The sequence below is a fragment of the Lytechinus pictus genome, unplaced genomic scaffold (genome assembly GCF_037042905.1).
Source record: "Lytechinus pictus isolate F3 Inbred unplaced genomic scaffold, Lp3.0 scaffold_19, whole genome shotgun sequence".
NCBI lineage: Eukaryota > Metazoa > Echinodermata > Echinoidea > Temnopleuroida > Toxopneustidae > Lytechinus > Lytechinus pictus.
Genome location: NW_026974140.1, coordinates 12,236,478 through 12,380,656, shown reverse-complemented (window position 1 = coordinate 12,380,656; position 144,179 = coordinate 12,236,478). Strand labels below are relative to the sequence as shown.

General features: G+C 34.8%; 6 protein-coding genes across 10 annotated transcripts in view; 2 read left to right on the top strand and 4 right to left on the bottom strand.

The window, feature by feature from the left end:
- Window positions 1–7,674, bottom strand: part of LOC129260885 (protein dachsous-like) — a 16,916-nt gene extending 9,242 nt beyond the window's left edge. The window contains exon 1 of the mRNA XM_064114355.1: window positions 1–7,674. This exon is cut by the window's left edge and continues 9,242 nt beyond it. Coding sequence (XP_063970425.1) covers window positions 4,979–6,958 — 1,980 coding nt within the window. The 5' untranslated portion in view covers window positions 6,959–7,674 and the 3' untranslated portion in view covers window positions 1–4,978.
- Window positions 7,675–13,079: 5,405 nt separating this feature from the next.
- On the bottom strand, window positions 13,080–23,728 carry LOC129260886 (gem-associated protein 8-like). 3 transcript variants are annotated; one of them, XM_054898880.2, is made up of 3 exons: window positions 23,531–23,724; window positions 16,694–17,483; window positions 13,080–15,967 (listed from the first exon to the last, which is right to left on the bottom strand). In XM_054898880.2, exons 2-3 carry the CDS (start codon window positions 17,465–17,467, stop codon window positions 15,845–15,847), a joined length of 897 nt encoding a protein of 298 aa, XP_054754855.2. In that variant the 5' UTR covers window positions 17,468–17,483; window positions 23,531–23,724; the 3' UTR covers window positions 13,080–15,844. The 3 variants fall into 3 exon arrangements, with proteins under 3 accessions (XP_054754855.2, XP_063970392.1, XP_063970393.1); XM_064114322.1 differs by having other exon boundaries at window positions 13,327–15,967; window positions 23,496–23,728; XM_064114323.1 differs by having other exon boundaries at window positions 13,327–15,967; window positions 23,506–23,728.
- A 14,484-nt stretch (window positions 23,729–38,212) lies between these two features.
- On the top strand, window positions 38,213–49,851 carry LOC129260887 (major facilitator superfamily domain-containing protein 6-like). Its single transcript, XM_064114591.1, has 4 exons — window positions 38,213–38,282; window positions 46,914–46,997; window positions 47,363–48,844; window positions 49,556–49,851. Exons 1-4 carry the CDS (start codon window positions 38,213–38,215, stop codon window positions 49,732–49,734), a joined length of 1,815 nt encoding a protein of 604 aa, XP_063970661.1. The 3' UTR covers window positions 49,735–49,851.
- Window positions 49,852–59,813: 9,962 nt separating this feature from the next.
- On the top strand, window positions 59,814–63,552 carry LOC129260654 (major facilitator superfamily domain-containing protein 6-like). Its single transcript, XM_054898608.2, has 3 exons — window positions 59,814–59,907; window positions 60,458–61,924; window positions 63,283–63,552. The coding sequence occupies exons 1-3, from the start codon at window positions 59,814–59,816 to the stop codon at window positions 63,459–63,461; spliced, it is 1,740 nt and encodes a 579-aa protein (XP_054754583.2). The 3' UTR covers window positions 63,462–63,552.
- Window positions 63,553–64,792: 1,240 nt separating this feature from the next.
- On the bottom strand, window positions 64,793–112,192 carry LOC129260656 (WD repeat-containing protein on Y chromosome-like). 3 transcript variants are annotated; one of them, XM_064114465.1, is made up of 26 exons: window positions 111,390–112,192; window positions 106,994–107,047; window positions 106,506–106,589; window positions 102,507–102,572; window positions 98,274–98,444; window positions 97,710–97,769; window positions 95,778–95,866; window positions 94,653–94,745; window positions 93,588–93,680; window positions 90,983–91,170; window positions 90,073–90,331; window positions 83,769–83,874; window positions 79,977–80,128; window positions 75,192–75,294; window positions 74,356–74,542; window positions 73,733–73,893; window positions 73,107–73,275; window positions 71,892–71,984; window positions 71,410–71,468; window positions 70,981–71,059; window positions 70,355–70,426; window positions 69,793–69,832; window positions 69,259–69,347; window positions 68,030–68,304; window positions 67,536–67,642; window positions 64,793–67,173 (listed from the first exon to the last, which is right to left on the bottom strand). In XM_064114465.1, the coding sequence occupies exons 1-26, from the start codon at window positions 111,798–111,800 to the stop codon at window positions 67,020–67,022; spliced, it is 3,414 nt and encodes a 1,137-aa protein (XP_063970535.1). In that variant the 5' UTR covers window positions 111,801–112,192; the 3' UTR covers window positions 64,793–67,019. The 3 variants fall into 3 exon arrangements, with proteins under 3 accessions (XP_063970535.1, XP_063970536.1, XP_063970537.1); XM_064114466.1 differs by lacking the exon at window positions 111,390–112,192 and adding an exon at window positions 107,835–108,039; XM_064114467.1 differs by lacking the exons at window positions 102,507–102,572; window positions 106,506–106,589; window positions 106,994–107,047; window positions 111,390–112,192 and adding an exon at window positions 98,746–98,856 and having other exon boundaries at window positions 66,055–67,173.
- A 2,537-nt stretch (window positions 112,193–114,729) lies between these two features.
- LOC129260889 (uncharacterized) lies at window positions 114,730–124,844 on the bottom strand. Its single transcript, XM_054898887.2, has 2 exons — window positions 123,989–124,844; window positions 114,730–121,415 (listed from the first exon to the last, which is right to left on the bottom strand). Exons 1-2 carry the CDS (start codon window positions 124,230–124,232, stop codon window positions 121,264–121,266), a joined length of 396 nt encoding a protein of 131 aa, XP_054754862.1. The 5' UTR covers window positions 124,233–124,844; the 3' UTR covers window positions 114,730–121,263.
- Window positions 124,845–144,179: the final 19,335 nt, after the last annotated feature.

Sequence of the window (144,179 nt, the reverse complement as noted above, 5' to 3'; positions counted from 1 at the left end):
CTGTACACTGTCAGAGTCTGTCCCATACAGTCTTGTCTCAGTCTACTGTGATATTTGATCAATTCATTAAATTACAAGAAGTGGTACTTGGTAGAAGTGATGAACTACAACAGAATATCTTGAGTTGTCAAACATTTCCCCTGACAACATGAAAGCTTTCAAGGGTCTTTAAAGCACAAAAATCAAATAATTCAGGTAGTTTTAATGGGATACTGTTCTTAAACATAAACAACTTCTGTTTAGTTATTCAAATTTGTGACTCGATTTCAGATTCAATTGCTAATAGCAGATGAGGTTTTTTTTTTTATCTCCTTATGGGGGAGGGGAGAGTCTAAAAGAATACTCTAATTTTGAATTCTGGATACTTGTAATCTCTAGTGAGGCACAGACAAGTTGTGTCCCTCCTCCATCTCACCAAATTTTAAATTTTAAAATATTAAAATGTTTATAGATATTTTCCCAGTAATTTTGGCCTTGATGTAGCCTACACTGTAATGTAATTTTCCCTAGAACTTAACACTACATGCATGGAGCTACCATGGAGCTACTAATGGCTCAACTGTAGGCTTATGTGTGCTTCAATCCATGGAGATGCTGACATCCCGGGTTGACATATTCTCCTTGTTCCACTCCCTGTCTATGCATGAACATTGAGTGGGTCCCTTCTTTTTCTTTTCATTATTTTTTTTATTTGCCATTCAGTAACAAGCCAATATAAGTATGTAACCTATCCATTGCCACATATCTTGCCTACTTCACATTCCATCTTATTAGGCATTACATCAAGGAGTATCACCACCAGAGTCAATGTCCTGGCCATCAACCTCTAGTACATCTCTAGCTTCCCTTCAGTTGAAATTTTATTATTATGAAATTGGGGCATTCAAATCATAATGTATTGGCTTGGTCTACATGTAGTTATTGCTTCAAATCTAGGAATATTCTGAAAGACAATTCTAAAGGATTGTCAAACGTAAGCATATAACTTAATACTCGATCTCGGCACTCTGAAACAGATGAATAACATGAACTGTAGTGTAGTGTATTCCTACATTCCACTAGTGGAGAATTGGAGGCACATTTTCATGATTCAAGGGGTTGATGCATTATGCAAACATGCATGTAGCCTAATATTGCTATCGTCACTCGATACAAATTGGCTGAGTATTAATTGTATTTGAGTATTAATTATAGTCATGTTTATCTTTGAAGACATTTGGTACATGATGAACCGGTAATCCATAGCATGCACATATGTACAAAGGCACCAAAATCATTCAAGATTTGTGCTATCCAATTTCACTATGTACAGCAAAGCTATCAATTGACCCTGATGATGCTAACTCTTAGCAGCTGTGAGGAGGATTCCATCTTGGAAATTGGATGTTATCCTTCACATTCAGGAACATTGATGGAGGCCTCAGGTTGAGACTGAATGGGTAGGCCTACAGGGTATGCCAACAAAAAACACTGATCCCAAGAATGGAAGAATGAAGGATTAACAGTCTTCAATTTGTTATCTGGAATAGATTTGCCTGACATAAACTGTACGCTAATCATTATCTCATATTCAGATAATTTTCTCAGTATGTAGGCCCCTTGACCTACATGTATATACTTATTGAACTGCACACTGTGTCATGGTATAAAAAAATTGAATCAAATCATTTTTAATCCTCCAATATTTAACCTCTTATTCAAGTTAAAATGTTTTTATCATAAATTTTCTTTCTGTTACATGAAATCATCTACGGACGATTTATGAAAAAAATTAAAGTTGATCTCATCAGATAAAATAAGTGAGCTGAACATTCAACAGGATGCATGCTTCAAATAAAGACCCTTGGCCTCATGAACTCGGATTTGGGCAAATTTTATGGGTACAAGTATGTCAGCCGATAAGCTACAATGAAGAGTACAAAACTCCTCTAATTTATACTCATTCATAAGTTTAAAGGAATTGAGTTCAGTGACTCAAAGGAAATAGGATCATTTTCTTTCCCATCTCTTTTTTTAATCCACTGAAAACTTACATCCTTTTGACTGGATTCTCTTTGCTTTGAAAATCAGCATCTTTAATCTCTTAATCCATCAAAAGAATTGCAATGTTTTGGGTGATAGAACTGTGGTTTTAATGAATAAGCCTGTGAGCACTGCACCCATTGTGACACCTCCATACTGTTTGGCGACAGGAGAGATCAAAGGAATGGCTATCCATTGGGGTAAGGTGGTGGGGAGACAGTACACTGTTGTGAAGCATAGTAGATGGTATGTGCACACAGAGTGATAGGCTTTGCTCTTTCATTGCCTCCATCTCATTGTGCATAACAATGGCTATTCAAGTAGGTTGTGGCTTGGGAGTGAAAAGAGAGTAGAGGGAAGAAGGCTTGTTTCTAAAGAAGTGCCTGCATTCATTCATTATATACAGGAATATGAATGCAGTTGGAGTTGAATCATCTTGGTTAAATTAAAACTTTTATGTAAGAACACAGCACCAACATGTACACCGATGGTGGGTGGTATTAAATACACACTCCAATATTTGGAATATATGATTAAAATGGAGAATGTAATGTGGTGACTTGAAAATGTTATTGACTTCCAGAAATTCCACTAGGATGAAATTTTCTTCATTTGTCTCCAACAATAGACCTTTAAAGTAAATAATTGATTTTCTCATCAAAACAAATATTGAGAGAATATTTCCATAATATTTGAATCTCATGTCACAAAGGAGGCATGATCAAAGAACTGACACATTACAACATTCAGAACTGGGATTTGCTTTGCTTTTGGAGGAATGTTGGGGGGATAAGGTACATACATGACATATGTACTGCAAAAGTGAAAAATTGTTAATTCTTTCAGAATGAAGAAAGTTTAACATGAAGGAAAAATATTAAGACCATTCATCCAGCTATGTCAATATTTATAGATTTAGCAAGTAGCAATACTGCACCACAGGGACTCGATTTTAAGGCGCGCGAGAGCGATCGCGCGCTACATGCGCGCCTTAATCCATTTTTGGTAGCGCGATTAATAGCGCGCCTCGCGATAGCTGACCTGCGCGAAAATGCCTAAAGTCGCCCTCGAAATCACCCAAAATCATGCTTTCGGGGGCGACATAAAATCTGAATGTCGCCCCCGAAATTATTGCCAAGTGATAACAACTCAACGGCCCACTAGTGCCATATGCTCGAGCTCCGCTTACCATTTAAAAACCATTCAAAATCCACACTCAAAATCACGAATAAGCCTTAAAAGTAGCGAGTAGCGCAGTTTCAAATTCCGAAGTTGCGTTATTTTTTCTGTACCACGTATTTCCATACACATGGTACCAGGTATGGAAAAAAAAATCAACGCAACGGTCGGGAAAGAGTTGCATGTATAGCGGGTCCATTATGACTACCACCGTGTGCCATTTCGAATGCACATGTTTCCCTTACAGATATCACAATTCTGTGATAAAATAATTCGAATTACACAGGAAATAAATCCCAGAGTCTAGTAACCTAGCATTGGTGAGTTGTCATTCGGCTTTGCTTTTCAAAACGGCTTATTAACTTCCAAAATATGTTATCTAATTTATCAATTATAACTAAAAAATCATTTGTTTTCTTTTTCTAGGGGATGAGGTATTATATCAGACAATAAATCATCAAACAAAGCTCCATCTTTTTTACAAGGACGGCGGCAGGCTCACGCATTGGCGCTTTTACTAGCTAGCCAGTTGGAGCTCTGTCTCTCTGCCAGAGCTCTGGGGGACAATTCGCTCAGTAAAGGCCTCAATGATGGTGATTTTCTGTTTCAGACAGAGTTTACATTTCAGGAATATTATTCAAAACTGCCAATAAAGTTTGATGATTTCTTCATTGTCATGTATATTTAAGTTCTTAATGAATACATTCTCACCAAATTTAGACTCCCCCATAGAGAAATTAAATTTTCATGGAGATCTGCGTTTTCAAATAACTTCAGGAAAAGTTAGGGTAAGTGGGCCTTTATTACATGTACATGGCTGACTAGGGTATTGTACTGGAATAAGTGGAGTAGAAATTAGATATTGAATTAATTTATATTCAAGTCCAACTCACAGTCACACACACACGCACACACCCACCCATCCACACACACCCACATCCAAGATTCTAAACATGATAAATAACTTTAAAAATCATACAATATTAAACAAAGTAATAATTCCTTAATAAGTGAACAGGTATTCCTCAAAATACAAAAAAGTAGCATTTAAAAAGAGCCCCCGAAATTTGACAAAAAAATTAAAATGGAGCCCCCGAAAAAAAAAAAAAAATGTCAGTGACTTAACTTTTAGCCAAAGTCAAAACCTAACTAAAACAGGTTTTGCAACACACAATCTAATTACAATACATTGTAAAACAATTATAAATACTTCCTTTGGTTGTTGATTGTAATTTTATAGTAGTTTAGTACATACATTTCCTCCATCCATTTTGTTAATTGGGCAAAAAGCTCCCCTTGTATGTTGAAGAAGAGCTTTTTGAAGTGCTCCTCTACCGCTCTCCTTAAAAGTTCTAGGAGAGCTTTTTATTGCTCCCCTTATAATTATAAAACAGAGTCCCTGTGCACCAATCCAAAACGTAGCCCATTACTCACTTTTTGAAAAATAAAACATACACTTGGTAACAGCACATTTTTATGAAGTGCTACTTGTACTTGCCCAACAAATTCACGAAGCATTATACTCCACTGGACAGTGAAATAATATTTTCTTTTAGTTCATTAATTTCTAATACGAAAGATGAAAACCTAGCAATCTATAAAAATGTGAAATAAGATTCTTCTTTAATAGGGAGATAAACCCCAAATGTAATTAAGAATATTGGAGACGACCAAGACTTTTAACCAAATAATACTTTTTTTCAGTGGCTTGGATTCACAAGGACTCCATATCCTTATCAATCCAAGTTGCAGATGCTTCTTATCAACTAAATTACCCTTACCTTTTAATTTCTGGTTTTGAAAAATGAAAAGTTAATAAATAAAAAAAAATACAAGAAAAGTTTCTTACCTGCAAAAAGCAGTAAGGTATCTCCTGTTCTTCCAAAATTGATGCATTATAAGACCCTGGAAAGAAGACAGGTTGGTTGTCGTTGACATCAGTGATGGTGATATTGATGATCACAGATGAAGACAAAGATGTCTCTCCTTCATCACTGGCAATCACTTCTAGGAAAACAGATCCTGTTTCCTCTCTATCCACCTTCTGTAGGGTAGTCACTAGACCTGACATTGGATTGATGTCAAACCAGTTAGAGTACTCGGTGCCTTCAGGAGATATCCTGTAGATGATCTGTGCATTGGCACCTTCATCAGCATCTGTTGCATGGACCTGCTTGACTGGGGTACCAGGTTCAGATGCCTCAATGATGGTGGCATGGTAAATGGGAAGGTCAAAGATGGGTGGGTTATCATTGACATCAGTCACTGCAATGGTCAGGTTCACCTCAGCATGCTGTGGTGGTGATCCAAAATCAGTCGCTCTGATTGAAATGTCATAATTTGCCACCTCCTCTCGATCAAATGAATTTGCAGTGCTTGCCACAATAAGAAAATAAACTTGGTTGCTATTCTTTTCAAGGTCAAACTGGCCAGCACCGCCTCTGATAGTCATGGAGACATTGGTTAGGACACCATCATCAGGGTCTGTGACAGAGATGCGTGCCAGGGTGGTATCTGCAACTGCTGCTTCCGAGACCTGTGGCGCTCCGCCTTCAGGAAGAAAGAGAACTTCAAGAGATGGTGGTCTTTCATTGATGTTCACCACCATGATGGATACATAGGCAGGCTGGCTAGACATTGGAGGTTCTGCTTTATCTTGAGCAATGACAAGGAAATCATGGGCCTGGGCATCTTCATAGTTCAGGGCCTTGTTCAGATACACTATTCCAGTTGCAGGATCAATTCTGAAGAAGCCATCATCTCTTTGTAGACTGAAGACAACCTCTCCATTCAACCCTTCATCCTCATCAGATGCTGTCACCTGAAGCACAGATGAGTTTACAGGAGCACTCTCATTGATGATGGCAGTAAAAGAAGTCTGGGTGAATACTGGTGAGTTGTCATTCACATCCGTTACTTTGATATTGACTGTGGTATTTGCAGTGAGCTGTGGGTCTCCTCCATCATAGGCCTCAATAACCAATGTGTACAAAGAGATTGTTTCACGATCAAGGGTCTTATTGACAATGATATCCATGTAGACACCAGATTCCCTAACTCGAACATCAAGATCAAAAGTGTTGTCAATATTTCCATCAACAATTCGATATCCTTGAATGCCATTTATACCTTCATCCGCATCAGTTGCAGTAACTCCATTGATTTTAGTCATGTAAGGCTGAACCGCCTCAGTCACTTCAAACGTCCTGTTATTTTGAGAAAATATTGGACTGTTGTCATTTGTATCATTTAGCCGGATTGTAACCACAATGGTTTGTCCAAATGTTGCACCAGCAAACACAATCATGATAATTTCCTGTTCATCTGCAGTCTCTCTGTCTATGACTACATTAGTTCTTATTATTCCTGTCTCTTGCTCTAGCGTGAATTCTGTAATTTGATCAAAAGTTGTAAATGTCGGGTTGAAAGATGTGTCATCCTGTAGATTTCCCACAAATGTCCCAATGGGTTGATTTTCTTTCACACTGTAATAAACAGATACAGATTCCTGTGCTACACATGTTCTGACAGACATTAGTGACAATAATGCAAATACAGTCACACATACTCTCCACGACAATGCCATTTTCCGGTGTATTTGACAGCCATGTGTCCTCCTCCTGATATCTGTTGCACAGGACATCAACAATCCTTCAGCCACACACATTTCACTCCAATCCATCCTGCAGTTTGACTGAAGGCCACACCGTCCTCCAACTCCTACAGTCCTGACTTTTGATGATGCCATCCCTATCATTTAATTCCGTTTTGCTTCCATCCAAGCTAAGGGCAAGGCATGCCAAAGTTAGAGTTAGACTCTAATTTTGTGTTGCTAAATTCTGATTCTGAAAGTTTATTTTAACTCAAGTTCATTTTGGCATTTCGCACAGTGAAATAAATCATGAATGAATAATACTAATAGTACCGGTATGGGATCCTTTAATATTCGTCCATTCCTGAAGTTGAATATTGACTGAAATATGCACACCTTTTAAAGCAGGAGCTCGCGCAAAATCCATAAAATCAGACTTAGGCCGGTCCTACGCCATGCGAAAACAAACGCTACGGCCTAGCCGTAGACCATGCCAGCTCTTACGGCGAACCTCACCCAAGACTGCTTGACAACACAGCACGCCTCTGACTCTGTCTGGTTTACTTTTGGTCCATATTCCTCGAGTTTTACTGCTCTCCAAATCACCATGGATAAAGAAAATTTATAAAATATTGCTACACGTCTCTCCGAAACATCACTCCGATTAAGTTTTACAATTCTCCGTATAATGAAACTGTTACAAATAACAATTTGGCCAAGTTACCGGCGTACTGTACTGAGCTGCTCCGAAGCTGCACCGACACCGTAGTACAGTCCGTATATATTGCGATATGCATGCATCAGGTTCGCCAGCTAGCCGGCGCGGCCGTTGTACCCGTACCCGGAGCTCGGAGGAACCCTTGAAACCTCGACGCGACGAGACTATAGATTTCGTTGCAGCGCAGAAGCTTGCTGCATCATTGAAATACATCGCATCGATCGCGCAGAGAAGTCTAGCGCCATCTATTGTTTATTTACCATATAATGATAGCTCAAACCACAGACCAATATACCATGACGCATATCTTTTACGCATATATCATTTCATTTCAACAGAATATACAAATGAAGTAAATAAAGTTGAGTCAATGCAAATCAATGCGATAAATACGATTGTTCAATCATCACCGTTGAAATACACAGACAATATACTTTTTTTTTTTACGAAGTAAGAATGCTCGTCTGTAAAATTGTATTTGATTTGTATTACTTTATATTACTTTGTATTATGTTTTGAATGGAAATGGAATAAAGAATTGAAAAAAAAACAATATGACATCGATAAAAGTACCTTGTGAAAATGGACTACTTTATGGCTACCTTATGTAAACAAACAAACCTATCACCATATTCATATTGCCAACAGAAACAACGAGGACAAAGTTATCAGATCGCGTGATCGCGTGAAAAAAAAACGGAGAGATTTTGTTCAAGAAGATAAAATTTAAAGCTATGGATTATTAGACGAGTATAGAGGTAAAGAAGTAAAGATAATTCAAATGAAAAAAAAAATAATAATTGATTTCAATTTCACAATTAAATTACATGGGTAAATGGAGTTACACCGACGACTCACAAAGTCACACCTTCTTTTATTTGCTCTTCACCCCCCCCCCCCCCCCCCCACCCTCTTCCACTATCCTTGAAAAGTCATAGCGGGAACAGCCGCCCCATATTTAAATAAACTTTAAATTAAAAAAAAGACATTTGAGTTTGATAAGAAGTAAGCATATGAAACAAAAAATGAGTCTCATCGGATTAGAGAAAATCAGTGTGAACATGTAAATGATTTCATCTGAAACAATATATATGCATCAAAATCGCAATAGCGAAGTCGGACTCCGTTTGATGTTGCCTACAATATCACCCTCTTAATTCTTAAATGGAGAGTAAAAGATTACCTTCTTGATCGATGCATTGCCTTTGTAAGTTGAAATGAATAATAGTTAAAGCCCCCCGATCATGTAATTTTAAATCCTAATCTGTCATTGTGTTGTCTGGCTATCCGATAGCGATGGGATACTTTTCTTTTCAAGTTCATTAATTAGGTTATACCCATTCGTCGGAGGCGCCATGCATGAGTCACTATTGAGGCAAGTCTTTTCCAATCACAAAAATCGATAATTATGTCCAATCCAGCAATACTGAGGTTTAAAACATTTTGATCTTGAAAGAAGCAGGACAGGCCTGTGACTACGCTGGGACAGGGGTAGCCAGTCAGGACTTGCCCCGGCCCCCACTCCAAAAAAAGAGGGTGGAAGAGGGGAAAGGAAGAGAAAAAGAGAGAGAAGGAGAGGGGGGAAGGAAGAGAAGAAAAAAAGTGATAAAAGGGGAAAAGAAAAAAAAAATAGAGAGGAAGAGGGGGGAAGAAAAAAAAAGAGAGGGGGAAAGGGAGAGAAGGAAAAAGTGAGAGGAAAAGAGGAGAAGACTGAGAAAAAGAGAGAGGAAGAGGGGAGAAAGAAAATTAAAAAAAATAGGAAGGGGGAAAGGAAAGAAAAAATCAAAGAGAGAAGAGGGGGAAAGGAAGAGAAGAAAAAAAGAGAGATGGAAAGGGAGAAAGAAGAGAGAGGAGTATATAGGGGGAATGAAGAGAAAAAGAAAAAGAGAGAGGGGAAAGAAAGACAGAAGGAAAAAAGAGTGAAGGGGAGAAAGGAAGGAAAAACGAAGGGGAAAGAGGAAAAGAGAAAGAAAAAAGGGAGGAGAGGGGAAAAGAGAAAGAGGGGGAAATAACTAATAAATGGGTGGAAGCGCCCATTATTTTTATGTTGACCGGGCGCCGATTTGATGTTCGAACTAGGTGGCGTTAAATTGATGTTCGAACTAGGGGGCGCTAAAGTGATGTTCAAACTGGGGGCGCCAAATTGATGTTTGAACTAGGGGGGGGGGGCGCCGAATTTATGTTATAACTATAGGAGCGCCGAATTGATGTTTGAACTAGGGGGCGCCGAATTGATTTTCGAACTAAGGGGCGCCGACTTGATGTTCGAACTAGGGAAGGGGGCGCCAAATTGATGTTCAAAGAAGGGGGCGACAAATTTATGTTCAAACTACGGGGCGCAAAATTGATGTTTAAAATAGGGGCGCCAAATTGATGTTTTTTTAACTAGGGGGCGCCGAGTCGATGTTCGAACTAGGGGGTGGGCCGAATTGATGTTCAAACGCGCTCGCTTTGATTAATGAGGAGCGTATCCTCTCCAAGCATGGATCCCACGTACACAAGTCCTTAAAACTGTTAGTTTTTCAGGTCAATATACATAGGCGGATCCATGGGACAAAGTAATCCCCCCATGGTAGTGCAAAAAAAAAAATGGAAAGAAAAGAAAAAGAATAAAAAGAGGAAGAGAAAAGAGAAAAACAATTAGAAATGGTATCAGAGCTCAAAAGAGTCCTTCTCAAGTCAGTATATAAAAAAAATTCTGCTCGCGCTCGCAGTTGGGGAGTACACAGTGTGTTCTTTAGTAAAGGACGATTTAAATGTCATTTGTTCAGAGAGAATACCCCTCCTTTCCATAGAATGTCCCATTTAGGGGGTCAAAATCTAAAAAAAAAACTAATTTCTCTTGCGCTATATAGCACAAACTGTTAATAAGGTAGGCCTATATCAATCCTGTCAAAATTGCTCAGAATGTCCGCTTTTCGGGTAGTCAAAAAAAGTAGGCCTACTCATAAAACATCAACTTTTCTAAAGTCGGAAAATCAAAATTTTCAGCTCGCGCTTGCATCAGTTGTTTAGTTAGATACCTATTTTACTATTCTGTATAATAAGGAGCTAAAATTTTCTTGTTTAAAAGTCGAAAAAAAAATTCAGTTCCTACTTTGCGCTCGCATCAATTAGTGAGATTTACTTATTTATTTATTCACGTTTTCTTTAAAAGACAGGGTAGTCCCATTCAAGCCAAAAGGCCTGCTTTACTAGGGAGCCCTGTCAAAGTGTACATACATGATTTACACAACAAATACAGAAATAAAAACAGTGAATGAAAATGAATAAAACAACGCCTTTCATAGAAAAAAATCATAAATTAAATTAGTGTAAAACAACGAAAATAATATATAAACACAAGGACAAAGCATGATGGGCAAGTACGAGTAACGAAAAAAAGATCATGATAAGACAATGGTCATTATGGTTACATAGAAAATCTGTTCAAAGGGTTTGGTGTTGCCTAAGGCGTCTTTTGAAGATTTGGAGGGAAGGGGATGTTTGAATATGAAGTGGTAGGGAGTTGAAGTTTGGTTGCAATATATGAAAAGGAACGTTTTTGTTATCTGTTTTGGGCTTAGGAAGGTATAACTGATTGGTAGGAACATGTCGAGTAGGGTACCTATTCTGTTATACCTATTCTGTTCATAGTTACAATAAGTGATAGAAATTTGCAGTTTTAAAGTCGGAAAAAAATTCAGATCGCGCTTCGCGCTCGCATAAATTGTTAAGTAAGATACTTAAATTAATTATTACGAGAAGTACATTTTCAGTTTTCTAGTCGGAAAATTGAATTTTTAAGATCGCGCTTTGCGCTCGCATCAATTATTTAGTGAGATACTTATTCTGTTCATAGTTACAAAATGTGCTTGCCAATTTAAAAGTCGAAACTCACCAAGCTTATTTACTTTCAAACTTAACCAACTTGATCATTACAGTAAAAAAAATGAAAAATCAGATATGCATCGTGTTCATTATAACAACTACTTAAGCTTTTAGGATAAAATACATGAAAAAAAAATCTGATCGCGCTTTCGCGTTATTTCTTGAGGCCTTGTGAGATACCTCATTGTGTTTCTGAGAATAAATCTCAGATTTTCGTTTTATCTTGGAGCCCCTACAACAGATCAAGCCCCCCCCCCCGTGCTGAATAAATCCCAGCTACACCACTGATGAGGAGATTGAGTCGATTGCCTTCGAGATTGCATTATTCCCAAGAGGTTATCAAAAATATTATTGAAGTCTTTTCTAAAACGATAAGTAAAAAAATTACAGCTCCCGCTCACATAGTAGGGCCTACTCTGGTGAGAAGTTAATCGAAATTGAAACCCCCAATTAAAAAAAAAAAGTGATATAACATTCTTAATGGATTTTTCCTTCATGAGCACATTAAAAAAAGTGGTATTCAATTGCTTTTTTTTCATGTGATTATGAAATAAGATAATTCAACATGCATTTTAAGGCACTTAAATGTTTTTCTTCTTCAGTTATCTACGCATCTAATGTATAACTATGTAACGGAGTTTCCGCTACATTAAAACCGTATGCCCTGCAAAGACTGCATAACCAGATACCCGGAACAGGTGGGAGTGATACTCACACGTTCATTCTCTCTTCCGTATAAGAACTAGAACACCTCGAGTTACATGTAAATAAGGAGGGGGGGGGTGGCTATAATATGCCAAAGGCGACATCCAATTTTCTCACATTTAAAAATCTTATTTCTCACGAAATATATATATCCTGCCCCTGCCATGCATGCTTCTCATATTTTACTTTTTATTCATCCCTCTTCTGTATACCACCCTAGACCTCTTTCACCTTTGATCAACCCCCCCCTCGATCTCTCTTACCCCTCCCTGTTTTGCTTTCGACCTCTTCCTAAGTAATTTTCAAGAGAATATTTTTCTTTTTTTCTAATCCATGGAACATAATTTGAACAGGCTATCTGATATTCAGAATACTTTTGTCATTGAGAATCAATTTTGTATTATATTGCTAATTTCGATTCTCACTGTAGTGCCTATCAAAAAGTATCCAAAAGGTCTGGACATTATGTTGGTTAATCATTCAAACTTTCAATTGAAGTGACTTGTTTAACCTGTTTCATGCACTTTTTTATTATGTTTTATTTTTAAAATATTATATTTGTTTTCTTTGGGGAGGATCTGGGGATTTGAATATGATTGTTGAATGCTTATTTATCATTTACAGTTTTCGGAACTGAAGTGGCTACCCTTGGTAAAATGTGTCATTATTACTATTATACTTATCATTATCATTATTATTCATGATTAATGTTATCATCATTATTCAACTACAACAAGTTCATTTGGTATCACAATATTCCAGTTAGCTCTTTCACCAATCTTCTGTATACCATCCTCTCCCATCTCTGACCACTCTCAAATTATTTACTGTAGAACATTCAAACCACTAGCGTAAATCCATGACGTCACACTATTCAAGGGGGGGGGGGGGGGGGGGTGACTCAATAGCTCACACCCCCCCTGAACAAAAGGTCCACCGTTTGGATTTATGCCAGTGATCAAACAGTGAGAAAAAAGGATTATTCTACATGTATTTCAAATTGGTGAGCTCTATTACAATTTCAATATTACAGTAGTATTTGTAGACCTAGGGAGCATTTCATGAAGAGCTTTATCAAGTGATTTTCACCTACTATCTTGCTCTCAGCCAATCAGATGCGAGGGTTTCATCATCAATGACATAGCTATCATGAAACTCTCCCCAAGTCCTATTCCTACCGTTAATCGTGGAAGCTGATTAAGACCCCCGCCCCTCCCCACAAAAGAGAAAATACCAAGGCTTCATTTCAAATTGATATATAAATATATATACAGTTTGTGCTTAACATTTCAAGTTAAAAATTGACATTTTCAAATACGTATGGTAAATGCATATTGAAAATTCATGCTTGTGCAATTTATGTTTTTACAGGCTGACAAGTATTTTGCTTCACTAAGGAAGTCAAGCATGTCCTAAGTATGTAGTGATCATGACCGCGGTAATATCATGTAGCTATTACTATAATCAGGGGCCGCGGAAGCGGGGGGGGGGGGGGGGGGGTGTGCTGGGGGGCTTCAGCCCCCCCCCCACTTTTTTCCAAAACCATGTACAAAAATGTAAAAATTACCAAAAAATTGTGATGATTTCACACTAATCAGATTTTTTTTCAATATAACTTCAACTTGAATGTATCTTCTTAAAACGTTAAATACCAAGTTTTTAGTGCACTACAAATATACTGTACATGTAAAGAGTGCAATAGAAGACCTCCTTTCACATTTGTTATTCTCTATCTTCTACACTATCTTCTGTCTTTCCCATTTTTTTTCTTGTTCTTTTCTTTGACATCCCCATCTTTTCTTCAGTGTTGTGTTTCTATTATTAGAACTACAATAGTAGAAATACAATACAGACAAATTTGGTTTGGGGATAATTTCTCTGTGGGATCCAATCATTGATCTAAGTATGCCAAGAAAAGAAAAGTTAGGTACTTATATCGCAACACCATATTGTAAGGTCTTTTCTTCTAAGTTTGGAAGCCCTATTGCCATTGTGAGTTATAGTATTTTGAAACCAAATATGTGCATAGGCCAAAGAGTAAGGTGATCTCTTATACTGATCATGTTTGTGTCCTGTGTTTTAAATCAAGATTCAAATTGCTGTTTAAATTTGAAAAATGTCATTATTTATCAATTATAGATCTTAGAAAGTCAAAAAGGGGCCTAAGCTTTCGATCCTAGCAGAATCTTCATCGGAGGCAAAATGACCCTATTATAGATCTTGTACAAATAGAGGACTATCTCGATAAAGACACATGTGCAGGGAATAATTTTCCTGGTATCACCTCTCAATTTGCTCCACATTCTTAAAGACTGCTACACGCAAAGTATTTTGTGTAGCAGAGTTTTACACAGGACTGTATAGAACTTAGTTGAATTTTTCACTTATTGTCCCCCCCCCCCCCAAAAAAAAAAATGCTAATCAAATTTTGGAAGCAAAATTATTCCCTGCATGTGGAATATATCATAAACAATATTTTCTTTACAATTTTTTTTTTCTAATCATGGCATTATGAATAGAAGATGTTCAAAACATGCATTTATTTCCACCTGTGTTATCATGACTACAGATTGATGGTTACAATTGGGTGGAAAGTTAGTATACCGGCTTTTAGATTTAAAAATGATGAAACTGTCTCTGTAAGGACTCATGTAAGATATGATAAACATGATCAAAGAAAATTGTTCAGGAAAGGCATCTACTTGCCCTAGTTTTACCATTAAATTTTAAAGGACAAGTCCACCCCAACAAAAACCTGATTTAAAAGGGAAAAAATCCAACAAGCATTACCCTGAAAATCTAATCAAAATCGGACGTAAGGAAGTTATGACCTATTTAAAGTTTCGCTTAATTTCACAAAACAGTTAAATGCACATCCTGGTCGGTATGCAAATGAGCAGACTGATGACGTCACCCACTCACTATTTCTTTTGTATTCATTGTATGAAATATGAAAAATTCTAATTTTCTCATTGTCATGTGAAAAAAAAAAAATATTCCTCCCTGAACGTGTGGAATTACCATTATTTTAAAGGTTTATGGTTAAGTCAAGTTGATCCTTGTCATATCTGTAAAAATTGAAATATTGTATATTTCAAACAATAAAAAACAAAAGAAATACTGGTAGTGAGTGAGGGAAATCATGGACTCTCTCATTTGTATATCACTGAGTTGTGGATATAACTGTTTTGTGAAAAATAAGCAAAACTTTAAATGTCACAACTTTCTTATTTTACATCCGATTTTGATGAAATTTTCAGCATTATGCTCGTTTGATTTTTCTCAATCGATTCAAATCAACAATTTTCTGGGTGGACTTGACCTTTAAAAGGCGCTGATGGCTGGAAGGTTAGATTGTCTGTGCACTCTGTACACAGACTATGGTCAAGTGCCCGGTCCTGTCATTGGGATCACTACACAAAAAAGTAATATTTTCATAATAATGATATCCAAAAGAGACTGTGCACACTAATCATGAAATACTGTATGTCTGGTAAGCAAAATGATCATAACATATTATGCAGTCAAGTGATATGAAATGGATTTGGACATGGTCACACAAACTGGATTCAGCAAAGGCTTTTACAGATCCTGTGAATATGGATGGCTGCCTCCGTAAGGACAAATTATCAGTAGGCATAAAGACATGTATTTTATTTGAAGTTCACAAAATTATCACAGTATTAAGGGTAAACCCATGAAAGATTGACTGGGTAAGGCTTTATCATCTTGCAAGTATTTTTCAGTTTCCATGAGGGCTACATCTTCAGGGGTACAGTTGGCCAGAAAGCTGGCTGCTTTTTGTCACAGTTCCTGTCAAACTGCATCTGAATAGCAGTCTCCATACCATGAATGGCTGGTGAATCCTTCCCATACAAAATCTAAAGAGAGAAAAAAAAAGAACAAGAAAAAAATTATTACAAGATAAATCAAAATCATGCTTGACAAAAAAGTCAGTCAAATGGACAGTCTTTAAAAAAAAAACTATTTAAATTTCTACAAACCACATCAAAATACTGCAAACTAAAAATTAATAGATATATAAACAAAAAAGAGAAGTATTCCCCCCAAATCTATTAACACAGTTTGAAATTATGTATTTCATGGTAAAGATACTAGTACTTAATAATAATAATTAAACAAATATCTTGAATAAACAACAAAGCACAGAAACCACCAAAGTTTAACAAATTTGCAAAATAAAAGGAAACAAAATTAGAAAAAATTTGATCATATTCAAGTAGGGCAAATACAGAAAATGAAGTACCGTATCCAATCTTTGCTTCGGACACTTAAAATATACCTCCTGATCTATAGAAAGACTAAAAAAAAGGAAATATTAGTCAAATATGTACAAAGGTAATAGGGAAGTTGAACTGTATGATCACACATTACATAGCAATTTAGCATTAGTGATCTCATTATTCAAATGCTTATACCTTTCTTACTTTTCATTAATTTTTTTCTCAAACTTTTGATGATCTGTTTCTTTATAGGAAAATGGTGTAAAAGTTGCAGTAACGTGGTTTCATTCTCCTAAAGGATCAGGACAACAAAGAGAGGGAGGGAGTTGTTGAGATTGTTAAGATGGAGAGCTTTAACCTCACCTTCATCTCCTCTGCTCTTCTCCTACCAGGCTGTTCTACAGGGGCACCCAATATATGTTTCTTCTTATTCTTCTTGGAACTGGTGAAAGTTATTTCAAATTCATCTTCACAGGGTTCGTCTTCATTTGTACTTTCCCTTGTCCCACCCACATCTTTAGTCCTTTCTACAGGTTTCTTTTGGTTCAGAGCCAGTTTGAGCTCCTTCAGTTCCTCCCGATGCTTCTGGGACTGAAGAAAGAACTGCCGCATCTCCTCGCTCAGTTCTACTTCAAACTCTTCCTCCTCACCTCCCGCGCAGACCTGGCCTTCATCGTCGTCATCCTGTGGCGTCTCGCTGAAACCGCTATAATCAACGTCACTCTGATCAGTTACATACTGTTTGTTGACACGGTATTTCGTTGCTCCTGGATGAGGTTTGTATGGATGATGGCTATGAAAGAAGTTATCATGGTGACGATGATGATGAGTTCTTAAAGGATAAGAGTGCCAAGGTGATGGAGTAAATGAGTGATGCAAATGATGTTGAGGGAAGGTTCTACTCATCATCGAGTTCTGGTACATCCACCATTGATAATGATGCAAGTACTGCTGGAAGGATGCCATCCATACATTCATCAAAGAGTCCTGTACAGGCTTCTGATCCTGCATCCAGGTTTTCATTTTCTTGTAGTGATTCCAGTAACGCTCATATATGGGATCTGAATACCAAGGACCATCACTCGAGTTCTCATCAACAGTCCCATCTATGTCTTCATCTCTTACTGCCTTAGACATGTCTAAAACTGTATGCCTAGTGTAGTAATAATAAAGAGAAGATACATGGCTTAGTTTGGTAAGATGACTTTTTTTTACTAAAATAATAATGAAATAATTTTGAAATTTCTACCCTTACTTCTAAAATCCTTTAGGCTTATTTTAATATGGAAAAGGATATTTCAGTGGGTGGAAAAGGATATTTCAGTGGGTGGAAAAATGATTCAATTACTTTGTCAGTTGTGGGGAAGCAATTTTACGTTTTGTCTATTTCCTTCTGTTAAATAAAAAATAATCAGATTTAAACTTAGGATCGATTACGGCCATAGGCGGCGGAAGCAGGGGGACCTGTCCCTCCCTAAATTTGAGGTGGGGGGGGGGGGGCAGAGCCCCCTAAAATTTCTGTTGATAACCTTTTTTTTTATTGCTTGTCAATTTTGTTTCCTGCGTCCCCCCCTTAATTCAGGTGGACCCCTCTAAATTTTTTGTGGTCTCCCCTAAAATTTTGGTTCGTTGATAACTTTTTTTTTGTGCTTGTCCAATTTTGTACCTGTGTCCATCCCAAAATTTCAGGTGGACCCCCCCTAAATTTTTTGGCTTCCGCCGCCAATGATTACGGCCATAGCCCATAATGATGATAAAGGCATTTGTGAGGCGCCGATTTATCTAGTTGCCTATTTAATGGCGCTCTAAATTACCCGGCTGTAGCTCCAGCTACCAAAGGCGCTTGGTGCATTAAAGGAATTAATCTTGCCGGCACTGGCGGATCCAGGGGGGGGGGCACAGCCAGCCCATGCCCCCCTTTTGAGGCACAATTAAAATTTGTAATGTAAAAATGCTGTTGAAACAGAAGTGTGCTCCCCCCCTTTCGAAAGTGAAGACCTTTTTTTTGCTCTTCAAATTTTTTCGTGGACGAAATCCCTTTAATTTTGGGTCGAAACCCTCATTTTTTTGCTTGTCAAATTCTTTCTCTGGGAAAATGTGCCCCCCCCCCCCCTTTCAAAAAATCCTGGATCCGCCCCTGCTTGCCGGGTACCCATTCACCTCACCTGGGTTGAGTGCAACACAATGTGGGTATATTTCTTGCTGAAGGAAAACACACCATGGCCAGATGGCAGGGATTCCAACCCACCTTCTGATTGAAAGATAAGAGTCGAAACCACAAGACCACAACATTCCCCACACTTGTCAATTCATAATTGAGCACTTGTTTTAGGCTGCGTTTATGCGACCTCAAGCCAGAATCATGATTTGAATCATGATTTGAATCATGATTCAAAACACGAACATTGATTCAAAACACGAACATGAATCACAATATCACAGAATCAGCGTTTAGACGACCTTCATTCCAATGCTGTTTCTCCTCAGATTCGGGCCAATCCAGTGCGCATCACTAGTGCGCAGTTTGACAGAGGAAGTTTTTCGCACGTGTTTCGGCTCTCGAAAAATCTTTTGCTTCCAGAATTCAGTCTATATCTCATTTTGTTTACTTCTATCATATAGGGTCCATATGCTTCTATTCATCTTGTTAGTTTATCCAAAATGGTGTTCGGAAGTGAATTTCAGCGTAGATCCAATTTGATATTGATCCCATATTGATACTGTATACTCAACAACAACTGAGATCATTGTCTGTCCAGTTAATTCATTTAGTTTTATACTAGAACTTGAAGACATGACCAAAAAATGAAAAGTAGTGGACGATGCGATGACCAACACAGAACTTGAACATGACAAGAAATGAATGCGTAGTACATAATCATGTACATACAATGAGCATATAGAGCGCCTTGAGCTTGGCCAGAGTCAAACCGAAAGTAGCCCGACACAACAGTGAGGTCATAGAATCATGATTGTAATCACGATATCGTTTATTCGAACATTTTCGTACGTGATTCTGCAGAAACGTCTTTCCAAACGCCCCTTTTTTTGTGTTTCATGTTTGTGATTCTAATCATGATTATATTCAATTTCGACTAAACGCAATCGTGATTCTGCAGAATCATGATTTGAATCATGATTCAGATCATGATTCTAGGGTAAAAAAGTGGCGGATAAACGCACCCTTAGTTTTACACCCCAAGTTTAGCCCCAACCAAATGTCCTGATATGATTGTCCTCCCATTCCTTTAAAAAAAATGATCTGAAGTGAATGAGGCATCACACTTCAGCTGTTCATGTCATGACATTTGCTTGGATTCTAAAAATCTAATAGACGATCTATTGAAATTGAAGGTGTATTAACTTTATGTGAAACAGTTATAGAAAAAGTACATGTGGCATCTTTTGTAGGAATTCAAATCGATGAATCTTTGTTGTGGAAAAACCAGATCCAATGTATTGATAAATGCATTAGGCGGAAAATTGGTTTGCTTTTTAAATTACGTTACTATGTACCACGGCATGTTCTAATGCTTTTGTATAAATGTTTTATACAACCACACATATCTTTTAGAATTGAAGTTTGGGGAAGTAGCTACAGGAGCCACCTAAATCGTATATATTTGGCGCAGAAAATGGCTATGAGAGCAATTACATTTTCTCCACTTAGAACAAGCTCTACGCCACTATTCGTCAGTCTGGGGGTATTAGGTGTTTATGACTTGCATAAACTTGCAGTATCAACATTTGTTTATGATTTACACAAGGAACATTTACCACATTCTGTAAAGCAATACTTTGAGATGTTAAATCATAGTTACAAAACCAGAGGCAGAGAACATTCCATGCTAAGACTCCCCAAATGTAACACTACACATGGCACTTTTTCTATATCTTTTATTGGAGCAAAGTTTTGGAATAGTTTACCCCAGAGTATACGAGAGAAAAGAACACGGTTTTCATTTCGTAAAAATCTGAAAATTTACTTGATTAATGAAGTTTGATGATTGATATGAGTTTGGAAAAAAATAAAATAAAACAAAGTTGTTTTAGAAGTAGATACATTGAACTTTGATCCTTTTGGGAAACCATTCTCGACTAGCACTTGTGCTAACTTTTGGTTCTCCCTTTAACAGCATTTCATTTGGTACAAAATCACCCATACCATTTATAATTTATGTTCATGCATACAATCAATTTTTATGGTGATTTGCTTCTTGTCAGGTGAAACTGCATCAAGACAAACCACATGATGTTACTCTTTTGTATTATATGCTGATATCACATGCGGTATTATATTGTGTTTTTATTTAGACTATGATTATGTTATGTTATGAATTGCATTTATATGATTCATGTTATATAACACATTCTTGTAAATATGTATTACACATATATTCATTCATGTAAATATGTTAATGTTGTTAATAAATTCAACTCAACTCAACTAATACCCCTTTCATAAACCCATCCTCCAATTAGCCGCCTAAGAGTAATGCGGATAATTCAATAAAAATTGCGTTCACAAACTCCGAAAATAATCCGCACTATTTTTACGAGCGCCCGTCCTGAAAAAGGCGGATAATTGTCATGACAACTGCACACGCCCCCTCCGATGCGGTTGTGTTGGAAAAGGGTGACCTTGACCTTGTGACCGCACCATGGCAATTATCCGCATTATTTGGAAATGCGTTCATGAAGTCAAAATCTGGTCCCGATGCCGCTATTATGCGGATAATAGCAGCATCAAAATAATGCGGATAACTCTGACCAAATTATGCTGCTGGTTTATGAAAGGGGTATAAGGTAAATGTAAGCCGATATGAACAGATTTTGATCATTGCATACCATACGGTATTGATTGATTGACAAGTCTTCATGACACCCAACTCCCAACCCAAGCCTTGGAACATTTCAACCAGGCCTACCTCAAGTCAGGGACGTGAGAGGGACCCAGGGGCCTGTTGCATGACGAGATGAGCGATACGTAGGAACGTCCTAGGACCATTCTTCCGAGATAGGAAGATTGGCGACAAATCAGCGCTATCCGTTTCACGAAGGCAATTTTGTCTTCCAAGTCCGCGACATCGTTTGATATCGATAGTATCGGAAAAATATTTAGTCTTTATCGTCACCTGAACCTTTTATTTCTGAATGACGACTTTACATAAAATCCGATATTTCAATAACAGGAGATCAAATAACGTTATATTTATTACTGATAGTAGAATTGATGTATGGAGCTTACTTTATGAGGTTAAAAGAGAAAAAACTTTAAAGATTCACAAACATAACTAAATAAAATCGAAATTTTCATTATTTCCCTTATTTAGAACATGGTGTCTTTTTAGAGACACCTTTTATTGATATTTCAACGAAAGAGACCCTTGTCCGACATAAAAATTGATTTAACTAAGTAATTTCGACATTTATTAGTTCAATATTCTGTATTTTTATAGAATACTTGTATATAATGATAATTTTGCAAATTATGCGTTAATATGTTATTTGTTGAGGTAAATATAGGGTTTGAATGGAGTAAACAAAATCAACAGTGTCTGATTGTATGAGACTAAAAAGGAAAATATGAGAGGCTGCGTGTGAAAAATATAATTTATTTATTTTATTTGTCAGATATAACGCAAGAAATACAAATGTGAGTGTTTAGAGTATAAACATATCTCAGTTGCATGATGAGTAACAGAAGAAAATGAAAATATGAAAATTGCTGCAAACATGTCCAAGTGGATAAAGTAGTACTTTGCAATAATAATTAAAACATAGAAAAAGGTGTGAATCAATCCGCAATGGAAAAAAAACTTTTACAGAAATAATGCTAAATATGACAACGATCATAAACGCTGGTCATATTTAAAGATGATCACTTAATTTATGGAAGTTTATATAAGAATATAAGGTTTAAGAAATAACATAAAAAATATATATGTTCAACATTTCAAAGTTAAGGAGTATAGAGACTATATGCTATGACATAAGGGCCGAAAGGGGCCTACCCTAAGATTTAAAATGCGCCTCTTCGTATGGACTTTCCATAATCTTTTCTTTAATGAACTTATCTTCATTTGTAATGATTGTGATGGATTCGTAAGCTATAGGCTTAATCTGTATCTTAAATTCAATATTAGCTGCAGGTTTTTTGTTTTGTTTCACTGTTTCAAATCCAACAATTAATTTTCATTGATTAAAATAAATCTCAGCAAAAAAAAATAATTATAATGAAAATAAGATAAAAACTAATAAATGATTTAGCATGTTTAACATCTTAGTTTTGTTTGTCTTGTTTTTTTTGGCTGAATGTTATTGAACACGTTTTTTACCTTACATAATTTCTTTTAAAAGAATTTGTTGTTTATCTATAATGAGAAAGCATGAGGGGTCGGCTAAAGTCTAAAGAGATATAGTGCCGCCCATTTCAAGTATATTTTTTTAATAGAAAAGGGGTGGGGATAAGACGGAGGGAGAATAGAAGAAAACATATTTAAAAAATATTTGGCCCGATACATTACCCCCGGGAATGCATGTACCCCGGAGAAGTTAAAATGACATCCGTTTTTGGTCGTCCTGCCGTGCAAAAAGACGACCTGAAATTGATGACAACTAGCCCCCATATAAAAAATAACTTGGCGCCATCCCAGATAAAATGCATCAGAGTGCAACCAAAAAAATGTTTAGAGGTGATATGTCAGTGTGGCTTGCCGTAAATGCATTTTCTCTCAATGCCGACAGTGGCGGGCGGTGTGCAAAGAAGATCATGCCTACGTAGGACATGTCTGGAGGTGTCTTTCCAAGGACCATTCTTCGTATCGCCCAAATCGGCTTTGTGAAACAGTTGAGCGATATCTCGTTCTTACGTAGAATGGTTCTACAAAAGACCCTTTCATGCAACAGGCCCCTGCTCAAGTGATGACCGACTGAGTGTAGTAAGCTTCACTTCAACTTCAATACCGCTACACTATGATTGCTACACTAGTACACCTAGTAGTACTAGTAGTACAGTGTAGCGGTAGTGAAGTGGAGTGGCTCTGGAGCCTACGGCTACGCCTACGCTTACACTACAGTCGATCATCACTTGTGACTTGTGTTGATTTCAATTCAACTTAACTATCGTATCAAATCTAAGACTAAGTTCACTAAAAACAGTTACCTAGGCCTACTTTTGATTTGAATGAATATCCGTACCGGTACTTAGAGCGCGACCTGGTGGTACTTGGCTTCCTCTACGTCTGATCTAAGTTTAGAAAATCTACTTTCCTTTGGTCAATTCAGCAGCTGTCCAACGTATTTACAGCACTCACGTACGTAGTATCGGAATGCACGTGTACCCGCAGTATAGTATGCACAACATCGACTCGCGCTCGAGACTCGCGAAAAGCAGCCCCGAAAAGCTCAGTTAAAAATGGACAAGCTAAAAAAAGGTAAGGGATATTAATTCTATGAGCGTAGTAATTACACGATTTTTACTGTATGTAGCTAATTCAGGGTGAATCTTTTAAGTAATTTTAAACAACTTAAGAAAAGAATATGAAATTATATGTCTTCCTTTATAAAACATAAAGAAGATTTTTCATGATGAAATTTAATTATATACCCCATCAAGATTAATGGAATCATCATCACTAAAATATGGCGGCGCCCATGCCGATCGACAGACGTCGGGGTGGAGATGTTGTTCCAGCATTTAACTTCGTCTTCTACGTACATATCTTTCTTTGAAATTGTTGGCTACGAAGCCCCAAACCGGAATTTTTTTTACAAAAAAGAAAATTATGACGTACGTACGTAGTATTATTACGTAATAAGCACCGCGTCGAACCTGTTGGGGAACCTGTATATAGTCGGACTATATCAGTGCGTCCCACAAAAAACGAAATCGATCAGATTTAGCGATGATTTATCATAACTTAATCACAAATACAATAGACAAATGACCTACATCGTAAAGCTTAGAATTTGAAATCTGAAATTACTTGGATTATTCCTCATTCGCGCATGAGTGAGCAAAAACAATTTGAAGAAAGGATACCAAAAACTTATTTGGCGGGGGTATCTGAATTTCAAAAAGAAAATCACATGCCTAAACACTTCAATATCTGCTCTTTCATTTGATACCTTAATCACAGAAAACGGTCAAGAATTGAAGAAGTTCTGTTCCCTCGAAACAATACTTGATTTCCGTAAATAAACGTACGTGTTTTCACCGCGGTTTCCCACAGAAGTTATCGCACGGTTAACAAAAGACTTAAAGGGGTGGTCCAGGCTGGAGATATTTCTATCTTAACTTGAGAAATAGAGTAAAATTCACATAGCAAAATGCTGAAAAATTTGATTAAAAATCGGATGACAAATAACGAAGTTATTGAATTTTAAAGAATTGCATAGTGCTGAAACAGTTCTAGGCATGTCTTTCATTAGGTGGGCTGATGATGTCAGTTTTGTCAAATATATGTATATATATATATATATATATATATATGTTTTTTTTTAACCTATAGGAACGGGACATTCTAAGCACATTTTGTCATCATATGAAAATGTTCCTCTACCTAAGCGCGAGCTGAAAATATTGTTGATATTCCGATCTGAAAAAAGGGACAATAAGGATTATGAATTCTTAAAAAGGAAATTTTTCATTTAATAATAGGCCGAATGAGAAAGCGAAATTTTGGAATTCATACAGAAGTATTCTCACTAACCTAAATGCGAGCGCGCAGTGCTAGCTGATGATTTTTTACAATCAGACCTGAACAAAAGGGACATCTTGAGAACTTTATGGAATAGGCCTACACGAAGAAGGACCTACTTCACGTTTCAAATAATGCGAGTGCGCATCAGACAAAATAATGAAAGCTCTATGTCTGAAATGGAATATGTTTTGTGTATTGACTTAAAATTGAATATAGCTCCATATCAACTTTTATTAATTGACATAAAATATTTTTTTCAAAGTCTTCGACCCCCCCCCCCCCCCGTCATTAAATTCACTCGTGACCCGTCTTCATATTCTTATTTTCCCTTCTTTTTACCCTCCCCTTTATACCTTTCTTTTTTTTTTCTTTCTTTCCCCCGAAGTTTTTTATTGGCGCCGCCAATAGGGGGAGGGGGGGGGGGGCTGCCCTTTCTCCTGGATCCGCCTATGCTGATTGCTGACCCCTGCACTTAAAAAAAAATTAGGATGTGGTTGATAATGACAATGCTTCTTTGAACGTACATTATGCTAATTTTGTTATTCTTGCTACTCCACAAACAGACTAAGCTCGATCACATAATGTATAAATATTATAATGCCAACACTATTATGGGAGGAGTGACCCCCCCCCTTAACTAGTGTCCAGCAGATCTAATGTAGTCACAAAAGGCCAGGAAATCGAAAGATTGACATCCCCCGTGACATCCATAATAGTCAAACTATCTAGTCCGACTGTCATTCTGTCAAGAATACAGGTTCGACGACGGTGCTTATTACGTACGTACGTAATAAATGCTACGTACGTACGTGATAAATATTACGTACGTAGTATTTATTACGTACGTACGTAGTATTTATTTTTATAGTTTAGTTATATTTAGTTTTATTGTTTAGTTATACATATCTGTATACCTTCGCGTTCGCATTATTCATGAAGTAAGATAATGATCCTTTTCATAATTACAAAAAGAGTATTCCGTTTTTAGATCTCAATCTCAAAGTTTTCCGCTCGCATCAAATTGTTAAGTTATACTGCTATCTATATCTTAAACTTTTGTCGGTGCCCTTTAAAGATAAAAGGGGCCGAAGCGCGAGCTGCAAAAAAATCAGGACCTAAAAGCTGGACATTCTAAGCACATTTTTATGCACATGATAGGCAGATAGGTAAAACAATTATTTATTGATGCGAGCGCAAAGCGCGAGCGGAAAAAGTTTGAGATTTAGATCTCAAAACAGGATAGGCCTACTCTATTCATATTTTATTGAAAAGAATGCCGGGTCAGTTTCCCACATGAATAATGCGCGAAATACGTTGTTACTAATTCGAAATACGTTGTTACTTATTAAAAATACGTTGTTCCCTATTCAAAATACATTTCCATATTCAAAATACACTTTTCCTTATTCGAAATACGTTAATTGTTCCTTCATCATAGTAAAATTAGTGTCTTATCGCACTTGCCAACTTGTAATGAAGAGCCGCAGAAAGTTAGGTGGATCACGAAAATCAAAGCAAGAGGATCTGACTAGAGCCAATGCACATCTTCTCAAAGAAACAAGAAACTGTCCTTAAGTAACAAACTCGTGGACCAGCGATGGATGTATAGACTTTATAATAAATAATTCAGTATTAAAAAATTCTAATTGGCAATTGTTTTATTAACAAGATGGTTCACGAACCATGAGTCTAGCCTTATTTGGGAATCAATAATATATCCAAGATCTTTTGACCCCTAGATGACCTTTGACCTTATTATTCTCAAGGTCTAGTGATGCCTCTTACTCTGTGTTAACCTTGTCTTAGAGACAAATGCTCATATTTAAGCTTTGGTCTGTAGGCATGGTAGGAATATTTAATTTCAAACTAAGGAGTTTATTGTATTTCAGAATTATGATGGTCAAACCATCACAATTAAGTAAAAGCATATTTTATTCCTCATTATTATGCTTGCTGTTCTTCATGAGTGGTATAAATGGATCTATTTATATGATTTTGATTTTTTTTTAATGTAATCATACTGTACATTGTAAAGGGCACAAAACAAGGCATATAATTAAAAAATTATTCTAGGACCTCAATACATTTGATTAGTATTTTTATTTTGTACTATGGCTTGGTATCTGATTTTGTTACTCCAATCTTTGATAAAAATATCTATTTGAAGATTAATCATTTTATGGGAAAGCAAAAGATAAATTGTTATTATGTTTAACTCTGGGTGTTTTTGCTTCAACCAATTACATATGACGTACCACTGCAACTTCCATAAAGCATTCAGGCTTGACTGGTCTCTTATTCACAGGTGATAAACATTCCTAAGTGTAACTTACGCCATGACGATAGTCTGTAGCATTTACGCAGTAATGTACAACAATAGTCTACGTTTTACAAATGCCTTCTTAGTTAAATGTCTTCGTATTTTAGTAGGTTTTTCATTGTCAATGTGAGTAGCAAGTAGGATGAGATTCAATGTACAGACTTCACTTCATTTTACTACTACATTATACAGTTAAATCTTAAAAGTACGTTTGTACAGCAGCTAGTGTTATAATTAGATATTAATATTAGGGCTAAATGCTTATAACATCAGTTCATCCTAACAGTTACGAGCGCAACTCTCGCAAAATTTTGTTTTTAGGCATACCATGTTTTTTTTGGTTTTTTGTTTAATCCTGAATTCAGGACCTAGCGCAGGTTATTCCACAAATGATATCGCTGCCAAACATGATTGTTTTGTTCCATGTTCTTGTTATCATGTCTTGTTTTTATTTTACCTTTTTATGTTTTTTGTCTGATTTTATTTCGTGTTATGCAGCTAGCCAACAATGTCTTACTTCCATATTTTGTTACAATTTATTGTCGAAATTAAACAGTTATGAATACTGTAATGGCTGAATTACCCTTTGCTGAAACAAACGACCTTGACTTGGACATTTTGTTTAATTCGTTGCAAACTGTTGATCATAATCCTTTATACGATACTGCATATGAAAATTATATCTCTGAAAACATCAATAAGAAATTTGATGAAATGCTGTTTGATTTTGATCCTAATGATATTCACGCTATAAATGAGTCTAAATACTATACTCAAAATCAATTTATCCGTATGTATAAAAGTACTATAAAAAACGATATGCATTTCTTGAATTTGAATATCCGAAGTTTAAGCAAATGAATATTTAACCTTACTGTTGGACAACAATGATGCCAGTAATTTCATTATCGGCCTTACGGAAACATGGTTGCATGACAAGCCTCACTCAGTATACTCTCTATCACATCATAATTTCGTATTTAATAATCGTACCAATAAGAGGGGAGGGGGTGTTGCAATGTACGTTCCTGATCATTTTAACTTTAATGTACTTAATGACCTCAATATCATGAATGAAACAATGGAAGCAGTCTTCATTGAAATAGTTCTTGAAAACAAGAAAAACATTATTGTTGGAACCATTTATCGCCCACCTTCTTCTAGTCACCCCGAATTTCTACTCGAAATCCAGCACTTACTTGTTCATCCTCTCCTTCAAAATAAACATTGTATCTTTATGGGTGATTATAATGTTGACATGATAAAATGTAAAGACAATCAGTTCTCTCGTGATTTTTTGGACACATTGCTTTCATACTCATTTATTCCTGCAATATCAAAACCTACACGGTTATCGTCACACTCTTGTTCTCTTATTGATAATATATTTGTAAATATTGATCATGTTAAGGTAGAATCAGGTATTATACTCTCTGATATTTCGGACCATTGTCCAGTTTACTGCAAAATTGATAGTTTTTTAGGTACTACAAAACTACCTCCTCCTTCAAAAATGATAAGGAAATTTACGGTTCCTAAAATTGATAATTTAAAAGAGAAACTTGAAACTTCAAATTGGTCAGAGGTGTTGGATAATAATGATATTAACGGCTCCTATAATAATTTTAATAACATTCTAAAAGACGCCCTTGATGAATGTATTCCATTGGAGAAGTGTAAGTTTTCAAATTACAAACACGAACCTCGTAACCCATGGGTTTCCAAGTCTATATTGAGATCCATTAACAGAAAAAACAATATGTATTACAAACTTAGAGCAAATCCTACTCCAAAACGTCATGAGAAATATATTAGATATAAAAATACATTAACAAGAATTTTACGGATCGAGAAGAGGAAATACTATTGTAATCAGTTTGAAAAGAAAAGGTCCAACATAAAAGAAACATGGGGTATAATAAATAATGCTTTGAATAGGAGGAGTCTTATTAAAGATATAACCCAAATTCGTGAGGGAAATAAAGTTTTAGATGAGAATGAATCAATATCCAATCACTTTAATGAATACTTTGCAAACATCGGACCAAATTTGGCTAAGAAAATTCCTAACATTGAAAAAAGTTTTCATAATTTTTTGAAGAACAAAAATCAGAATTCAATATTTTTTAACCCAACCAATTCATCAGAAATTTTACGAATTGTAAAAAATATGAAAGATAAGCGAAGTATGGGACATGATGAAGTTAGTAATTTCTTGCTGAAACATATCATAAATGAAATTACTGAACCTCTAGAGCACATTTTTAATTTATCTATAAGTCAAGGTGCTGTACCGGATGCAATGAAAATCGCTAAAGTTATTCCGATATTGAAAAAAGGTGATCCTTTAGACTCCAATAATTATAGGCCAATATCACTGCTATCGTCAATTTCCAAAGTGTTAGAAAAACTTATTTTTGATCGTACTATGTCGTTCCTTGTAAGTAATAATGTTTTCGCAGATTCGCAATTTGGTTTCAGACAAAAACATTCCACGATACATGCAATTTTACAATTCATTAATCATGTTGCTTCCGCTAACGATGATCATTGTCATACACTTGGAATATTGTTGGACCTCTCCAAGGCCTTCGATACCATTGACCATCAAATATTACTGCATAAACTCTTTCACTATGGTATACGTGGAAAGGCCTTGGAGTGGTTTAGAAGCTATCTCATAGGAAGGTCTCAGTTCGTTTCTATTAAGGGTGTTAATTCGTCTTTTAAACAGCTACTTTGTGGTGTCCCTCAGGGATCTATCCTTGGACCTTTACTTTTTATTTTGTATATGAATGACTTTCAAAACTCTTCTCGAGTCCTGTCATTTACTTTATTCGCTGATGATTCTTCCGTTTTCTTTTCCCATAAAAATCCCAATATCCTATTAGAAACAGTTAATACTGAACTTAGACTTGTTGCAGAATGGATATGCGCAAATAAACTTTCCCTTAACATAAATAAAACTCAATGTATGTTTTTCAGTAATTCTATCTCACAGTCACCCGGTAATGTTTACATTAATGATACTGTTATAAATATAGTTGATTCGTTAAAATTTCTTGGTCTTATCATTGACAATAAACTTTCTTGGAAAGAGCATAATTTGAATTTAAGTAAAACGCTTGCGAGGAATGTTGGGGTAATCAATAAACTAAAATCGTCATTTCCTGTGCATATTTTAAAAGGTTTGTACTCAACACTTATCCTACCTTACCTGAACTACGGTATACTTGCATGGGGTAATTCGTTTAATTACCAACTGGATAAATTGTTAATTCTTCAAAAACGGGTATTGCGAATAATTTGCCATTCTGACAGGTTAAGTCACACAAACATTTTATTTTTCAACAATAAAATATTAAAGGTGCATGATTTATATAATTTCTTTTTAGGTTGTTTCATGTTTCAATTGAACGCAAATGCTCTTCCTCATGCTTTTACATCACTATTCCAAAAGAATCAACATTTGCATACTTACCCTACCCGACAGTCGTCATTCTTTCACTTGCATATAGGTTGAGAACAGTACTTAGGAAAAGAACGATAGTATATACTGGTCCAGTTTATTGGAATTCCTTGGATATGACACTTAAGCAACTACAAAATTATAATATTTTCAAACATCACTTGAAAGCAAAGCTTCTTCTTCGATATAATGAAACAAACTGAAATTGCTATTTATTGGCATGCTCTATTGCATTTTTGTCCATAGAGCTTATTATCCAGAAGTTTCTTAAATTCTGTTGGATGGCAGCAGTTGCTTACTTTATTTCTTTTGTTTTTTTATTTCTTCGTTTCTTTCTTTCATTGTTTTTTGTCACGTTTCTGTGTTGTGTTGTTTTTGTGGGTGAAATTTAATTGATAAAATGTTGTCACGTGTATTATTACTAAGTAGTAATGTCAAATGTAATGTATAAAAAAGGGAACCTTATCTACAAGCATTCTGCTTCTAAGGTTTCCTCCGCTTTTCCGTTTTTTTTATGTATTTAAACATGTATTAATATGTAGTGATTAAGAATGCTTGCTATCTATACTTATATAGTCTACGTGTGTAATGGTTGCTCAGCTTAGTTATGTCAGTTAAGTTATCAAAGTTTTGTAACATAACGGATTTGTGGAAATAAAACCTAAATAGAGAAAACATGTATGGTAATATCCAAAGATCATTTGTACCAATGAAGTGTGAACATAATTGATGTAGAAATAGAGAAATGAGAGTAAGTTGACCTTTTGACCCATAGATGACCTCTGACCTCATGGACACACATGTGGTATAAACCCAAGGATCATTTGTATCAAGTGTGAACATTATTGATGTAGAAATGAGAGCAAGTTGACATTTTGACCCCTAGATGACCTCTATAACCCCATCATTCTCATGGACACGCATGTGGTTTGACGCAAGGATCATTTGTACCAAGTGTGAACATAATTGATGTAGAAATAAAGAAATGGGAGCAAGTTGAACCAAAACATTTTTGAACAGACCAACAGACTAACAGGAACTTCGTTCAGGCATGGATAGGTCCATGGTTCAGGCGAGACAAAAAGGTAGAACAAACAAAATTCCTGGGAGTAATAATTGGTGAAAAACTCACCTGGAAAATGAAACGAAAATAACTATGGCTGTCGGTGCATGTGATCAACTATATTAAGTGTATCGTTCCAGACCTAAGAAAGTACTAGTATTGTTACATGATACGATGATATTACCCCATGTATCATATTGCAATATTGTATGGGGAAATTGTGGAATTTTAAATAGACTGTACATACTTTAACAACGTGCAATATGGGTAATGTCACGCGTAATGCTCCACCTCTCAGCCATACCTCTCCTCTTTAAAAAAAAAATGAATATTTTAACAATTTTTTTAAAACTTAATCAAATGCAATTAGCAATATTTATCACCGTCAATTTTTTAATATTTGTTTACCCAAAATAGTGCAATTCATTGTTACAGTACTAGGGCTAGGGGGGATATACGTTTACCTATATTGAAATTGAACTTCTCAAGAACCACCGTTATATTCATGGGTACCGAATGCTGGAACAGCATCCCGCTTGAATTATAATCATGTCCTACTTTGTCATCATTCAAAAGAAAATACAATAAACTATATACTGCAAAATGAAAATTAATACCATCTATAGAAACATGTTGCATGTCCATCTTTTTTCTGACACTATCCATCTCATTTCCCTTACTAGTGTTTTCTCTCTCTTCTCTTTTTCTTTCTATCTTGGCTTTGACATCTTTTCTTAAAACAGTTTGAATATGTTTTCTTAATTATGTGGGAATACCCTCGATAAGCCCTCGTGGCTTTTGGTGTTTCCATCATATTCAATTTTTATGTAGTTTTTTACATTAAGTGTAATATAGCCTTTTCTCATGTTATCTCTTTCCATTTTTTAAAATGTTTTTATATTTTCTGTATGTGATATATATATTCTTGTTTTTGATTTGATGACTGCTTGTTTTTAATTTGAATATGGAAATAAATGAAAATGAAATGAAAATATTTAAAATGGATCTCTCCTTATTTAAACCACTCTCCTTCAAATTGCTCTCTCCTTGTTCAAAATGAATCTCTCCCTATTAAAAAAGGCTCTCTTTATTCTGAATGACTCTCCTTATACGCTTGACTCTCTCCTTATTCAAAACTTTCAAAATAGTTCTCTTTTGCACCAACAGCCAATTTCAAATTAAAAATTGGTTACAAAGACAATAATTTTTTCTCTTTGCCTCTTCCTTGAGGATTTATCATTTCAAAATATTTACATATTTACATAGGAATAACTTTTTTCAAGAGTAAAATGATATAATACAACAGGAATTACAACATATCAATAATTTTCTCGACTTTTAATTCACAAAATTGTTTAGATCCGTAATGATTCAAATAATACTTTAAATATGAAACGAATTCAGCGATCAGTCTTTCATTGGTATGATTTAAATTTTTATGGTTGCATTTTACATAATGATTGTGAACTATAAACTGTGCAACATTATTTTATCGTCCAATTAATAAGATCAAATTTTGGGTCTTTCTAATTAACAGCGTTATCATAGTTAAAACCATTTCTTCTTTAAAAATAAAATAAATCATCCTGGATATAATTTTAAACTTTACAAAAAATTATTAATGGTCTCGATTTCTTTACAAATTTCGCAGTGATTTGTATTTACAATTTTCCACTTGTACAAACTATCTCTAGAAGGTAATACTTTATGTAATCATTTGAAAATGAATTGCTGAATTTTATTATCTTTTTACATCTAAAATGAAGGACATCTTTCCAAACAAAAATTTTCTGGCAATTTTAGCTGTTTTCCCCATATTTCCAAAGTAAAAAAAAAAAAAAAAATCTCCCTTTTTTGTAAAAACAACAAATAATATATTCTTTTGCTTTGGTGCAAATTATATGAGTATTTTTATGATAGTGTAGAGATTTTCCAAGAGTTTTGAACATGTCATATTTCAAATATTTTAAGGTCAAATTTGTTTTTTAAGGGATCCTTATCTCATGATGTAGAGATAGTACAGACCAAATTAGGCCCAAAGACAAAGTCATTTTCATTTTACAAGGCTTTTTATGGGAAAAATATTCAATTTGAGGACAAAAAATGTGACATGCTCAAACAGGGTATACATGTGATGCAACTTATTTAAATTTCATATGTATTTTGTTCTCATTTGTTGTAATAATGTTGCTAGCATGTCAGGTATGTTTAGCAAAAAAAAATTCAGATACATTGTAACTAAAAGTTTGAAATTAATGATTTTCCAAAAGTGGAACATGCGTTACTTTTGGTGTCCACCTTGTTTTTTGGATCAAATGTTCCACGGCACAGCTAGAATATGGACTACCAAATGAGATACCTTAGTAAAACTTCAATTTGAATAATTCCCTGAATAATGAATAAACAATGGGAAATTGCTTTAAAAAATCTAGTAAAATTAATAAATTCTTGGTGCTTGAAATTAGGGGAAATATTTAGTGTCCATCATAACATGTGTTCCGCGTGCATTTCGCAGGGGTCATAGTTAAAATACTCATATACAGAATTCTATAGCACAAAGGTCTATTAAACAGATGAATAAAATCAATCCAAAATTGATTTTTTTTTTTAATGTGGCAGCCTCTTTCATTTTGTGTCCATGTTTTGACACCGTGTAACAAATGTTCCATGCATTTTCAGAGGTAGGAGAAATCTGCAAAGAAATTAACACAGCCATGTTTAACTGCCAGGATATTATGTAACCACAAACTAAGAACTTGGAGATGTTGAGCTTTTGCATGAAGAAAATAAGCTAATTCTCTAACTTGTGTTAAATCTGTTATGGTGGACACCAACATATTCATAAAAATGCCAATAGGAACCCACACATAAGAAGAAAAAAAATCGAAATTATGTTCATATCATTGGTGTGTTCAGAGCATTTTATAAAGGAATTAATAATTTCAGTCTTATACATGTCACACGTTCCCTCCGGCCCCAGTATTGTAAAATTTCTCATATTAATACGTTCACCAACAGATGTATCGATTTCATCTTATTCTTGAGAATCATTTTGTTTTTCTTTTATCGTACTTAATTTTTCACACCAATGAGCAAGAAAGGCTTCTTAATTTTGAAAATCTTAATATAAATAAATGTACTAAAAATGAGATATCCTTTCATTTACCTTTATTTATAACTTCTTTAACACATAAAATACCAGCTTCTTTCCATTCTTGAAAATTCAAAGGTTGCCCATTTATTGTAATGTTACTATTATCCCATTACATTTCATGATATATGTTCTCAACATTCTGCTTATGTAAATAACATAGTTCAGCCCATGTGCATAGAAAGTCAATATAAAACATCGGGTAAACCCTTTTTTCTACAAAGCTTTAATATGTGTTTTGGATGACAATTTATTTGAAAATAATAGGGGATTCCTCCTATGTAGCTTAACCAAAATAAGAAAAGTTTTCCAGACTGTATCATTGATGTTTTAAAAGGAATTTATCCAAGACAATATAAGTGATTTTGATTTTGAATATAGATCTACCATACCAAGCTTAGACCACCTTCAACTATAGGTCTGACACAAATATTACGTTTAACTTTTTTCACGCTTCGAATTCCATAACAAGGCACAAGCGATGTTGTGTCTCGCCGACTTGCGAAAATAACCAGAAATATCGCGATTTGCGACGGCACGGAACAGAATTGTATCAAAAGTTCATAGTGAAATAACTGGGATGGTATACATCTGTCATAAGAGAGTCTTGCACGTAAACTTTAACGTTGACCTCAAAATGACCTTTGACCTTACCAGGTGACCTGCGACTTCACCATAACATGCATGTCTCTTAAGTACATCTACAACCCAAGTTTGGTTTAAAAGTGACTAAAGGTTGCAGAGTTATGTGTCATAAAGAGAGTCTTGCACATATATTTTAATATTGACCTCAAAATGACCTTTGACCTTGACATGTGACCTCCGACTGCAGCATAACATGCAGCTGGGTCTTCAAAGTACATCTCTAACCCGAGTTTGGGTGAAAAATTACTTACGGTTGCGGAGTTATGTGTCACAAGGCAAAAGCGATTTTGTGTCTCGCCCATTTATGAAAATAACCAGAAATATTGTGATTTGCGAGGGCACGCAACAGAATGGGATGGAATAAAACTTGTCATAAAAGTCTTGCAAGTAAACTTTAATGTTGACCCGAAAATAACCTTTGACCTTACCATGTGACCTCTGACTGCAGCATAACATGCAGGTCGCCTAAGTACATCTAGCTACCATCCAAGTTTGGTTGAAAAGTGACTTACGGTTGCGGAGTTAGGTGTCATAAGAGAGTCTTGCATTTAAATTTTCACGTTGACCTGAAAATGACCTTTGACCTTACCATGTGACCTCCGACTGCAGCATAACATGCAGGTCCCCCAAGTCCATCTACCACCCAAGTTTGGTTGAAAAGTGACTTACGGTTGTGGAGTTATGTGTCATAAGGTTGTGACGGACGGACGACATTTGGATCCCTATAAGTCTCGCCTTCACCTCTGGTGGGCGAGACAATAAGAGAGTCTTGCACATAATTGTTTTAACATTGACCTGAAAATGACCTTTGACAGTACCATGTGACCTCCAACTGCACCATAACATGGTCCCCTAAGTACATCTACAATCCAAGTTCGGTTGAAAAGTGACATATTCTTGCAAAGTTGTCTCTCTTAATGTTTGTGACGGACGGACGACGGACAAGCAAACAAAGAAAAGTTAGAAAGAATAACTCTCTTCATACAGTACAAATTTCATGTTGTATAGAAAATAAATTACAAGAGTTTCTTTGACACAAGTTTTTGATGACTGCTTGGCAGATGCTTGAGTGAACTCCAAACTTCAAAAATTGTTTTCTTCTTTTACTATGAAGCAGTGGCTTAGATTCTTCTACATTCAATCAAGTACTTTTTAGACAGGACCAATATGGGGAGAACTTGAGTTCAAGGAGCATTTTGGGGTAAAAGTTGGGAACCGGTCTATTTCACCTAATTTGAATGTGCTGAATCTGATAAGACCGGTTCCCAAGCCAATTTTTCATGTTTTGACCACCTAATTTGCATAAACAAAATGGCTGCCAAATTGACAATTTATAATCTTATTTCTACAATATTATTTTATAATATTCGTTTTCACCGATATGGATACTGCAAAATCCTGCATACTTAACATGTAACATTCGGGAAAATTAGTTATTTCTGTTTTCGGCTAATTAATTATGCAAATTTATGCATATTTTGCAATATTATGCTATAATTTGATAATTACACCTAAAATGTTTATTATTTGGGGTACAAATAGCATTTGTATCATTATGATAATGGTTTGGCCCTTTAATATAATACTCAAGTCAGTTTTTATATGTATTTTATTGTTCTTTGATATTTCTTTTGTGTTCTTGTATTTTCTGCCATTTGCTTTGTATATGTTTGATATGAGATCTTTAAAAAACTAATATCAATGGCAGACAAATATTAAGCTTCAATGATTGAATCATTTGATAAACTTCTTTTGCCACAACTGTTAATTGTACTCAGGAACAAATACACACACATGCTTCCACACCCACACCTGTATATATAGAAATTAATATACTTGCAAGGTATAGTAGACATGCCCAATACAAAAACATTGATGCTGATCCTATAATCATGACAAATACCAAATTCAATGAACCCGTAAGAAAAGAAGAGTTTAGAAGTTGGAAATCCTGTAATCATGCTGAAGTTAAATTTCTTGAAATAGATATATTAAAATGTTTTATAACAGATCAAATAATCAATTAAATGATTTAAATATGATTTACGCAGTGTAGTTTATCAATCAGATATAAGTATCAGTACATTGTTATTATCCTTGTAGCAAAATTATATCTTTTATTCAGCTCCATCAGAACTGCAATCATGGCATTTAACAAAAGAACAATAATTTTGTAACAAATGCAAAGGGTCTGTATTACTGGATCACTTACTAGTTTTTTTGGTCATTACCGATTTATTTATTTATTTGGCAACGATACATTTTCCCCAAGTCGACCATCAAAGTGATAACTGAAAACCACAGCTTTTATCCAATCCTTGCCTTGGAAGATTTTTTGACGAACGATACTGAATACAGAAAATACAGGAAATGATAAAAACATGGGGCTAAACACAGTTTAGCTCCATGGTTAAAACATGGGCAAAACAAGAAGGTTTCCAACCCAGTCACTGCCCAATGCAGAACAAATTTTCACAGTGTGTCCTATGGTTAAAAAGTGCTAGAGATGCCTGTTGAAGGTAAACCAGCATGGAGACAGTTGCAGAAGTCCAGTCTAGAGGTTATCCGGTCATGGATGATATTTTCTGCACCACCTCATGTAAGACAATGTCTGATCTCAGCAATTCTGTGGAGCAGGTAATATGCAGATTGGCAGACATGTAATGTGTGTTTCTTCATGCTCACTGTTCTATCAAAGACTACGCCAAGAGATCTAGCCTTGCATACTGGAGATATATAGCTTCCTCACCTATTAAGACTGGAGTTGTAGTCATAATAATTACGCATGTGGAGATGACAGAACAAGATACTTTTTATTGTTAAGCTCCAGGAAGTTGACCTTCATCCAACATCGAATCCTCAATGGCAGCACCAACAACAGCAGCTGCACGAACCTCTGTAATCATGTATCATGTAATCTGTATATTTACCTTTTGAATTAAAAGTGAGGTATACAGCTGGATGTCATCAGCATAGAAGTGTATACCAAGACCATGTTGCCACATTACAGAGCCAAGAGGAGTGAAGTACAGTTTGAAGAACAAGGGACAAGGACAGACTCCCAAGGAACTCCATATCAAAGGGTAGTCACAGGAGACTGCATGCCAGTGATGAATACAGCTTCATACAGCTCTGTTGGCAAGGTAAGAGGAAACCTGCCATTGGAGTGCAGAATCATCAATTCCAAAACAGACTGTCAGTCTCCCAAGAAGAATGACATGTTCACTGGTATCAAAACCGGTTGACAAGTCAAACATAACTTAGACAACTGCTTTCCTCATAGAAAGAGAAATCCTGGCTCTACAATCGAAGAAATTCTCGACCTAGACTTTGATGGTGATATCTCAGACTCGCATGCAGCCTATCAGAGCTGGGTAAGCTATTGGATGCTGTTGGGTTTGGATTAATAATCACCTACAGGAACGCCAAACATGCCAGGAACCCACCATCCTCTGGAAATTTGAAATAGTCTATCTTATGAAGATATGAAGATGTGTGAATATAGAAGTTCGATAAATGGCCTAGAAGACATTTCACAATTCACAATTCACTGCGGTATTGAAAAGGTCTGGTTAGACAGCAGAATCTCTCTCAAGACAAAAGTTTATGTTTTCTCTATGGATCTGTGACACGAGAATCGGACATATCTCAAGAACACAAACACGATGACTTCGATACGAACTGCCTCCGCAGAATACTTGTACTAAATTGGTTTGATTTCAACAATTAGAGATGACTTTTATAATATGAGGCTGCCCTATCAAGCCATCCAATGGAACACCAAATCGATGATAACTGACATTGATCTTTCAACACCCCGAAGGTAAAGGTGTATATCAAGCTGGGGAAAGCTGGATGCCTCTAAGTTGGATGAAGCGGCAATCCTTGATAGGACAGGTGCAGAACTGCATTGGAAAAGATATATTATGGAGATGCACATGTAATCCGTTAATGAAGTCCAATGATAAAAAATTATTAAAAGGATATGCAGTGACTTATTCGTTGTGGAACTTTAGAACATCACAGTCTGGTTTTTAAAACACGGAAAACGGTCTAATTGATAGGCAAAATGAGAAATTAGATGGATTATATGTGGGTTCAGTTCTGAGAATTTTTTTTTCAAAATTGGGACAATTTGACAAGCGTAATGGAGAAAAACACAGGACATCTCATTTTCAGCAGACTGTTTTCACTTCATTTTGCTGAAGAAAAACACACTAAATATATATACATGTATGTGTGATCAGATTCTGTTGGTCGGGAAAATAACTACTCCAAAGGATATTAAATGCAACTGATTGACTATTAGGAGTTGAGGATTACAGTACTGTTATGATTCAAAGTTAATAATTCATCATCTAAAATTGTAAATATGAATGAATTGATTGATATCATAATTCAAGATACCATTTTATAATAAAAATATAAGCAATTAATAGTGACATTCGCTTGAATACAGATAGGTTCATGAAATTCGTTGGATCTCCACCAGTGTGCTTTTAAATGGGAAGGCCCTCCGTACAGGAGTTTACCTTTGTATGCAGATGTGGGTGTGGGTGCATCTATTTATGCCCATGGATATATGCGAATAAAAAAGTGATTACATAATTGAATTATTGAAGCTAATTATTTTCTGCCATTGATAATCAATAATTTGACAGATCCCATAACAAAACATGTACAAAACAAAAGGTACAAAATACAAAGAAATACATAAGAAATTCAAAGACAATAAAATACATTATCATTCACTGTGATATTATATTTTAAGGGCCGTACAATTATTGACAATGATGTAAATGCTATTTGTACCAAAAAATAAACATTTGAGCTGAAATTATCAAATTATAGCATAATGAACCAAAATAATTAATTAGCCGCAAACAAAAATAACAAGTTGTCCCGAAAGGTACACGTATGCAGGATTTTGCAGTATTCATGTCTGTGAAAGCGAATATAATTAAAGAACATTGTCGAAATAATATTCTGAATTGTCAATTTGGCAGCCATTTTGTTTATGCAAATTAGGTGGTCAAAACATGATAAATTAGCTTGGGAACCGATCTTATCAGATTCAGCATATTTGAATTGTGTGAAATAGTCCGGTTTCCAACTTTTACCCCAAAATGCTTCTTAAATTTTATATAGGCCTCTTTTTCCAGAATGGGTCTAGTCTATTTGTAGGTTATTGATCAATTTTGACAAGTTACATATTATTTTAAAGCTAAAGATGTGCTTTTTGAAACTAAAAATAAAGAAATTCATTTTGGGTGACTTTTTGTTGGTTTTGAAGGCACTTTCTAATTTGTATAACTTAATTCTTTTTTCATAACTTGGAGAAATCACTGTCCCACATTGTGACAAAAAATTGGGTATAGATATGGTACCCAACAGCAAGCCATTATAGCCCAGTCATTTTATCCAAACATTTGGTCAAACTTAAAATAAAATGCAACAGACTTTTTCACCACAATGCATTTCTGCCAGGTCCCTAGTACATCATACTAAAAGTCCCAAACTATCCTATATAGGGGAAAGGCATCTGATTTTCATAAATCCAAGATAGCCACCAAAATTCATTGATTTGCCTTGTCCTTGATCTTAGATGATTTGTTTCAATGATTTGAAGGAAGGAATTTACTGTACAATACTATATTTGGAATAATTTTATCAATGATAGCATGAAAAAACTCATCATTACGTAGGTCATATTTAACAAAACAACTATCAAATTTAGATTTTTTATTGACTTTTGCACATATATAACGTAAATACACTCCTGAAAGGCTATTTCAGGAGTATTTCAAGAAAAACTTTCATCAGCATAAACATCAATTGCGGACATGGTCCTGAATATTAGACTGTATGTGCTATATTAATTTCAAATATTACACTTGTTAATGAAAGATGGTTTTCAATCTGCTTGGATATATGAGGTAAGAATATAAAATACCCATCTCTTTTACACGCATTTAACTAATTGCGGAATGGTTTCTGCACATCGGTCTCAATATCATTCTAGTATCAGGATTTAATCTGCAGCAGTGCCAACTTTGAAAACAATTAAGATGAATAATATATTGACTTGCAAGAAAAGAAGATACCCATACATTTCTAAATTGTGTCTTTTTCTGCCTTTCAGGCAAAACAAATATTTGCTGGCCTTTAACAAGCCTGAAAAATCAGGTTTATGGGTTGTTTTTGTTTTAATTTAATTCTCTGAAATTATGATACTCATACATTTGTAGTATAGTTGTTAGTGATAATAGTCATATTAGTAATTACATTTAGTATAGTGATATATTGGTCCTTTTTTTAAATATGCTAATTAGTATGCAAATGAAACACTTATGCAAACAAACAACGTATTTCGAATAAGTAACAACGTATGTCGAATAAGTAACAACGTATTTCGAATAAGTAACCACGTATTTCGAATAACCACGTATTTCGAAAAAGTAATCACATATTTCGAATAAGTAACCATGCACGTATTTCGAATAAGTAACCCATAATGGTTAGTCGCGTGCATTTGAGTGTCCGAAAGTACACACACAGCTTCAACGCAGGGAACAGTGGTTTTCATGAACGTAATATTGCAGAAATCCGGGTATATCTTTATAACTATTAATAATCTCACACCAGATTGATGATAGTGTGAAAATTTTGTCAAATTCCATTAATTTGATGTAAATATTATTACAATTAATTTACTATTCACGTCTCGCTGTTCATTTGAAAGTGTCCATGTTCACAACCCTTGCTATGGCAAATGGTCTGAAATCACCCATATTTTCGAGACACGGGCACCTTTGTTTTCCCACTGGAATATCCCTAAGGGTAAAAAAGGTCGAGATTGATTGTCATCTCAATGCTAAATAGATTACCTACAGTTTGATGTATAATACTTCATGACTGGTGTAATGGTTACATCTCATTTCCCCCCCAAAAAAACTTTGAGATCGAGCAGGCAGAAAATGGCATATTTCTGTATACAACGTCACATGACTAACGTACGATAGTTTCCGTTCCTAGACCCTTTTCATTTGAAACAATTAATACAGTCCAAACAAATTTAATTAACGCATTTATAATGTTGAAAGTAACAATGTTCTTGTACTATGAAGCTTTGCTTACTGATATTTATAACATAGCTACAGTTTGAGGAAACAAATATCGAGTCCGTAATTGATTTTGATTTGCAATAGGGTCTGCGTAGCAGAGCTCCCTTGTAACCCAGGACCAAAATCCAATTGAAACCAGTTGGATTTCCAACTGGTTTCAATTGGTTTCAATTGGTTTTAACTGGTTTCAATTGGTTTTAACTGGAATTTAACAATTTCCAGTTGAAACCAATTGAAACCAGTTGGGCAACTGGAAATCCTAACTGGAACCAGTTGGGCAACTGGAAATCCTAACTGGAACCAGTTGGGTAACTGGAAATGACTTCCAACTGGAAATGATTTCTAACTGGAACCAGTTGGGCAACTGGAAATCCTAACTGGAAATCCTAACTGGAACCAGTTGGGTAACTGGAAATGACTTCCAACTGGAAATTATTTCTAACTGGAACCAGTTGGGTAACTGGAAATGACTTCCAATTGGAAATGATTTCTAACTGGAACCAGTTGAGTAACTGGAAATCCCAACTGGAACCAGTTGGGCAACTGGAAATCCTAACTGGAACCAGTTGGGTAACTGGAAATGACTTCCAACTGGAAATGACTTCCAACTGGAAATGACTTCTAACTGGAACCAGTTGGGTAACTGGAAATCCTAACTTGAACCATGCAGTTGTGTAACTGGAAATCCTAACTGGTACCAATTGGGTAACTGGAGATGACTTCTAACTGGAAAGATGGGTAATTTGAAATGAATTCTAATTGGAACCAGTTGGGTAACTGCAAATAAAACTGGAACCAGTTGGGTAACTGGAAATGATTTCCAATTGGTTTCCAATTGGAAATTTTCCAGTTACCCAACTGGATCCAATTGAAACCAGTTAATTTGCATATTATCTGCCAGTGTGCACATATTAATGTTTTATGAGATTCATCATCATTAACAATGTATCTATTTAATTCTTTTCAATTTCAAGTGCCACACTTTTTAAAGATAAGTATTTGGAATACTTAGCAGTGAAAACCATGTTCATAAATGTTATAGATTATAATTAAAACAGATTAAAGGATAATTAGTACACCACTAACTGTTACCAAATTACATCAAATAAAAATACATATATTTGAAGATCTTCCATATAATATATACATATGAAAGTCTGTATTTTATCAATGCCCTTTACATTGGTATCAATAGACATATAATACTGCTTCTGTGTTGGCATATGAGCAATAGTTAGTGCAAATGCTAATTAATTTGTAACTAATTAAGTTCATTCCAATTAGTTCCAATTGGATCCAGTTGGAAACCAATTGGTTTCAACTGGTTCCAGTTGAAACCAGTTGCCTCCAATTGGTTTCAACTGGAACCAATTGAAACCAGTTGCCTCCAATTGGATTCAATTAGTGTTAATAGGGAAATTGGAACAACTGGAACCAATTGACACCGATTGCCAACTGGTTCCAGTTGCCCAATTGGTTTTAACTGGAACCAATTGGCAACTGGTTTTCAATTGGAACCAGTTGGTTTTAACTGGAACCAATTGGCAACTGGTTTTCAATTGGAACCAGTTGTTCCAATTTCCCTATTGAAACCAGTTGGCCAACTGGTTTCAATTGGTTTTGCCCTAATTGGTTTTAACTGGATTTTGGTCCTGGGAAAGCAGGCCTCTGGCTTGAATGGGACTACCCTGCTTTTTATAAAGAAAACATGAATAAATAAATAAATAAATACTATATACTAGCAGGCTAGCATCGCCTGCTACATAAACCAAATGAGCGAACATGACCATTATGCGTATTTCGAATAAGTAACCACGTATTTCGAATAACCATGTATTTCGAATAAGTAACCAAGTAACCACGTATTTCGAATAAGTAACCACGCATTTCGAATAAATAACAACGTATTTTGAATAGTAACCACGTATTTCGAATAAGTAACCACGTATTTCGAATAAGTAACCACGTATTTCGAATAAGTGACCACGTATTTCGAATAAATAACAACGTATTTTGAATAGTAACCACGTATTTCGAATAAGTAACCACGTATTTCGAATAAGTAACAACGTATTTCGAATAAGTAACAACGTATTTCGAATAAGTAACAACGTATTTCGAATAAGTAACAACGTATTTCGAATAAGTAACAACCTATTTCGAATAAGTAACAACGTATTTTGAATAGTAACCACGTATTTCGAATAAGTAACAACGTATTTCGAATAAGTAACAACGTATTTCGAATAAGTAACAACGTATTTCGAATAAGTAACAACGTATTTCGAATAAGTAACAACGTATTTCGAATAAGTAACAACGTATTTCGAATAAGTAACCACGCATTTCGAATAAATAACAACGTATTTTGAATAGTAACCACGTATTTCGAATAAGTAACCACGTATTTCGAATAAGTAACCACGTATTTCGAATAAGTAACCACGTATTTCGAATAAGTAACAACGTATTTCGAATAAGTAACAACCTATTTCGAATAAGTAACAACCTATTTCGAATAAGTAACAACGTATTTCGAATAAGTAACAACATATTTCGAATAAGTAACAACGTATTTCGAATAAGTAACAACCTATTTCGAATAAGTAACAACCTATTTCGAATAAGTAACAACCTATTTCGAATAAGTAACAACCTATTTCGAATAAGTAACAACATATTTTGAATAAGGAATAGGTAACTAACTTCACGGACCTCATTTTTTATTGGAATTCGGATCCGTTCATCTATATACATAATACACTATACAGTGCATGTGCGATGGGTTCAGCTCTAGCTGGCACGGGGATATCCCTCACAGCCTCGACCAGACCATGCATGTGGGGCATTCGGACAACAACAATTCGGATCTAGATCAATAGACTTGTTCACTGCAACCACCCTGCCGATATGCTAGAGAAATACTTTAGATCTATAGTACACTTATAACACACATTAAAGAAAATCTTTAAAATGTCACTTTTGACAACCAAACATACTCATGTTAATTTCCATATAGTTGTGAGCCCGGGTTGTGAGTAAATAGGGGATCATGTTTTTTTTATTAAGTGAAAGTGACACTCCCCCTCTTAGAAAAACTTGTTTGTGTTGTGGCTTGTTAATTTTAGAAATTTGAAAGATTCCGAGTTGTCTTCCAATTTCAGAGACATTTGGTTTTCCAGTTTGGGGAGTCCAATGTTCCTTTACACAAGACATACCAGTATTTAAAGCTCAAGTGTACCCAAAAACAAACTTATTGGAAGAAATGGAGAAAAGGAAAACAAACAGATGTCTATATTAACACTGAATATTCCTTCAAAATTGGATGTATAAATGAGAAAAGTCTTGGTTATTGCATTTTAAATGTTTTGCTTGTAAAATTTACTCAAACATTTTACATTTATATCCATATCCAAGTCAGTATATGATGTAGGGAGCCCAATACTCACTATTTCATTTTTATTTTATAAAATAAATTCGATTCTCCCCCCCCCCCCATTTTTTTCCCATATATTTTATGATACAGAAGAACTCTGCAACATCCCAATTCAAGGCAATGATGATTGTACATTTTCCATGAAGAATCAGACCAAGAATTATATTATTGGAGTTAATATGAATGTATCATATTTTATATAAAAGTAAATGCTGAGTGTGTGACATCATTGGTTCCCTCATTTGCATACCAGTCATTATGTACAGATAGTTTTGTAGAAATAAGCAGATCTTTAAATTGTCATTCACCTAAATTTCTTATTTCCATCCAATTTGTATATTAAAATTCACATCTACTTCTGTTTACATAACAATTTACTTTATGATCGTTATCCATCCACACACAAAATGGTAAGTCTTGCAGATAAATTTTAACATATGACCCCAAATGATCATCAAAGTCATGACTTTGATGATCATTTGGGGGTCATATGTATAAATTTTAACATATTATGACCCCCAAATGATCATCAAAGTCATGACTTTGATGATCATTTGGGGGTCATATGTTAACATTTATCTGCAAGACTTTTTATTTTTAAAGCTATTTTGTGAGCAAATCGATGAGAGTTCTATTGATTATTTTCTTATTTTTTAATGTATTAATTCAGTGAAAGATATTGACTTCAAAGAGACTGTGAGGTGGAATCAGAAATTTATTCCTGTCAAGGCTGTGTATTTTCTGCTGTGGTCAGGTAAGTGTGTGCTATATGAGACCCTCCCCTCTAAAAGGGAACATCTTCCTTTCAAATTTTCTTTATTTATATGAATTAATTTTATTCAAGGAGCATTTTCTTCATTGATGGGAAAAAGGGTATAGATAATAATAGATAGAAGGCCATGGTCATTATTATTGATAGAGTCACCCAAGACTGTTCATAAAACTAGAAAGAGAGACAATATTCTACACACTTTAATGTTTCTTCAATATTGATGAAAATCATGCTATTTAGGGTTTTAAAATCTAATCGGGGTATTTCAGTGCAATTTGTATTTGTTTTCAAACTTTTTTGACTGCTGATGAATGACTCAGAAAAACATTATTTTCTTCTTTTTGCAGGAATGGTGTGTCTTTTCCCCTTCCTTCCTGTCTATATGTCATATGTTGGTCTGAATCCTGTCCAAGTTGGGGTAGCAAGAGGCATTGAACCTTTTCTTGGGATGTTCTCGTCTCCGCTGTGTGGAAGCTTGGCAGATAAATTCAGCATGCATCGGTTCATGATGGTTAGCAGTATCATAGGAACAGGGCTGGTGTATGGGAGTGGTGTTTTTGTGTCATTTATTGATACAAATAATGCAATGAATTGGACAAATATATCTCATGTGCCACTGGAAGGATACCTTGGAGAGCTTGGAGAGATACCAGAAGAACAACCAGAGATAGACTCATCCTTTATTCAGATAAAGAAGAGCGACTATTGTGACTGGTGTCATCACTTCATGTCAAGTAATATGAAAGATGAATTATTATGTGATATTAGGAGGTTAAATATTGATGGTACAAGATCAGTAAAAAGAAAGCTCAATATCCTCAAGAACAAGGAATTTAACAGTTCAGCTGCGTGTTGCTTCTGCAGATGTAGATTAAAAGATGAAAGGTTCATTGAACTTTTGAATACATGTGATATGGTAGAGAGAATCCAGGAAGTATGCAGTATTGAAAATGAGTCAAAGAATATTTTAATTTCAAATGAATTTCTGTCTCAAAGCACAGAGACTCCTGACATTCTTGAATGGGAGGATTTAGAAAAGAAAGACAAAACACTCACATTTGTTCTGATGCTGGTGATTGTTCTTGTTGGACAATTTATGAGCAACCCCACTGTCCCTTTACTTGATGCAGCAGCTATGGCACTTGTTAAAGAATGCAATGAAAGAGGACAAAACGTAGAATATGGCCATCAGAGGCTATGGGGTGCGATTGCCTGGGGTGTCTTTGCACCCCTGGCTGGATTTGCTGTGGATACCTACTCTGCAGCGAATCCAGAGTCTTTCAACAAGTATCTTCCAGCTTTCTTAGCTTTTGTTGCGCTTGTACTATTGTCGGTTGTACCGGCATTGTATATCAATTTTCTTCCGCACCACCCACCGAAATCACTTGCCAGTGATGTCTGCATCCTACTCCAGAGACCCAAGGTGCTTGTTTTCCTGTATGCAATGTTCATCTGTGGGGTGTCAGTAGGAGTCATCGGTACATATGTCTTCTTGTTCCTTGTTGAACTCTCTGGAAGCCACACCATCATGGGACTGACTCAGACCCTAACATGCTTAGCTGAAGTCCCTTTCATGTTCTTTGCTACTAAGCTTGTTGAAAGAATTGGACACCGTGGAGTCTTTGTTCTGGCCCTCTTCTGCTATGCTGTGAGGTTTGTTGGCTACTCTTTCTTGCAGAATCCATGGCTTGTTTTACCCATAGAACTCCTTCATGGAGTCACCTATGGCGCTCTTTGGCCAGCTTGTACTTCCTATGTAAACCTCATCACTCCTGACAACATGTTAACTACAATGCAGTCCATCACATTTGGAATCAAATGTGGTTTAGGTGAGCATGAGCAATAAGTATATCCTTAGAGGGCTTTCAATGTAAGTTATATCACAGATTTTGAAAACAAGATAGAACAAATGAAGAAAAGAGGAGTTGCAATTATTTATATTCCGATATTTCATATTGAATCTCATTCATTGAAAACCCTGCTCATCAAATATTATTTTGCATCCAGGGGTTTTGAGCAGGATATACTGCAATCACTGTTTGGCAACTTCTTTTGGAGTCTTGTACATTGAGAATAACAGTTTTTGTTGACAGCATTAAAGCAGCCATCTAATAAGGTAGTCTGCAGGCACAGACCCTGATTGGAACTTTGATCAACAAGTGTGCCTCCATGCAAAGACTAGCACATACAAAACTACACAAGGTATGAGTAGGCTGCACATTCAGACCCTTAACTTGAGTGAAGGGTTTGCCCAGCAGACTACTAATAAGGTATGGTATTTAGAGGAGTTTGAAAGCCAGTTACCCCAAAAGAGGGGTGATAATAATCATAATATAAATGCTCTCTATCTTTATTGGAATAATTGGATGAATTAATTGAATCTTTATTCCATTCATTCCAATTTCACTCCCATAAAATGATATATTAAGATTATGAAGAAGGTTAGAATCAAAACAAAGAATTTCATTCATATATGTTTTTTTCTCCTTTAAATCTGAATGCCTTGCCAACACACCAATGTTATAATATCCCTCATGCAGGTGAAGGCTTGGGGACATTGCTGGGTGGAGTAATCTATTACCAATATGGAGCTAGGAACCTATTCAGAGGAACTGCCGTCTTATGCATGGTAACACTGATCTTCTATTGGCCAGCGAGTGCTTACCTAGAGAGACGGGATGAAAGAAGAGAGCGACAAGAACAGTATGAAGAAATATGATATTGATCTGCCTTATTATAAGGTCCATGTTTCAAACTAACCCCCTCCCACTATATGATCCTCTACTATCCAGTCTGATTACAGAGTACAGACAATACTAAATTGCTGGCATTGTTCAAAAAAATAAAATACAGGGTACTTTTCAGTGAAGTGTATTATTATCCATTTCATTCACTTTATTAGTATTTGATGATTTATGTTACTATTTTGGAAATTGGTTGAAACATGCAATTCCCATAGTGTATGTCTTGATAAATTGGTTTGCTTTTCAAATTTCTCTCGACCAAATTGACCTTTTTTTGGTAGTGAAAGCTGAAACTTTTTTTTGCTTGTCAAATTCAAACCAGCACCCCTGTTGAAAAAAAAATGGTCCCAGGGCAACCAGCAGCACTGCCTGACGTCGGAATCGGTCATTTTTGTCTCTTTATTTATTTTTTTCCCAAAAGCACCCCCTTGGAAAAAGCTGGTGACAGCACTGCAGTATATTGTAATTTGTAACATAATCAAATTGAGTAATTGCTTCATTGATTTTATTCTGATCAACCACTGGATCACACGGGTTGTGTGGTCCAGTGGTTAAAGCATTGGACTCGTAATCGCAAGATTGTGAGTTCGAATCCCCATTCTGCCATTGTCTCCACTTTGATAAAAAGGCCCAAGAGTAATATCTGTCATCTATAACGTCAGCTAGTATGACTGATTAACCTAGACGTAAAATGTTTCCTATAGGTAATTGGTTATATACCATGCAGCTTGACGTTTACCAGCAAAAAGTTGTTCTGTCGAGTTCCTACAGGAGTTACCATAAACAGAAACAGAAATTTACCAGACTTCATTTTGTTTTGAGATATGGGCTTGTCAATATAGAATTAATGTAAAATGATGCCAGATGATCATGGAAAGCAGATGAAACATGCAATTCCCATATATTTCTTTATAAATTGGTTATCAGGACTGTTATTGTATTTTGTCACATAATGAAATTGATTTATTGCTTCATTGATATTACTCTATTTACCAGACTTTCATTGTTTTTGTTTTGAGATATTCGCTTGTCAATAAAGAATTCATGTAAAATGATGCTAGTCAGATATTTAAATTTTTTATCTAAAAAATTGACAGATGGTTAACTTACGTATGACTTTACTATGGGATCTCTCTGTGATCTTTGATGAAATAAGAACAAGGTTGCCTTTAAAAATTCATTGAAAAAGCAATTTATCAAAATTCATGTTTAAAGTTTAAACATGAATTTTGATAAATTGCTTTTTCAATGAATTTTCAATGATCTTTTGGAGGTATTTCATGATTTTAATTCCACTGATCTATTTAACTTTGAAGTCTCCCAAATATAGTAAATTTTCAAAATGGTCTTTCAATTCTCTTTCATATAAATGGTCTTCCATAATCTTCGAGCAATCTCTGAAGAAGCGTCAGATCGCCTTACTCTGGGTCATTGGTATTCCAATCATCTCTCAGAAGCCTTTCAAGTATTGGTATATTTCCTGGGTAGGGACAATGAAAGATGATTCAAATTAATTCAAAGACTGTCACAAGATAATAGAAATACCAGTGAAAGACTTGCATGAGATCATGCAGAGACCAAAAATAGTGTGAAAGAGTGAAAATGTATAAATATTGATAATATATGTATTTTTTCCCAACAAAGAGGCTTCTAAAACCTTATTTTGGTGTGTGCTAAAGCATCTGGAAAAAAGTGCTATATAAATCTAATTTTATAATTAGTATTATTATTATCATTATTATTATTTAATATTATTATTATCTTGCCAGTATGTTCATAAACTGATAAGGGTCTGTCTTCGAGGAATTTAGGTGCCTAAAAAGCAATTTTAATTAATCACTGCCAAGTTGATCTGTAATATTTGATTTGACTGTATTGAAGTTCTGTGAATTCGACAGATCAATTTTTAGTGTATTACCTTTACATGCACAAATCCAGTATTATATTTTAATGTCAGGGCTACAATGTGATTCATCGGATCATATGCAGAGTTTGGCTTATTCATATAAGTCGTTTTCATCAGGTTACTCAGTCAGGAAACGGGGAAAATTTATTATTTTGCCGAAGAAGGCAACTACAAGGATATTCATGTTTTATATGCCATATTAAGATTGTATTTTCATATTCATATTAATATTCATATATCATATGTCAAATTAAAATTATATTTTCATATTTGATATGTCATATTTGATTTGTATTTTCATATACTTGTTTAAATACGTAATTGTGATTTATTGAAATTACAGTGTGTTATTAATGATAAGAATATAGGGTATTTACATTGCACCCATTTCTACCTTGTTGGGTGCTCAAGGCGCCCCTGTATAACCCCAGCTAAGCTTTTATATAAACAAACTATTAAAGGCTTTGTTATCAGCTGAAAGTGTGAATCTTTGTATTTTTCAGTATTTGCTCACTATTTTTAATTGGACAATTATAGGAATTTGATAAAGATGGGGTTGATCATAGAGAAGATGAATGACAAAAAGTTAAAGAATGAGTAAGAAAATAATAATCATGCAAATAAGATCAGAGAAAAAGAATGAGAAAACAAATGACCAGATGAGTGTAAAAGTGTTAAAGATAAGAATGACAGTTATGAGAAGAAATAAGTGAAAGAAAGAGAATTCAGAGAATATATTTATCTAAAGTTACAAGTACAGTTCTTACAACGGAAATAGTTACTGCTTGGATTTAAGATCCTAACTAATTTTGTTGGTCCATGGGCTTATATTTCCCAGGGCACTTACCTTTACATGGAAGTACATCAGTTGAAACTCCTTCCTTTCCTCTTCTCTGCCCCAAGAAATACTATATGCACACAAATTAGATTTACTTTTAGACACATACATTCGGGGGGGGGGGGGGTGACACTGTCACCACAATATAGGTGCCATATTTATATGGACTTTCATTTCATTTTTATCATTTCATTTTGTTAATTTCCATTTCCCGCATTTACAATTCGTTTCGTACATTTTGATATACAGTTATAAGCAATAAAACATATAGCAAATTTCTATATATGTATTGGAGGAGGCTGCTATAAAGCGGAGCTTGTAGGGTGTAGCCTCCTAATAAAAATATTCTTGTAGATAGTATGGACCCAAAAAATACAAAAACAAAATTACAATTTGAGCTTTAACCCAGTTAAAAGTAAAAATGATGGGGGATATAGAAAGAGAGAGATCAGGCCTCACGACTCCCTGCTATATAGAATCCTGCTGCCGCCGAAAATATTCGCTGCCGGGGTGTGGCCGATGTGTGCACTACACTACATCTACTTGGAGCCAGACATGAGCTATATGTTAAATGAGAATGAAACCCTTGAAACCAGCTGAATCCATATCAAAGAGAAAAATCAAAGAAACATATTGTTGAAAGTTTGAGGAAGATTGAATGAATAATAAGAAAGTTATGAGCATTTGAATATTGAGATCACTAATGCCATGTAGATCCTCACATTGGCAATGCGACCAAGATCTGTGATGTCACACACGTACAACTCCCTCATTACTTTAGTACTTATTTCAATTATATTCTCACTTTTATAGAGTCTATCACAAGGTGAGGTGTTCTCTTTAAGAGAGGACAAGTACATAGGTTTCACAACATTATATCATTGATGAATCGTTTGTCATATGATTAGAATGAGCAAAAAGAGATGTTTTGGGGTATATTTTCAGTGTCCAAAAGGGGAGAGTTGTTCATTTGTGACATCATAGATCTTGGTCGCATTGCCAATAGGAGGGTCTCCATAGCATTACTGATCTCGACATTCAAATTCTCATAACTCTTCTATTGCTAGTCCTATTTTACTCAAACTTTTGTTGATCTTATTCTTCGATTTTTCTGCTTTCACAAAAGCTAACTTGCTCCAAGATTTTCATTCTCCTTTAATGTGGACCAGTGGTTGCCGACCAAAAAGCGACTGTCTTTCACCAAGGGTACTACCACTCCTAACATACCCTACAATTCCTTCCTCTACAATTTCAAAATACTTGTCTCTGTAGTGCTGCAAAGTATGATGATTATGACCACGAGTTTGATTAAATGGTAGAGTGGTTCGGAATTTTCCCTCACAATTATTAGATACAAAGCTTTTGGGGTGTTTTAAGAAGCAAACAAATTTGCCCGGCACATGCTCTAATAAGAGTGTTGATAGTTTGAAAACAAGCACATGAACCCATATTTTTTATTGTTTGCACCTCTTAGGTATATACTTTTCTCTACAACTTTTCAAAGTTTGGTGAAAATGACATGGATTTTGAATAAGTGCAGCATTTCCTTTGCTTCTCAAGTTTGTTAATGAAATTTTTGAGGTTGAGTATTTGTTATCTTTCCCGCTATTTCTAAGAACTGAGAGTTCTGTCAGACTTAAATGAGCAAACAATTGAAAGAAATATATTATCCATCTTAAGGATACAATTATTAATAGTATTGCAAACTTTGATAAAATTTTCATGGATTTTGACTGAGTAATAGAGCTTTACACTCATTGTTGTGATCTCGTGAGGTCTAAGAATGCCAAATTCTTTTGAATGCGCAAATCTTAAGAAACTCCATTTTGGTTAACTTTGAAGCAATAAAGCAACCATGGGTGTCGATCGGTATTTTTGGTTGGGGGGGATGATTGACACAAATATTCTTGTGGATGTGGATCTTTCAATATTACCCCCACTAAAATATAAAAATTCAATTTGTGTTACAAGTAAGCCCAGTGGCGTACCGTGGGTCATGGCATTGGGGGGCACCAGCAAACATTTTGAGTCACTTAGTGAGCGCGCGAAGCGCGCTCAGTTGCCAGGTATACTGACCTAATAGACACACTTTAAGGACAGTGCCATATATTAAACAGATATGTATCTCACTGATGAAATAATGCGAGCACGAAGCGCGAGCTAAAAATTTTTGATATTCGGACGTAAAAAGGGACATTATAATCAACTTTTTGTAATCATGATACTTACCTGTCTCGCTAAACAATGCGAGCGCGAAGCGCGAGCTGAAATTTTTGTATATATTGACCCCAAACAGGGAGATTTTAAGGACTATATTTAAGGAATCCACTACATATCTCACCACAGTCATCTAATGCGAGTGCTAAGCGCTTGCTGATTTTGTTAGAATTACACATAAAGCACTTGAAGTCATTGTTATCATGATTATTAACATACGCATCTCAATAATCAAATATTGCGAGCGCGAAGCGGGAGCTGAAAATTTAGGAAATTCAGACCTGAAAAGGGGCATTCTAAAGCTTGTTTGTAGGAATTCACTAAGACCATACGTATTTCATTAACCAAATGATGCGAGCACGAAGCGCGATCTGAAAAGTTTTGATATTGAGATCAGAAAAAGGGACATTTTAAGGACTGATTCTAGGAATTCATGGAGAGCAGACATATCTCACTAATGCGAACATAAGCACGGACAAGAAATGTTTTATATTAAGACCTTAAACTGTGGCAATCACTTTGAGTAGTCATGAAAAGAAGCATACTATTGCACATAAAATAATAATTCGAAGTGCGAGGAAGTATATTGAAAACAGGAGGTTTTAGTGCCACAGGATTATATATCTCGTTAAAGTTAAACAGACAATGTGAGCACCAGGAACAATGAAGACATGGGCCCTAATAAAATTATGTTTCATAAAGTTATGAAAAATGCGTTTTATGTAATAACAGAATTATAGTATAATCTAACATCATAATGAACAATAATTTCTTCTTTCCCATTACATTCCCTTCCTCTCTCCCTCTTTTTCTCCTTTTCCTCGTTTTTTTTTTGTCAGCCGATTGGATGGGCATTGTAAAAATATGATCATATTATATTGAGCTCACTGAACCTCAATATTTTCATGAGAGGTATCTGATGGGGTCACATGATAAAATGTTTAATATTCAAAAGGGTTGTAGATTAAATGGGACAAACATCATGCACTTGGATGTGGGGAGGGGTAAATCTGAGAAAAGTTTTATGTACTTTTTTCAAGATCTACCCCTCTAGGATTTACGTCCATGGAGGTTTCCCTGTTTATCTTGCCACCCTTTTCCACCCGTTTATTTTTCCACCCTTTTGAATTAACTGATTTCTAAAATTAATTTATTCACCACTGGTGGGATGGAACACCCAATCAACAAAAGTTTTTTTTCGTCGGGGTCCTTTTAAGTCATGTGTTTAAAAAATATCATATACCGGTACATAAACATTTCATTCTTTTTCATCTTGAACCTCCACCCATCTGTTTAAAAGCCCTGGAAAAGAATGTTTTTATTTAATAACAATATTGCGAGGGAAACAAACTGATTGATGGCATACTATAATCATCATTATCAAACTTTTCATTTTTTCATCATCATTATTACAATTTTTCTACCCTGAATTATTGGGGGGGATGATAATACAGGCCATCCCCCCCACTTGAAATATTGGGGGGGGGGGACATATCCCCCCCATCCCCCCCCGTGATCGACACCCATGAAAGCAACAACAAAAATCAAGCACATGGACCCATGTTCATTTTTGCATATTTGGAATAATCAGGTGCTAAAGTATCTATATGCTAAGTATGATGAAAATGACATGGATTTTCCATGTTTGGGAGCAGACTACGGAACCATTCGCATTTTAGACGGTATTAACAGACTTAATTGTGTTTGTTTTCGGCCCATTTTTGGCTGTTTCAAGCCAACTCGCAATACTTTGGACACTGATAGTGAAAACGAGCACATATGGACCCCATAGTTTAAATGTCTTAACTTCTTCAGAATATATTCCTCTACAAAATATAGAGAGTATGATGAAAATGACATGGATTTTGAGTGTTTGGGAGCAGGAACATATAAGGAACCATTTGTATTTTGGGCGCATTTTGGGCTGTTTGAAGCCAACTCGCAACACTTTATAGACACTAATAGTTTGATAACTAGCACATGGACCCCATATTTTTAATAGTTTAGTGCCTTAAGAATATATTCTTCTACAAATTTAGAGAGCATGATGAAAAAGACATGGATTTTGAATGTTTAGGAACGAATTATGCATTTTAGAGGGTATTAAGAGACTTTTGCATGTTTTCGGCGCAATTTAGGTGATTTCCAAGTCAACTTGCAACACTTTGGACACTGATAGTTTGAAAACGAGCACATGGACCCCATATTTTTAACATTTTAACGAATTTGAAATATATTCCTATACAAATCTGGAGAGTATGATGAAAATGACATGGATTTTGAATGTTTGGGACCAAAACTACGGAACCATTCGCATTTTAGACGGTATATTATTAGACTTTTTGCACGTTTTCGGCGCATTTTAGGCGACTTCATGCCAAAACTCGCATCACTTTGGACACACATAGTTTAAAAACGAGCACATGGACCTCATATTTTTAACTTCCCTACATCTTCGATATGCATTCCTCTACAATTTAGCCGAATGTGATGAAAATGACATGGATTTAAAAAAAAGTGCAGCTTACAAAATATTTTTTTAATTTTTGAGTAGATTCACGTCTTTGAAGATTTTTTTCCGAGTTTTTGCACCATTCTTGCCAAATGAGGGTGCTGCTGACTCCAAATTGATATAGTTTTACCAATAAAAGATAAAAGACTTATACACTTTGTTATATATCTTGAAAATTTGATGAAGTTTGATGCGGTATCCACTGAGTAAAGATGATTTAAACTCATTTTGGGATATCGTGAGGTCTAAGAGAGGCATAATTCTCTTGATTGCGCAAGATTACTATATCATTCAAATACGGCTACTTTGAAGACCCGTAGACAAAAATAAGCACATGAACCTATATTATTTTTTGCATTTTCATAATGCATATATAGATAGAGTAACTCTCTGCAAAATTTGGTGAAAATGATATGGACTTCATCAGTCAGACCGCAGGTCCCTATGCTAATGAGCAAAAAGGCCAGATTCATCCAAATCATCTCGTGGCTGAATCCTCCTCCTTGCAAAATCTCGTGATTCGTGAGATTTTCTTTCTCTAAGAATTTACCTGTTTTAACCTCAAGTTAAATGAAATATTATTGCACCATCAGATAGAGTAAAAGTTACTCTTTCATATTGGTCATTTATTTTGTATACAATATTTTGTTAAATAAGTACATTTCTGGCCTGAAATTGTGCCTCAAAACTGAATTTTCTTCCTCTGTTTTCTTTTGCAAATTGTGCAAAACTTTTTATTTTGAGCCTCAATGATATCTATATCACCATAAAGCTGAACTTCTGTACTTTCTCACAATGCCACTCTTGATATGCGGCACCTTTTAATCGGGTCAAGATCACACTTTTCCCACCAAGGTACAAGACAAGATTTCTGAAATTTTGTACTTGCATGAAATCCAGAGTTCTGATTGGCTGGATAAGGTTCACAGAACAACAGGCGCGGGGTATTTGAGGAGATTACCACATGGGAAGTGTGACCTTCCCACGAACCCAAGCTCTGGAACCGTTGGAATTTGCCATTGTGTGGTCTTTTTGACCAATCAGAGTGCAGTATACTTGTTTTCAAGCTGCTTTATGTACTTGGCAAATGAAAAGTGTGATCTTGACCCGATTAAATTAATTCTTATTTTGAAACCTATATCTTTTCAAAGCATACATATTCAGCTTTATCATGATATAAAAATCATTTGGGCTCAAACAAAAATAAAGTGTGAAAATAGCAGCTTTTGTCAGGTGAAAATATTTATTTTGTAGCATATTTTAGATCAAAATTTTAACCTATATTACAAAATCTTTGAATAAATCCAAACATATGACCTGAAAGAATGATTCTTCTTCTTTACAATGGTACCAAATTCATGAAATTCGATGCATAATTAGAGCAGCAATGACCGAATGAAAAGAGGTGTTTTGGTCCGCATCAAGCTCATTAAATATGCAAAACATCTCAAGTCATGAATATCACTTGGATGAAAGAAGCCACTTTCTTGGGACCTGCAGTCTGACTGTCATTAACTGTGGAACGTCCTTAAATCTACTTCGAACACCGTTCGAAAATACTCCTCGAATGCTTTTAACATGACCAAAAACTTCGGGACGGCCAAAAGAAATGACAAAAATATTTCTAATGCACTCAGAATGCAGTTAGAATATTTAGAATGCGCCTAGAATGTCCAAGAATGTAGCACGAATTACCAATCTGATTCCATTGCGGTTCATTTTGACTAGTGTATGATGATTCACCTGGTCAATTTACTGAATTTCAACTCCAGTTTGGTGAATTCATAAGTTCGATCCTCCCAAAAAAATCTAGATTTTTAAAATATATTTTTCGTTCCAGCTTCTGGTCGATTCCTGCTGATTCCCGAATGGGGGCTTAAAGAATTGTCGAACTATAACGGTATGGTCGACCGGTTATCAATAAAGCAAGGCACCTACCTCTACGTATATCCATGGATCCTACCATAGAGCTATAGCTCCATGATCCTTCTCCTTTTTTTTTGCTTGTCAAATTTCCAATGGGTGAAAATCCTGGACCCAGTAGCACCCCGTAAAATTTCAACTCTAGATCCACATATGGTGTCTAGGATCATGCGAGCTTCTGTGAGACTGTATATAACACCAAGGTCTCTGAATCTGTAAACCTGTTTTTATATGCTATGTATGATGGGGATAGAGGGATCTGTCAGAAATTGATATAAATTGTTTAATGTTTAATAGAGAATCCAGTGACAACTGACAGGTACCTTAATGCAGTTTGTGACCATGATAAGATAAATTCCTCAACATGCTCAATGACTATTAATATTGACGTTTTATTTGACGTATTAATGTTAACTGAAGGCCTAATAAATTGAAGGCCGGTAAGTGCACCTCGATCAACAATAAGTTGATTTGAAATAAAAAATGATATGAGAAAAATCAGGCACACTGCACACCATATGAAAATTTAATGTAAAATAAGGTTATAATAAAGTTAACTTGCAAGACTTGTTTATTTTTAAGATATTTTGTTAGCAAATTAATTGATTAAACTTTTATTGATCATTCCTTATTTCTCAAATCTCGATATACATATTTCATGCATTCAGTGAAAGGATTAGACTGCAAAGAGATTGTGAGGTTGAATAAGAAATTCATCCCTGTCAAGGCTGTGTACTTTCTGCTTTGGTCAGGTAAGTTTGTGGTGTATATAATTATAGTATATTGTCTGGTGACTACTCTTTTATGCTTGTGCATGGGCCCATACCTGCTTTGTCATAGTAGATGCTGATACGCTAGTGTAATATATATATACATATATATATTATATATATAATATATTGTAAATATATTGGAGGTTGTCTCCATTCAATACTCAGCATGAAGGATTGCATTTTCTGGTGGGATTCACTAACATTTTAGCACCATTATATATTATATACATATATATATATATGTATATATATTTACATACACGTAAAACCAACAAAATGTACTTTCCTGCCAATTTTCTTCATTTTTAGGAAATATTACATCTTTTAAATTTTTTTATGATAGATTATACATTAACAGGTAGTTGACCAAGTTCATCTGGTTGAGTATCAAAAACATTTTGTTAAGAAAGACAATATATTAGATATTATAGGTTTGTAAAAGTATAGTACTCCAGTTCAATTTATTCTGCTCAACTTTTTAAATTGCTGATGATTGTCTCAGAAAATAATATTTTTCTACTATTTGCAGGAATGGTGAGTCTTCTGCCCTTCCTTCCCGTCTACATGTCATACGTTGGTCTGAATCCTGTCCAAATAGGTGTGGTAACAGGCATTGAACCATTCATTGGGATGTTTTCATCTCCGCTGTGTGGAAGCTTGGCAGATAAATTCAGCATGCATCGCTTCATCATGGTTAGCAGTATCATAGGAACAGGGCTTGTGTATGGGAGTGGTGTTTTTGTGTCACTTATTGATACAAATAATGCAATGAATTGGACAAATATATCTCATGTGCCACTGGAAGGATACCTTGGAGAGCTTGGAAAGATTCCAGAACCAGAGTTGGACTCATCCTTGATTCAGATATGGAAGAGTGACTACTGTGACAGTTATCATCACAGCATTTCAAGTAATATCGAAGATAAAGTGCTATATGTTATTAAGAAGGATATGGATACCGGATCAGTCGAAACAAATCTTAGTATTTTTAAGAACAACTGTTCAGTTGCATGTTGCTTCTGCAGTTGTAGGTTAAAAGATGAAAGGTTCATTGAACCTTTGCATATATGTAATAAGTTAGAGAGAATCCAGAGAATAGGCAGAACTGAAAATGAGTCGACAGATATTTTGATTTCAAATGAATTCTTGTGTCAAAATATAGAGACAACTGACATTCTTGAATGGGACTGGGAGTATTCACAAAAGAAAGACAAAACACTCACATTTGTTGTAATGTTGGTGATTGTTCTCGTTGGACAATTTGCGAGCAACCCTCCTATGCCTTTGCTTGATGCAGCAGCTATGGCACTTGTTAAAAAATGCAACGATAGAGGGCAAAACGTAGAATTCGGCCGTCAGAGACTATGGAACGCAATTGCCTTGGGAACATTTGCACCTCTCGCTGGATTTGCTGTGGATACCTACTCTGCAGCGTATCCAGAGTCTTTCAACAAGTATCTTCCAGCTTTCTTAGCTTTTGTTGCACTTGTACTATTGTCAGTTATACCGGCATTGTGTATAACTTTTCCTCCACACTGCCCATCTGAATCACTTGCCAGTGATGTCTGCATCCTACTCCAGAGACCCAAGGTGCTTGTTTTCCTGTATGCAATGTTCATCACTGGGATATCAGTCGGAGTCATCAGTACATATGTCTTCTTGTTCCTTGTTGAACTCTCTGGAAGCCACACCATCATGGGACTGACTCTGACCCTGACATGTGTAGCTCAATTCCCTTTCATGTACTTTTCTACTAAGCTTATTGGGAGACTAGGGCATCATGGGGTCTTTGTTCTAACTCTCTTCTGCTATGCTGTGAGGTTGGTTGGCTACTCTTTCTTGCAGAATCCATGGCTTGTTTTACCCATAGAACTCCTTCATGGAGTCACCTATGGTGCTCTTTGGCCAGTTTGTACTTCCTATGTAAACCTCATCACTCCTGACAACATGCTCACTACAATGCAGTCCATCACATTTGGAATCAAATCTGGTTTAGGTAAGCATCAACAAGAATTATAACTTTAGTGCTTACAAACTAAGTTATATCATTAAGTTTGGAAAACAAGGGAATGAATGATGTAACACATGGTACAATTATATCTATATTAATCATAAAAACCCTGCCCATCAAATATGTACTTATAAACATTTATACAGACTTTGAACTGCAGTTTCTGGATGCTCACTTTGATACTTGTGTTGGTATCTTTTATATTGGGAGTAGATGTTTTCAATGATTTGTTGACAACATCATCATCATCACGGGTACACAGCAACAGAACGAAAGTTCCATGACGCTGTGGTCGGGTGCAGATGCGACATTGATTAGTTTAGAGCAGCCTTAAATTTGTCAAGGGATTCCATTGATGTAGTGGCTAAGGGAAGGTCTTTCCAGTCCCGTATGGTTCTGGGCAGGAATGAGTACAGGTGCCTATCAGTTCTGGATTCGATGATATTGTAGGCATCTGGTGTGAAGCGTCGACTTGGACGGCTGGAGTTTCTAAGGTGGAGTTTGGTTGACGTTACTGGAGATTCCCCCTTATGAATTAAGTAAAACTGGCTCAATCTGGCATTGAGTCGTCTGTCAACAAGACTTTCCCACTCTAATTGTTTTAGCATCTTGGAACCACTGGACTTACGACTAGAGTCGTTGATCACAAAACGAACGGCTCTTCTTTGAACTTTATCTAACATATGGATGTATTTAGCCTGGTAGGGATCAGTAACAGCAGACGCATACTCCAGGTGTGGACGAACAAGAGCTTTGTAAGCTTTTCCTTTGGTATCAGAGCTGCACTGATGGATATTTCTTTGAAGATACCAAGAATCTTATTTGCTTTGCTGACTATTCGCTGATAGTGTGATTTCCGAGTAAGATCAGCATAAATCGTTACGCCAAGGTAGGTATGTTCATGAACTCGATCCATAGTTTCTCCGATCATGGTGTATTCATGAAGGAGTTTCGATCTCATCAGACCCAGGGACATGATATTACAATTCTTAGGGTTAAAGGTCATCTGCCACTTAGAAGCCCATTGACAAACAACGTCACGATCCTTTTGGAGCCTGAAACAATCTTGAACACACATGAAATGTAGCCTGGTCATATACATCAAAGCAGTTATCTGCAAAGGAATTTTAGAAAGTTTTGGAGCCATGTTGTTGCCATAAAAAAAGGAGTAATGTTATGAATGCATTATTTCTGGAGTGGAATAAATAGATGAAATAATCTTTATTCCATTTGTTCCCTTAGAATACCCATAAATAGCCTACTGTTGTGATTCAACAATATTATAAAGGTTAGAATGAATTACAGTAGATCAAAACAAAGTACTTCATGTCCTCACAATGCAGGTGAAGGCTTGGGGACATTGCTGGGTGGAGTAATCTATTACCAATATGGAGCTAGGAACCTATTCAGAGGAACTGCCATCTTATGCGTGGTAACACTGATCTTCTATTGGCCAGCGAGTGCTTACCTAGAGAGACGGGATGAAAGAAGAGAGCGACAAGTACAGTATGAAGAAATATGATATTGAATAGATCTGACATATTCTTGATACCCGGTAGGAAAAACTCCTTGAATGCTCATGCAGGGTAGCGGTAAGTAAAGGTCAAGTCCACCCCAGAAAATTGTTGATTTGAATCGATAAATAAAAATCAAACAAACACAACGCTGCAAAATTTCATCGAAATCGGATGTAAAATAAGTTATGACATTTTTAAGTTTTGCTTATTTTTCACAAAACAGTTAAATGCTCAACTCAGCGATATACAAATGAGAGAGTCGATGATGTCTATCACTCACTATTTCTTTTGTTTTTTATTGTTTGAATAATACGATATTTCAATTTTTACAGATTTGACAATAAAGACCAACTTATCTTAACCATAAACTGTTAAAATAATGGTAATTCCACATGTTCAGGGAGAAATAAAACTTTGTTTCACTTGGCAAGGAGAAGAAAATTCGAATATTTCATATTTCATATAATAAAATACAAAGAAATATTGGGTGGGTGACGTCATCAGTCTGCCAATTTGCATACCGACCAGGATATGCATATAACTGTTTTGTGAAATTAAGTGAAACTTTAAAATGTCATAACTTTCTTATTTTACATCCGATTTTTATGAAATTTTCAGTGTTTTGCTTGTTGGATTTTTCTCCTTTTTTCAAATCAACTTTTTGTTGGGGTGGACTTGTCCTTTAAGTTTTTTTGTGTGTAATAGTATGCAACACTACTAGAAAGATTGTATTAAGCATTATGTAAATAATACATTTAATTATCGTTTTTTTGTGAACAAGAAAAATATACTTGAATACCATATTATTATAGTTGTCCATGTTTGCTATGTACAATATTTAGAAATATGAAATAAAAGCCTGGGAAATTATGGAGAATGGCAGAAAGTGAAATAAGTGAAAATGCAAATTACAGCATGTAGAAAAGAAACAAAAGAAAATGAAATATAACGTGATGAAAATAGTAGGTATTTATAAGAGATGGTATTGATTTTGGTGACGTGACTTTGCTCCTGCGACAACTGCTCTGGGCTTTATTTCGTCGGATGTAGGGTTAGGGTTGCAATAGGAGTTTATGTTAGGTTAAGGGTAGAGCATAGTGTTAAGCCTAGGGTCAGAGTTGGTCATTCGATTAGTGTGTGGAATTTACAGCAGAGCAATTGTTGCCAGAGCAAATGTCATGAAACCATTGATTTCTGCTCCTATCTTGTGTAACACATTTGGTTGAAAGGCAAACGACTCGCAGAACACTTCTCCTTCCAATTCTCATGCAATTGCTTTATTTGCCCTATCTATAATTAATTTACTTATGCACATAAATCCATCATTTACAAATAATTTAGAGTATATGAAATATGTTTATTTCTATTAAGGCACTGACCAACTACATCATATTGAATAACATACACTGAACACATTAAATTGAAAATAATAATGCCTGAATATGATACAACCAATCAAGAATATTTACATGCTGCCAGTGAAATTATCTATACACAATTCTGCATAGACTTGAATTACAAAAAGTGCATAAGTTTGTACTGATAAATATAATATTCAAAGCACTTCTTAAAAAGACACACATATTACACAGTCCCGATTATGTATAAATGAAAATCAAAATGAAACAAAGTACATTATTCATTATTATATGAATATTCATAAACAAAATTTGAAATTTTTTCATCATGTGAAATGAATTCAGCATTTTAATATTGAAATGCTCATACAAGAGCAACCTTTTTTCAATTTCAAATTAACTCTACAATAATATCAACAGATTCTACTCTTGGTGTTAAGGTCAGCAAAATATTGGTGATTTCATGTCTGGTCACAATTATATTATAATTTATCAAACTGATTTAAGCTTTTAGAATCGGAGCTGAACAGTATATATTCAATGTCCAATTCATGGTTCTAACTGAAATTTCATAGTTAAAGTACATATTTTGATTTCCAGCCAAATCAAATTTTTGTGAACATTTAGACCCTATTATTGTTAATAAGAAGTCATTACTTCATATTGTAAATTGAATTGAGATTGATAGTAAGAAAGAGCATTAGAACATCAATGTTTGTCATCAATAAGCAATATGAATAAATATTTTTTTTTTCTAGATCAAACACTATAGTTGTTTAAGTTGTATATTCCAAACAAACATTTCTTCAGAATGTCATCTGTTCATGAAATGAATGGCGATTTTAAGCTACTGAAGTGCTTGAATCAGAGATGCTTCATAATACATTTCCCTGATGAGTCCATAGCAATGTCCAACAATGCTGGACATTGCAATATGAGCAATGAAATTCTGTTACTAACATATTTAGGGTTTGTGACCTTGTGAGCCTGTTTTGTAACTTGCCTTCTTTGCACTACTAAATACAAGGAAAATATGTGTCAGTCTTATCACCTTAACTCTTTCATTTCAACAACTTTCATGATATTCTGGTATTAAACCATGGTAACAGAATTATCATAAAATTAAACCATTTAAAACAAATGTACTTGCATTATGCCGATTATGATGAAATGAATCCTGATTTCATGAGCCCTTTTTAATGCATAGACTAGGCCATTTAGAATAATAATTAAAAAAAAAAACTATTATTATGAAATGAGGTGGTTGAATTTCTCAGGTGTAAATCCACATTATTAAAAATGTTTTATGATTATTTTTATTAGAGGGTATTAAAATGGCTGTGTGTATGCCTCCTTCCACTAAATATGGCCAAAATTCAAAGTATATTGCAACCATTCTAAAGGCAAATGTTTTTTTTGTCAGTGTCGAAATGCTTCATCAGCTTGAATAATTCTTTGATGGACGGAAGAATGTAATGTCAGAACATATAAAATCAGTTTTAACTCTTTAATAAAGGCTTGCAATACATTGTACTTATATGATTTTATCTTATTCTAAAATTTTACAGGACAATGCCGATGGACGGATAAACTTTGGATTAAATATTTAAAAAAACATATACCCAGAATACGATAATTGTGATAACATACCTGCAAACAATGTATTTCATGATTAGGTTATTATTTATATGCTACAATGAAAACAATGCCATACTATATTTGACCTGAAAGAAACCAAGCTTGATGTACTTTACAAAAATATATTTTATTGATTGTCATCTCAAGGTAATAGTTTATTATTAGAATCCACTAAGTACAGGATGGTTGTATGTCCTACCAGTGACTGGTCATTATCAAAGTAAAATAATCTCCTTAACTTTCTAATTGTCATTCTATGACAAATGAATACGATGTAATGTCAATGTCAATCAACTGGAAGGCTTTACATGCATAGCTGACATTCACAAGAAGTAAACAGAGCCATTAACTTTCCAGCCTGCATTGTAGAATGAGATCCTATAGAGTCAAATATCATCCATCTCTATGAGAGTTCAAAAGTGACCTTTGACCTTCATTTCTCTTGGTGACAAGTTCACCAAACTTTTCATAACTAAAAAGTGGAAGGATCGCTTTACGTTTTCGCTCTGAGAAGGTGAAAAGTTCATGGAATGACCTTAGAGTTTAGTCTGATTGACCAGTCTCACATCACGAGAATGTGAAAGGATCACTGGTCTTATCTTTGCTCTTGGTAGGGGGTGAGAGAGGGGGCGTGTCCTCCAGGTCAAAGCACTTGAGGGTCTGGTAGGCGCTGGTGACAGCCCTCTCCTTGGGCATAGACCGGAGCTTTTCATGCCGCAATCTGAAGAAAAATAATACACATAAATGACTATGCTTTTCAACACAGAGTATGATTACAGAGACGATGTTATTTTAATTCTATCTATTCAAATTGCAAATTGGAATTATTTTCCTTTTTGTAAAACTGATTAAAGGAACTCAAAATCAAAAGATAAATCTTCTGGTCCTACTCTCATCTTCACCATTAATATCATCACCACCACTGTCTACACCAAAATCATTTTCAGCATCACAGTCATCGTTACGGTCACCACCATTCCTTTGTCATCAATATTGTTATTTTCATCAGTCATTGTCATCTTTGTCACCGCATTTACCACCAACATCATCATCATCACAGGCCATCGTAACAAATTAACTTACCTTTTACCAGAGCCCCTATTGAATGGTTTCTTCTTGAGTTCTGCAGCAATCATCTCATCATCATAAACAAACTTCTCATTAGTGCTGATGTAGCTAGTAGATTCACTCTGAATAAAAGACAGAAATATAAGTAACAAATTATTTGTTTAATGGATACTAGCCTTGTACAATGATTATTTAATTTATATTGAATTAATCAATGTCAGGCACATCCAGTGTTTTAGCTGAGGAGGGGAAAGGTGACCCTAAAAATCATTATGAGTATTAAAAAAAAAACTAAATGTGTGATTTTTAAACGTGGAAAGGTAATAAACCATGATTCATCAACAAGGTGTAGTGTTCCTTTTTGACAAAATAGAGCATACTGATTGGTGAAATTGATGATACATGCAAAGGCATATATCATTCTTCAAGCATGCTTGAATGCATTGTAGATGACAAATTATGCTGTTTCTGGCTTTCCATAGTTGAGAGTTCAGATTCATCAATCTTACCTTCTTGTCATCCTCTCTTTCTTCCACTTCCTCCTTTTCTCCATTCTCATCCCCCTGACTACTTCCATCATCCAGTATGTCTTCATCCCCACCGGCCTGGCCATCATCCAGGGATTCATCGCAGATGTACTCTGACAACGACGATGTCGACTTCTGATCAAAGATGGGGTGGTTTGGCATGCTCTGGGGATCTACCAGGACATCGTAAGGGACCATAGGATGTTTGAAGGTGGTTGGATTGAAGATATCCCAAGGCTCATCTTGACCAAACGTACCTAAGATGAGGGGACACATTATACAATTAGACCTGCCCTTATAGCAATTACCTTTTTATATAATAAACCCATTGGCCCAAATTCTGAAGTCAGGTTTAACTATGGACAGCCAATAGTTGAATAAATCTTTAACAATATAATATAAATATATCAGCTCATTTTTTGCTAATCATTCTTAACTGTTTCTGAAAGATAGATAAGATAACTTTCTTCACCATTCACAAGTTAGGAAAGAGCACATTAAGCATAAGAAACATGCAATGTAAGGAGAATTTTGACATGTTTGGCTTTCCATAATTTTAGCAGAGTTAGACCACGGTCTAAGTTAAACCTGACATCAGAATACCGGCCATTATGTCTTATTGAATTCAATTGGAATATGCATAACAGGACGCCAAAGGGCTGTTTCACTAAGAGTTTAAGTATGATTTTAAGTCATGCTTAAATGCCAACACTGACATAATATTATCTGATTGATGAATATGCAATAGTGCACACCTCCTGAGCACAATCCGATCAATGCAGAGATGTGTTAAATATGGCATGCAACAGGGAATTCAAGTATGATTTTTATATAGTGCAAATTACAATGAAGTCTCTTAGCACTCTGAAAAGGTAGAATGAAAAAGAGAGAACAAAACACAATCATACATTGGAACTTACCATACCATGCATCACTAATCACAAAAATTATCTTTGGAAAAGGTAATACTTTTTGGCTTGAATAGATTGAGAGAGCAACATTCATTAATATTATCTGGAAGTTTGTTCTATAGTTGAGGGACTGCATATTAAAATGCTCTTTGCCCATATAATACAGTAAGGGGGACAAACAACTTTCTTGAACTTGGTACTATCAATATAAAAATCAAAGGCCTACATAAATGACTGTATGCCCCCACATCAACCCAAAAAAAGATTGTTTAGAGCAACATAAGAGTCATTTTTTCTTACCAACATAATGGCCCTCTGTTGTCCAAAGCCGTACAGTACAGTCCAGTGATGATGTGATTAGAACGCTACGTTCTTCAACAAGGTTCATACTGCAAATGGATAAGAAATCAACAATAATCAAATTTCACATAGCTCTATGAGTTTAAATGGAAAGCAGTTTTAATTGGAAGAAGTTGTAATTGTTAATAAAATCTGCATTAAAAAAGTGTATTTACTGATCAGATTCTACATAATTGTAATACAGATGGAACTACACAATATTTCAGTTAAAATATTCACAATTGGAAATACCTTCATTCTGATCTGTGTCTAATACATTTCAATTAAGATTAGTTTCAAAACCTCAACAATCATTGAGAAATATCTCAAATATAAGTAATGAAAGTTACTTAAGATAGCAAAGTTTCAACTGCTAAGAAGGAGAAAAGCACTACCAACTGTTCAAAATGCAATATGATTTACATTAGAGACATAGGTATTGGTTTGAATTCATCCTTAATTAAACTTAATTATTGCAAAGTTAAGTGGACAAACCTTGTAATGCTCTGGATATGACCTCTCCATGACCCCAACACTGGAAAATAAATGAACAGTGTAATTACTTAGACACGATAAAACTTTTAAGTCTAAGGAGTTAATTGAAGGGATACTGAGAATCAGACCCCCCTCAAAAAAATAAATAAATAAAATGAAAATCAGAAAGAAAATCCCGGATGTATGCTTTACAATTTACTTAAAGAAATACAGCAGTAATTAGAATTAAGACTCATAGAAATTACAATGTAACAGCCAAAATGTTTCTTGATTACCTTTAAATTTGGAGATAAAGAATTGGTTCATGTAGGCACTTTACCTGGGACTTAAATTCAAGTGTAGAATTGGAGGAAATTCCAAACAAATGATCCATATTCATATTCAGAACCAACACCACCACCCCCCCCCAAAAAAAAAAAAAACATAAAAGTAAATGAAATTGTTAAGACTTAAAGAAAATACATGATAGCCAAATGTTTCTGATTAATGATAATTACCATGAGAATTGACATTAAAGAACATAAAAGACATTTTATAGATAAGGAAATGTTATGACACTTACATTCAGGAGCTTCTTCAATGTTTTCAGGGCGGTCAAGGCAATAATGATCAATATCCCAGACAGAAACGAAACCTAGGTTTAAAAATAATAAATAAAAGTGAATGTGTGAATCAGAAGATTAAAAATACTGATGTAGAACCAAATCAAACAAATAAAAGCTTGAAGAGAAAATAAATTATCTTTGCTGTTGTATATTAATGAAATTATAAATTTCTTTAACATTAATCAGTCGGCATTTAACTACAGAACAAAACCTTTAACTAGAAAATCTACATCCATCCATCAATCATATGATCAGTCAAAATGTTAGTAAAAATAATTACAACCAATATACAAAGTACATGTATAAACATGTCAATTAGAACTATTTGTGGATTATTAAACAAATTACCCTTCATGTGATTTTCAAGTTGGAAAAGAAAAGCTTATCATCATCGCTATGCTCTAACAAAGAAACGTGACATCATAACATTGATATTATATTATGATTCAAAATCTCTTGTTACAATATTCTTCAAGGATGCTGATATTTTCTGCAAGATGACTGTTCAGAATTGGTCATTCACGATGACAAAATATAATAAGCCACTCACATGAATATTGAAAATGTTACAATGCAGACATACCTAATGAGTCACCAGTGAAGAGAGTTAAATCATCATTAGAAAGCTGCATACAGTTGACCGAAGCTCCTTTCTTCTTTACCTGTAAATAATAGTGATGATAATAGTATACTCTTGAATGACATCATAAACAACATAAATAGCGTAACCAATCAATCATATTTACATGACAAAATTGTCAAAAATAAGAACCCCTTAAAATATCTCCTCAAAATTCAAGAGAATGACACTTATGTCTTGATTTATTTCCTGAGATATACTAGTATTGCTTATGGGTTATTTTCATGCTTACTTTGTCATGTCTGAAAACATGTTTGCACATAAAAAGGACTATTTTCTGTAGGGCAAATATGAATAGGGGGAAACTTTGTATTCTACTTCGCATCAGCAGTAAGTCAATGAAATAGTTTGAATATTTGAATAGAAACTTACACAATTGAATCTACCATACAGCTGGCCATTGTTGTACACATTCCAGAAATGGATACAACCTGAAAAATAAACAAATTTCAAAAAATTAGGAAAAATATAAAATCTGACACCTGTTGGTGCAATTATAGATGTCACTGCCTTACAACTATTGTTTTTACTTTACCAAAGGTTATGCATGTTGCATCAAATGTAGTAGATTCTAAGAAAACAGAAAGTGTACTCAGCTTTGGAAGTTTAGATATTTTCAACTTATATTACAATTGACATGAAAGTTACAACTAGCCTTTATCTTTTGGCTCTCTGAAAAAGTGACATCTGAGAGATACAGGGTTTTCTCCACCAAGATTTGGAGATTCAATATACATTTATTATGCCTAGATTAAACATATAAAGAGAACATATACTGTGACAACAATATAAAAGCTACATACTTGTGAAAGATGACAGAATAAAACTTGAGAAGAAAGATAAGTAAAGCTAACCTCTGGGTCCACTGGCTACAAGTTGAGCTGCCCCTTTATGAGTTCGTCTTGAAGGAATGAAGAGAACCTTGGAAATACTCTCATCACCATCAGCTATTAAAAGGGACATAAGAATTAACACTTGCACACATTGTGGTGCCCGAATTGCCCCGCATTGATGCATGACAGTATGGCACGACTTGGCTATATCAGTTGATGCATTGTCTCAACACGTTCACGACATGTTTGCGCATAGTTCATGCAGTGTTCACGCACTGTCCCGACGTGCTTTAAGCAAATTTCTTGACACTATTCTGTGACATATCTAACGCAAATTTAAATATTCCAACTTTCTAGTGTTGACACCCTCTACGTTCGTTGATTAGGCCGACTTACACTTATCACGTGGTCTGCACTCAAAATTTTGCGCATATCATTTGTGAATTATGCTTAGCCTATGCGCAACCCTGTCGTGAACTAGTCGTGAACTGTGTGCCACTCCCCCCTCCCCCCGGGGGGGGGGGGAGGGGGGGGGAAGGTGTGCCAACTATGTTTTGCGCCACAAAATTTCCATTTCGATGCCACGCAGTGGTAGGCAGTGGCACGACTAGGTTGCACATTGGTTGCGTAATGCGTGCCAAAATTTTCAACATGTGGAAAATTTTGGCACGCATTTCACACATTGGCACGCACTGCCAATCACCAGTCATTCATAACTTTCAACCACCACCGACTTACTTTCTTGTTACACTAAAAAATCATAATTTTGGCAAGATACTCATTTGCTATCCCCTAATTCCCTTCATGAATGTCATTTATTGGGCATTTCTGTTTCCATATAACCATCCATCATGCCCTAGCAGTTGTGACTCTTGCCTTTTAATCAGAGGGTTAAGTGTTTGATCCTACCGCAGCCTAGCGTCCTTTGGCAAGGTGTCAATCCACACTTTGACACTCTCCACCCAGGTGTTAAATGGGTACCCAGTAGGACGTGAAAGCCTGTATGTAGTATGCCTAGCAATTGAGTCTTGGAACTCTGGTTGGAATGCTCCCCAGTAATACAAACAAAATAAATTTACTTTATGGACAAATGAATTTATCTGAGTGTCAACTTTGGAGAAATGTGCTCCTTTGAAGGTTTTAAAACAGATAAGTTACCCTACCCAAATTCAGTGGATGATCATTATCATCAGATGTATGACTTTATATCAAATGAAATGAATGAATGACTTGTACCTTTGTATCTCTCATCATGATCATCAAAGTACTTGGTGCTCTGTATGTGAGAGTAAGCGTATCCTGAGACTAGATTCCAGACAATAATCTCTCCATCATAGCTGGATGTAGCTAGGAGGGATGGTGGACAGGCAGAGACAGACAAAATGTCTTCCTGGTGACCATTTTTCTGCAAAATAAAAAAACATTATTACAAAATAATAATTCCACAATGGACTGTTGATTTTAATCACTGACCTTTGACATTATTAACCATTGTCCCAAGTTTACCTTGATATGTATTACAGAATTTTTTTTATAGAAACCTACTTTTTGGCAACAAATATTTGAATTATGATATATACACTCCTTAAAATCGAGGCAAAATCCAATAAAACAAGACAGTGCACTGCTGATCAAACCTGTTCAGAGTGTTAAACATGTGGTTGCTATGTTTTATATGTATACTGTAGTGTGTGTAATGGAAACCTACTTTTTAGTTTTTTTACTAAGATTATCACTATCATCCATTGCCTTATCATGTGTTTTATACGCCAAAGACTAAGACAATATTTGCATTTTAGGAAACAAAAAACTGGCGACTAATATCTACTACTTCATACAAGAGAAGATTATGAGATAGTTACCTCATCATCGGTCCATCGTGGCATGGGTCTCTGTATGTGTCTGAAGTCTTCACTAGAGTCTGTGTAGACATTGATAGACCTATCCCATCCTACCGAGATCACATAACGGTTCTTGTTCATCTCGATATACACAACATCTGTCACTTCATCATTGCCATCAGCTGATTAGAAGAATTTCAAAGAAATATTTGCAAACAAAATCAGTCCTTATTGTTCCAACTTTATTAGCATAATTACTGTAACAACTACAACTATTCCACTCTGGTGTCCTATTCATTGTAATTATGTGGTTTTATTTTTTTTCTATATTGATTTCTTTTTATTTCAACAGGGTAGCCTTGTCAATACCCAGAGCACTAATTTCTAGGGGGCAGTATTTCATATTTGACTAGAGTATATATATCATACAAGTAATTATTAAATTGAGCTAAATCCATTGCCCAATTTCAACAAAACATCACTATCACATCACCTAGCAAGGTGGATATGTGCACTATGCAAATCCTATATTATTATTTGTTTTGTATAAATGAGATAAAGGAACCATAAATTGGAATCATGTCTTATTAGAACATTTTTTAACACAAAAGTGAAGACTATTATTTTTTAAAGCACTGCTTTACCTTTCTCTAGCATCTTGAGACAATGGCCATTGTTGTAGTTCCAAATTTTCAGCCTGCCGTCCCTTCCTCCTGTTATTAACCTTCGTCCAGTGTTATCAAAGGTCAGAGCTGTGATGGCGCTGTTGTTGTGAGCTTGAGAGAACTCAAAGACGAGGTGGCCTGTCTCAAAGTCCCATAGTTTGACAACCTGCAGAATTCAAGTAACTCACAATGTTTAATTTTCTAAATAATTACTTTCTTTATATAGAGACCTCTTGTTTCACTTTCAGCAAGAGACCAGAGCCCTGGGGCACAAAGGGTAGTGATTAATCACTAATTTGAAAGAAAAATTCTGATTGGCTCCTTGTCAGTCTATTGAGAAAAATGCACATTCAAAGATGATCTTGATAGGCCATTTCATTTAGCGATACCTTTGTATTACGGGACACAGTTTACTTTGCTTTTTAACTCAGTGATATTATTTTCTGGGAATCAAAAAAGTATCTAATCAACTAACTTAATAAATTGAATCCATTTTGTTAAGATTACTTGATAGTATTTCTGGCAAGCCTCTGGCAATAGTCTCCTTTAGAAATCATGTATAAAATTCAACTAAGTTAGCAAAAAAATATTATATTTATTAAACATGTAACATAATTCAGTGAAGATATATAGTACAAAACTAAAAAGGTACCTTTGGTACAGCCAAGGAGTATAAACTGTTCAAAGATACCAAGTGGGAGTTACTTTGGCCCATTATTTATATTATGATGTCATACAAATTCATCCATCATAAGTTTATTAACAGAAATTAAAATATAAAGGTGGAAAGATAAAATTGAGCCTCTTACACTTACCGATGCATCAGATGTTGTTACAACGTTCTTGAACTCACTGTTATATCTCGCACAGAGGATTGGTGTCCGGTGTGTGGTAGGGATTTCTCGTAATTCTAAAGATCTAAATGAGATTATAAAAAATTGAAAATTAAGAAAACAGTTTCAGGGATAAAACTAATTGAGACAGAGGATCCCTTTGATCATTTGATCATATTTGTGTTCCGAACCCATTCCCTCAGACCCCAATTCAATTGATGATAAAGAGCTATCAATCAATGTCATACTGCATCCTATTAAAGAGGCATTAAACCAGGAATTCAACAAGAATGTAGGCATATATTTCGAAACTGAATGAGGTTTGCTCGGGTAACATTGGACACCAGGATAACTGTATAATAAGAGTCAAGATTTATGGCAAAATCTTTGAAAGCTTTCACAAAAAGAAATCAATTGAACTGTTGTTCATAAAGAAAAGTAATTACAATAACACCACCAGACCAAGCCTAGAACTTGTTAAGTAATCAGTGTCATGATGACTGCAAGAAGAATATACGGGCAATATGGATAGACTAACCAACCAGAAGATAACCGAAGTTTTCACTTTGAAACATGTAAGCATGATACAGAGTCTTTGTTCGGGTATAACAATCATGAGACCTGGGCTCCGTAACACAAAGGTTAGCGATTGATCGCTAATTTGAAAGAACAATTCTGATTGGTTCCTAGTCAGTCTACGGAGCAAAATGTGCATGCAAGGATGATCTTGATAGGCCATTTCATTTAGCGATAAATCGGTAACCTTCGTGTTACGGAGCCCAGGTCTAAGTCTAGGACTTTACTTAGGGTTATTGAGAACTTTGAAAACCCAAACTGACGATCCTGAGTTTGGTCAAATTCGCACTGTCCATACATAGTAGACCGGCCAAAACGATTTTTTATACTTTGGACGGCAAAATTTGTTAATGCTTGCTAATGCTTGGCATCCCAGCTAATAGTCTTGCAAAAATACCCAGGAATAGCGTACGGCCGGATGCCAAGCGCAATTTTGCGCGAAACTGTCTTTTTTGGCGTAAAATCTGAAAGAATGTCGAAAATCACGCATTTTGATATTTTGACGGATTATTTTAATATTTTTGATTATCTTTGATATACAATTATTTTTATTCAGAGTTTCAAATTATAAGTCTCATAAATATGCATTTCAAATTTGAATATTACACACACACATATGGCACAGGGAAACATAAAACCGCGATTTCCTCAAAATAAAAGTTTGTGAAAACTATCAATAGTTTAAAGTTTTTTACGCAACTTAAATTCTTCGATTTAAAAGCGTTTCTCAATCGAATGTATAGTTAATGTCCTAATGCCACAAAAATTAAAAGAATTTTCAAGTAAGATGGAATATATCTCATTTTATGTTATCCGAAAGGAGACAATGTACATTTTACCAGGCGCGCATTTTGAAAGAAAAATTGAAAATACCGTACATTATGTACATAATTACATGTATCAGTACATACTAAAGCGGGTTTTTAATTACATGTATAAGTACATACTAAAGCGAGTTTTTAATTGAATAGCACAATTTGTCAATTCTTTGCATCCCAGCTCAAATTCTTGCGGAAATACTGAGGAATAACGTACGGGCGGATGCCAAGTGCACTTTTGCGTGAAAGTATCATTTTTTGCGTGAAATCTGAAAGAATGTCGAAAATCACGCATTTTGATATTTTGACGGATTATCATCATATTTTTGATTATCTTTGATATGGAATTATTTTTATTCAGAGTTTTAAAATATAAGTCTAGTAAATATGCATTTCAATTTGGAATATTACACACACATATATGGCAATATGAAATATAAAATCGTGATTTACTAAAAATAATAGTTTGTGAAAACTACCAATAGTATAATGTTTGTGTTCCGCATCTCAATTTCGTCAATTTTAGCGCTAACCGAATAAATACATAATAATTGTTGTCATGGCACATATAGTGAAAACAAATGTTGAAATAAGATGCAAGATATATCATTTTATGTTATATGCGAAAGATAACAATGTACATTTATCGGATGCGCATTTCTGATAAAATACAAACAGCGCACAATATTACATCTATATTGCACATACTAATATTAATCAGTGCGATACTCGTCATGATAGTATATAGGATTATGTTTACTTTTGTAGAGTTCGATCTTCTTGCTATTTCCGCGAATTAATTGGTGCTGAACGTAAAATCTACCTGTGGCGGTATTCATAAATAGGTCTGATATTTAATTTGCCGTTACCGTGGTAATATTAATTTTGTAGGAATATCTATATCCAAAATCATAGAAACAGTAGCGTACCTAGGATTTTCCACAGGGGGGGGGGCAAAACCGTCGGCCAAAAAATTTGACGAGCAAAAAAAAGGTCTTCAAGCTCGTCAGGGGGGGGGGGGGCAAAAAAGGTCTTCAAGCTCGTCGGGGGGGGGGGGGGGGGCATGGATACGTCTTTTGCATGGATTGGGACTCGTCAGGGGGGGGGGCAGACTGCCCCCTCTGCCCCCCCCCCGTAGGTACGCTAGTGCATAGAAAATAAACATGTATGAATAAAACGATCGAATTAGCATTTTTAAACTACTTTGTCAATCTACATTTTACTTCAATTATTGGATTATCAAAGTCTAAAAAGATATGGCCGTTGCCACGACAATACCTATTTTATGTCTCGCCTGCATGCATAGCAGAGCAGGACTAAAGGAACCAGGGGGGGGGGGCAGGGGTACATTTCCTGCATGAGTTGTGACTCGTCGGGGGGCAGCCCCCCCCCTTTACGCTAGTGGTATATTATCTTGAAAACGGGACACTTTCAGCTCCATGTAATCCTTTCGGACACTATACATGACCTTAGGCAGCGGGGGGGGGGGGGGGAGGGGGGGGGAAGAGGCAGTTGCGGCCAGAAATTTTGTAACTCGTTTTAAGTATGTACTTATTCATGTAATTATGTTGATAATTTACAGTATCTTCAATTTTACATTCAAAATGCCCCCCCCCCGCTAAATTTTGCATGCCCCCTTTCGCAAAATATTTCTTCCATCTTACTTGAAAATTCTTTTAATATTTGTGACATTAGAAACGATCGATATTCAATAGATGAACCAATTTAAATCGAAGAAAATAACTTGTAAAAAAACTTAGAACTATTGATAATGTTCACAAACTTCTATTTTGAGTAAATCACGATTTTTTAATGTCATATTGCCATATATGTGTGTGTAATATTCCAAATTGAAATGCATATTTAGTAGATTTATAATTTGAAATTATGAATAAAAATAATCCCATATCAAAGATAATCAAAAATATGATGATAATTCGTCAAAATATCAAAATGCGTGATTTTCGACATTCTTTCAGATTTCACGCAAAAAATGATACTTTCACGCAAAAGTGCACTTGGCATCCGCCCGTACGTTATTCCTCAGTATTTCCGCAAGAATTTGAGCTGGGATGCAAAGAATTGACAAATTGTGCTATTCAATTAAAAACTCGCTTTAGTATGTACTTATACATGTAATTATGTACATAATGTACGGTATTTTCAATTTTTCTTTCAAAATGCGCGCCTGGTAAAATGCACATTGTCTCTTTTCGGATAACATAAAATGAGATATATTCCATCTTACTTGAAAACTCTTTTAATTTTTGTGGCATTAGGACATTTACTATACATTCGATTGAGAAACGCTATTAAATCGAAGAATTTAAGTTGCGTAAGAAACTTTAAACTATTGATAGTTTTCACAAACTTTTATTTTGAGGAAATCGCGGTTTTATGTTTCCCTGTGCCATATGTGTGTGTGTAATATACAAATTTGAAATGCATATTTATGAGACTTATAATTTGAAACTCTGAATAAAAATAATTGCATATCAAAGATAATCAAAAATATTAAAATAATCCGTCAAAATATCAAAATGCGTGATTTTCGACATTCTTTCAGATTTTACGCTAAAAATGACAGTTTCACGCAAAATTGCGCTTGGCATCCGCCCGTACGTTATTCCTCAGGACTTCCGCAAGAATTTGAGCTGGGATGCAAAGAATTGACAAATTGTGCTATCCAATTAAAAACTCGCTTTAGAATGCACTTATACATGTAATTAAAAACTCGCTTTAGTATGTACTTATACATGTAATTATGTACATAATGTACGGTATTTTCAATGTTTCTTTCAAAATGCGCACCTGGTAAAATGCACATTGTCTCCTTTCGGATAACATAAAGTGAGATATCTTCCATCTTACTTGAAAATTCTTTTAATATTTGTGACATTAGGACATTTACTATACATTTGATGGATAAACGCAGTTAAATCGAAGAATTTAAGCTGCGTAAATAAACTTCAAACTATTGATAGTTTTCACAAACTTTTATTTTGAGGAAATCGCGGTTTTATGTTTCCCTGTGCCATATGTGTGTGTGTAATATTCAAATTTAAAATGCATATTTATGAGACTTATAATTTGAAACTCTGAATAAAAAATAATTTCATATCAAAGATAATTAAAAATATGATGATAATCCGTCAAAATATCAAAATGCGTGATTTTCGACATTCTTTCAGTTTTTACGCTAAAAATGACACTTTCACGCAAAATTGCGCTTGGCATCCGGCCGTACGCTATTCCTGGGTATTTTTGCAAGAATTTTAGCTGGGATGCCAAGCATTAACAAATTTTGCCGTCGAATCCTTATCTAGAGCACTTTTTGACTTTTGGCCGGTCTACTAACAGATGTAGCACTTACTTTACTCTGTGTGTCAGCATTGCCATTTGGTCTGTAGCTACGATGAATGCCTTTGATGTTATATTGTAGTGAGCAGCTTGTAAGTCACCTCTGATCTTGTGTGTCTTAGGACGAATCGTCAGCATGCAAACCTGGTCTTTCGTATCCCACACCTAAGAGGAAAAACATATGACAGCATAGGGTGAACTTACACAGACGCAACCACTCAGGAGAGTGACATTCCTTCATGTTGTGCTGTTTGGTACACATTCAAGAAATCATTATACACCTGGTACATGTATTTTGTAGCATAAGATGTCTAAATAGAAGATTCTTTTAAGTTGACATTTGAAACATCTTCAATTTTCAAAATGTCAGCATGATTTTTTGGGCATCAGGGTATGCATGACTACAGACAAGAGAAGAGATCAATTCAAATGGCATTTTATGCAAGAAGAGATGTACAAGAGAGCATAAATATAATATTCTGGCACCCTTCAAAGGCTGTGAGATAAACCTCAACAAGAACACAAATGATCTACAAGGATTCTGGGCGAGTTGAAAGCAACAGACGGTAAGTGAATAAATAACTCACAGATTGCATGAGTAAATTACCTGAACAAGAACGAAACCTCTTCTAGTCAAGAAGGAAGACAAAGTTAAAATCCTTCTGATCAACAAAGAATATCATTGTCCATTTGAGCATAAAACTTCCAAATTATCAAGGATCAAATTTAGGATACTTCACTTGAAACAAATAGTGTAACCGGCCTCATCAACACGGAACCAATGTGGAGGCACTGCAGAGGAAGACTTCATCCCAACCTCCCACTTTCAGCTCTGAATCCCAACAAGATCATATTAAACGAAGCGGTAAGACACAGGTGTGAACAAGCTATTTTAGAACTTCCTCGGCAATCAGTTCCAACAAGGCATGAAGTTTGAAATCAATAGATTCCTTTCCTCTTGAGCATCTGGATATGGACCACTTGATAAAAGAACAATTGCCAAACAGTTTCTCCAAGTGACACCCTATTCTTTATGGCTCTTGAGACAGATGTGGAACAACCAATAAACTTCTTTGGACTGACGTCATACTGGGAATTCACAATGGGTGAACAGATCAATTGGAAATATATACTTTTAGAAGTGGGTGAAAAGCCAGTGTCCTCAGCCCTAAACAGATCAAAACCGATGAACAGGTTTTATTTCTAATCTTTTGTAAATATAGTAAGATCTTCTCACCTAACTTGTATGTATAATCAATAAAAAGGTATGTTAAATTCTTGCAGGATTTCATTTTAATAAATGTTTTATTTATGTATGAGTATGGGAATGAATTGAGGATCAGACAAAAGATATCTTAATACATGTAGCTATGAACATGTTTGAGTAATTTTATTGATTCTTATAATTACTCTCTTCACTTCCCTGTGTAAATCCTGCTTAATTAAGACGTATAGATTAATCTGTCACCCTGTCATTAACAAGAGAATTTTCACAATTGGCATGTTTCTTCTTTTAGTAACTTTAAAGATCATTCACTCTTCCTCTCTGATGTATTTAATCTTATAATATTGGATACTAGACAAAACTACAGGAGTTAAGAAATTTGCCACCCCCTTTTTTTTTTTTTATAAATGCAGATACACTATAACAGAAGATAATGTTAAGGTTAATAAAGTATCTAAAATAAGCATATATATCGCATAAAATTTTCATATCAAATCCCAGAAGGTACAGTAAAAACCAGTTTCAATTTCATGAGAAAATGACAATTCATTGACTTTTTACCATATTTTACCATACAGGAAAGCTGCTCGCATATGACGTCACAAATCAAACAATTAAAATTCTCATAACTTTTTTCATTCTCTGATGGATTTTTCTCAAACCCTTGGCAATATTTTTTTTTTCCCAGCTAATTTTTCAATAAACTTTTTGTCAGGGTGACCTTCCCCTTCAAGTGCAAAATCAAGTACTTTAAACTTACCGATCAAAAAAATCCTACACTCAAATGAAATACATCCTTAGACAATGAAGGTGATGCATAACTCAATTCAAACCAGTTCATTCACCAAACTCATTAAACAAGACTTCAATGAACAATGTTCCAAATAGAGAGCCAAAACTGGATATAAAGAACCCATTACTTTAAGAACAACCATGTAACTTATTTTATAATCCTATTAGAGGTGACACAAATAACAGAAGAGTTTTTACTGAAAATTAGAGTTCATCCAAGTGAAAAATAATGAGTATAGCCACCTTTTGTTCTGAATACCATAAAAATTGATTATTGAAATGGGTATGAGAGGAATCAATCAATAATTATCTTTTCCTTTTTCAATCCTTCAAACTTTAAGAAGCATTCCAGTTTGTATCAAGATTGTGTGGTTTTAAATACTATTGAATGAATGACCTTCTTTCACATTCACACTCTGCTTTTGTCTTAAAGTGGCATTAAAAAAATCATCTAAAATGAATAGTTGTGGTATTATTTAACCTACAGTATTATCTTGATAAATTATAATACAGTGAATGAAGTGAAGAATGACATCCATAGTTTATGCCAGTCTAATTTCAATCATTCTATGCTATTAAAGTGTCATTTCAATCATGAAAATTAATTATAAAAATAAAGAGAAGCGTGACAATGCTACTTGTATGTTGCTAGGTCAACAGCAGTTATATTTCCAATATACAAGTGTTTATTACCATCAAATTCATGTCATCAATCAATAGTAATAATGCTGAGAAAGAATTTTATATGTTTCTTGGTCTCTTTTGAGAAACAAAAGAATATAGAGTAGAATCTATGGTTATAACCTCCTTTTTCTGTACTTCATAATGATAAGAAATAATAAGTGAGAACATTCACTCACAGTGAAACACTGGAAGAAATAATTGTATACTACACAGTCTTTACTTTCAATAAAATTTATGCTAACTTATTTTTTCCATCTTATTGATCAGGGCATACAGAGCAAAGGCCCGCCAAAGTACTTATGTGTCGCCAATACAATAAGATCAATACCGGCTTCCATCTCACACACCTTTAGAACATGAATAATACAATGAAAGAGATGCATAACTACTGGAAGGAGACACTTCAGGCAACAAGTAATGGGAAGAGAAACATCATGTCGTCTAGTCGATAAACAAGAAGAAAGATGAGCAAATACAAGATGACTTATGAATGATTACAAAAATCAATCTATGATTATTTTCACCTTCACACCTCTAGGGAATCTGTCAATAAAGATTATGATGACAACTCTAAATGGTAATTACAGGGCTGATGGTTCCTCTCACAAGGACAGGGCCCTGTAACATGAATTATGTAAGTCTAAGATAATTCAGAAGGAGATCTAAAATCAATTGTAAGATTGTTTTTAACTCTTAATGCTAAAAGGATGGAAGATGTGTTATAACACATTCTACAGATGATCAATGAGAAATTACAAACTTATAAAATCAATGGAGGATGTGTTCCAACAGTTACATGTTTATAATTCAAATTGAAAAACAAACTTAACTTGCAGAAAGAGAGGGGGAAGAGGAGTGGATGGAGAGGCAGGGGGTAGGGCAGGCTAATAGCTAAACAAAAATAAACTGTATGTACATGGAGAGCTAAGATTTAAAGACAATATAAAAAGAAAATATATGAAATACTTAGTTTAATACAAGTAATCAATTCACACAATTCACAAGGAAAAAGAAAGGGATGCAAGGGGGAGGGGGGCAGGGGACAAGCAAAGCACATTTAAACAAAGAAATTGGGATAGATACAACATCTATAGAGACACTTACTTTGATTGTTTTATCCTGAGATATACTGTAGATTCTGTTTTCTGTTGGAGCTATGAAAAGAGAGAAGATTGGTGCATTGTGCCCTCTTAGCATTCCAGTTGGCTTGCTGAAATTAAAAAGAAGAAAGAGCTAAAATTTACTTTAATTTCAAATCATAAAATCAATTGTGCATGTACCTTAGATCAATTAACAAGTAATGACTAAAATGGAATTCATCACTTCAGTAAATAATCCAAAACAGATGCATTTCTGCATAAAATGCTCAGAAAGGTAAATGTAGTTACCAGATTCCAAACAGAAACCTGAAGGATTTACACACGACCAATATCAAAGTACAAATGAAGACTTCTAAAGAAAGACTCACATAATAAGGGAAGATTAATAAGAGGTTATTCGCTATATTGAAAGTAATGTACAAAAGAATTCTTGTGCATTCTGCTCAAACAAATCAGCCAGATTTTGAAGTAATCTGTTCATCGGAGTCTAGTGTTGAAATACCATCATCTTAGCTCTAGATAAATCTTTATTCTTACCATTTCACACTCACTGACTTTATTGAAATATTCCTCAATCCTCCTCTTTCTTGCTATCTCTATATCTTTCTCTTTCTCTCCCTTTTTAACCTTCCCTTAACCCTAATACTCCCAGGGTATTTCAAACTTCAAAGCTTGTTATTACCAGGGAGGTGCCATTATGCCCCCCCCCCCCCCGAGATATCAGCCACGATTCGCACAATTGCCTCAAAATTTTGCACAAGGGTCAAGAATTATGTACTCTATATAATCTAAAAAGTTGTATAGCTATATTTACGAAAGTCCTTTTACTTCTTTGAAATGAATTAATCTAAGGACAATCCGAATATGGAACCACCTGCCTGGCGAAGTTGTATACAAAGCAGGTCTACCAGCATTCAAAGAGGCTGCGCTTCCCATTATTAGAAATCTGCAGCCTCCAACCGGATCTCTTGTTCTTTAAGATGTATCCAGGTTTTTACTTGCACATCGCGCTCTCCTTTTATTGTAAAATAGAGATCTTCACTATGACACCAATCTTTCACGACATATTGCAAAGTTCATTCCAGTTTAGCTTTTTGGAGCTGCAAGAGGAATTATCGTATCAAGTATCTATGCTAATTTATGCGAGAAATAATATAAATTTATATAGCACATAATAGTAAAAAGACTCTCTATGCACTTAATTTTTTTTATTAAATTACTAAATTTTACATTAAACCTATTAATATTTACTAAATTATATATTAAACATATTATTATTAGGGTTAATTCAGTAATTCACCCTCTCTCTCACTCTTTCAGTCTGATTTTCATTCTTGCTGGAGCCTCTATTCAACCTTGGCCCATCTTTCATCTGCCCTATCAAATCTCATTTATTTTCTGAATGGAAAAAAAATTACATTACTTTAATACATTCATCATGATTCATGTCAAATCAAAGTAAAATAATACATTAATATTTTTTTGCATAATTGCCATTTTATGTATATCCTTCTTATTAAAAGAAAGTTGGAACTATTACAATGATTTGGGTATTGATCATTACCTTGTAGAACTTCAACGTTTATTATTCATCCTTACTTTTCAAATTTGGCAAGGCAGCCTTCACATTCTTAAATATTGATGCTCAGTAAGAATTCAATTGGCTATAAACGATGCTCCTTTTCATTCATTCTCCAATTGCACAATGCACAATGAATGATTTAAGAGGATTTAAGAGGATTAACGGCTAAGGAATGAATTATCCCCAAGGGACAAAAAACATTTCTTCTCAAAAGCTTCACAAATTGCCATAATGCCACTTAATAAAATACAATTTATAGGGAAAACATGTCAGTTACATAAATAATAACTTGATAATGTTTATAACATAATCATTCAAATTATAGGATCCATTGTCCATGGATTAAACTTTACCCATTGTCAACACTCTTTCTCTATATTGTGAAGAGGACAAATGATACCATGACAAAGAAAAGAACAAGAATAAATGAATAGTCTTATTCGATATTGATTGCCAATTTAGCCTACATACAAGATGGATTGGGATTTTTTAGTCTTGAAAAGTAACAATAGTTATCAGCTTTTGATTATAAGCTATGGCATTGCCTACGTAAAACCATGGAGTATTATGAAGAAAAAGTACCCCCAAAATGTATAAACAATGCCGCCTATGTGTTTTTGTTTAGTTCATTTCTCAAATGGTTTCTGAACAGAACAATATCATACCTGAGTAATGTAATTCCAACTAAAAATGAGAAACTGAAAGCAAAGTGTAACATAAAAATAAAGCTATTTCTTCTTTTTTTGGTTTTTAAGTTAAAATCATATATTTCAACTTCAAATTCTTGGCAAATGATTAAAGTCTACAAAACATATATGACAAAACAATTCAAGTGAAAATCTGTTAAAATGGGTGAGTACAAAAAAAATTGAAATTGAATAGTGGGGAACATAATGTAGACCTACAAATGTTTTTTATAATCAAAGTGCGATGTAGCCATTGTAACCATGAGCATGATTTTCAACTGAGATGGTAATACAAGATTTAAAATTTATTTCACTGCATTTTGGGTCTTCCCAATTTTCCAATGATTACCACAGAAAACAGAAAAACTTGACATGAGAGTCTTAGTGTTTTACTAATTATCACTATGAGATGTAACAAAATAAATCAATATAACGATTCCTTACCCCTCCTTTGCTTCAAATGGGAGAAAGATTCCATATAAATAAACAAATCATGAGCAATACACTATCAGCTACTCAACCAAAGATGTGCAGAAACCCATCTCCAAACTTCATTTAATCAAATATCAGTTTTTTCCACCTTCCACATGCCACAATATATCATCATATTGATCCGAGTCTAATCCATTTCCACACCTGCGATTGGTGGTCATTGTTTGACCAACAGAGCTGACCACCAAAGAATCATACATCTCAAATGAGAAACGTGAGGCAATACAATGGTAGGGATAACTGATTTCTTTGTCCGCGACTTTACTTCTATCCATCCCCCTGTTATAAATAACCCTAACTTCTTCCCTTTCCTCTATGAAGGTTCAATATTTTATAGAATTATGGATTTTGGATACAACTTTTTTATTTCTATTTCATATTAGTGTTCAACTTTATTATGAATATGTTTATTATCCTGATTTTTATCGATTTTCATATAGTCCTGTTACCATTAATTCATATACTTTGTCTACAAATTGTGTACTTTAATTCGTTCATAATTACTTAAATTTATTTACATTTACTTTATTTCTTTATATAACATATTGTTCATTTTCTTAAGCACAAATTTTGAGATATTACTTTGATTTTTATCTCATTTTGATTAGATTATTGATTTACATGTATTTATGTTTTTAATGTCAGGACCATGATGTAAAACAGTTTTTTAACTGATCTTGTCATCCTGATTAAATATATTTGAATAAATAAATAAACTTACAAGTAAGCATTCTTCAATACTAAAAGATCAATACCAAGATCAAACAAGAATAAATAAGGAGATCAACTCCTTTAGTGAAGAATAAATACACACACACACACATCCTCAAACACACACTCACACTTGATATTCAGTATCTAGTTTTTTAAAAAGCATATGGATCACAAGATTCAGGGTTCAAGGTCCTGTTTCATAAAGACTTATCATAATAACAATTAAAGAACAATTTCTACAAATAATACTTCTAGCCAATCAAGGATTTCAGTAGCTTTTTGTTATTGCAAACAAGTTTTATGAAATAGGCCCCAGGTCCTGGTTCAGAAAGGCACTCATCTACAATTGCCAATATCCACCCAGAAAAAATGGGTGCATGAAAAAGATAATTTACAGCTGTGGGTACATAAATTGTTAGCTTAGCAGAGTGAACATGTACCATCACTGTGGACAACATGTATGTAAATGTGAGAAAAAAAATGAAATCCTTTCACAATTTCACACATACATTAGAATTTCATCAAAAATGAAAGGGAAAAGGTTTGAATGAAAAAGTAAAATTAATGTTATATAACATTTGGTATGACCATGTGATGTTAAAAAACTGTCAAATGAACCAATTTTTTACGGATGAATATTTATCCCTGAAGATCAAAAAAGTTCATCGCAGAAATGTTAAAGATTTACAAACTTTGTTAATACTGATGTACAGAAATACAGATGATAAACACGACTGCTAATTGTCATGCAGTTGTTTATACACCTAACATAATAAGGCTTAATATCTGCTAATTCAAACAAATAATTTTTTTATGATGCTTCAGGATGATTGATATGCCAGAATAAAGTCTTTATTTGTTTTTATCTTTCTAATTTTCATAAAATTAGACTAGTAGACCCATTTTAAAGCAATAATAGATATTGAGCTTTATTAGATAAATGTGAGCAATACAAATCTTCCTCACTGAATGTAGACAAAATATTGTGAATTAGCACATGGACCAGATTTGAATTTAACCACATACCAATGCACAAGGATAAATCAAGATTCCAATTAAAATATAGCCTCCATTTTCATTAACCCGACCACAGACTGCAACTGTAACTAAGTATAACAAATCAACAATCAATAATAGATCAGGTCTAGTGGCTTTGGTTCCAATGTGTGCTTGGTAGATGTTTGCATTTCATTCCATGGATATACAAATTAAACTATCATAGAGAAACATGGTAATACAGTCTTCATTCATTCATTATAAATTATTCTTGGCGATATATTTATGAGAGACACAAACATGTGTCAGTCAGGGAAAAATACCTTCTGATATTAAAAAAAAGGTTCCAGTTGGAAATTAATTTTGAAATACCAACTGATTTACTCATTTTCTTAAAAAGAGTAATATTTGAAAAAAATAAATTGGTTTTATCAAAAGGAGATATGAAAGCAAGAGTGATAGTGATTACTCAAGACCACCCAAGCCAATCTTGAATGGGCTTGAATGAAGTGATAGATCTGGGTCCCACTGAAAAAAAAGTGCTATTACAGTAACTTTGCTATCCAATGGCAACTTCCATAATATATGGTTTGATCATCTGTGAGCATGGTTACCATGATAGTTACCATTGAATGGCAATCCCATCAACTATAGTAATCTGTCTGGATATTCCTCTGCAACTTTTTCCTATTACAAAAGGGTTAATAAATACTGAATACACTCTCTTCACACACTTCGTGTCTCCAAACTCACCATGTTCTAACTTATCCCATTCCTCTTTTTTTGTTAATTCCTTCTTATTTCACCTTTTAGATCACAATTGTATCACACTACAACTTTCATACAAAACTTTCTGACAAGAAAAAAATCCATCAAAATATCATTAGCATAATCTAAAATTCATGAAATCTTATAATAAAAAGAAGGATGGATGGATGGCTGGCTGGATGGATAAAAAAGTTATATTATATAGTGGCAAATGATTCAAAGCCAAGAAAACAATTTGTGCATTTCATAATACATGCACACAAACTGTGCCCTTATTTGATGTGACTCATTCGCTTCATTCCTTTAAGATTGGTCAACCTGAGTGTACTCAAACACCATGCATTAATCACAGTGTTTCTCTTTAAAAGTGATTACAAATCTCATTGAAACACTAGTTTTCCTGGGATCATACTGCTAGTTCTATTGATTAATCTTTATTCTTCGTTGCACTTGGGATCAATGTTTAATTACATTTAATTTTCCAATTCTTACTCATATTGTATGTCTAAGCCCCTATTCCAGTAGGCTGATTTTGCTACGATTTGGCAAACGTTCGAATTGGGTAAGACCGAGGAAAAATGAACCTTTTATCTGGAGTCAGCAAAAAATAAATTGCAGTAATAAAAATTGCCCAAGGAAACAGAAAACTAATTACGTCTGCGTGCTGCTGCATCAGGAAAGACCTGATTACGCTCTTCTGACTGCGCGCCCGCGCCGTTTCATTTACGCTTTTCCCGCTTCTCCCACCATTCAAAATGGACGTTTCCTGATTGGGAAGATGAAATTTTGAACATGATCAACATTTTTTACTGATCACCCCAATCTCAATAAATGCCTGTTATCCTTTTCTCACAACATTGTTATCACACTGCTACCGATTTCAACCAATTCCTATCCCACCCTCCGCCAAAATAATGATCGGGATGGATCGAGGTTTCAGATAGTGATAGTTGGAATGGCAACTTTAGAAAGAAATGGTTGACCCACAAATCTCTCATGATTATGAATATTGGTTGTGCATGTATCAAGAAATGTACAAATTCAGCTAATATGATGACTGTTTCACTCACCTTGGTACATATGGATTCCACAGTCTTAGGATACGGTCCATGCCACCTGTTGCTATCAGGTTCTTCTCTTTACAGAAGTCAAAGGTCTTCACCCCCTTATGGATCTTGAATATGGTCTCATCATTGTCCAATCGTTTCTTGGCATGACTGTAATGCATCTGGCTGAGTTTGGCACGTTTGTCGGCCGTTGTCGGGCGGGGCAAGTGTTCCTTACCATCTTTTAGTTTGGATTCGACATGGGTACTTCCAATAGTACAACCTTTGAGGGAGAGGGAAAAGGAAAAGTATTGCTATAAAAAAAGGTCTTAAATGATTTCTGATAAAAACTATAAAAGATCACTCACAGGGGAAGATATTCTAAAAATCTTGTTTTAGTAATCACAATAACAGGCTCACCAATTCCATTGAGACATCAAATTGGGAATGCTTTCTGAATTACTTGATTAGACATATCTTAATTCAGTGGGTTATCAAAGGAATTCAACCGTTTGTAGCCCTCAGCTCCGCAGTATTCTATTATTAAAAAAAAAAACAGTAAGTTTCATTTGTCCTGCACACCTTAGCATCTTCTAAGACTTTAATGCTATCCCTCTATTCATTAACAAGAATCGCTTCCATTATTCCTGCCTTCAACAAATCTTTTTCTCCAGTAGAGTACCTATTATATTTTCTCTACTTCTTTTTCAAGGAATCATTGTTCCTGCCCTCAAGTACAGTACTGTATGAATTATGGTACTCTTTAGTTTTTAGCAATTCTAAATATTCAATATTGATATCATCATTACTTATATTTTGTCAAATTGTTTGCTTATCTATTTCATTTTCTTTTAATGGAGAGTGGTAAATAATCTTGAATTGGATTGACTTGGAGAATCATGGTAAGAAAGAATGTCTAAAAAAAATTACATACCAATGACTAATGCAGTGTTCTCACTGTTAGAGCATGAGATGATAGATCTGATGTCATCATAGTACTTGATATCCCCTACCCAATCATCATGGACCTTCCAACGGACAAACTGGGTCAAAGGTGAATGTGCGACCTTCTCCAGGGTCACACTTGCAATGCCTTCAGTCTTGGGTAGCTTCTTCCATGTTCTGAAATGATAAAATGAAAAAAACAAGTTTTAGGAAAAGAACCATCAACTTGTCTTCCTAGGTGTAGTAAAAATATTAACATGTACCAAGGTTTATATAGCTACATATATGCCATTGACAAGCTGACGAGAGCTGGCCTAACCTGACAGGTACTCTAGCATTGAATTGAGAGCAAGACAGGGTATTTTAGCAGCTTACTAATAAGTCATATTTCGCATGCTACTTTCAATCCGCAGACCAAAGCGGTAAACATTTGCCATGTTGGCCTATTCCAGATATTTCCACTGACCCTAGGTGTAAATTCTGCAGTGGGCAATATTAACGAAATCCAGTTGGAACCAGTTTGCAAAGCAACGTAATATAGATAATGTGCATCATGGCTATATGCACCCTGTGATGATGCATTCATTCCCAGCTGATCATACCCAAGTGCAAGATTTGTACATGTTAAGTGTATGTCACAGTTACTTAGCCAGGATTATTTCATCAAATTTATGACTACCTTGAAATCAGAAAGTTACAAGCAAACTGGCATATAAATTGTTCCATATATTAGCTTGTGTCACGTTTGGAAAATGCAAGAAAAGTAATTCGTCATTATTAATTTAATTTTTTATATATATCCGTTTAAAACACCCTAAAATCAGGTGTGCAGTTTGAAGCATAAAAGTTTATGACAGAGAGAAATAAATAGAGATAGAAAGAATGATAGAGAGAAAGAGAGGAGGGGAGAATGTGCCATTGATGGTTGAGTGATCAATCCAGATGCCTGGTGTTCAATAGAGTGCTAGTTGTTTTGTGTGTAATGCTTCTTGCCTAGCAATGAAAAGGAAAGTTGTATGGCATTAACCAATGTTAATGAACCTTAAACATGTTATGCATGACTCTTTTGTATTAGCCTATGTGTGTAGATAGATAGCTGTTGCTGCTGTATTAGGAAAGTGGTGAGAAGACACACCCTATGAATCTGTCTTGGTGTGCAGAGGTGCGCATTACCAGTTCTAGCCAAGAGATAGCTGGATTATTTTCTGGTGATATTTATTTGAAAGCCAGAAGATGGCACTTTTCGTTGAAAGGTCTTCTTTACACTTATAATTTCCAAGTTTGTCCCGTACACTTCCATCGGTGAGTGATCATTGTGATATCGTTATTACTAAGAAATGTGACTTTGTTAGGTGATGTATCTCTAAAAGTTTAATTGGGCACTGTAAATGGTGGAAAGCCCGATAAAATAATAATGATACGATAAATCACAATTCTATCAAACAAATGAGATTTTCAACAGACAGATTATTTTCATCTAGTTGAGTGCTGTAAAAGAAATGACTTTTAATTATCATTTACTTCAAAGAGAACACATAGTATATATTTGTTTGTGCCTTCAATTGTTTTGTACTTTAGATGGCACATTACCCAGAGCTTGGGATTTTGAAAACATCGTTGTATCCTCCTTCCAAGTGTCAATGAAGATTGGTCAAGCAACTGGGCATTCGAACCAACGTGCATGGCATCGTAGAGTGGATACTAAGTGAACATTAATCACATCATGGTGAGCTGTATCAATTCAAATTAAACTGATGAACAATGACTCTAATGAGAAGTGAACTACTTCACACTTTTGAGAGTGATCACGAAACCATTGATAAATTCTGTCAACAAGTGAATTGCCCAAACGTTATTGTATTGGCCAAGATGTATTACAGAGCCAGTGAAAGCGTTACAGTTTGAGTTTAGTCTGATTGTACAGAATAGTTTGAGAGTTTATTGACTCTCCGCATGGAACCTGTGGGTATTTCTGATCCACATCCATAGTTGTATTAGAGGATTGAGAGTTGGGAGAGAATGGTCATTGGAAGTGAGATATGTGGACAGTACAGGTCCACTATACTCATATTTTATGACAGATCATTGTATTCAGAAGAGAATTATTACTTATAAATTGGAGTGTAGTCATGGTAGTGAGGAATTACAAGTAGTAACTCCTCATGTGTTCAACTTAATCTGAGGGGCTTGTTTAAACCCTGAATTCCATACTGATACTGGTATCGTTGATTTATGAGAATTTTGTAAATGTGCGCACATAATATCTGACAAGTAGTTATGTATACGAAAGGACCGTATCACCGATGTGTAAGTGGTGAATTTGGATACTTGGAATTTACTTATGATTAAATGATTGATTTGTGGAGATCGTAAATGGCATGTGTTTGTTATCCTTATTCTGTATTATGCGTACCATGTGACAGCTTGAATTACACAATATACAGCTGTAGGTAAAAATGGTAATATTGACTGGTTTGTGAATTTTTGGCACAGACCCATTTTGCACTTGTCACAACTCGGGGCTATATGAGACTACTTTGGGAAATATATATGGTATCTCCCTCAAAGCAAGTAGATATGATATAGATATTCACCTTAGTGTCTCTCCTACTCCATTGATTATAATAATATTAATACATCCTTCACTGTCTCCATACATCAGATAGCATTCATCAAATCCTGTAGCACTGTTTGAATAAAATAAAAAAACATGGATACAAATATTATACTTCCCAGCAGAATATTATTTCAAATACTTTGACATTCACTATAAAGAAACAAAGAGGTCTATCACACTGTAATTAGGTATCTCCAGGTCCCGGGGGGGGGGGGGGGGGGGGGGGGGGGGGGGCCACTTCCATTCACGAGTGGATACCATGCGCGACCATGGGGTCTCGAAAAGCACCCTAAACACGTAATTTCCATATTCTGAAAATGCACCCCTTAACAAGTATTGGCGTGTGAAACCCTACCCTTAACAAGCATTGGAAACAAAACGATACTCTTGGCAAATATTCCTTGAAATGAACCCCTAAACAAGTACAGGAATGTTTTATTGTTTCGGGTCCTTCGGTCATCGGCTTTACCTTATTTGGTTTAGTACGACCCCACCTTCTACACCTCGCGCAAATCGGACTCTAAACACGAAGTGTTGGGGCAAAATGGACATCCTTTATAAAACATTTTAATTTTGTTTTATCATTCCCGCAAATTCGACCCTAAACACGTAATTTTCCTAGCGAAATAGACACCCTTTTTTCATTATTTTTGTGTTTTTGACACCCTTATCACGTTACGTACGTAACGTGCCCTATCGTGAAAAGGACATCCTTTTTACGTGTTTTTTTGGTCGCGCATGGTATCCACTCGTCAATGTAAGTGGCCCCCCCCCCCCGGGCTCCAGGTATATGTAATGCAAGTGATAAACCATTTCTATGAGCTCATTACCAAATATGAAAAAAAGAAGAAGAGGGGTCCAAGAAAATCTAAAATGGAGGGGGGGTTTGTACAAAGGCTGATATTAAAAAGCAAATTGAATAGGTTTTTTCCATACATGATGTCAGACAAATTATGATTTACAAGTATAAGAAGAACAGTTCACGAATACAAGTTTACACAATCAAAACCTCTAATAAGGACTGTGAGAAAAAAAAGCTTACCAGTATGTTAGCTTCAGAGGTGTAGTCTCTAGTCCAGTCACCTGACAATATGGCTCAAATGTAGAAAGTTCATAAAACTGGATTTCTCGGTCACTATGTAATAAATGAGAAAAGATAACACTTAAATTAGACTATTGTTATGGTAAGACTAACTCAACTCTAAATCATTTTTTTTTCAGTATCCATACAAATGAAAGTTTAGCCATATTTACACAAAGTTATATTGAACAGTTTGCCATTACATGGATGCTTCTTCTTCCCTAAAGAAGTTAATGATTCTTCATAAAATTTTAACAATTGTTTCATTAATTTCATACAACCTTGGGCATTCATTAATCCACTGAGCACTTGCTCCAATATTAATACATTTTTTTTTTCTTGTGTTGATTTTATTCTTATTAAACAAAAGGTACTTAACAATTGGTAGATTGCAGTTCATTCAATATTTTTGTTATTCATGAAATTAATAGAATCCTTCTTTTCTTTTTATTTCTAAAAAAAAAGGATGCAGAAAAGAGGGTATATCTTTAAAAAAAAAAGGAAATGGATGAGCTAAAATTTAAGCAACAGGGCAATTCCATAAAATATGTACGTCCAACCCTCTATATGTGGGACCTTTATGAAGTTTTCTGTCTCTGATTTCTGGTTCTTTTGACAGATTGTAATGTTCTCTAAAGACCATGACTTGGTCAGTTTATTTAGTGAAGTAAAGCTTGATAAAAAAGGGGGTTTGATGTACAAAAAGGTTGATCATTTTATGGAATTGCCCAACATTTGATGGAAATATGCTCCCATTTCATTCAAGTAACGGAAAACCATAAGCAATCTTGCATTTATGGAAGAGTTTCATACCTAAAACGGCCATTGCAACTTTTAATGAGAATTGCATTATTGAACATTATTCAGCTTGGTACCTGTCTCTGAACAATAGTTTAAACCCTAATCTCGAAAGTAATCATAACAAAATTTACCTTTTAATATCACTTTACTGCAGACGCCTTTACAAGGTTTGACCCAAAAAAGCACTTTCTTATTTATACAAAAGTGTACTTAGCCCCTTTTGGAAATTAGAATCGAACTCTTCATACAAAAAAGTTGTGACTCAAATGAGTAAACCACACTCACCCTGTTCCTACTATGATCTTGTTAAATTGTGTCATCATCACAAAGTCTGTAACCCACTTAGGTTTTTGTCTCGTCGTGTTCTGTTCAACCTGGAAAAAAAAGAAAGGCTTGGACAACACTCAAGGCTGCATTGAATAACTCCTTCATTGGCTCCAAAATTTGTTAGCATGTTTTAAAAAATAAACAATTTTTTAAAAGCTATATGACTGAGAAAAAAGGTGCTTTTTTTACCATACATATATTATTGTAATAGCTAGAGGGTATTCATTTGTCTCGCAATCTACTATGGTGTCTTTGGACTAGCGTGTCAAGAAATTAGCATTCCTTGACACGCTAGTCCAAAGACACGAGGGCGGGAAACTCTCCACCTCTGTCTACCGCAAGCCCACTCATACAGACCAATACATACCATATGATTCTCATCACGACAAATCGGTCAAGAAGGGTCTTGTTAAATGCCTGTTCGACAGAGCAGCACGTATCATAACTCACCCACCTGAACTCCCGAAAGAAAGAGCACACATACGTGGCGCCTTGTACAGCAACGGCTACCCACGCCGTTTTATCAAGAACACTTTCAAGAAAAAACAACCACCAAGGGATCAGAAGGTTTTCAAGACTTGCACAGTCTTGCCATACATAGATGGCCTCTCACAACAACTTAAACGCCGATTAGAAGGTCACGGTATCCGAACGGTTTTCCGCTCGGACACCACCTTACACAAACAGCTTGTACACCCCAAAGACCCTATCCCTAATCACAGACGTGATGGCGTAGTATACAACATTCCTTGCCAGGGATGTGACGGGTCTTACATCGGAGAAACAGCCCGACCGATAGTTGAACGCATTTCTGAACACAAGCGCGATGTTCGGTTACAGCGAACCGACACATCCGCGGTGGCAGAACATGCTTGGGAGAAACAACACCACCCAGATTGGGAGGGTGTACATTGCATTGCCAAAGAGAGACATTGGTATACACGCAGGATTAAGGAGGCTATTAGTATACGTCTTTGTCCTAACAACTTCAACAGAGACAGCGGGATCGACATCCCCGACTTCTGGATGCGAACCATCAGACAGCACAATACCCCCTTACCTGGCAGTGCACGCCGACCCGATCGTTCCCGGCCCCGAACGAGGGACCGCTCAGCTAGTCAGCCCCCGCCCACGGGAAACTAGCGAGCCCGCCAATTTTGTCTAATTTGCATAACGCCGACCCACGGCGTATTTGCATATACCCCCGGCTTATTTGCATATACGGATTACCGGCCGCACCGCATACCGACGCAACGGATCAATGCCCACCTATTGTTCTCGCGTTCGTGCGTACGGTCCTGGAGATTAGTATAAATAGAGTACGTTATCAGATAATTTTCGTCACTTGATAAAGAGTTGCAGTGGCACTCGAAAGCTCGTGAACTTGTAAGCTAGTGAACACTTTTTGCGAGAGTGATCACGAATTTCCTAGAAAGCCAGTGAACACTTTTTGCGAGAGTGATCACGAATTTCCTTGTTGACCATAGTAGATTGCGAGACAAATGAATACCCTCTAGCTATTATTTCAATCCGCAATAATGAACCTATTTAGTATATTATTGTATTTTCATAACAATTTATACTACAATGACATTCTGCTTTTATATAGAACTATGTTTCACTAAGCAATTTAAGCAATCATTCTAGTTACCGGTACTGAAGTATGGCTTGCCTGTATACTGGGAGAATTCCAGCAATAAGCGGCCAAATCAATCAAGCTAACAACATTGTTATTTGCATCCTTACAGGTACCACATTATTGAACACTTTAGAGAGTGGTAAATAGATTAACATCTTGCTATGGAGCTGCACTGGGATTTGAACCTTATACCTTGTGGCTTCTGCCTCTGGTCCACAACACTTCAATACAGTCAGAGATCCAATACTTACCATGACAGATTTCCATCTCTTCAAATCCATATTGCCACTCCAAAAAGCTATTGTGCCATCCTTTGAAGAAAAAAAAATGAAAAGAAAGTCAATGAATTATATTAGTAAAATAGTACTCTTGATTTCATTCTGTTCATGCCATTTTCAAGCTTCTACATACCCTGAATCATCCCAGTCTGAGTTGTTGGGATTTTATTTAATGTTTATAAAATATAATATCAATGATATTATACATTCAATTTTTTCCTGGTTTCCCTTTCTATTTCTTGTCCTCCCACTCCTCCTCCTCTGTCATTTTTCTTTCCATATAATACCTTCTCCCCTTGCTTTGCCTTACTTCTTCTTTTCAAATCTTCTTTCCTTTTCATTCATCCTTAATTCTGATGTAACTAATGTATTTCTACTACTACCGCCCCTGTTACTCTTGCTATTTCCAATACTACTACTACATGTACTACTACTACTACTGATACTGCTACTGCTTCTGCTACTGCTACTACCACCACCACCACCACCACTACTACTACTACTACAACACCTTCTATACGGCTACTTTTGCTTTACCTGACTTGTGGTAACACAGGTGCCATCACTCATGTTAGTGACTCTTAGAACAGGTTCTCTGTGTGGTGAGGACAGGATGACTGCTGGGGTGTGGAGGTCTACTTCTTTCTTGCGTAGATAAGCATCCTCCTTCTCTTCATACTCAAGCTGCATGTAGGTACAGAACTCATCCTGCAATCAAGTGAACAGATATCTTAAAGTCAAGACCTGATAATTTCATAAGATAGTTTTAAGATGGTATCAATTATATTTACTCCCATTCTCCTATAAAAAACAACAACACTGGTTCAGGTAGTTGACCATGATTTACATTAAACAGAAATATAATTCCACTATGATCAGACTTTCAAAAGATGGTATCAACTGATATAAAGTGGCGTGCAAGTTTTATTCTAAAATTCAATAGAATTGCTTTGAAAGAAAAATACAATACACATAAATTATAAAGCATGCAAAGCAATAACAAACTTACAAACAGATGGTAGTACTAGAATTCAATCAGTTACAATCTCAGTTCAAATCAAGCAAAGGGAAATGATGCGCTAATGATGACTTACACTTCAACTACCTACCATTGATTATTAAACAACAAATCAATACACATGCCCTAGCTACCCATTGTCAGCCAAGATGAAGTCGATTCTATTCTACCAAGCAGAGCTTGAATGTCTCATAACGACTTCAGGGCCCTCTATCATAAAGCTTAGATATTGATTGCAAGGCTGGTTTTTACAATTGATTGCATTCATTATTGTGTATGATCAATCATAAATATCAGCCTAACAATCAATTGCTAAGCATTGTGATATAGGGCCCTGCAATGAGGCATATGCGCCAGCATAGTGCAAGGTCTCCTTTCTATCAACAATCAATTATCTTTTGTCTCGTGAATGACATGAACGGTTGTGTTGATGATATTGCTAAATACAAAAGGATGCTCCCATTTTGATTTTGTGGTACCTGCAGCAATTAAGGTCAGAAACCCACAAGGAAAAGTGGGGCCGGCTGCGCGACAATTCTTAGGGTCATTAGAGGCAGTGCTATTATCGCAAAGGGGCGCTCTTCTGTCTTTTGTGAATACCACATTCATGATATCTGTCTTCTGCCAGCATGTTAGAACATTCAATCAGTATCTTTAATTAAATATTAAATCATTATAGTTTCGTCATTTAAACCATTCTTCACTTTTTGAAAAGAAATAAATCTTTGTTCTATATGATTACTCAGGAATCTCACTTAAGATTGAGATTAAGATTTTAAATACAGATATGAAGATATTCCATTTTTGTAGATATATCACTACCAAAGATTTATAGAAACGTACATTGTTTGTATGCACAGTACACAACTCTATACATTTTATCATTGATATGAATTATGAACAAGTGGAACGCCTCTGGCAGTCTCGTCTGCATTATGTAATTCGATATAGCAGCAGTGCTGACTTTGAAAACAGCTATTAAATAATTATTCACAAAAGAAAACACTCATATGATAATAAAATACTATGTCCATTGACCCAACATGACCTTTATTGACCATGATCACGTGACCTAAGACAGGTGCAAAACAATCATTCATACTTGATTACCCTTATGTCTATGTTTCATGAATTAGATCCATAAACTTTCAAAGTTATGATGCCAATTCAACAAACACCCCAACATGGCCAAAGTTCATTGATCCTAAATGACCTTTGATTTTGGTTATGTGACCAGAAACAAGCACAAGATATTCAGCCATGGCGTAATTTCCTTCAGCAAGAAACTGATCCATAGTGTGCTGCACTCAACCCAGGTGAGGTAAATGGGTACCGGTAGGAAGTGATTCCATAACCCTATAGCACCTACAGATTCCTATGCATAATGGCAATTACTCACTGGAGGAAACAATAAAACTGGTAATAAGTAGGCATTGTTTCAAACAAATTGAAATAGTTTTTTATACATTTACTTTTGTTCATTACAAGTTATATTTATTTTGTAGCATAGGACCTGTTGAATAGAATGGTACATGGCAAAGTTCAATCAGATGTACGAATATTGACCTTTGACAATCGTTTGCAGAGCGAGAAGAAAAAAAAACAAAAGTTCGGGTTTCAGCCGCCCCAGTCCCACGCCTTAAAAAAAATGTAAAGTATCACTGACAGAATACTAAAGTTTTCGCCAAATCTTGGATCAAATATGTCAAAAATTAATTCCAACTCACATCTAGATGTCACTCTGTGTGATATCCAACGTTTTGATGAACATATAGCAACGCCCGAGCTTCTTCAGCGAAGTAAGTGGTTTTCCGAGACATGGACGCAGCCATCTTTGCTGAGATTGACTGCGCAACAGTCTGGAACTTGCTACACACCGATGCATGTCAATCGTTTTTTCTCTATTATACTCAATAGGAGCATACACTTTTCTATGCAGATCTATATAGCAGCCAACCTATACGGTATGCACACGCAATATTACCACGGTAAATCATAGACAAGAGATACTATAGCGCAAAGAAAACGTACGGGCGGTTAAGGGCGGTTCAGTGTGTAATAGGAAGGGCGGTCTCGGGCGGTTTAGGTGCTATAGGGTTAAAAAGCTGTGTGCGCTATGAACGCCTAGCTTAGCCGGGTAATATAGGAGCGCCTTGAGCACCTAACAAGGTGGATATGTGCGCAATATAAATACCCTATATTATTATTATTATTATTATTATTATTCAGGGATACAGGGTTTCTCTTATGTCCCAAGTTTCATGAACTAGATCTATAAACTTGAAAGTTATGATGACGATTCCACAAATACCCCCAACATCATCAAAGTTTGTTGACCCTAAGTTACCTTTGACCTTGGTCATGTGACCTGAAACTCGCACAGGATCTTCTGGGATACGTAATTGCTCTTATGTCTAAGTTTCAAGAACTAGATCCATAAAATGTCAAAGTTATGATGACAATTCCACAAAAATGCTCAACATGGTCAAAGTTCTTTGACCCTAAGTGACATTTGACCTTGGTCATGTGACCTGAAACTCGCACAGGATGTTCTGGGATACTTTATTGATCTTATGTCTCAGTTTCATGCACTAGATCCATAAAATGTCAAAGTTATGATGACAATTCCAAAAATGCTCAACATGGTCAAAGTTCTTTGACCCTAAGTGACATTTGACCTTGGTCATGTGACCTGAAACTCGCACAGGATGTTCTGGGATACTTTATTGATCTTATGTCTAAGTTTCATGCACTAGATCCATAAAATGTCAAAGTTATGATGACAATTCCACAAATACCCCCAACATGGTCTAAGTTCATTGACCCTAAATGACCTTTGACCTTGGTCATGTGACCTGAAACTCAGGCAGGATGTTCAGTAATACTTGATCACCCTTATGTCCAAGTTCCATGAACTAGGTTCATATACTTTAGAAGTTATGACGACATTTCAAAAACTTAACCTTGGATAAGATTTCGATATTGATTCCCCCAATATGGTCTAAGTTCATTGACCCTAAATGACCTTCGACCTTGATCATGTGACCCTAAACTCAGGCAGGATGTTCAGTAATACTTGATCACCCTTATGTCCAAGTTTCATGAACTAGGTTCATATACTTTTTAAGTTATGATGACATTTCAAAAACTTAACCTTGGTTAAGATTTCAATGTTGACGACACCGCCGTCGCCGGAAAAGCGGCGCCTATAGTCTCGCTCTGCTATGCAGGCGAGACAAAAATGAAAGGCACATTCCTTTATTTTTGTAGATTAATTTAGAAGCTGATGCAAACATTTCAATATTCTGTCACCTGAATGTATTGATTTTCTTAAAGGAAAGCAGGTGCAAAGAAAAGAGATACTTCCAGTGGGGAAAATATGATAAAGTAAGACATTTTGTACCACATAATCAAATTATAATAAACAAAAGTTGTTCTTGACAATATAAATGCTTGCAAAGCCTTGCAAGACATATCAACGGCTGATGTACACAAAGGGGATCCAAAGTGTTGTATTTTATATGTATCCCTTTTACCTATTAGTAATGAATAAACTTTATTTCACAGGTATAAGAATACATTGTTTCTAGAGTCCCAAGGAAAAAAAATTGGATCATTTGGTAAACTGGCCTATTGGCATAGATATTCCACTTAAAAACTAAAGAAGTGTCTTTTAACATAAATTTTAGTTATTTTGCGCTTGCCTTTTCTGTAAGATTTCTACATTATCATTGTCTTTTCGACCAACTTACCCAATCAATGGTTCCTTCTGAATTGAAATCTATTTTCATAAACAGATTTGTAATTTCCTCATCATTCTGTTAGGGGAGAACAGACACATAAGAAAAAAAAAGGTTAGTAATCTATGAGAAATTGTAGTTATTCATTCACTTGTCCGGTTGTCCTATCTTGTAGCCAAGATTAAAGGGTAAGTTCAACCTGATGTAAAACTGATTTGAATAGGAACATGTATGTTATACAAAACATCATCTTCCTCAATAAGCACAATTTTCACAAAAGAAAAATAACAAAGAAAAAAAAATCATAAAAAAACTGGCAAATTGTGTGGTCAGGATGACCCTTATTCTCCATGCATGCACATAAATATATAAAGGAGTCCCAACTAAATGCACAAAGTAAAAAAAAAATGAGTTAAAATATACAGACCAACCAATGCTATTTACAGTAGGCCTATTCTGGCAAAATCTTATTTTTTGCTGTATCAGAGTTACCATCTAGCTTAAAGAGAAATACCTCATATTTATCTCAACACATAAGACCTTTCATCTTTCAACAGATGATAAATCTACCATAATTTCTTATTCATAAAGTCAGGAACTCATCATGTCCGGATTAAAATAGCACGTTTTGCTAACGCCAATATATACATGCAACAAGATAGCAACATATAGCCATTAATTTTTCATTCTTTGCCAAAAACACCTGCACAAAGTAATATCCCTTTCCATCAGGTGTTAGCTTCTTGATATCAAAGTGACATGTTAAAGCCAACATATAACCTGGTAAGAGCCAGAAGGGTAATAAATCATATAATGTACTACACAATGAATGCCCTTATAGCACTGATCACATGAAAAAAGAGACTAGACAGATGCACTAAGAGGGATGCAATCCGAGGTCGTATCCCAGGTAACATGATGGATGATGGAAAGAGGAGTAATATTATGCCTATTTCTTGGTAGCCTTTGTATAATTTAGTGCTAGCATGTTGATGTTCATTAATCAAATGAGAGAGAAAAAAATATATTGCATACATTGAAACATTCTTTTTTACCACAGTTTTTTTTTATATATCATATATCAAAATATAACATAACAATTATTAATACAATCATGCCAAAGAAATTAAGGAAAAAAGGTATATAAAAGTATACAATAGCCTTTGGCATCAGGTACATGTACTGTACTTGTCTGTTGAAAGATTTTTTTTTATATTTTAAATTAGAGATAATCTCAAGTACATTTACTTTTTCACGAATCCAATATTTTTTCCTTCCAGGTTGTGTTTATTCCCACAAAAAGATAGAGATCTTTTTACAGATATGATGGTGACAAAAAGATTTCAATCAGTCTTATAACAAAATTCAAATGCAAAAAAAAAAAGGATGAAAGAAAGAAACTATTCAGAAGCTATATTTCATCTTAGTAATTTCAAACCCATTTCCGTAGACAATACATTGACCTGAAAAAAATCAATAAATTGACAATATGAAACCAAATCTGCAAACTTGCAAGGTTAAATATTATCAATCTCAAAAGTATAATTACCATAAAACTAATAAATCAAAATGCACAATTGAGCACAATTTTTTATTCTTTTCTCATCAACTGAAAGTGCAAATTTAATTTGCTCAAACTTTGTAAAATGTTAACAGATCTGTATTGTGATTTGAAGAATATCTCGGTTTTGATTACAGATTGAATAAGATTTTTGTATATATATATATATATATTTTCACTTTTTCACAATCACAAACAAATCCCATCTCTGTTCTTTTCCTCCTCCTTTCTTTTCTAGAACAGTTTGAATGAGTTTCCAAACCAAATATATCTATCTATTTAAAAATATTCCATTAAAAAATTATTCAAACTCTGTTTTTAAGATAATAAAACATGGGGAACAATAAGAAAATTATGAATTTTTAGAAAGTATAGAATATTGTATTTATAAAAAAGGCTCTCAACCACATGTACAATTTCATATTGCATTAAAAGGGGAAGTTCACCTCAATAAGTTGGTCTCGATAAAAGAAAAAAAAAAAAAAAAAAAAAACTATTGGTGAAGGTTTGATGAAAATCAATCAAAGAAAAAGAGAGTCGTTCATATAAAAAAATGAAAACTTAATTACCCCGGGTGGGGGGGGGGGCAGTCAAATGTATTGCTGTACACACGCGTGGCCAAATTATTTCCAAACACCCCCTAAACAAGTTTTTCTGTGTGCAAAATAATCCCCTAAACAAATTTTTCACGGGCTTTATTCACACATTTTGGCCCCTAAACAAGTTGTCGCCAGAATATGAACCCGGGGAAAAAGCTTGGGGAAAAAACATACCCTAAACACATTTGGCTAGTCTTAATAAAAGAAAGCTTTAGAAAAAAAATACCCTAAATATGTTTGACCCTGCGATTGACCACTGACCAGTCTTTCAAAACTACCCCTTTTTTTTTTAAATCAGTGTTTTTTATACCCTTAACGAGTGCATGCGCGGCCTGCGTCCAAAACTGAAGAAAAAAAACACCCCTTTAAACGCGTTTTTTTGGTCACGCGTGTGTACAGCAATATATTTTACTGCCCCCCCCCCCCCCCCCCCCCCCCCGATAACTCCCATATTCTTTGATGGATTTTCATCAAACTTTCAATACCTCACTCAATACTACTTTTTCTGCTGTTATTCAACTCTACTTATCGTCAGGATACACTTCACCTCTACATTTTAGAAGTCAATGAACAGCATGACAATGTCTTATGTCAGGTCTGATAGAGCTACAAGGCAGTGAAAGATTAGAGTTGGTACACAAGTTCTTTTCCAACACACACAAGGTAAAATAAATATCATGGGAAACAGAGAATGTTCTCTCTTTTACTGAAAAGCCAATATCAGAAGAGCGGTGATTTTTCTGTTTTAACTACTTCTAGTAAAATCCTTCATAAAAATGTTGTGTGATCAAAACAATAGTTGTGCTTGCTGAAATCCTTTTTTAATGTAAAATACTGCAACCTGCTTACAGCTTTCTGACTCTAATGTGTGATTCTAGCAGAGCGCAAAACATCAAATAGTTTGTGACCATGCAAAAGTCTTATCTCTGCTGTTTCATCAGAATGACCAACCATTTCTAGTAGTAGTATTGGTGGGTTGTCTGACATTCAAAAGTAAATTATGATGGTACTTTATTTTCTCCAAATACTCAGTCACATATTCTGTAAATGTACTGGATGCTTGCTTTTGGATTATAGAGAAAAGGGTCATATTTACAAACTCCACCCAATTCTTCATTGCAAATAAGTTTTATTGAAGGTCAAGTCCACTCAAGCTAAATATATCAATTGGAATGAAAAGAGGAAAAAATCAAAGAGGTATAATGTTGAAAATTTCATAAAAATTGAATGTTAAACACATATGAGATTTTAAATTTTGCTTATTTTTCACAAAACAGAAAATGCACAACACAGTGATATGCAAATAAGAGAATTATGATGTCACTCACTCACTATATTTCTTTTATTTTATTGTATGAATGATATAATATTTGAATTTTTGCAGATTTGACAATAAGGAAACCCTTCATCAAATCACAATTCACCACAGGCAATTCCACATTTAAGAAAGAAATCCAACTTTGTTTCACATTATGAGAAAGTCAAAATTTCAAATAAACTATGAAATACAAAAAAATAGCGAGTGAGTGACATCATCGGTTCTTTCATTTGTATACTGACCAGGATATGCACATAATGTGTTTTGTGAAATCAAGCAAAAATTTCTTAACTTCTTTATTTTACATCTGATTGTCATTAAATTTTCAGCATTAAGCTTGTTTTTCTTTATCATTTCTTCAAATAGGACTTGCCATTTAAACAACTAAACAAAAATAAAATACATCTTGATTTTTTTCACCAATTAGAAACAGGCACTTTTGGGATTAGATAAGATTTTTTCCTTAGTTCCATTTGAACTCCAACTCTTTTTTGATGAATTGCTGCTGGCTAAAAGATTTTATATATAGCTACCTTGGTTCTAAGACTAAGAGAACCTCTTAAGACGGTCTTAAATTCATCCAGGGACAACGTTCCATTTTGGTCCACATCAGCTTCCTGCATTTCAATGAAATTATCACAACATTAATAGAAACATGTTTTTTTTTCAAGGATAAAAACTAACATAGTCATATAATATGGTTTGTGTCACTACTTTTATTTGGCTTAAAATCTAAAGCAAAAAAAATGATAAAGTAAAATTCATTTGATTTTAAAACTAAGTTATCCAATATATCATATATGCTCCACAAGGCATCAAAGTATCAAACCATGATTTATGCTACTGGGGACAAATAACAATACATTTTATAACAATAACACTGGCAAACTGCCCATGGGGTATCCTTAGGCTCTTCTGAACAAAATGCAACTTCTTCAACTACTGTACACCATTTATTCAAATCAATTGCTATCAATCATATGGTGAACCTGGAGTTTAAATGAATGAAACAGAATCTTACCTCAAAGAATTTCTTCAAGCTGTGCAGGTCGTCTAGATTGATCTTTTCTTCAATCTGTGGAAACATTGAGAAAAATTAAATACAAAAATGTTACAGTTTGAATGCTGTATGTGATTTCTCTCATCCTGACTACAGTTCTTTTCTTTGAGAATGTTTCCAGGACTCAGTACTAGTCAGTAGACTACCCAAAGAATTCCAAACATAAATATCTCCTTAATGTTTTCTTTGTAAGCCTATAAGTAAGAATAACACATTGTACCTTCCAGACTCAACAAATTTTGACTCAGAGTATGCCTCCATTACACATCCCTATAGCAACGCATAAACACATAATGACAGTGAGAGATACAGAACCTCAACACACTGATATGGTTCCCTTGAAACTTTCCAGACTTTCAGAATGGATGAATATCTTACCATCTCGCACCACATGTTGTAAATTGAATTAAAAGTTGGTTCCCATTAAATGGTGAACTAAATACGGGACGATTCCTGAGATAAAACCATTGCACATAAACCTCTTGACACACACAAGTCACATCAAGTCCTTTGCTTGGGATGCTATACACGACTACAACAAACATCGTGAAATAGGCAAAGGTACATGTATATGGTGCCAAATCCTGGAACGGCGGGTCATCAAAACCTGACCCTGAGTAATTTGACACTCCTAGAAGGTCTACAAAACAAGCATCCAGTCAGAGATGGTGGTAATTTAGAAGTTTACCCAGCAATCAACAAGTACAGACCAAGTAAACATGCCATGCCTTTATGAAGCCATAAAAAACTGGCTTATCACTTGAACTTGTTGATAAGTGTGAATCCTAATATATTATCTCACCACATAGAAATCATCATTCCCCTTCATTGCATCACAACAATGCATGAATAGATACCCTTAACATTCAAATGTTGCGGGACCAACGTCACGTAGAACCGTTCCTCGTCCTATAGCAACCATTGGGACTCAACAATCCCTTCTGCTGGTGCGCTAACCCTTCTTTTGATGATTCTAGTCAATGATTCTTCTTTTTTAATAGGTCACTGATTCAAAAGGGTGGAATAAAACGGAATGCTTCAGACATTGCATAAATTCAGTGGAGTATAACAAACAAACACTAGGCACACCATCTCAGGCTATTAAAACTCAAGGCAATTGTGGCTTCTCATTTTGATAGATGTCATTTAGATCCCCTCAGGATAATCTCCCACAGATAATAACTTACATGCGGGGGATACTAAGAAAGTATGAGACAAACATTTAACAATCTATGATGTCATGATTGACCCATTCATCAATACAATGGTTTAATCAAAGGTTATTGACTTTTACTGGCCAATGAAGATGAAAAAATGAGTATGAGATAAAATGGAATCTATTTCTGATAACTTTTACATGGATAATTTTCATATTAATAAAAAAGAATTGAATTTTTAATTCTCTAAAACCAAATTACTAAATGTATACATTTAAAATTATTTATCCATAAATATTTCAAACATCACCTAATCGGAAGTATTTTATGACAAATACATTATTGTGAGGTAAAGATACACTTTGCCTTGATGCATGGCTTTGCAGGCCTGTCCAAAGTCTTTTCTACAATCATGTACATACATGTACATGCATGTACTTTAATGTAAAATTACCTTTATATCTAAAAAAAAATTAACATGGAATCTGCTAGGGTACACAAGCTCAAACTTGCTCATCTTTGCCTACAAATCAATGACTTGAGTTTTTTTTTCTCCAACAACTGAATAAAATCTTTGTGTATTTTTTGTTTAAATTAAGTAATTTGGTAAAGATGTACATCATCAATCAATATATATTGATCAGTAAGTTACTAGAGTTATTGGGTATACATTCAGAGCAACTTTCTTGACAGGCTGAGATACTACTTTATCAGACTTTCAAAGGCAAAAGCCTTTCATCCATTCAATCAAGCCATCAAGAGTAATCTCCTTTTGACAGGTCTATCAAGTTTAATTCTCTGTCTGTTAAGAAGATAATCCAAAGGTGAGTTTTGTATTCATTTATAATCTTCTTTTATAGCTTTCCAGTTAAGCTTGCTGGGGGTGCCAAAATAATGATCTGAAATATAAAGTGCTAGACATTGGATGATATTCACCATCTATTCTGAAATTGAAATTGGACAAGGACTATTTTAAAAAGCTACGACATTTCAAAGTTTTGGATTATTCCAGTGAAATAGATCTATTCATGTCTTCAGGAATATGCAATGAGCAAGCTGATGATGTCATATCCCCACTTATTTATTTTGTATATTTATTATATGAAATATATATACATTTATTCAATATTGCTAAACTTTAAAATTCAATAACTTGCTAAATATTTCTAATTAGATTTTGATAAAATTTTCATTATTTTGCTCAGCGAGTTGTTCTCTATTTATTATTTTCAACCTGGAGCACCAAAATAATTGTTTAATGGCATCTTGTGAATGTGATTTTTATTCCAATTAATGTTTTAAGTTTTACAATTTCAAATGAAGCAGCTACTTGTTCCATTTCAAATACTGCAAGCAGAGACCAGAAAGTACACCAAACAAATGCTTTTTCCGTTTGTCTCTGAATTTCAAACATATCCAGAGAAAATTTCTTCATCACAGAGAAACCTTTATGGTTTGCCATGTAAGATGATCAGGTTGGTGCAATCTTTTGATAATGGAAATGCAATTGGCAATCGTAACATAAAGGACTTGTGGCTGTAGCTTTTACACCCACCTAGATACACTGTGTATGTAACAGACAAGTATGGATTAGGACCTACCTCCCCCCCCAAAAAAAAAAAATAATAATAATTTAAAAAATAAAAAAAAAATGTATACATAAATAAATGAATGAATAAATAAATAAATAAAAGTTTTAAAAAATACCAAGATACATTGTATAAATGTAAACAATTAAATAAATGAACAAAATAAACAACATAAATGAAATAATTCAGAACAAAAACCTGGACAAAAAAGTAAATTGAGGTGATGCGACAATCCTGGTATTTTGTTGACTCACTGATACATATACAGACAAAACTTAAACATAATTTATAGGTCCATGGGAACTAATATCTATGGGTTGACACAGAGAGTCAGGGGTTGGAAGGTAACTTTGTGGCAGCATCTGGGCTGGGAGGGGACATTGTCCAACCTTTAAAAGTTACCAATGACTTTTCTTGATGGACTCATGATAATCAATATATTATAAGGAAAAATCTGAGAGGGAAAATTAACAATTTTTCATTGCGTAAAAACACTGTGGCCTACATTAGGTCCTTGAAGGCTTGCTCAATATAGATACATGTACACAGCAAGTTAGCAAGGATATTACAACCCAAGCAATGCCTGGATTTAGCTTAGGTGCACTCGGATTCAATTGATATTCTAAAATTCACTTGACTTTCCAGACAATGCCAGAAATTGAAACAATTTTTTTCTACTAAATAATCAGTTACTTGACCCCAACCGATAGTTTTTCTATATTTTCATTTTTACCCCCTTTTCTTTTTTTTCTTTTCTTTATCTCCCCTTCTTTCTCTTTCAATTTGTATAGTTAAACCATCAACCACCTCTTTTGAAACCGACCTTTGCGCGCATTTTTAAAGATTATTGCGCATTACAAACGTACGCGTGGGAGAGTAGGTGCAGTTTCCATACGTGTACCAAAGGAAGGATAAGAATCTAATTTACGAGATAAAAAGGTAAAAATTTTGTAGAATTTATCAAAATTGTATTGACCAGACCCGAACCCCACTGCAAAACAGTTGTTCATACCAAATAATCTGATAGGAAACAGCTTTAGAACAAATATCCGTTGTCAAATCATGTGCCGGAGCTCACAGTGGGAGTAGTGAGACCGGGAGTGAGACTATCATTTAGCACGGTGACATCATAGAACTGATTTGGAAGAGTCTAATATTTTGCCACCGTGATAAGAATTGGCCATAAACTCAGTGTATAGCAGGTGGTCAGTTTCAAAAGAAGGGTACAAATGAGCAAATGTGAAATCCTTGTATTCGTTGTTCGCCGATATCTACGTGCATAGAATCTGAGTCGTCGATCTAAACATGGGAATCTCATCTGCTCAATTTCTGCACAAATTAAACAAAATCTAGGTAAAACTGATATATATTTTCGCAGATACGATGCGAAGAAAATTAGGTGGTAGATAAGGGGTAGTTCCAACCGTAATACATCAAAGAGGCAGTCTGCAATGCAAGTTTTTAAAAAAGGACAAAAAAGAAAAATGTTAATAAATAATATTCATTTTTGAACTAAAAGGATTACTACAAATAATGGCATGCGTATGATGACTTGGTGTGATGAAAAAAAAAAATTAACTTTACTAGAATAACTTAACGTTAAAGTTTTACCTTGAGTGAGGTCCCAGGAGGTGCCGAATTTGCGTAGTGCCGAACTCTTGCTGCCTGTTCTTTATCCTTGTCAGTCAGACCATCCACAGCTCCAAGAGTCATTCTCCTAGCTGGTTGTTCATTTTTTACATCGATGTCCAAGTCTGCCATTCGGTTCAACATCCAATTAGTATTTTTTGCAGGTGCAACATTTGTTGAACTTCCATGTCCCGAGCCGCCAGCTCCACGACCTGCTCCACGGCCGGCTCCCCGACCTGCTCCCCGGCCAGCTGCCCGTCCCTGGCCGAACAGTCCCGGTGCTGCTGTGGCGGGACGTCCATTTTCAAATGGCGCTGGTTGCGATCGAGATTCCAGACGAGCAGATGCAGATGAAGGCCTAATTGGCTTCCCTGGTCTCTTTATCGATGGCATGATATTCTTGAGAACTTTGGGAAATAAATTTCTTAACTGTTATGATAATTTATTTGTTCGGAGGGAATCTCCCCTCTCCAACTCCCAATTAACGCTGTCGTCGCGATAAACCTTATTTCTGCCAACGCCAGCAATCAATCACCGCAAACGTACCGGCATCATAACTGTGCATGTGTACGTGTCGAAGAAGATAGTCAGTGTTTTCCGATTTTCGTTGATATAAAGTTCTTTTTAGAAATGCTAAAACCCCGACGAAAAGTTAACTTTGTCAATTCTGTACAGTATTGCATTACATTCATTGGCGTCTGACATACCGTACTCCTCGAATTAATCAATAAGACCAACCACCATTTTGCACTGTGCACAATTACCCCAGCCGATTTTTATAGTCTAAATCTTCAGTCTCATATTTGCTTAAAGAATGATTAGTATATTTCTAGTTCATTTGTTTCTGCAAATTTTATCAAAAAAGTATTAATTTTACACATTTTACATCATGAAATATATTAGGTGTTATATGTTTTCTTTATTCACCTTAAATATCATTTATTTTTCCAACATACGGGAATCCAACACCCAGTCTCTCTCCGGCGTAGACTATTTTCTTCCACCCAAACCTCGACAAGCTTGGTCCGTTACCATAGTTGCGCTAAATGGTAGAGTGCCCCGATGGACGACAGTGCGGAGGAGACAATTCCGGTTTATTTTAGTCGACTCATCAGCATGTTTTCAACAAAAGAAAACATGCATTACATTTATAGATCGCTGGTTCTTTTCAATTTTCAAGGTGTTGCCTCCATATTATCCCCATGTTGATTGGAAGAAGAGGTGGTAATGTACCTTTTATACTACCAACATTTGAAGGCTCATGACAATATCCACAATATCTTCTTGAATTTCTTTATTCAACCTATTAATAGACACCCTCGCCCACTCTCCCCCCCTATCTCTTCCCCTCTCTCGATCTCATTCACAAACAATTATGCACACTTTCTCTTTCACCAAAATATCCTTCGCCCAAGTCATTGGATTATCATATTTTCTTTCAAAATACCAATCAGGAACTTACTTTTCAAGTTCCAATCCACTTAAATAAAGTGTAGGGGTAGTTAGCGAGTCAAAAGATTTTTTTTTAATCTTTAAAAGTTTCTGTAAAAAGAAAGATTATATTAATTTGGATACAAAGGTAATATGAAGGTTCAGCAGAACAATTTGGAAGTGTGGAGAATTGAACATGCATAAAATCACAATCTGATGGTAATCTTTTTCATGTTTGCACACATTTTGCTGAAAATGGTGCAATGAGGGGCTGAAGCCCATTCCCGGTTCTGAGGCCCCTGGTACAAAAAAAAAAGAGAAGATGTGAAGGACATGGGTGTCGATCCCGGGGGGGATGTATCCAAAAAAAATTCAGGTGGGGGGACGGCCTGTACAATCATCCCCCAATATTTTGAGGGCAACGAAATTTAACACAATTTTAATTTCAGCCCAGTTGACACTAGTGAATTATATTGGTGACATAAATTGAGGATATAGAATTGAAATTGAAGAAATGACATAGAAGCATTTTTTGTGATCTATGAATATGCATAAATTAGCATATTTAATGAGTTTCAAAATTCTGTGTAGAAGTTTTGAATCCCCCACCTAATGCTATCATATAAAGCAAACAGAATTGAAATCAGACTTGAAGTGATAAAGAAGAAGCGTTTGAAATTCAGTCAACAAATTAAGAGGAATTTTCTGTGATTTTGCATAAATTAGTATAAATAATTTTCTACTCCAAATTTAAAAATTCTTTGTGGAAGTTTGGTGAACCTCATGAAGCTCTACCAGATGGAAGAAAAAAATCAAAATCGGTCAACAAATAAAGAAGAAGAAGCATTTTATGTGAATTTTTAGAAATATGCATAAATGAATTTCGCATAAATTAGCATAAAAATTGTTCTAGTCAAAATGTCGAAATTCTGTGTAGAAGTTTGGTTAACCTCATGAAGCTCTACCAGATGGAAGCAAAAAATTCAAAATTGGTCGACAAATAAAAAAGAAGCATTTTTTGTGAATTTTGAAAAATGCGCATAAATTAGCATATTTAATGAATTTCAAAATTTTGTGTAGAAGTCTTGAATCCCCCTAGTGCTATCATATAAAGCAAACAGAATTGAAATGGCGAAGAAGCATTTTGAAATTGTGGACGGACGACAGACGCCACGCCACGGCATAAGCTCATCTGGCCCTTTGGGCCGGATGAGCTGAAAATTTGATAAATTTATTAAAATACATGAAATCAATCAAAATTGACAACACAGATATTGAATTTTAAAAAAAGGAAAAACAAAATAAAATCAGTTAATCCCAAGACAGTATTTTTCTGAAGTTAACAAGTGTGTTTTGAAAACAGTTAATGCACTCGTCTGTAGTGAGATCAATCAAGTAAGGCAGGGTTTGCGATGAAATCAAAGCAATTTATATCACTTTTCAACTAAAAAATTATATGTATACCAAACTAAGTAACTAATGAAAAGAGAGGGGAAAATGAGCAAACGTTAAAAAGAAAATTGTTTATCGTCAATCATCACTATATATCTCACTGTAGTTTGTTTTTTTTACAAAGAGAATGCCGATATTGATTATAGCGTCAATGTTTTGAGTTGTTCTTTTTCTTGAAATAAAATACTTGTAAACTTGAAACTTGTTGTGTATTACAGTGTTTGGTAATTACATAGTGAAAGTGGACTACAATATTATGGCCTAGTAAGTGATTTTAGTATGCTCTAAAATGCGATTTTCACATGTCAATTTCTTTAAAAGTCCCTACCGTGGGAGGGGGGATCAGACACCAATCATTCCCCCAATGATCAAGAAATCCGACACCTATGGTGAAGAAGAAACTTGAGCCTAAGAATAAACCACAAACAATTATTATTTTCAATGTCCTTAAATGCATTTAATAACTCTTGTGTGTTTGTGCTCAGTGTTAACTGTATATAATTGACTTCAACTATTATTTCAAATCATCAAAATTTAACCAAAAGTTCCTAACTCAGGCATTGAACACATATTTGATACTGAGGTTATATACATGTTAACATATCTTCTACATGGCTATTACTAATGGCCAAGTAGTTGCACACAAATTACAGTGTTGATGGTGATGCTAATACATAATATACATCATATTCAGCATTGGATGGGAAAATATCAATATAACAAATGATATAAATTCATCAATTATTACAGGGTACAAGAGGATTGATGTAAAAGTATCAACAAATTTCCAAATATTTAGAATAAATTAGTTCAATGAGAACATATATATGTCTGTTATCCATTCATCAATTATATAAATTCTACAATAAACATGTTCAATATTTTTAAAGCCGACTTTCCACGTAACATTGCTCATTCCTAACCAAATTGTAGGGGAAAAAAATTCCAGAATGAAGTGAGCAAATTTGTTGAATTCAGACCTGTTGGATGATAAAAAAAAGGTCAGCCTACTCAATTATCCAACACAGGCAAATCACTCCCTAACATTTTCAATAAAATATTATATTTGGCAAACTTCTTTGTACAATTAAGGGAATGTTTACAAGCACATGATATACAGTTTAAAAGCTTCATGTGCACAATAAGGTGCAATATTTTCACAAAAAATAATCCAATTTCAAAATAACTTATCTTAATGTTCATTTTTACCTCCAAAAGTATAATTTCAACCAGGGGAAAAATGACATGGGGGCTGGGGGCAATTTAGCCCCCGAAATGCTCAAAAGAGCACTGGAAACTAAAAAGGGAGCCCTTGAAATCCCCGTTTATTGCAATCATATAGCTTATTCAATGATTTAGGCAGTAAGTTGTGAAAAGTACCCCTGATATTTTTTTTCTTTTTGCCTGTTGGCAACTAAATCAAATTAAAATAAAGCCCCATAAGTTTTTACTTTTTTTTAAAGCAAAGGCAGGGAGCCTGATGATGAGAGTACAGTTTGGTTTGAAAATTGAGGGACAGGAATCCATTACAAACAAGTTTCTTTACTTTTACCAAGTTATGTAAAATATTAATTTCTGAAAGATTGGCAAATTTTTATGTTTCTCTATCTCAAAAGTTACTCTCAAATATGACTAAAAAGAGCCACATTTAGTTTATTTCTGAAACAGAATAGTTTGACCAGTTGGTTTTGGTGTTGGAATGAATTTCACATCAGCACAGCACCAAACTTAAATGAAGCTAGTCTTGGTTGATATCTAATGAGGTATTGGTCTACCAATACTATGATTCAAATAACTTTTGTAAACCTCTCATTGTATTGGAGCTTGGGAAGGCAATCTTATTTGTGCTTTTAACACAAACAAAAACACCAAGATCTACACCAAACTTGAAATCGCATGATGTGCCAGTGCCCTTTGACAAGACATCTCATATCAGAGCTGGTATTCAGTTCAATACTCAAAACAGAAAAAATGAATATGATCAGATTTTTACTTGGATTAAATACGTAGAATATTTAAGTATTTAATTCATGAAGTAATCTCAGTAATCTTGTTGAATTTTAAGACACAAAAGAGCAGACTTGATTAAAATAATTGGGGGTCTTGGTTGGCAGGTTGAAAATTTTTGTATGCAGTTGTAACCTGGATAGAATTACAATGTTGAGCTTTATATGAACTTATTTCAAAGGAACATTTTCTTTTTATTGTATTCTGCTTTCTGGCAAAGTAAAACATGTTCAATAAGTGAATTTAATACTGACACATCTAATATATATTTGTTAGCTAAGAAACATACTCGGGTAATTTTTCACTCAATCAAAGTATGATATTGAATACTGGATATGGTACCTCAGGGAAGATATATATCAATTGGAAAAACTAAATTCTGATATGACATGTTCTGGGTGTCATTATTATTGTAAAATCATTATTAGGATGACATATTACTAACCAGTAAACAAGAATATTCTTATCAATAAATTGCACAATGCATGTATTAAATATACTTTGGATTCCAAGAGCAAATTCACATTACTTGTCTAGTAGACAGAGGGCTGTGCCACAAATATTTAGGCTTGACTTAAGTCATGCTTAAGTACCAAAGACCATTTGTGAATGATCTCAGTGATGAATGCACAGTAGTGTGCATTGAACAGACCAATGTGGGGTGTGCGAAGGATATAAGTACTACTTTACATTTCCAACTAATGGTGAAACATCCCAAACACTATCACTATTGGGGCATTGCAAGAAACTTGCGTTCATTTCCAAATGAATATTTTGACTGAATGCAAATTTGTAGTTGATTTGCATTGATTGCAATACCCCATTATGCTTGATTTGGGGCAAATGTTTAAAATGCAATTTTAATGCAATACCCCATATATCTCTGATCAATGCTTGCAATAAAAAAAAAACTTCTAAGAATATTAACAATGTTAACATCCTTCTTGATCCTTACAATAACAATGTTATCTAAATGCAAAGTAGACATTGGCAGCATTTTTTCATGAAGATACACTTCACATGAGCCACACAACCAATAAACTTTTATGACAAAATATACTGCTCTACCATAAATATTTTATACTTCAAGAGAATATATATGATAATTCCATCACCTAGCACAAACATTGCTTTCAATGTATTGATCTAAGATCTATTTAACACTTTGGTTTGGTATTTCACTTTAACTGATATGGTTTTACTGTGCAAAAAACAAAAGGCCATTCTGCCAATCAAAGGGCTCCAATAAGTTTGTGGATGCTATGTTGAAATAATGTTACTGAGAAATGGGGAAAATCTGAACTAAAATTGCTTGAGTGATTTGAATGAGGTTACTCAGACCAAAATCATCATGGGAAGGCCTTCTTATCTATTGCAACATGACAAAAGATGCCATGCAAATCCTTAAATAAAAGAACCAGTTCAGCAGTTCCATCCTATGGCAAAGGATAATACTGTATGTCTCAGAATCCTTCATAATTGGTTTGCGATAGCTTCTTCTCCTTATCTTATACAACATCTGTTTTAAAAGATGTGTTCAGAAATAAATATACACTCTAAAACTACATTCTTGTTCTTTGCTGAATATTGGCAAATCTTTGGTGAGATCGTCTAAATGACATTTAAAATGTTTAAATATTAATTCAATTTTTAACCACACAGCTACATATAAAAAGCTCATTTATATACAAGGCATACATGTATCAACATACAAACATGTCACTATATTTTGTTAGTGCACATTGTCATTTTAAATTGACTAAAATCTCTATTTTACTAAAATATTTGAACATTTTCATTTGAAAGCCTCCCCTTCCCTCCTTCAACTTAAGACAAAAATAGTTAGTACTCTTACAAGCAATCATGTTTTCTAATATCTCCAGTCACCCTAAAAAAAAATTAATTTAATATTGAAAGTCTCCCCCACTTTGGCAAGTGTACCTATAATGACCTTTTTATAATGCAAAAGTCAATTTAAAAACTTTGACAGTGAGACAGCAACTATGATTTTATGAAATGGCAAGATAATATTTGGGAAAGAAACTCTTCTTTTACGGAAGTCATTTCTTAGTGTGTCAAATGACTTATATGTAACTCATTTGCAATAGAATATAAATTCATAACATTCCATTCAAAATGATAGAGGATTAAACTCAAAACAAAGTCGACATGTTTTTCTGTATCAAATTCATCAATGCATATTAAAAGTAATAACATTTGTTTTCATTTATACAATGTAACTAAACATGTCAATACTTAAATCATAACTGAGTATAAGAAAAATACTTCCTTTTCAGAGATACGTTTATATATTGCCCTCATTAGATATATACCACCCCTGACCAACACCTCAGGCAACAAGAGGTAATTTGGTTAATGTAATTATGTCACATATCAAACATTATCCTTCTGGTTTCATTCAATTATTCTAGGTGCTGTGTAATAATTAACAGTAATTACATCCATCTTGTAAACAGTCAGATAAAAGTAGTGGAGCATTGTTCTCAAGTGGATTAGTCTCTGGACTTTGAAACTGAGGGTAGTGGGTTCAAATCCCAGCCATAGCATAATTTCCTTCAACAAGAAATTGATTCACATTGTGCTGCACTCAACCCAGAGAGGTAAATGGGTACCCGGCAGGATTAATTCCTTGAATGCACCAAGTGCCTTTAGCAGCTGGAGCTAAAGCCCGAGTAATATATAGTGCACCATTGATTAGGAAACTAGATAATCAGCGCCTCTTAAATGCTTTATATTATTATGAAAAGTATAAATTAAATGTGGACAATATAGTCTATAAACCACAATAGTTATTACAAATACAAGATTGAAATAATACCTAGGCCTGAGAAAATTTGATGAAGCCTCTTTAAACTGACAATCATTTTTTTCATTGTACAACATCTGTGCAGGTCCATTTACAAATCCTATTGATTGAATTTTAAAAGCACTTCACCAGGAGTGTCAATTTTTACAGAAAAGGCAATATACAAATTTTCACTATTATCATCATTATTATTATTTCTATTATCTTTTTTTTTTCACTATGGTGATTATTATCATCACTATCATTATCAATGTTCTATAATCTATATCAATTTGAAAATCGATTCATTATACTTAACTCCCCATTTCTGTTTAAAATACATTGTGTATATATACCCTTGTATGTAAGTTAACAATCAACTTTGATGGTGATACACCACCGACATGAATTTGCAAATTATCATTATGATGTAAACTTTATTTCAACCATTACATTACTTTGCATGCTTCCTTATTCATCATAAAATTGCTAAAAATGTCTTGTATTTTATATTCCTGGTATAACTGACAACAAAAATAATTATGGATTTGCCTTGAATGAGCGATTAATTTCAGAAATATTATTCATTTGTCAATTCATTTTCACCTTTGGCTATACCAAAGGTGATATGATCTTATTCGGGCGATACATGTATTCATCTGTCCAGGCCATACAATATTATTATGGGCAAACAATAATTTTCAGTTGCTTTTAAAGATTTTTCTTGAATCAGCCTTTTAAAATTCCTCCCGATTATACAACTGCTGAAATTATAACAACACAAGCATGCATGAATTTTATTAACTAATTAACGTTATCACACTTAACTCAATGACAAGTGCCATATCTTACACACCAGGTAGTGGTAGTGCAATAGAAAACAGTCTACACATATATTTCACAGATCTTGTTGCATATTGGTATATACCGCCCTCTTCAGTTCAAGTCAAGTTAACATCTCAACTCATGTAGAAATAACATACAAATGGATTTTCATTGACCAGTAATCTCCGCTATATGAAACTATTTTTTCAAGTTTTTGACTCTGTTTTCTGTGCTATCTTTATTCTATATTTAATCTAACAATTATTTTTAGATATAATGTACATGTATGTATCTGTGCAATAGAGTTCAACAATATTGAGTGCATGGTGAACATGGTCCATTGAGTAGAGATCATATCATCAAACCACAATTTTAATCATTGATGTACTTTTTTCACAGATTCAACATTTCTACAAGTAGGTATTAAAAGGATCTAAGGATCTCCCCTTAAATAAAAAAAAATTGAACAAGAAAAATTAATGATTCAATAAATGTGGTCATGTAAATACTCTTTAAGAGTAATATTGCTATAATTTTTCCTATATTATCAACCAATTTAATTTTCTCCTTACCTCTTTGCATGCTAAATAAATTTAGTAAAGTATATTAATGACAATCTTTATTTTAATATTTTCTTCAAATCTAAATTTCCTTATTACATAATTGATAACAGAATTTTTTATACTATTGTCTTAAGCACTCAAGTAATTTTTAGCTTCTCTGGTACAAAGGTGAATGAGAAAGTTTAGAAAATTAATTACCACAGCTTTTAATTTCATTTGTACCAATATGGAAAATTGCAACATTTATAGGCAGAGTAAAACTGAAGAATTCATTTCATAGTCAAATCAACATGAAATATCATGTGCAGACAATTTGAAATGAAAATAATACTAACCACCAGTAATCTAAGTAGAGCATCAGTAAAATTTTTTTATACAAAATAGGATGTTTTATAATCAAAATGATATTCATGATATTTATTCCTATTTCCATACCAACAAACTATAAAACCTAAACATGAACTGATACGACCTGTCTGACCAATTATATGAATTCATGAAATTCAATTGTCCATAAAAACCACAATAAATTTGAAATACAACATAATTCATACAACATGCCAAGAGAGATGAAAACAGACGCACAAATATGGTTAAGTACTATTTCAGAAAATGACAAAACATTATAACCATGGGGGGGGGGGTGGAGTGTACAGCTGTTGTTCTGTTACTTGACATTACATATATATAACACCCTGTTTTAGCATGGTTTTAAAATTTCACAATGTTTTATAAACAAATATTTAAATAAGATTTTGTTCATTTTTGTAAACTAAACAGACGTTGCATGGCCAGGATCCTGGGAATCTTCTACAAGGTTTTGCGGGGATTCTTCTACGTGGTTCTGTGAAGCATCATCCACCAAGTTCCGCAAAGAGTCTTGATCGTGAAGCTCTACCGTCGTCGTCACTGGAGGTAGAATTCCTGCAAAAAATCAAGCAAAAACAATAAAATAAGTTCATATGAACAATTAAATGATATGAAACAATAGTATGTGAAAAGTTCCACACATACAACCACGACCAGTGCGTTTATCTTCATCATCTTGAAGCAGCACTTTCTCTGGAAGAAGAAAATATGCGATCTAGCTCTACTTTCAATCAATAATAGGAGAATTCAAAACATGAATTTTAAAACCTCAAACATTGACAATGACCACTTATTGTTTTGTTCATAATTAATAGTCTTTGCACTTTATTTCAACACATCTCTCAATCGGCTCCCAAAATCAACAATAATAACTGAAATTCAAAGTGAAAATGTGAATATCATTTACATATATAGCCCGGGGGAGGGTTATTTCCATTGAAAAGTGGACACCATCCACAAGAATTGTCCTGAAAGAAGGACCCTAAACAAGGATTCAAGGACAGACTACTAGCAGACCTGCCAACCTCTGGGAATGAAAAACTGTATTCTGTGATAAAAAAAACTGTATTTTTCCCCAAAAATGTGTATTTCATAATAAAATGCTTGGCGCACTCGCTCATCGCGGCGCTCAAGCTGCATGCAAGCTAAATTGCGCACTGCTCTTACAGATGAAAAAAAAAACATTAAAACATGTGTATATCTTCACCCTGGTTTGAACAAAATGATTGAAAAACAAGTTACCTGAAATTACATTGATCTAATAACCATATTTGTGCACGTTTTATGAAATAGAGACATATAGAGATTATTTTTCTCAATAAATTACGATTTAGTTTAAAAAAAAAATTATTATTATTATTTTTTTTTTTTTACAAAAAACATATTTTTCAAAGAAAAAACGTACTGCCGTATTTTGGTTGCAAAAACGTACTAAATACGGCTAAAACGTACTGGTTGGCAGGTCTGTACTAGGACACCCTAAACAACTCTCCACTCTTGAATTGAAGTGACCCAAGGAATATGTGTCATAGTGTATGAAATGCAAATTATATGTAATACATTTTTCTAAGAAAAATATTGCTCTTAAAAAATAAATCATATCAGCAGAATCTTCACTCTTGCCAAGACCTTGCTTCATCCCTTTATAAAATTTGCTAACATGAAAACAGACTAGAAATCAAATTCTATGACCAACTTACTATCAGCCTATCAAACGACACAATTTCAATAGGTTTATAAGAGTAACTGTAACTTCCTAATGATAACAAGTTTTGGGAAACAGGGCCCTGGACCTACTACCCCTGGTAGAGCAGTGGTTATGATCCCTGGATCTACCACAAGACTGCTATTGACCCAGTCATGTGTTAATGTAACCAACCGGTCCCATTTCCTTATCAAGAGGAGGGAGAGGTCCACGGAAGACCAGCACTTCCTATAGCAAAAACATGGTCTGTGTTTATACACCTTGGATGGAACGGATTGAGCACTGGTGTTGATGCCAAACAAAACATTTTGCTTTTTTGTAGCCATCTTTGTTGCTTGTTTGACTAGGTTACATCGTTAACAATTGGTCGACTTTGCATTTCATTATCTCTGCTTTTCCACTGTAATAATGTGTCTCAACAAAAGACCAGATTTCCTTTGATTAAATGCATTGCATGCAGAATTTTGCAGGAACTATTCACATCAAAGATTCCCTTTTCATCAATCTGGTATCAAAACATTGTATAAGACTAGACAGTGCTTAATGAATCCTCTTGTCAGTGATTTTCAATAACCAAAATTGCTCTGAGCCAATCAGATGCAAGGATTTCAAGATCCTATAACAATAGTCAGTGAAATCCTCAAACTATTTGTTTCATGAAACCTCCCCAGATTCTCCTCTGGATGTTCTGTGCTGTTAATCCTCAGCAGTCTTTCAAACATTATACTGAGGTGACTATTGTTCCTCATCCAGACACCCCCTTTGTTAAATTTCTTGTGAAGAGCAAAATTAATACTTGGTGGGGAGGGAAGGAGGGGGGTCTTGAAAGATTAGACCATGCTCTTTTGTTGTAAGCCATATGAACCAAAGAGGATCGGTGTTCTGAAATGAGGGACTAGATATCAATTCTTAATACCCTTTCAAATCCTAATAAGAGCACCAAATTTCCTCTAGAATTACCCCTTGTAACTCTGTAATCCATTCAATAGGAATACTCACAGGGTTAATTACCAAAAGGATGGTACATGCAGTTTAGGTATACATGGTTTTTCTTGAATACAACTGTCCTTATAACTGCATGACCAACCTTCTAAAAGGCACAAACAATTGTAAGTTTTGCATGGCTAAAATTGCTTGATACTTTTCACCTCCCATAGAGGCATAGAGGCACATATGCCTAAGGAGCATCATGACATAGTGCTTTTTCACTCACACCTGAAATCCCTGCATCTGATTGGTTGAGAGCAATTACACTATGTGAGTGAAAATAACTGAAAGATGCATTTATAACACCCATCCCTATTAAATTGTCCCTATAATCTGGCTTGACCTGATACTCTACTACTTAAATATGAACAATTGAAAAACATTCAAGGGTTATCAAAATAATGCATCAACAATTAACTAACAGTTTAAACCATACCTTCTGAGCTAGAGGACCCATTCCGACTCTCAACCGATTCATTGCCATCAGAATGGCGATCATGTTCGACAGCTATCATCCTGACATAGCGCCCTCCTGTGGTTGAACCATTGCTGAGAAGTGTCCGCACTGGTTCCACATGCTGTCCATTGGCAGCTTCATTACTATCATCCAAACCTGAGCCAAATGCAATCTGCCCTACTTCCAAAATATAATGGGCCTCTTCAGTTGGTGGTACTGGCATCTAATGAAATAAAGCAAATAATGTAAAAGGAAAGTAAATGAAAAATGTATCAGTTACTCATGTATTTATATCATATTGGATGACTAAGAATGGGATACACGAAACATTCCACGAGTTATTTTCAACAGGTTTATTTCACTCATTTGCATGAATCATAGATGAGTGCAATATAGGCCCTAAAAAATTGAATATTTCTAGAATCCCACGAGGAAAAGCAATCCAATAAAATTACCGGTATTAATGTCTTTCATGATCACTAATCATTAGATTGTGGTATAAGCTGCTATACAGCACAATATCACGCAGAAAGTTTGTACTCATACACCTGTGGGGAATTTGTCAGATTTCAGCTCATCAAGCAATACCCTTTCTGATATTTGGCAAATCATGTAGGCCAAAATACATGTTTTAATGCACTGCTAAGATGCCCTATACAGAAAATTTTGAGAATGATAGTCAACTACTTTCAAATACAATTAGCTTGATATTTGAGATTACGAAACTTATTCTACATATAGAACATGGTTTGGGGTTGAAATTCAAGTCTAATAATAGAAAACCTTGCAACTGTCAATCCAATATTCCTGGATAAGATAAGTTAAGACATAAGATTGATTTTATTTAGACATGTTTAAATGCCCAAACAAATTTACTTCCACTGTGGCCATGTGGAACAACATACAAAATTGAAATAGTAAACCTTAAAAACAGTGTTTAACAAACTAAACTCCTCAAAAAAAGTTTGGAAATCTGACTTTGATCTATAATCCCTCTTTGGTTTTAGTAAATATTAATGTGAAATTAATATCAATGAATAGATAATTTAATTTTCTTTAAAATGATACCCTACATGATATGATTATGGTTCACATGGAGGTGCAGTGCCTTGAAATGTGGGGCAAGGTCAAAATTCAAAAGTTGCAAAAGGACACAATATTGAAAGTCACTGTTCTTTTTTTCGTGGTGATGAGTGAGTTTCTCAGCGGTTTCTTTTGAATTTGATCCACAATCCCGCCTCGGTTTGAGTAAATATCAATGTGTAATTAATATTCATGAATAGATCATTTAATTCTCTTTAAAATTATACCCTACATGATATGATTATGGTTCACTTGAAACGTGGGGCAAGGTAAAAAAACAAACAAACATGCATGGGTATTTCAAACCACGACTCAAACCATGTTATCTCACAGAATCATCACTACATAAACCACAACAAAACATAAAAACATGAAGAAGCAGGGGCTTGATTTGAATGGATTTTCATCTCTATTGACACAGACAAAAGAATCATGTTTTGTATTGACCCTTCATGAATATTTCACCTCGTTTTGCAGCTTTTCAATTCAGACCTCATCCAACACTTTTGAATCCTGCTATTTTCGTGATGGCATGATCATAACAAGCATGGTATCATTTTAAAGAGAATTAAATTATTTTTTGAATGATATCAAATATGCATTGTGTAAAATTTGGAGTTGGGAGAAATTAATGACCAAACTCAGATTTCCAAACTTTTTTGAGGGGTTTATATAAAATCAAAACTTATGTTTACATGAAACATAAAAAAATATCACAAAGGAATCATAGAGAGATGAGAAGGAAACTAAATATTTGAAAGGTTTCATTGTCTGGAGTACTATAGAATACTGTAGATATATTCAATTATTCTGGTACCGGAAGCAATTATCACTCAATTGCGGTAATATTGAAACTTCATTATTCCTATATAACTCCCTTTTAGGTTTTCCCCCCAATACACTACAATATGGAAATGTGATATTTTATATGGAGTTTATCCTGCAATAATACATGATAAAATAATCATTAAATGTTGATGCTGACCCCTTTAAATTTCCTTCAAAAAATGGTTATGAATAATGAGAAAGCCATGAGAGCTGAAATTAGGACCACACAAATTGATGTTGGCTAAAAATGCTATAAAAACAATGGGCTTTGTTTCCCTTTAAACAACCGAATTCAGCTGTCATGTTTTGTAAAACAATAAAACTGGCTAACCCTTTTCCTTTTATTCTTTCCTCTTCACTGATACCGTAAAGCCTCATTATTCAACAGACTACAAGTTCAAGGTAAGAAGCAGTAGTCTTTGACTTGCAGAATCTTTTAGGTTTCTGATTCACTTAGTTAAATCTATGGGAAAATTGGAACTGCATATCACAAATATAATGAATTTTAAGAATTGAAAAAAATATATATTTTCATAGTTTTATCCCTATTACGTGCAAACAAATGAACACTCATTGATATGTGAATGCTGGTTTAATATCAAACAGTTCAAATCAGGATCAAGCTTTTCATCTTCAATACCTCTTTTCAACATATAGTTTTTCAAAGTTTTGACAAAGTACCTTTTCCTTAAATACTACACTGTTAAGAATGAACCAATATTCAAGGTTTACTGTACCAGAGTTTACAATGTATGTTGAAACATTCTATACAAAAATGATAATTAAAAAAAAACTTTCAAAGGGTATAAGCTTTTCATTTACTTGGAATGGACTTGTATCGAAGAAAGACTGCATGCATAAAAATTCATTTACAATTTAAGTTTTTCTACATGTAAGTTCTGAGAGTACTTTCAAATTGGTACATGATTCAAATTTTTTGTTAATTATATGTTTGGAGAGTTGACATGACAATTTTTCCTCCAGAAAACACTCCCATCTTAGATCTGTGAAGATATAGAGTTCAATGTAGCATTTCTTGAAAAGTTTTGTCAGGTGATTTTCACTGCCTTGCTCTCAGCCAAGAAGAAGCCAAGATTTGCAGTAGCTAATTTTCAATAGCTTTTAATATCTGTCATTGGAAATCCCTGGAAAAAAATTAAATGCTTTCTAGGTTGGTATATTGATATAGAGGTGTTCAGAAAAATTGTAGGGGGAAATCAATGTCAGAGTTAGTGTTCTGAAAGATAGTTTTCAATGGATTTACAAGGGTTTTCAATGGGAGCTCTTATTACATTGAGCTAATGTAAAGAAACATACAGAGAAAACATTCCTGTACAATCAATGTAATACAAACTAGTGTATTACATTTATTTGTAATGAATTTGATCAAAATAATACAGGCATATAAATCTTTCCAAGCAGTTTTTTACATTGTGTCTATGAACATCCATAGTCCCGAGTATATCTATACTGCTGATAAAGTAATTCACATCTAAGGGCCAAGAAAGTTTACACAATTACATTATTAACTGAGATCCCTGGTAATTTTTGCACGTCTGAACTAGGCTTTAATGGAGCATTACTCTATAGATTACTCTAGGTTGAAAAATCTATTTCCTTTCCCCCAATCTATGTTGGCTCTGGTTCAACATGAACTCTGAGAATTTATTACCTTCCCTTTGCTACAACTTTCAGTCCATGAAAACTGATATAGCACAGTATCTTGAATACGAGTTCACAATTAATTGATGCAGGCATAAACTATACTAATAACAATTAGATATATATGTGGGCATGTACATCCAAATCCCATTGTTCTGAATTATTATTACACTTAACAAATTGTTCAAGACATGATGATTGGAGAACATTACAACTTTTTGTATGAACTAGAAAACAGAGAGAAATGAGGGCCTAAATACAGGGGGTGAGACGTAGGCCTATAGCTTAGGAAATTATTAGCAGACCAAATCAAATGGGAGCTTAGTACGAAAGTTGTCTAATAATTATTTCAATTTCAATTTTTTCAATTTCATTTATTTCACATCTCTCATAAAAACATTCATATATTAAAAACACATATTCATACAAATATACACAATAGAAACAAAGAAAAAAAATACACGATAAATCAATTGTAAAAAAGTGGACAGATAGGAGTGAATAACATTAAGTAGCAGTGGATGTGGGGGATCAGCAATAAGCCGTTGGCCTGTCTAGGCTGATCCCTTGTATACTGCAAAAAAGAAACCAGTTATTGGATTTAATAGAAATAGAAAAGAAAGACCCTACATAAAAAAAAGAAGAAAAAAAAAAAAAACATGCAATAAGTTGAATTTACCTATTAATGTAACAATTCAATAAAAATATCTTATATTTTCTTTTAAAATTACTTATGGTTGGGCATTGCTTCATATCTTGGGGCAAAGAATTCCATAAAACAGGTCCACTATAACATATAGTACTTCTAGAAAATTGATAACCCCCGATCATAAGAGTTACGACAATTATACCTATTAAAAAAATATCTATACACAAAATAATCATTAAATACTTGAGGTAGGAGCTTCTTCATTGCTGAAAACACAAAACAAGCCGTTTGCAAATTGTACAAGTCATGAACTTTTAAAATTTGAGCAAGATAATGACTATCTGTGATTACTATAATTGCTCTTTTTTGTAAAATGGAAATTCTATTGATAAGGTATTTCGCACAATTACCCCATACAGTAATACAATAAGTTATTAACGGTGAAATCATTGTGTGGTACAAAGTAACACATACATTTAATGGAAGGATTTTTTTTAGTCTATTTCCCAAACCATACACTTTGTGGAATCACCTAATAATATCAGATGCTAGAGATGTATTTATACTTACTCTGCAGACTGAAAGTATCAATCTGGTACAACACATTATGAGGTATAGAGTATTCCTGTTGAATTTTAATTCAGATTTATATCAGATTAGAAAATGTCATATGATATGAGTGAAAGTTGAATGGTTCAACAGATGAAATGAATATGATTTAGGAATGTTTAAAGCTCTAGCCCATGCCGCAAATCAGAACGAATACGCTCTTAAAACTCAATACCCCAAAATAAAACAAAAAATACACAACTTATTTTAAAAGCAAAGGATTTGTATTCTGATTTGATCTATTATAGAAGGAAGAAAAAAGCAGAAAGATTCCATTTTTTATTTCAATATATAAATGAATATCACCGTCACACTGAGTGATTTGGCTGTGTACATGGACATTAGCAGCACTGAACACATTATAGATTATAGAATTTGATTTTTTTTTTTATTCCTTTCTCTTTTTTTTTTTACAGTAATACATGTACAAATCTACTAGAGGGATGTCACCATCTACTTGAACACACAAATTTAATGTGGCCAACTGTCAGCTATATATTTATGGACTGTCATCGATGGCACAGGAAAAAATACAAGCAATTACAGGCTATGCAGATAAGACTGTTTATCATAGGCCAATGTCAATGTCATAATTCTGAAGTTGAAGGCAAGTGCAGAACATTCCATAGTCATTGAAGAGGCTAGGGGACAATTAGTCTGTAAATTCAGACTCAGATTTGATACGTTGTGAGCCTTTAAACATCGGTAGCAGAAAACAATGAAAGTGAAAGGGGATATTTACCCCAAATTGATAAAGAAAATGGCCCTTGTGAGTTGCACAGCAGCTCCGAAATTGATCATTGCATTCAATATGCAATTTTGAAGGGACAAAATAATGAAAATGGTAGCTTCTTAGAGAGACCCCCCCCCCCCCCCCCAATAGCAATTAGTCTTAAATAGTCTTTATAATAATCTCAACTAATCAAAACAAGTCTAACTACATCCTCATTAGAGTGTCTTTTTCTGGAGATTCAAACCCTACAGTATCAGCCCACCTAATAGAAAAAGCCCAAGGACAACCAGGTAATTAAACACCTGTTTCCACCAGCTGAAGTTAGGCAACATGGAATGTAGAATTGTGGGATTGTGCCATTGAGCATGAAATCTTTGTACTATATGAACTGGACAATGTGCCTAGTTCTGGTATCACTGTCTAAAGCCAAAATCAAAAGTGTATAGAGCTTCTCTTGCAAATCAGCTGGCTAAATCAAGAAATGGTAAATTACTTGTCAAAAAAGCTTAAGGTTGATTCACTGTCGCAAAAAGCTCACTAATTGTATGTTCATTACAAATAATCTGAAGTTTATTTGGATTTGTTTTTAAATGGTTGCATGGACTGATGAGAACTGGCCTGTCTCTGGCTGTGTAGGAGTACAGAGCAAATTGTAGTCTCACAGCACAGACACCGTAATACACGATGACAGACGAGTATCACTATCATCAAGCTCCTTGCTATCATAGAATGCCCAGACAGGCAGCTAAAAGTGCAGGCAAATTGGCAACTGGGAAGCACAGGTCAATGTGATGGAGGGATTAATTACCATCCACTCTACAAATTTGATGTGTATGGCAGGCAGCCTGCTGCTCAACTATCCTTGCTTGCCTTCAGAGTAAAGATAGCATGTTGCTATTCATAGGATTGACAGGATAGCCAATGGCTTTTTGTGTACATGTACATAGGTATTGTTCACACAAAGGATTGAAGACATGGATTACTTAAATAAGAATTTGAGGGGCAAAAATTAAGGCGTTGATTTCAGTCATGCTTCAGTGATGATGACCTCTGTTATATAATCACAACAAAAGTGATAATTGTGTAACTTTACTTTTTACAAGATCTGCAAGTGGTCTACAATTCTTAACGCTTTAATAATGAAACGACCAACATAACAAACATTGTACGGTCAATCTCTATTAATATTTCATGTTGGGATAGTTTACAGTATTAATGGACCAACAGTTATCAAGAAATAGAAAATAAAACATGACAAAGTTAACTCCAAGATGAATACTAAAAAGAGAATGATAAAATTTGCATTTATAAAGACATGAAATAAAAAAATGTACAAAGAAAAATAATCAAGATCCAAAATTTCCTAATAAATTTCAAATTGGTAAAAATGTGAACAATATAATTTTTATCGTGGATAGGAAAATCATTTTTTATTCTTACCATTTTTTTCCTAGTGTAAGCAGCTTTACTTCTTGCATATTTTCATAATTAAAGGACTTCCTTTTTATAAATCCATATCAATATTGTGAAAAAAAATAGGAAATGTGGGTGAAACTTATTTTAGGAACATCTAAACCAAGGTAAATTAGTGTATGATGTGAGTGAAAGGGGGAAGACAAGTTATAAATATTTCTTTATTTGTTTGATATTATTTCAAAACTTTAATCTCATATATTTGTCTTTAAATAAAACATTTTCTGCCCCCCTTTTTTTTTTATCAAACTACCATTTTCCAAACTCTATTAATAAATCCTTATAATGCATTTTAACCAATAAAAGTGACACAGCTATTGAAAGTTGAAATTTTCCACACTTTCTAAATCTCAAACTCAATGAAAGTTAAAGGGGAATGAAACCTTTGGAACAAGTAGGCCTGTGTCAAAACAGAAAAATCAAAGAATAAGAACAAAGAAAGTTTGAGAAAAATCGGACAAATAATGAGAAAGTTATGAGCATTTATATTGCAATCACTAATGCCATGGAGATCCTCCCATTGGCAATGCGACAAGGATGTGTGATGTCACATGTGAACAACTTTCCCTTTGATGGATTATAATACCCCCAAAATGTCTCTTTTTGCGTTTTCTTATGGTGATACAAACTCTTTATCCATGACGTATTCTTTAAAAATCTGTATTACATGCCCTCCTATAGATAGAACACATGATCTACTGATAGATGTGATAAAAGAGGTAGTTTAAGTGAAATATATACTGAAGTAATGGGAAGAGTTGTTCACAAGTGACATCACACATCTTTGTCGCATTGCCAATCTGAGGATCTCCATAGCATTAGTGATCGCAATATTCAAATGCTCATAACTTTCTCATTATTTGTCCGATTTTTCTCAAACTTTCGTTTTTCTGTTTCTTTGCTTTTTCTGTTTTCACACAAGCTATCTTGTTCCAAAGGTTTCATTCTCCTTTAATGTCTTGTAGCTTTATTTATTGTACACAATGAATCAAATAAAAAATAATGTTATTTTAGCCCACATTATTCATGAAGCAGAGTAGATTTATCAAATATTGATGAATTAAATGAAATTACACTTGCACATGTTTAACATGCTATTGCAAATCACCTTAATACAGAGCTTTAATTCTGTACTGCTTGCACACATAATTAACAACCAATGTCATTAACAGATTAAGTAAATTGCTATTTTTCTTTCATTAGTTTTGAGTGACATGTCTATGAACTATTGGTGAAAACAATTTTGGTATGGTGAGGGGGGGGTGTGCAAAAAACAAATAGCATTTTTGAAAAAAACACTCATATTCGTATCAGTGTGACAAGCTTTCCTAGAAACCAAAAAGCATAAAAAACATCCTATAATTGGGAATCAACTTCATAATTAAAAGTTGATACACATAAAAGTAGAACATACAAAAAATTGGGAAGTGAGAATTTGAGGGGGAGAAGCTGGGCATAATGTGTTTTTTACACAAGATGAAATTCACTTTCATAACTGATAACAAACAAATATTAATTGTGTTGCATCCATGGTTGCAAATAAAATCAGATGAAGTCAAGTGGACTTACATGTAGATAGGGAAGGTATGAACATTATATGTACATACATATACATGAATGATGATTTTCAATTTCTGTAAAATTTTGAAAAACTTGTTCTTATAATTGTGTATAATTATTACCCCGGCTTTAGCTCGAGTTGCCTTTCAGCGCTCATGCATTCAAGGAATTAATCCTGCTGGGTACCCATTCACCTCTCCTGGGTTGAGTGTAGCACAATGTGGATAAATTTCTTGCTGAAGGAAATTACGCCATGGCTGGGATTCAAACCATGTACTAATCCACTGTGCCACAACGTTCCACTGTTCTCTACATGTTCTCTTCAAACTACAGATGTACATACTGATGTGATGCCAATGATTGAACATACTGTACATTATTCACCCTTGATGGAATATGTTGCAGGTGTATTATCCATCTCATTTCCCCCTCTTTGTACTGGGGTCCGTCGCAGAAAGAGTTGCGTTTAAAAGCAAGTCAAAAAATCAATCGCAAGTCCTGAATGCGCGCTTTTGATTAGTTGAAAATCAAGTTGATTTTTAGAGTTGCCATTGTCTTTCTGCAAAGGGCCCCTGAACTTTTTTGAGGGGGGGCTCATGTTTTTCTAATAGGAAGGTGAAATGATCAGACAAGACCAGGATAAAATACAATCCCGACAGAAAGCCAGAAAATAATTAAACACAACAAAATTTAATAAGATTTTCAATTGTAATGTACGTACAAGAATGAGCTTTAAAAAAATAAGATTTCACTAGATGGCTAATTATGCACAAAAGCACTTCATAGCACTGAATTGGTGATGGCTCTATGACAGGTTTTGATTGAATTCATGAATAACTCATGAATAAATTGCTAATGACTTTGCTGAGAGCTCACTTCAAATTAAACATGCTCATTTTGCAGGAGAAATATCATTCTGGATCTCTACAGTAGACATGGTGCATATAAAGTCTTCCCAACATGTTTCAATCTATTTGTTAATAATTAATTTTTTGACAAATTAAAATCTCAATACCAATGCAGAAGTCAAGAGCACATCTTATAGAGAGGGGTTTTGAGGCTTTATAAATTTTTTTCATATTTTTATATGAATCTCCAGGAATGTTCTCTTTCCTTTTTTCAAATAATTACAAACAGTGGGCTGTTCAACAAAAAAATGAGTTTACTTTATAAAGTTATACTTAAATAGAGTCAATTATAACCATATGGGTCAGATTATGCTACAAGGTTGTGATCAATGGAATGACTTTCGTTACACTTCATTCTCTGTGAAACAGTCACCTTGAAGTACTCTTCATCTTTGTTAATATTCTAATCTCTCTGGAATGATGTCCCTCTAAACCTATCAAAATCAATCACTTCAAGAGTGAGCTACTTAAACAGACAATTACTCTTACACATCCACTCGACAAGATAGAGAAATGATGAGACTAAAGCATGTTACTGTAATAACATTACTGAACAGCAAAATGTTATTAATTCGTTAGGATGTATGGAATTAGCAACTGAATCTCGTAAATCTCCGGAACATAGTGTTTAATTACAGGTCCGAGAAAAGAAAGAAAATCCACAAGAGGATTCTGTAATGGATGGGTAGTCAGTTAATGCCAGAGGCATTTTGTTGAGATAGTCATCTCAAGAGATTTGACAAGTGGATTTAAATGATGCCAATCGTGTCATTTGAAACCGTCTTTGACTGTCCTATAATTGGCACACAGAGTCGTGGGTAGTCAATTGAACATGAAGCTTGCATGTTTTATCATCAACATTTTCTGGATATTCTCATCATGGTTACCCTTTTTTTACATTCATCTTCCTCATGGTCTTCCATTATGATGATAATCAGTATAAAATGAGTGTACAGAACACAAATTCATCACCCTTTCTATTCCATATAATATAAATAAATAGTATGATATATATCGTTGGCGTTCATCCGAACCATCATATCAGTCAATTTTGGTGTTTTTTTTTAAATTGATTTTTAGATTTTTGCAGAAAATGAAAGTACAAGTCCTATTCTATTCATAATCAAATTTCTATGCAGCAATTTATTGTAGTTTCTGAGATATGTGGGATTTTCACAGCAATGTCAGGCAAATTGTTGATAAAATGCGCAAATCCCATAGGAAACGTGTACTGGAGCAAAGCAAACAACAGCTACGCGCACTTAATATGCAAATGCGCGGTCAGTCAAATCGTCGTATCGGCACTGCACTGACTTTGCACATGAAAAAGCAATATGACGTTTTGACTTACCGCGCGCACCGAAATCGCGGTCAGGGTTGTTGTATCTCCTATGGCGTTTTTGTACAGGGAAAATCTAAACTGCTCAAACTGAAATTACAAGCATGTAGCTGTTTTGCAATATTTTCTCTGATCCTTGATTTTGTGTAAAAATAAGGATACTATTCTTATTCACGGAAAGGGCCTTTTGAAATGGAAAGTGGCTTTTCAAACGGAAAATCACGGAAAACGTATCTTTTCTCAACATACACAGAACAGCAACAGAAATTACTCCAAAATCTCAACAAAATATGAATATTAAAGGGCCACAAAACCCCAGAAGACACGATCTCACTTCGCTACAATCATGACAATTCACAATTTTTTTTTAAACAAGTGCACACCTATATAGTTACCAATAATGCATATAGCATTTCCATTAATTTGAAAGCAGGGTACAAGAGCATTGCAGATGAAATGCCTTGCTCACGGGCATAGGTGCCGCGGCCGGGGATCAAACCCCGGACTTTTTATGTATAGTCAGTCGCCTTAGACCACTCGGCCATGGCACCTCCACACATCGTAACTGCACTCAATATCATCACACTCGATCGTACCCCACGCAACCGTACCGGGCCGGCCAGGCGGGCACCGGGTTGGACTTCACATGCACACATCGTTCGAACAACATGGTCGTGTGTTGCTGCCCTCTACGTTCGAAGATGTAACAGCACGATATCAAGGTCTTAAAATCCAAAATAGCGGATAGGCCAAAGCCGTTGACTGCTGATAACGATGTCCAAAAAAAAACCAAATTATCGATGAAATTTCATTTGACCATAAAATAATACTAATAATGTGAAAGGTGAGGATGTATTCATGTTATTAATGTGTTTGTCAAAATATTTTGTGCACCCACATAGATCCGATTAGAAAAGATTCTACTGCGTTGTTGGTACGGTGGCAGATAGAAATTTTGACCAGCACGAGTGTTGTGATATTGCTATTCAATTGGTAAACGGAATTGTCAATTTTTTTGTACACATAGTCTATGGGGAAATGGAATTTAAGATTTTCTGAAACGGAAAAGGCAATTTTTTGAAACGGAAAATCACTGTCCCTAAATTCTTCTTATTTAGCAAAGACCAGGATAATTTATTTTTACTATTTGAATGTAATACCCCTTTCATAAACCCAATAAAACATATCCTCCAATTAGCCGCCTAAGAGTAATGCGGATAATTCAATAAAAATTGCGTTCACAAACTCCATAAATTATTTTTACGAGCGCCCGTCCTGAAAAAGGTGGATAATCGTCATGACAACTGGACACGCCCCCTCCAATGCAGTTGTGTTGGAAAAGGGTGACCTTGTGACTGCACCATGGCAATTATCCGCATTATTTGGAAATATGTTCATAAACTCAAAATCTTGTCCCGATGCCGCTATTATGCGGATAATAGCAGCATCAGAATAATGCGGATAACTCTTGTCCTCCTCTGATTTTACGACCAAATTATGCTGCTATTAGCCGCATAATTGTGTTTTATTGGGTTTATGAAAGGGGTATAAGAGAATGTGAGACCAACACATTGTAAACATTACAAAGCTTGTGTATACATGTGCAAACCCTGTATGTACATTTCCTAATAATTATATATCAAACAAATTGTCTTGAAAAAAATGGTTACTTGTCATACTTGAATGTGTAAATTTGGCAATCAACTCGTCTGTACTCTGTAGATAGAAAGTTTATCTGGCCACTGAAGGGCATAAAGATTAAACAGCTGTTTCCACTACCATGTAATGCTTCAAACAGATATCTAACATGAATGTTCATATGTGGGATATATTACACAGTTGACAGTTTGCCAGTGAACTTTAATTGGGATTTGATAGCTGAAGTCATTTCAGATTATAACCACACACTAATTCTTATGTGTATTTCTCTATACTCGAATAATAAATTTGTCAAAATACAATGTATAATTTGCAAGCTGGTTGTGTGCAAAGTATAAGAAAAGATAACATTCTTTATAAATATACAGATTATTTGTTTTAGAATGTAAACATTTTAATATATGAATTCATCAATTTATTACTACTGAATATTCATAATTCTTAGTCTTTTTATATTATCAGACCAAATATTTTAAAAATATTGCTCTTACTCAATTGGAACTAATTAAAATTGCTGGATCGCTGTCATACAACTCAATACCTTCCAAATTACAGCTCAAATTGCAATACATATCATATAATTGCAATCTTTCCTTTTGAATTCATTCATTTATTTCATTCTACTTTGTTTATTTATCTATCTATTCTATCGTTCATTCGTCATTTATTTTTTATGAATAAATTACTTATTTCTCTCATTAATTAATGTATTATTATTTTTTAATCCATTAATTACCTTTTGGGGATGACTGATGTTTAACACAAACAACTTTTTCATATGTTAATGAAATATGTTGCTTTTATCTATTGCTTTCTAGCCAGTAAGCACTATAATCTATATGTGATTCAACAGAGATTTTATAAAAATACAAAATATAATCTTTATTACATCAAAATAATCTTAATGCAAACTGGTTGAAATATTAAAGAAATAATAAAAAGCAAACTGATTAAGTATCAAATTCACGTTTGAGCAATCTGACTTGTTTAGCTGCATACTTACAACATTTTTTAGCTTTTAGTACTTATAAAGTGATAAAGAACCGAAAAGGTCAGAATTTCCATAAGATGATGTATGATGAGTGGTACGATTCAACCATTCTCATGTATAGTGTAGCCAATCTAATGCACGAAAGCAATACTAATTTCACTCCAATCTTTTCATTAAAAAAAAATCTATTTTAAGGAGGAGTGCAAAATATGCAGCTTGTGTTTACAGTGACTGCCCTGTTTTCCTTTAGAAAGTGATATGCGCACATATTCCCTGGTCGATAATGCTGAACGCTATTCCTCTCAAAAGCTTAAAGTGCATGTAAATCAAATGACGTCTTTCTGTCAACATGTAGGAAGTTAAAGTGTCCATTGGGTAGTGTTATACAGAAAAAATGAATTGCCTATATTTACATCTGGAAAGAGTCAAAGCAACATATCTTGTTAAGATATGAACACATGTGAGCAATGACCACTGTTCCTGTCGCTTGAAAAACATAATTACCCCGCTTTATACTTTACCATGTCAAAAGTGTGAGCACATGAAACTATGTGTAGTATGCAGGGACACATACAGAAATATCAACACCACCGAGAATCCCATACACACATTCTTGTTACACCTACCTGATAGCCTAACGCTTTTAGAATGTTGAGTTTGCACATTGGACATGTTCTATTTTCTACCAGCCATTGGTCTACACACGTTTTGTGGTAACTATGCCTGAAATTGAGAAGAGAAAGGAAGAGTTGTCAATTCAAAATCACTATAATAATTTATGGGGATGAGGTGAAGGAAAAATAAAAATGAGGACAAAATCTATCAACAAATGTTGACAACTTTCTAATCATAAAATGAATACATAAGAATGAATAATAATTGTTTCTTTTCATGTAACAATTATTAAATTAACCATGGAAACTTAAGTGTGCACAGTATTATAAGAAAACAATATATCATGGAATCTGCAGAATCGCCTATCAAAAAACAACCTTTTCAGTGATTCCTAGTTGCATTTTTTAAGACATTTATTTTCAGGATTGATGAAAAACTGCTTGAATGCAACAGTGGCATGAAATATAAGTCTTCAAATACCATGTTTCTAGGGTTATAAAATGCTGATTGAATGCAGCTTAGGTATGATCAGCAGCAATCTGATTTTGGAAACAGATTTCCCATTTACTAGACATAAAAGCCTTAAGTGTGTTTGATGGAGGTTCTTAACAGTCATATTAAGAAAGTCAAAGCAATACAGCATCATAATCCTTTTTGTCAGGAAAAAAAGATTTATTTCCCAATCATAGTGATGTTAGAACAGTCTTGTGATTGACAACAGATTGCAACTGAACATGCATTTCTTTCTGGAGTAAGGCTATAAACCTCACACAGACTTTCTACGCAATTATGCAGAACCTGAATAGGGTAGATTTGATTTGGTCAACTGCTTGAATTTAAATGCCATTGCGATTTATAACCAAAATGGGATCCCAATGGATTGCATAGGCTTTGGAATTTCAAGGTGAAGATGACACTGACTTACTTGCATGGTAATACCCTGAGGACATCACTGATTCTGTAAAACTCTAGGCAGACAGGACAGGCCTCCACTTCAACAATTTCCTGAAAGGAAAGAAGAAATAGATGGGGAAGGAACAAGAATCCCATTAGTTACATGCTGATTGGACAATACAGGAAGAAGAATGACTTCATGAAGACACTATAATCCACATTGTATTTTCAAAATGGAATTTCTTGTACTAATGTCAATGCCATAGAGAACAAATACTGTAACCCGGTTAGTGGAAGATACAATGTATATACATATATAGGAGACAATCATTAAACAACTTTTTGCAATGAATTATGAATGCGTTTTTTCACCAAATGTTACCTTTTAAATCAAGGAAAGGTAAAGAGCTAAGCTCAAATCTGTCTTGGTCTCTTAAAGGCAGTTTATTACCTCTGTCCAGGAATTGAAATAGAAATCACTGTTCCAGCATCTGTTGTAATCATAATTGCAAACTATTAAGTCATACAGGAATCACCATGGCTATACAGACTAAAGCGGGAATTCATACATCGGGATATCTACATAAAGAATGTCATCAACGCACCATGCATACATCCATAATGTACCAATATGGTTTACCCATAGAGCTATTACAGAAGATCCTTCTTCCAATTCCTCTGTTAATCCTTTGTTATCGCTTCCCTCTAGCGAAGGAATGATGTCGAACATCAATCGGCGAGCCGCCAGGCGAAAATAAGAGCCTGCTTACGTAACGTGATAAGCCCGCTCGTAAAATTTGAGGTCAGTGATTTTTTTAAGGTCCCTGCGAGGCACCGCCGTAAACGACGTTCTTCCACATAACTTCCCTTCGAGCTCTGGTTTTTTCAAAATCAAAACACGACTTGCTGTACTTCCAACATCCATATCGCTTCGTACAGATTCCTGATGTACATCTTTGATGTATGGTTGAACTTCTGAGATGATCCCCTTTGCATACATACCAAATACGTTACAATCTGATTCAACCCAGCCACAGTACGTACGGAGAAAGTTGGATATAGTCATTTATGTATGTCTGTCTTTCTTGCTTTATTTAAACTTTTTCCTGTGCGCCCCTATCTTAAAAATTACAATGAGGGGGAAAAGCATATACTTCAAACTTGATTTCGATGGTAAGATTATTTGTTTGGTCGTGTTTGCCTTGAAAATATAACAACGAATCTACGGGGCATTTCTACGTCAATTGATGCATCGTCGAGTATCCTCCGGTGCCCCACGTACTCCTATTTGTGTAAGTTGAAGGTGAGTGTGATGCCGGAGCTCCGAGCTCGCGTGCTCAGCTCATTCACACAGTACAGGCCTCAGCTCCAGACCTTTTCGGAAAAATATTTGAACTGACGCATTTGAAGAGATAGATCTAGACCTAACTTTTATGATATTTCGTTGATTATGATCTGTAAATTTTATTTATATTAATATTACCCATTGGGTCAGAATGACGGCATTTTAAATTGCATTCGGTCAACTTTTCCTATCTGATTTAGGGCTGATACAAGGGCGGCCTGCGCCTGTATTAAGTGTGAAAGTGCCATGATGGACTACCCTGCTGTGAGGGGATTAGCGGTGCCACGCATGGTGCAAAGCATTCGAGAGAGTCAGTCCTCCTTCTGTAATAGCTCTATGGTTTACCCGTCATTCCATCAGATACACAATTTTCAACTTTCAAGAAAAATAGTTCATCCCCTAACAAAAAATACCTGATACCTGAATCATTTTGACACTAGTCATGGAGAAAGGGAAAAGGATTTGTCATAATATTGCAGCCTATTCGCATTCACTTTCAAGACTATTTCCTAATGCATAAATGGAGAGGCTATTAATGACCATTTCCATTGGGACATATGTACGATCAACACTTTAGAAATGATACAACTCACCCACTAATGCAGCAAAAATATGAAAAATGAAGCTCTTAAAAAGGATCGGACCGTTACCCATAGGAGTGGGGATTTTCCCTACTTTTTTTTTTACTGCACAAAATATGAGGAGAAAGCAGACTCTTTAGCAACTTTTAAAAAGTCCCGGTTACACGTTCAAACAAAGAATATCTGTCATCCGATCAACGCTCAACAATCTCAAAATAATTCTTTAAATATGATTATGATGAAAATAATCAACAAATACTAGATATATTGGAAGTTAAAATATCAAGAACAAGGCTTATCTGTAGATCTTGATAAGGCCGTCTGCACCATCCCGAGTTTACAAATTAGCGCGCTATGTCTGATCTGGCAAATTATCCGGATCTGAACGATCTCGAGATTATTTGCAATGGAGACGCAATTATCGTGCTAGTTCGTAGGATTAATCTCGAGATTGCAATCCCAAGTCAACTTTGGATTATTTGTAAAATAGCGTGCTATTTTACGAATTATCGCGCTAATTCGTAGGTGCAGACGCACTCGGGATTATTTATTCACGGCATCAGACCATAATGCATCGATGCCTCGCTCGAGCAGGAATCGCTCTTCTTGCGATGGTGGAGACGGGGTTTCTTGAATCTCGAGATTAATCGCGAAGAGGGCCAATCGGGCTAAAATCTCGAGATTGAGCAAACTCGGGATGGTGGAGCACCGACTATTGCGACAACTGACGCGACCAGGGCCCCTTCCAACTTCTGTTAAGGATGCCTTCATCTGTTTTTTTTTATTGATTCTCTTTTTTTGTACCTCCCTGAATGTGATTTCCCTAGATATTGTATGCCACTATAAATTATATATTATCATGATTATCATATTTATCATACTGTTGATCATATGTTTATCATACATCATATTCACCATACTATTTACCATATATGTTTATCATACATCATATTCATCATACTTCGCATTTATCATACATCAGCATACTACATGTACATGTATTTCAAGAGTCTTTGAATTACTCTTCATCCATTCTTGTTGGTCAAGCAGTTCAATATTGATTTACGAAAATGTGTGGGTGAGAGTTGCTTTCTTCCACGATTAAAGGGTGATACTGTCAGATAACAATAACTCCGGAGATGAAGCTTATTCATTTAAAGCTCCCATGTCCTTGTTGCAGCAGCAAGACATCAGTTTTGCCCAGTGTTTCAATGGTAACCAGTGTTTTTTTTATACAGAATGTTGCCAAGATAAAAGAAATGGAGGTTAATATGCTGCTGTTGTCATGGAAATGATTCTCAGAGATACCATACTCTCCAATTATTATTGGGAAAATGTGATTATTAAAGAAAAAGCAATTCAACCTGCAGCATGATCAACATGAAGAGAAATAAACAAATAAATATTTTTCAAGATTCAGAGATACAAGTTTCAAATTATATAAGAAGATTTATTATTGAATATGCAGACCTATCTTTTTTAACCATGATCTTCTAAATTATGTCATAAGCTGATCAGAATTTATGCATTAGAATGAAGTTTGTTTCCATTCTTAACACCAGTGATACATTGCACAAGTTGATTTCTTGCAATTTGTTCTTCTGGTTCTAGTTCTTCTGAGTAAAATTGTAGTTTTTAGCAATAAAATTATTGGGCTAGCATGGGAGAACCAGGCAAATTTTATATAGTAAGATGAAGACTTGAGTTTCTTGAAATAACATTGTGCTCTGTTGTACATTCTGTCTGAGAGAAGTTTTTTGAAAATTTAGAAGTACTCGCAAATGAAAAGCAACTCCGAGTGACTCTTGCAAACGATTGCAAAGCTTCCTTTAAGAGCATGTTTGGCACACTTTTGCTGCATAAAATGGGAATGTTGAACTTTATTTTGGCATTATTGGACAATTTGCGTCATTTCAAAATGAACCCAATGAAAACAATGCAATAAGATGTTATAATATTTTGTAAATAAACTGGGGGCTTCTTTATCACCAAAGTTTAAAAAGTTGAAATATTTCAAAAAAGATATAGAGAATCTTTGACATCTCTGTCTCCTCTATTTGCACTCAACCAAGTATGTTTCGCAAAAACAAGCAATTTAAAGTGCAAAAACTTGTTACATTACATCCAATTTTAATCATATTTCAGTATTATTACTGACTAGTATCTTTTCAATTCAAGCAGGGAGGCTTGACCTGTAGCTAAGACTAAGGGGGTGTTGCAAGAAAATATTTGCGATCAATTGCAAATATTCTGTTTCAATTTTACAATTGATAGATCAACGTTAGCTGTAGCAAATCAGATTAAACTTCTTGTTTCAAGGAGCAGATGAGCAATCAATTACTATTTTGCAATTAACTACAAGACATACATGTATGATTGATTTAGGGACCAAAAATAGACTTGCAATTGATTGCAAGTTTCTTGCAACACCCCATTAATCTGCTGCCCGATGACACAGTGTATAATTAAATTAATTTTCAATTCTAAAAAAAAATTCTATACAAACAGTTGTGCATAACTCGTCAAAATTATCACATCTCATAAAAAGTACACGATTCCGTATACTTCTGTGTAACATATTGTTGGGGTCAAAACATTTGAATGTTTCTGACAAATACATGAAACTACATGTATAACAATACTGTTCATCATCCTCATAATCACACTTCTTTTTATTGGTCATAATACATATAGCTATACCATATTCACTTGACAGAGTATACCCCATACTACAACAAACAGCAACAGTCAACTCTTGTCTTCCATTCAACAATGCAAAGTCTTAACCCTATCCTCATAGTCGATCGCCTCCACTCTCTCCATCCCTCGTGATTTACATAAACACGCAGTAAACGAGTCAACTAGCAAAACATTACGGCAGAAGTTTCCGAGAAGAGGGATATGGGCCAGGGAATATAATTCACGAATCCAAGAAATGAGATGGGGAAGGGGCACTGAAAGAATAAGCAATCTCTCTCAAGAAGAGCTCTTGGCATGCCCGAGGCCGCAATACTTCTTTTGGACGGTTTGGAGACCGCATAACAAAATCCACATATATTCCATGGTGGTTCTTCAGTCGTCATCGTGCATACATGTAAATAAGATTAACATTACCACAGGTAATCTAGATACGAAGAAGATGCCTTCTAAACAGATGGAAAAACAAATATGGATACGTGACGTGTAATTCAAAACTTGTAGCGAGCTAAATTATACAGCTACACATAAATTATTCTCCTTT

Coding starts and splice junctions, on each gene's coding strand:
- LOC129260886 (XM_064114322.1), bottom strand. CDS start 17,467: ATGTCTAAGGCAGTAAGAGATGAAGACATAGATGGGACTGTTGATGAG. Junction 15,968..16,693: donor GAAGAGCAGAGGAGATGAAG/GTGAGGTTAAAG, acceptor TTCTCTCTTTAG/ATTTTGTATGGGAAGGATTC.
- LOC129260656 (XM_064114465.1), bottom strand. CDS start 111,800: ATGCCATCGATAAAGAGACCAGGGAAGCCAATTAGGCCTTCATCTGCA. Junction 91,171..93,587: donor GGAGTAGGAGAGACACTAAG/GTGAATATCTAT, acceptor TTATCATTTCAG/AACATGGAAGAAGCTACCCA. Junction 71,985..73,106: donor TCATGATGAGAGATACAAAG/GTACAAGTCATT, acceptor CCCTTTTAATAG/CTGATGGTGATGAGAGTATT.
- LOC129260654 (XM_054898608.2), top strand. CDS start 59,814: ATGCATTCAGTGAAAGGATTAGACTGCAAAGAGATTGTGAGGTTGAAT. Junction 59,908..60,457: donor GTACTTTCTGCTTTGGTCAG/GTAAGTTTGTGG, acceptor TACTATTTGCAG/GAATGGTGAGTCTTCTGCCC. Junction 61,925..63,282: donor TGGAATCAAATCTGGTTTAG/GTAAGCATCAAC, acceptor CTCACAATGCAG/GTGAAGGCTTGGGGACATTG.
- LOC129260887 (XM_064114591.1), top strand. CDS start 38,213: ATGGAGACAGTTGCAGAAGTCCAGTCTAGAGGTTATCCGGTCATGGAT. Junction 38,283..46,913: donor TATTTTCTGCACCACCTCAT/GTAAGACAATGT, acceptor GTATTAATTCAG/TGAAAGATATTGACTTCAAA. Junction 48,845..49,555: donor TGGAATCAAATGTGGTTTAG/GTGAGCATGAGC, acceptor TCCCTCATGCAG/GTGAAGGCTTGGGGACATTG.
- LOC129260889 (XM_054898887.2), bottom strand. CDS start 124,232: ATGCCAGTACCACCAACTGAAGAGGCCCATTATATTTTGGAAGTAGGG. Junction 121,416..123,988: donor TGGGTCCTCTAGCTCAGAAG/GTATGGTTTAAA, acceptor GATTTTTTGCAG/GAATTCTACCTCCAGTGACG.